Below are 123,033 nucleotides of genomic sequence, written 5' to 3'. Positions count from 1 at the left end.
AGAAATTCCCTCTTTTAATTTGAAAAGGAGATGCATGGTGGGTATAAGTAGCATGTCATCATATGTTAAATGCCTTTTATGACAGTTTCAGTATTTCCTTCCCTGCTCCAAGCAGCCTGTCCCCGCCGTTACCCCATAGTTTAACATAAGTTGGAAAGCCGTTATGGGTGGATTGCATATCTAAACATCCCAACATGCCCTTACATGGCTGCTATTTTAAAAAGTACGTGACCTCGTCCTAAAGCTGTAGTACCTAATGTTTCATTTGTATCTTCATCGATACTATAGCTCACTGGTGTGCATACTAAGTGTTTGTTGATCTAAACCAGGCATAACTCATCTTGCTTTTCTGAAACTAAGTTGAGTCAGAGATGAACCACCTGCTCAAGGAATCTTCTTAGGAACCATACAGTGATGAAGCTTGTAATTCTAATGTTAGCAGTTGGACATTGCTAACACTAATTTTACTGCAGTATTTTAACTACAGTAATTTTGCTGTTTACTTCTCTATAAACTTACTAAAATTTGTGGTTGAATTTTTCCATAGCTGCCACAGTTTTTCACAGCATTCCTAACGGTTTTCAGCTGCTATACTGTAGTAGAAAATTCATCCAGTCATTGGATTTGATTTTAGTATAATACTGTATCTCATGGTTGAGTTTTTAGTTCCTGCCATTATTGAGTTGAAAGAAAAAAACAAAACCAAAACTAAGTGACAAAAACATGGGGAGGGGAAAGGAATGACTTTCTTAAAACCATCCAACTAAATACTAAATATCCCCCCCAAGTAAAGCCTCTAGTTTATTTTAAACTTTTAATGGGTAATTGAAAGGGGGAAAAAGTCAAAATACTTTTCCAGTCAGTAGGTGGAAAAAAAACCCTACTGTGCTTCAGGAACAAGAGATAATAAGAATTATTGATAAAGAGCTATTATGTGTCAAACTTAAGGCATTTAAATTTGATTTTTAAGGCTAATGAAGTTTTTCATATATCAAACTATTTAAAACATCTTCCATTAGCAAAAATTTATCTTTAGTTTTTTAAAATATCAAGTTAAGTATAACATTTATATATTCCTATGGAAAAAATAATGGTACTTTTAATGATCTGACATTTGTGATTATTTGCCAGTCTTTACTTTTTAACTTATTAAGGTTTCTCTACTTAAAACTGATAATTTGTCTTTTGACTTTTAGGGAAATATCTAGTGGGATATTTACAGCCCAGCCTTAATATTGGGTTGTGTTTTATAGAACTAAAGTCAATGCATTTCTGAATTTCTCAGGAGCACTGCAAGACAAAAAAACTACTCCAAATAAAAATGATATATGTAAGTTGGCAATGTCTTCATCCACAATAAAAAAAAAAAAACTTTTTTAGCAAACAGCTGCTGACTTTTTCTTTAGAAGGGGGAGAAATGACTTACACATGTTGTTTATAGCAGAAGTTGATGAACTACTGAAGCTGATATCTTCAAGTGTTCACCGGATGTCTGTTAGGATACTGTTTGAGCCTTGGAAACGTTAAGTATGAACAATTTAATAGATGCTCAAGATTCTGTGTGAAAAGAGGATCTGAGAGGTTTTAGCCAGCCCTTTTTTTTCTCCAGAGGTGATACTGTGCATCATTGGGCTCTTGGTTTTTCTGCAAAATAATCAGTTATGTATTCATTTTTTCTTAGATGTGGAACTTGTATATTTTTAACTGTTCATGTTGTAGGATTGGAAGGAACATGGGTTTTAAATTTGAGAGATGGATTGGAGTACAGATTTTGAACCTTTCTGTGTGACCTTTAACAAAATTACTTTGACTATGGGACTGATTTTTCTTGTCTCTGAAATAACACACACCTATTAAACTTATGGGTTATAGGGATGAAATGACCCATTCATTCATAATATTTATTAAATGAATAAATGTACCACTTGTGGAAATGCTTTATAAAGTCTCTAGTTCTACACAGATATTAGAAGTTGTGATAATTGCTGCCAAAAAGTAGATAAGAATGTCAGGGATGGGGGTGTTACTGAATCCAAGTGTTATTTCAAAAAGGTAAGGAGAGGTCAAATGCCTGAAGTTCTCGCTGCTCTGGTGGGCTGGGTTTTAAGAAGAATCATTTGGATTTAGGAACTGGCTCAGGAAGTTGTTGGCTGTGACTTAGAGAAGTGTTGGTGGAATGGTGGGAGTGAAAGCCACGTTAAGTAGGTCGAGTAGGCGCTGAGCAAGTGGTGATGGAGTTTATAGGCATCTCTTCTGAGAAATCAGGTTGTGACGGGGAAAGGGGGGGATAGCAGGAGAGGAGAGTGGGGTGGAGGCGCTTGCAAGCTGGGAGACTTGAGCACGTGTGAATGCTTGTGCGAAGGACACGTTTAGTTGGAGGCTGAAGAGTGGAGAGAAGAGTTCCTGAGGGGGGAGCTGATAGAGTCCGAACACAGATGGGGGCCTTGGCTTCAGGGAGGACTCCTACTAGGACGGGAGTGATGGAAGAAAGGGGACGTGCGGGTAGCAAGAAAACTGCAAATTTTCTTCTGTGAGGTTGGCAAGGAGCTTTATCTGCTACAGATGAGGGAGAGGAGGGTCTGAGGCTTGAGGGATTCAGTCCGATGGGAGAGACAGACGCTTGTCCAGGTACTAGAGCAGTGCTCGTGGGCACGTGCCAAGTGCCTGAGGGCCCTGACTTAGGCCTGACAGACAGATGGGGGGCGTGGTGGTTAAGCACATCTCAAAGGAAGTACCACTGGCGCACCCTAGAAGGGAGCAAGCTAGCAGAGTAAATGTCAGGTAAAAAACAGTTGTTGCTCTAAGCAATTCTAGTGGAATACAGATTATTACTAACCTGAACCTTGTTTTCCTGTCCTTGGAATTTAGGTCATGTGAATATATGATATATCTGAAAGTTTTACAGCATGTTATTATCATAATTTAATACATCCAGTAAATTATTAATCCATTATAATTACAACAATATTTGTTTTGGAGATAGAGAAAAATTTAAGAATGTTAATAAATGGATCACTTAAGGCAAATATTTGAGCCCTTCGTTGGTTGTCTGCCTTGGCCGTTACTGTGCATCCGTCTTTTAGCCCTTCTTGGGTTAAGAAATTAATAATTTGCCCTATAATGAAGTTATGACCGTGATCATTTTCAGCTGTGACTTTATTTTACAAGAGCACTCTCCTTTTCACCTCAAATATTCTTAGGCTTCAGTGAACTATTTCTGACCCTCAAAAATTAAATCTCAGGGCTTCCCTGGTGGCGCAGTGGTTGGGAGTCTGCCTGCCGATGCAGGGGACACGGGTTCGGGCCCCAGTCCGGGAAGATCCCACGTGCCGCGGAGAGGCTGGGCCCGTGAGCCGTGGCCGCTGAGCCTGCGCGTCCGGAGCCTGTGCTCCGCAACGGGGGAGGCCACAACAGTGAGAGGCCTGCGTACCGCAAAAAAAAAAAAAAAGAAAAATTTCAGTGACTGAAAACATTTGTGAACTTAATGTAACTTAAGAGTTGGGTAACGTTTTCTAGATATACTTGGACTGTTAAGAATGTAAGATACATTATTCTGCTTTGTAAAATATAACGCATTTTAGATGTTGAAGGACATTATATTGTGAGGAGGTTTCCTCCAACAATGGTGAATCAGTCTCAAGCCCTTATGGACCCATGGGTAAATGGGTGTGTATTTAAAGTGCATAGATTTCCCAGAGGGCAAGGGCAGTCCCAGGTGGTGAAGGGAATCATGATTTCATTTAAAGAGAAGAGTTGGAAAGAAAGTAACTTAAGTTTGCTCAGGTTTCCTATGCAGCTCCTTCCGTTTAGCTGTATTTAAAGAACCACAGTGTTATATGGGAGCTAACACATTAGTCCCTTTATAAAAGGGATTTTCAGGCACTCTCCTCAAATAAAAAGGGAATGATGGTCATAAAGTTACAAGTTGTAGACTAATGAGGTAATTTTTTATTTTTGAAAACTTATATGGAATGTACAGTCTTTGAAAAAGTTTGGAATCATTTCAAAGTCATCTCTCTAAGGCATTTGCAAGGCCTCGTGCAAATTTACTACTAGAGTAGCCTGAATACAGGCGTTCAAACTGTGTTGCTTCCTTTAGGACTGCACTTGCCAACTGTAGCTCCTGTGTTGAAACATATTGATGATGGTAAACATCAATTCTGCACAAAATTGCTACTTGAGATATTAATACTTCCATTCTTATGTCTTTTCACTTTTATTTTTTTCCCTTCAGACATCAGTTTTAGTTGGTGAAAAGTATTTACCCCTGCCGCCACCCTTTAATTTTTCTGTGTGTGTTTATGTGAAACGTTTTCAACATTTAAGAATAGAGAATAAGGATATTATGAGGTATCTCCGGCCAGGGCGGTGTGAAGAGGTCAGTCAGTCCTCCCTACAAAAAGCAAGTATAAAACTAAAATGGTCAAAAACAACCATTTGGGGGCTCCGGTAATTGACCAATGTTATGCCCTTCCTTGGCTTATGCACACCTACTTGCGCTGTTGACCAGTCAGTGCCTCATGAGAGAGAGAGAGAGAGAGAGAGAGAGAGCGAGCGAGCGAGCGCTAACCTTTGCTGAGAGCCTACTGTGCCTTGACACCTGCTGGGTGCTTTGTGAATACTGTCTCCGTTACAACACCGTGATATATTTTTGCTCCCATTTTATAGCTGACAACCTGAAGCCCAGCAAGGTTAAAAACTTGCTTAGGGTCCTGTGTTTGTCAGGCTTCTCCAGAGAAACAGAACCTATATATATATATTTTTTTCTTTTTTAACGTCTTTATTGGAGTATAATTGCTTTACAGTGTTGCTAGTTTCTTCTGTATAACAAAGTGAATCAGCTATTTGTATACATATATCCCCATAAAGCATCTCCGAGAACCAATATTTTTAAAGGTCATTATATGTTTAACATAAGCATGACAATGAAGGCAGAAACCTTGAAGGATGGGATTAAGTCATCTAAATATATAAAATGAAAACTGTATGTGTTTCCAAAAATGTTGTGAGCAAAATTAAAAGGCAAAAGACAAACAGGAAAATATTTGCAACATAAATGGCAATGGAGAAATATCCTCACTATGGAAATAAAGATGGGAAAAGAAAGAGAAATTGAGCATGAAATTGATGCTCCCAAGTATTCTGGCAGAGGTTGCTGCTTGTCCTCTGATGTCCATTCTCTGCTTTCAGAATAAGAGAACTCCAGATTTTTAGGTAAGTAGGTTCATGATCTCTCAGAACATAGACTACATCTCCCAGCATCCCTTGCAGCTAGGTGTAGCTGTCAGTTTCTATCCTGCTTCCTGAATTGTGGGTGTGGGTGTGGTGTGCCATTTTGGACCAGGTAGAGGAAGGTCTAGAGACTGCCAAGCAACAAGATGAAAGGAGCTTGAATCTCTGGTACCTTAAAGAGAGAGCTGCCATACTAGTTAGCCCTAACCACCAACCTACAGAACGTAGTGTGAGAACATATATCATTTTGCCATCAAACATAACTGTTGAGCTATTACTATTAAAAAAAAGAAACCAAAAACCACCACCCTTCAAAACCCCAAACCAAAAACCACATGAAGAAGAAAGGCTGGATCTAACTTTGGGGGACTCTGGTTATCAGGGAGGAAGAGAAACAGTGGGGGGCAGGGGAGGGGGCTGGAGAAAATGTAGTCAGACTTACATGGGGAAAAACAAGGTAACAGTCATGGACACGAGAGAGAAGATGGGTCATCAATGGTCAAACACTTCAAAGAGACAAAGGAACAGTTAGAATGGAGTAAAGGGCATTGTATTTGGCCATGAGATCACTAGGAAACTTAGGGAGCACCATCTTGGGTGACTGGTGGGGACATCGTGAGATTTCAGAGGGTTAAGGTGGGACTAGGTGGTAACTGACACATACTCACTGAGAGGCCTGATGGAGGGAGGAGGAGAGTGGAAGCCACTAGAGCATCAGGACAACAATTTCCCGCCTTCCAGGGTGGGAGGACCTGTGGAGTGGAGCTGCTGCCCAATACCGTTCTTGGGCGTTGGCTGCCATTTTAGTTTTCGGATTGTTTTGGGCCAAGTTTGGACAATGTAAGAAGTGAAAGGCTTTATTAGTACTGAGGAAGTAGAGAAGGTAATGATGGAAGGGCCCAGGGAGTTCTGGAGTGTTCCTGAGGAGCTAAGACGAAGAAGGGCAGGAACCAGCCTTGTAAGCAGTAAGTCAGGGGTAGCAAGGCTTGGCCAGCTGGAGGCAATGAGGGCTCCAGAACCAGATAGGCTTGGTTTGGGCTTCAATCTGGACTGTTTATTGTCCGTGTGGCTCTGATCTCTCTGGGTCTGTTTCTTCCTCTGCCAAATGGAGAGTTTCCTCTTTGACAGAGTTATTGTGGGGGGTCAAAAGAGAGAGTGTGTGTAGACACCAGCACAACCGTAGACAGTTCATAGTCCCCTTCCACGTTTTGCATTCACTCCTAGAAAGGCACTACAATGTAGTTATTTTTGGACAGTGAAAAAATTTAATATTAATCGTCAAAAAATTAATATTAATCGTCAAAATCTATCATTAAAGGTCGAATTTTGTGAGTTTTCCCTCCAATTTGAAGCATTACCTTTTTTTCAAAAAAATAGCCCATCTGTCTTGCAACCCACGGCATTGTGAGCAAACTGAGTTTCATTGAAGCCAGGAAAGTCCCATTCAGCAGGTGATATAACCTCTTACATTTATGCTGCAATTTAGCTTTGCACAGTGGCAGTATCATAGACAACGAAGTTTATTGGAGGCGCGATTACTGCTGATTGAAAACTTTTCCCTCTACTACAGTTTACATGTCGTAAGTCGTTCTGTAGTTGTGTTGTATTTGATTCTGATGCTGGGAGAAGAGGCAGAGGTTGGGATCCTTATTTTGCAACTAAAAACCGAAAAACAAACAAAAAACACTTAGGAAGGGAAGTGCTGAGAAACTAACCAGACTCACCTGGTAGTTCATGCTCACAAATCTCATTTTCTTTTTTAAAACAGAGTTGCTAAATCAGGAATGCGATTAGAACGTGCATTTTGATGTTAGGACAGTTGACAAAGCCTCTCACCCAGTCTTTGTGGAGAAGTTGGGGAAATGTAAGCTGAGTGGAGTGGGTGGCACCCTGAATTAGACGATCAGCGGTGGCCCCAAAATGTTGAAGAATGAAGTGGATCAGTGCCAACCTGGACCAAGTGCTTCACTCCAGCGCCTGTCCCAGTAAATTTTTTATTGATAACTCTGATAAAGTCACAAAAGTCAAGGTCAACATATCTGTAGTTGTTAAAGCTGGGAGTGATACTTAATACTTTAGATAGGAGAACTCATCTTGAAAAAGATCTTGCGCAATGAACAAAAGTTTAACAGGAACTCATGCAAAACCTGTTCTCCCTTCAAAAGAATTTGCAACCCAAGCATGGGATGGAGGAGATGGTGTTAAGCAGCCTGTGGACTCCAAGTTGCTTCATTGGTGCAAGTTCAGTGCAAACCAAGAACTGATGCAGCCCAGGGAGGAGGAGACAGACCAGGCTGCCACAGGGTCACGTGGCACAAGGGTCACGTGACACGGCGGGGCAGGGTTGGGGGTGGCGTTGTTCAGCCTGGGGAAGAGGTTACCAGCAGGGTCAAGGGGTAGAACTGTTTTCACAAAAAAGGAAGTTGGTTGCGTAGAAGAGGGACTAGCCCGTGGCTGCTGAGGGGAGAATTAGAATCCATGGAAGGTAGTTCCACATAGGGAAGCAGATTTGGATTCAATACACGACAGAACTTTTCCAGCAATTTGACCTGCTCAACAGTGAGTGGGGCTGCTTCATCCGTGGAAGTGGATAATTTTACCAGTTATTAAAGATATTTGGGACAGGAGTGTGTAGGGGTGGGAATTTAGACACAGTGACAATCACGAGGATAACTTTTATTTCATTCCCACAGCTACCCTGAGAGGTAAATAGTATCTCCATTTTGAAGGTGAGGAAACTTAGATGCCTAGAGGTTAAGTGACTTGTCCGAGGTCACCCAACAGGTAAGTGGCAAAATCAAGACTCAGAATTTTATTGGAACTCTTTTTCTCTCCCCTCTTCCAACCCTACAGTTTTGTTTTTTTTTTGTTTTTTTTTTTTTGCGGTACGCGGGCCTTTCACTGTCGTGGCCTCTCCCGTTGCGGAGCACAGGCTCCGGACGCGCAGGCTCAGTGGCCATGGCTCACGGGCCCAGCCGCTCTGCAGCATGTGGGATCTTCCCGGACCGGGGCACGAACCCGTATCCCCTGCATTGGCAGGCGGACTCTCAACCACTGCACCACCAGGGAAGCCCAACCCTACAGTTTTAAGGTGGGAGCAATCTCTGGTCCAAGATGGGTCTCTGGACAGTTTTGCTTTCAAGGCTCTCCATTTGCTCATGTAGAAAAGAGTCATACTGATTTCCTCTCCCTCCTTATCCTTCAGAAGGGTTGATAGTGTAAGTGAAGTAATGGACTAAGTCATTTAAAACTCTTCCTAGGGACTTCCCTGATGGTACAGTGGTTAAGATTCTGCGCTCCCAATGCAGGGGACCCGGGCTCGATCCCTGGTTGGGGAACTAGATCCCACATGCATGCCACAACTAAGAGTGCCCATGCTACAACTAAGGAGCCCACGAGCTGCAACTAAGACCCGGCGCAACCAAATAAATAATAAATATTTTTTTAGCCCCCCAAAACCAAAAAAAAAAACCCTCTTCCTTACCCCACCAAAGAGCTCTACACAAATAGAGTATATTATTAAATTAAATTAACCTCATATTTTGAATAGGTACAAAATATGGTACATGGTACACAATTCAAATTATAGTAAAAGGTGAGCAGGGAAGGGCTAATTCTCCTCTCACATCTCTTCCCCAGCCGCCTACCCAATTTCCTTCCTAGGAGGCAAACAATGCGAACAGCTTCTCCTATATCCTTCTGGAGAGGTCTTCTCTATACACATGCAAGCAAGAACTTGTGTATATACATTATTCTTAAACGGTGGCATGCTTTACACACAGTTCTACAACTTATTGTTGCACTTATTAATGTACTGGTTTGATCGATGTGAAATTACCGATATTCTACAATTTTGACCTACAAAATTTATTGGAAGTCTTTCAATACCAGCCCATAAGGAACTCCTTCAGTCTTTTTCTTTTTTAAAATAAAGTGTAACATACATAAGACTTCACAAATCTTAAGTGTACACACCCCTGTGGAACCAGCATCCAGATGAATAATTAGAATATTACCAGCACCCAGAAGGTCCTTTGTGCCCCCTCCCAGTCACTACCTCATTTTGAATTCTATATCAAAGGTGTCATCCAGTATGTACTCTTATATGTCCACTTTTTTGTATTGGTTGCACAATAGTCTATTTTTGGAAGTCCCTTACTTTAAACCTATCGATGCCTAATTGATGGATGATAAGGCTCTTTATACTCTTTTTGCTATTCCAAGCAATGGGAGCAAGGAATAACCTTGTAAGTATAATATATTTTAAAAATATTTTATTATGGGAAATGTACAACACATATAAAGTAAATAGAATAGTATAATGGACACTCAGCTTCAACAACGATCAACATTTTGCCTTTCTCATCGAATGTATTTTCATAAGTAGGATTCCGTTTACTTACAAAAAAAAATGCCCTTTAAGAAGGCTAAATATGCAGACTTTGGAGTCTCAGCGCTATCAATGAATAGCTGTGTGACCATGGGGAAGTTACCTAACCTCTCTTAACCCCCTCCAATACAATGGAGGTAATAACTCCTACTGCACAGAGTTATCATGAAGAGAAAGGACCTCATCAGTGCTTTCCCAGCTGGAGGTAGAGCTGTGTTGTGGAGCCCAAGGGAAGATGCAGGTGGGGAAGCAGGGGCTTGGACTACTGCCAATCCATTTTCGTCTTTTAAAGAATAGTGTCTTTGGTAAGATTTCATTTGATAAAAACGGATCTAATGCTTAAAAAAAAAAAGCAAAAGAAAGAAAAAGAAATAGTGTGAAACCACCAATACAACAAATGTAAAGGACTTAGCAAACAGCTTTTGTTATTATTATTCTCCATCATTCTGCTTTCCCTGACTGTCCTTTTGTCTTTTCAAATCACCTTGTTACTTGTTAAAATCACTTTCAAGCCAAGGGACTTTTTTTTTTTTTTCAATTAAAAATGTTCGTCCAGCTTTATTGAGATATCATTGACATATAACATTGTGTAAGTTTAAGGTGTACAACATGTTGATTCGGTCCATGGACAATTCTTAAAGCAAGAACAGGCCCCCGAGAATAAGGGGATGAGGGCGGGCCGGGGAGAGTGTCCTCCCCAAGGTTTGCATTGCACAAGCTGACGTCTTGAATAAGTGTCAGCCAGTTTCCATCCTCCTCCTCTTTCCCACCCCCTCAGGCTCCCCACCCTTTCTTCTGGAAAATCGTGAGTCTCCTGCCACTTACCCCAAGCCTCTGCTTCATTGGGTCTGGTTTCCCAATAAATCAAAAGACTCTAGTCCCTGTCGCTGTGTTTGTCATGAGTTCAAGTTCTTCCTCTCCCAGAGGGGAATAACTTTCATGGGTGTCCCAATGCCACGACCAAGTGCAGATGCTCTGGATCCCCACCCCTGCCTCTGCCACGACCGCCCAGCCTGGGGACCTCCTCCCTGGGTGGGAAGTAAAGGGTCAACAGGTCCTCCCAGCCGCTCCCCCCCCGCACCCCACCCTCCTGCACTTGCCCGCCAATCGCCTCCCGTAGAGATGCTGGGAGCCCGAGTGTGGCTGCGCTGCCGCCCGGGAAAGGGCTCTCCTCCCAGCACTGAGCACTTGGTCCTGGCAGACGCCCCAAGATTGTTGTGAGGCGTCTAGCCAGTTGGTGAGTGCTGTAATCTGAACCAGCTGTGTCCAGACTGAGGCCCCATTTGCATTGTTTAACATACTTAGAAAATGAAGTGTTCATTTTTAACATTCCTCCTCCAATTGGTTTAATGCTGAATTACTGAAGAGGGCTAAGCAAAACCAGGTGCTTTCTCTGTCAGCACTCCAGTGGCTCGGAGGACCCAGGCTCTCCCCTTGTCCTCTCCTCGCCTCGCTCGTCCCCCCTGGAATAAAAGTATCGGCGAGCCCCACAGGCCCAGAGGAGGCCGAAGTTCAGGAACTGCTCCGAGGGTCCCGCGCTGAGAGCTCTCCATCTTTTCCCCCTTGCTTCTCCTGCCCACGCATCTTGGACATGCCAGGATTAAAAAGGTACGTTCTCTGCTCCGGATTTTTTCCTCCAGGGTCTGGAAACCTTACTGAAAACCCGATGGGTGGAAAATAGCTATGGCCGTGATTCAGGCTGTGTCAGGATGTTGGAAAAGGCATTAGCTAGTGATGCAATGATATTGTTAATTGTAAAAAGCTGCGCCTCTGTAATTTCCATCTTGAAGCCTTCTTTTGGGAGTGGGTATTTTATAAGACAGTTTCAGAAGCCAGCATCCGACAGAGGTCGGCAAAAATCTCAGAGCCTGATTCTTTCTTTCTTTTCCGAAAGGGCAGCAAATTTGTGTGCCGTTTAAAATTTTTTTTAAGTTTTTTTTTTTTTTTAATTTGAGAGATCAATTACTAGTTCACTAGCAATTATTTTGCTGCATCGGCTGCTGGACAAGCGAACGGGCTAGCTGCACATCCCGGGGCTGGATTTGCTCTATGTCTGTGTGGGATTCTCAAAGGGCATGCGACCCAGAAGTCTCGAGCCAATGAAAAGTGGGGACTGCAGACAGAAATGCATGTAAGCAAACATTTTGATATTCCTTAAGGAAATAGAAGTTCCAGTCAAGTGATCGTTAAAGCTTGAAGAATTTTATCTAGATTACATCTGCAGTTTTTATCCAGCGCACTCTTGAAAACGTAGCTGCTTTAGACAAAGTGTGTGTGTGTGTGTGTGCGCGCGCGCGCGCGCGCGTGCGTGCGTGCGTGTGTGTGTGTGTGTGTGTGTGTGTGCTGAAAACGAAGCTGTAATCCTGTCATCCTGGATCGGGGACCAGCACTTCTTTGACAGCCCTGAGATTCAGTTGGTCCCCCACCTCCATCCCCACGCCCACCCCCACCCAGCTTTCCTCCGCTTGAGGATGGAGCCCAAAATAGGTGGACCCACCTGCTTTTGAAAGTCCCGGGGACCAGTTATGAGCATCAAAGGATCCCCCAAATTCTTATAGTTAATTTATTTTGGAGTTTTCTGGAGTTTTTCATGACAAAGTGCAGCTATGCGTGACGCTGTGAGAGCAGCAATGCTTGGATGTTACGTCGTTTTTGGGAAACCGTCTCAAGCCTGGAGCTTACTTGGCCCCCAGGCCCCAGCTGTGGCCCTTGCAGGAGGCCGGGCTTGAGATGGGCTTTCTCAGAGGAGACCTGTCCCAGGACTGCCCTCTAGCCAAAGGGAGTAGTGGATGTGGGGTAGGGGGAGAAATGGGTTAGCATGCCTTTTCCACTAGGTCTTGAAGTCCACTGCGTTGTCAGCCTGTCCTGTCTCCAACAAAAACGAGACAGGGTTTTATAACCAACCAAAAGGAAACTTCATGTGAAGAAACAGGAAAACGTTGAAATTCATAATATACAGCCTGGAAAAGAAATTTGTTATTGTCCTTTCATTCCTTCCAGATATAAATCTGGCTGTTGCGAATATCAAAAAGCCCTGGGATTTGGCTCTGTGCTTTATAAGGTCAGAGCTGTCTCCAGTGTTCTAGAATCTGGCTCACGCAGGCACTCAGACGAAAGGAAAACTTACGGGCTTCCAGGGTCTTTATTCTTTGGATTGAGGACTAGATGAAGGAAGTGGGCTTGCCTCTCCCAACACCATATCAGGGTCCTGTTTCCTCTGGATGTCACCTTAATTCTGGGGCCCTCCAAGGACCCCAGCGTTGCTGATTCATATGAGCCTTCTGTCATGGATTGAGTGAGTTTTGCAGTCTATTGAATGCTCTTTTTCTGAAGGGAGGGATTGTAAAGTGAAGGTATACATTGACAGTAACAGGTCACTAAATCCAACCAGGTGCCAGGTCCACTGAATTACTGAAGAAGCCTTTGAGATCACCTCCTCCAGGAAGCCTTCCCTGGCCTTCCATTCCCTACCCACAGCCTGGCTCTCCTGGCACTCAGTGGGCATTTCTATCAGTGCCCTAACCAAAGGGTGTAGACATTATTGGTTCATGTGGCTCCCCCACCAGCTCTCCAGGGCAGCATCTGGGTCATAGTTTTGTAGTTTTTCTGCCTACCTAGGGTCCATGCTCACAGCTAGTAATTGCTCAGATAAACTCCTGTTGAACTCAGTAATAACAGCACCAGATAAAGCTCTGTATTTGCATAGATTTTTTTAACCACCTTAACAATTTTCAAGTGTCCAGTTCAGTAGTGTTAAGTACATTCACAGTGTTGCTCAATCAATCTCCAGACCTCTTTTCGTCTTGAAAAACTGAAATTCTACACCCATAAACACCTCCCTAATCCCTCCACCCCTGCCCCTGACACCCACCGTTCTGCTTTCTGTCTATAATTTTGATTGCTGTCAGTCCTTCATATAAGTGGAATCCAACAGTATCTGTCTTTTTGTGACTGGCTTATTTCACTTAGCATAATGTCCTCAAGGTTCATCCATGTTATAGCACTTGTCAGAGTTTCTTTCCTTTTTAAGGCTGAATAGTATACCATTGCATGTGTATAACACATTGTTTATTCATTTGTTGATGGACACTTGGGTTGCTTCCACCCTTGGGCTATTGTGAATAATGCTGCTATGAACATGGGTGTACAAATATCTCTTTGAGACCCTGTTTTCAATTCTTTTGTATATATACCCAGAAGTGGGATTGCTGGATCATATAGTAGTTCCATTTTTAATTTTTTTGAGGGACCTCCAGGCTGTTTTCCATAGTGGCTGCACCAACGTACATTCCCACCAACAGTGCACAAGGGTTCCAGTTTCTCCACACCCTCACCAGCTTTTGGCTTTTTTGGTTGTAGCCATCCTGTTGGATGTGAGGTGGTATTGATTTTTTATCTTTAAAGCTAATTGGCGACCACGATTCTGTTGGATAGCAGCTCGTGAATGATGAAGCGTAGAAATCGCAGGTTCAGGGCTTGGTGGCTTATGCAGAAACACAGTTTATTGACACCTCCTCCTAAGTGTCAGCTGTGCTCCTTCTTGGGGCTGCCCAGGTCCCCGCGTCCTCTCCTCCATCAGGGTCTGTGTGAGACGCACTCCGGGAGCACGTGCGTCCCTTCCCCGTGACGCCTCTGTTCCATGGAGCTCACGTGCTTCACGTTTGTACTTTCCTTTCCTCTCCTTATCCGAGGGCACGACGGCTCCTTCACACCGTGGTCATTTCAGAATGAAGATGTTCAAAACTCAGGCAGGTCCCCTTGTGTCAGGAGTAAAGGCCAAGCAGCTGGTGAATACATTGTTAATACCATGGCGGTGGGCGTTAGATTTGTTCTTTGAAGCAGCAAGACCCTTTATTTTAAAAAATGCCACCGAGGGCTTCCTTGGTGGCGCAGTGGTTGAGAGTCCGCCTGCCGATGCAGGGGACATGGGTTCGTGCCCCGGTCCGGGAAGATCCCACATGCCGCGGAGCGGCTGGGCCCGTGAGCCGTGGCCTCTGAGCCCGCGCGTCCGAAGCCTGTGCTCCGCAGCGGGAGAGGCCACAGCAGTGAGAGGCCCGCGTATGAAAAAAAAAAAAAAATGCCACCGAACACATTATCCCAACATATGAAACCAGTGGAGGGGGCACGGTTCTGTTTGGGGTGGTTGAGGCATCTGGAGTTTCCCCGACCTCTCTGGAGCATCGCCTCCCATCCTCCTGCCCAAAGACAAGCACAAGGTGAAGTCATCATTGTAAACACACAGGCAGCGCGAGAGGCACGTGTTACCCCAGACCTGGGTCCTGGGAGTATCCTGAGCATTTATATTGACTTCTTGCTCCTCCACAGGATACTCACTGTGACCATTCTGGCTCTCTGTCTTCCAAGTCCTGGGAATGCACAGGTAAGACTTTTATTTTGTTACTTATCAGGAAGTGTGTTAAAAACCAGGGCGAGGGTGTTCAGCCACGCATCGTGTTGTTTACCTAAACCAAGCTCTTCATTGTACAGAGATTAAAGCTGGGGCTCAGGGAAGTTGAGACTTGCCCCCAGTGACATAGTATATAAGTGGCAGGGCTGGACCTCGGTGTCCCGGTTCCCAATCCAAGACTCTTATAATCAGATCATGCTGCCTCATTTCTGTCCCTTTGGTGGGGCTGGGGGTCTTGACTTAGTGTAAGTGTTAAAAAGTCAAGCGTGTTCTAGTGTTTCTGGGCAGTGGTGCCCCTTCTGTGCCTGCGTGTGGCCCACGTGGGTGGGTGTGGCCGACATGCAGTTGTGAGGCATCTCAGCGCCCAACCCGTGAGGACCCACCTCTGGCCCGGACCCCTGGGAGGAGTGTGTAGGGGGAGCTTGGGCTCCTGGGTGGCTGTGCAGAGAAGCCTGCACCATCCCTGATTTTACAAAGTGACGGTTGTGTCAGCCCTTGAGAAATGTGGACAGATCCCTCCTGAGGAGCTCAGGGCAGCTCCTCTGCATCTCTAGCTCAGAAATGAGAGAAGCCCCACCTCTGAGCAGGGCTGAGGGGCCATGTAGTCAAATGGAAATGCACATTCATTTGCATGAACCTATAGAAGACATTACAAAGTCACCAACACAGCCTCTCTAACAGTGGGTTACAGCTCAACACTTCAGAGCCCTGAAATGGAACCAACAAAAATCTCACTAAGTAGACTGATGGTCTCCCAAACTTCCAGGGTATAGGAGGGAAATCTTAGAATTTCAATTCATATTTATTTTGATCACACCCTTTAAATGTTTTTTCCCTTCATATTAAGAATTTTGAAATATATTTCACTGGAGGTGGAAAGAATCTTGGGAAGACTACCAAAGACTTTTAGACCTTGGAAGGACCTTGGTGTCCTCTGATCTAGCTCTGTGGTGACAGTTAACATCTAGATGCAGAGGGGGCGCGGGTTATAGTATAGTGTTTATTGCACTATAGGCACTTTACATGCACTAACAATTTAGTCCTTACAACCACTCAGAAGTAAGTAGTATCCTCTCCATTTTACAGATGAGGAGACTGAGGCATAGAAAAGTTATGCAGTGAATAGGGGCTAGAGTGAGAATTTGAAGCCAGGCAGTGGACTTGAACCCACACCTGCACTTAGTTGGTGAGCCAGGGCTGCAACTCAAGTCTCTTGGTTTCCTGAACTTTATGGCACCACCTCCTGGCTCATCCGCTCCATTTCTTTGGCCCCAAGGCCCTAAGGTGCCTGAACCCACTCCCAGGAATGCAGGCTAAATCTATCATCTCCACAAACCAGCGCATAGCTCAGGGAAGTTGAACCCCATAAACCGTAGGGAAGGCCAGGGAAGGGACCCCCACAGGGTCCCTCCTTGACTTATTCCTATAACATGTCAGCTCTAGGGGTGATTGTTGATCCCATGATACTTTTCTAAATGCATGAAGTTGTAACTCAAGTTGTATGTGAAGCCTGCAGCCCTCAGGGACTTTTGAGACCTGGCAGTCTCTGAAAGCAACTCATCTTTGTGTAATTGTCTTCCTGAGGTTAAAATGGAAGAATTTCCCCAATTCTATTTTTCTTAGAAAACTGACTACATCACTGTGCAGATTTATTTTATACACAGACCTCGTAATCAGGTCGAGGATTTCACAGGGGGTGAAGAATTCATGCTGGGCGCTGAAAAGAGGTTAAATAGCACCCAAAGAAAGAGAGTGGTTGCCCTTAAAAGCAGTCCTATCCTCTCTCAGAAAGGGCTGAGCACAGGGCAAGCCTCACTGGGCAGATCAGATGCGATTAGTATTGCTTTTCATGACCAGAGCAGGACGAAGTCCCCATAACCATCTGCTAAAAATGGGCGTTTTGAAGCAATGATGCAGGGGCTTAAAAAGTAATGCTAAAGTGTAAAATGATTGTAAGAAAATACCCAAAAAAGGGACAAATAGAGGTTATATAACACAGATGTTGGTATTATAAATGCCTTGTTTCTTTACCCATTTTCCGTACCTCCTGTGATGCAGTTAGAATACTTTTATAGTGAAAGAAAAAAAAAAGGTTAAGTGAGCAGAATGACCTCTCCTGTTTCTCTCTCTCCCTTCCTGCAGCAACAATGCACTAACGGCTTTGACCTGGACCGCTCATCAGGACAGTGTCTAGGTAGGAAGCTACTGAAGATCCTTCTCTGGGTGGGGTGCAGGGACAGCCCAATCACAGGACCATTTCTGTCTCAGCCTCATTCAGTATTGTCAGATCTGTATCAGCCTTGCCCATGGAAGAAAACAGTGCCATGGGATGGTTGAAATCAATGACACCCTTCCATTGATCACCTTCTTTGTGCCTGGCACTGGGTAAGCCCTGCGACAGGGCAAAGATGAGGAAGAATTGATCCCCAGCCTCAAGGAGCTCTCCATCTGTATCAGTTTCCTAGGGCTGCCTTTACAAATTGCCACAAGCCTTAGTGGCTTAAACAACACAAATATATGATCTCACAGGTGCACAGGTCCAAAGCCCGATGGGAGTTCTACCAGGCTGACACTGAGGTGACGGCAGGGCGGTGTTCTTTTTCTGGAGGCTTGAGGGAAGAATCTATTTTCTTACTCATGCATATTGTTGGCAGAATTCAGTTTCTGTTTTTTAAAAATCGAGATGTAATTGACATACAACATTGTGTAAGTTTAAGGTATGCAATGTGTTGACTTGATACACTTATATATTACAACGTGATGACCACCGTAGCTTAGCTCACACCTCCCTCACATCACATAATTACCATTTCTTTTCTGTGGTGAGAACATTCCGGATTTACTCTCTTAGCATTTTTCAAGTATGCAATACAGTGTTGTTCATTATAATCACAATACTGTGCATTATTTCCTTCCAGTTAGAAGTTATCTTCTAACCGGAAGTTTGTACCCTTTACATCTCCCCATTTCCCCCACCCCCCCAGCCCCTGATAACCACCATTCTATTCTCTATTTCTGTAAGTTTGGCTTTTTGGATTCCACACATAAGTGATATCATGTAGCATTTGTCTTTCTCTGTCTGCCTTATTTCACGTAGCATAATGCCCTCAAGTTCCTTCCATGTTGCTGCAAATGGCAGGTTTTCCTTCTTTCTCATGGCTGAGTAATATTCATATGATTATTATTAATATTATATTATTCATATGATGATAATATTAATAATATCACATCTATCTATCTATCTATCCATCTATCTATCTATCTACCTATCTATCTATCCATCTATCTATCTATCTATCTATCCATCCCAAATCTTTATCCACTGATGCACATTTAGGTTGTTTCCATATTTTGGCTGTTTTGAATAGTGCTTCAATCAACATGGCAGTACAGATATCCCTTCAAGATTCTGTTTTCATTTCCTTTGGATATATACCCAGAAGTGGAATTGCTGGGTCATATGGTATTTCTAGGTTTAATTTTTGGAGGGACCTCCACACTGTCTTCCATAGTGGCTGCATGGATTTACATTCCCACAGAATTCAGTTTCTTGTGGTTGTAGGACTGTGGCCCCTGGTTCCTTGCTGGCTGTCGGCTGAAGGCCTTTTGCAGTTTCTAGAGGCCACCCTCTTCCTTGGCTCATGGCCCCTCCTCCATCTTCAAAGCCAGCAAGTTAAGTCCCTCACGTGTGTCTGTCGTCTCGTCTCTCTGACCAGTGCTTCCGCCTCCTCTTCTACTTGTAAGGATTTGTGTTATTTCACTGGGCCCACTCAGATACTCCTAGATAATTCCCCCATCTCAAGCTCTTCTTTTTTTTTTTTTAAGATTATTATTAATTTTTTTAAGAGAACCTTTCTAAAAAAATTTTTATTTATATTTGGCTGTGTTGGGTCTTCATTGCAGCCCGCCGGCTTTCTCTAGTTGTGGCTACTCTTTGTGGCCTTGCGTGGGCTTCTCAGTGCGGTGGCTTCTCATTGTGGAGCATGGGCTCTAGGCGCGCGGGCTTCCGTAGATGCAGCACGCAGGCTCATCGTTGTGGCTCACGGGCTCTAGAGCACAGGCTCTGTAGTTGTGGCGCACAGGCTGAGTGGCTCCATGGCAGGTGGGATCTTCCTGGACTAGGGCTCGAACCCATGTCCCCTGCATTGGCAGGCGGATTCTTAACCACTGTGCCACCAGGGAAGTCCCCATCTCAAGGTCTTCTGATTAGCAATTTAATTCCATTCCATCCCTACCTAATTCCCCTTTGCCATGTAACCTAATGTAGCCACAGGTTCCAAGGAAGAGGACAGACATTTTGGGGCTGTTCTCCTAGCGCTCCATCTAGTGGGAGAGGTAGGTCTAGACGGAGTAAACTGTACAGGGTAGAATAAAGTCATTGTCAAGATGAGGTAAAAGCAATCAGCCCTGCAGAAGTAGGGGAGAGAGTGATGCCTTATGATATCTGAGGTCAATAAAGAAAGCCTTCACAGAGGTCACATTTGAATTGGGTATTGAAGAATGGATAGGATCCAGAGAAATGGCGTCCCAGGTAGTAGGAAGAGCATCAGCAAAGACCAGGGCATTGGAAAGACATTCAGAGTATAGACGAGTTTGTTGTGGCTGGAGCATAGGGTATAGAAAAGGAATAAAGCTCTCCCCTCGGGGATATTTTCACCTTTTTAATGATATTTGATTTAGGCCAAATCATTTGTAGTCTCTGAGCTTAGTTAGGGTTCAAAAGAATGATGGGTGGTGGGGAAAAAAGCCTTGCCTTGGAAGCTCTAAGCTTGCACTTTGACTTAAGGTGAAGGGGGTTGAGAATGTGCCACGGGATGCAGAGGGGGCGGCAGCTGTCTTTTGTGGCCCACCAGTTTGAATGACGCTTTCAGGCTTACAGCTAGAAAATGGGACTCCACGCTTTCCTTTCCCGAGGCGGGAGTTGGCACGAGTCTCTCAGATGAGGTGGCTGGAGTGAGCGGTCAGGGTTCAGGCCTCTCTCTCCCAGCCTCCAGCCCCACATGGAGCAGACCCCAAGGCTGGTGGGAGGCCCCGGTGCAAGGGTCAGGGCAGCTGCTCATGCTGGCACCTCAGTTCAGGCCTCCCCTGTCCCTGGCCCCGCAAGGCTGATTTTCTAGAGAACCTACCCCCCTGCCACTCCCACTCCGCTCTAGACACAACAAGCAGAGCACCAGCCTGGCTGGAAACGGGCCCTGTTTGTTGGCACGGTGTGAGCCTGACTCTCAAGTAAGTCTCTGCTTTCCCAATATGAAGCTAGCTCTCGGCCAAGCCTTGTCTTTCTGGATGCAGCAGACTCTTTCTCCCCGCCCAGCTGGTACTTGGAGTAGAAGTGGGTACAATTATTAGGTCCATCCCAGCGTTTCCCGAGTGTCATATGGACACAAAAGAATACCTGAGATGTTTTTAGGTGATACATCCACAGATAAACAATCTTTATTTTAATCGTTATATATTTATTTTTACTTACCTTCTATTTTTGATCATTGATAGGGTTTTTTTCATTTGCTGTCGTGACGTAAGATGGAAAAAATATGTTTACTTGGGTTTTCTTTTTCTTTTTTTTTTTAATGTGGCCCATTTTTAAAGTCTTTATTGAATTTGTTACAATATTGCTTCTGTTTTATGTTTTGGCTTTTGGGCCCCAAGGCCTGTGGGATCTTAGCTCCCTGACCAGGGATGCAAACCCACACACCCTGCATTGGAAGGCAATGTCTTAACCACTGGACCGTCAGGGAAGTCCCAACTTGGGTTTTCAATGTGGGTTCATTTAAGAGAAAAGTATTAAGCACGTGACAGTACAGGTTTTGGTAGCTATGGCCCAAACATCATGATGATGGTATTTGATGGCTGATGTTTGGGTGACACTTGTCAATTTGATTCACTTCAGCCAATATTTGGGGAGTAGCTGCCAGGCGCAGCCCTACGTGTTTGGGAGCAGATGCTGCTCAAGAGTGTTTTGGGGTCCTTCATGGCGTTCTTGGTACAGAGCGCTGCTGAAATTTGCACAGTGTGGCCAAGGGGCCAGTAACGCCTGTCCTTTCTGTGGCCCTTGCAGATATTGATGAGTGCCGGACCATCCCTGAGGCCTGCCGAGGAGACATGATGTGTGTTAACCAAAACGGCGGGTATTTATGCATCCCCCGAACAAGCCCAGTGTATCGAGGGCCCTACTCCAATCCCTACTCCAACCCTTACTCAGGTCCGTACCCAGCAGCTGCACCCCCGCTGTCAGCTCCAAACTACCCCACGATTTCGAGGCCGCTCATGTGTCGCCTTGGATACCAGATGGATGAAGGCAACCAGTGTGTAGGTGAGTAGCCCAGCGTCCTAGGCTTCCTCTCCATTGGTGAAGGCATCGTCCTAGTCTAGCAGGTCAACCCCAAATGGGAGGTCAGTTCCCATGCAATGAGCCAGTGAAACAACCTACGTGGTACATGGTTCTTTCACCCTTAGCAGCCTGTGTCTCTGGGTACCCCCCCACCTAGGGGGGAGTTTAGTTTGCTGTCTTATTGATAGTCCTTCAGAAAGCCAATTTGTTTTTTCTTTATTTTCATCTATCTATCTATCATCTATGTATCTATCTATCGATCTATCTATCTACCTATCATCTATCATCTATCTGTCATCTATCTATTTCTATCTATCTATCTATCTATCAATCATTCATCTATGTACCTATCGATCTATCTATCTACCTATCACCTATCTGTCATCTATTTCTATCTGTCTATCTATCTATCTATCTATCTATCAATCATTCATCTATGTATCTGTCTATCGATCTATCTATCTACCTATCATCTATCTGTCATCTATTTCTATCTATCTATCTATCTATCTGTCTATCTATCTATCTATCAATCATTCTTCTATGTATCTGTCTATCTGCCTTTAGATCATATCTATCATCTATCTGTTTGAAGACCAAGGTCATGTTTTCTCTCTTCGATAACAAATATATCTGGTCAGATGCAGTAAGTGAATCCCAGAGAGAAGATCTAGGAAGGACCAGCTTTCTAGGGTCTTCAGCATCACTCACCCTCGAATGGAACGTTTGCTCCTGAAACAAAAGAAGCCTTGAGGGCCAAGGCCAACTGTTCTGGAAAGAAAGTGGGTTCCTTGGGTGGAGACCAGGGTTCTTTTGCCCAAAGGGAGCCTCGCTGATGGGAGCGCATAGCAAGAGTGGACCTTCGGGAGGAAGGAGACGCCACATGCCGTGATGTCCCCAGGCTGTTGGCAAGTGGTGTGACAGGTGCCCTGGTATGCACTGGTGCTCTGTTGGCCAGTGTGGCCTTGGTGGAGGTTTACCTGGGATCCTCCCTTGTTGCTTCAGCTTTGGTTGGACCAAAACTTTGCAACTGTCTCCAGCTTTGGGAGATGGTCTAGAGTGATGATGGCTCTGAAGTTTTTGATCATGCACCCCATCTGCAAAATCTTTCTGAGCCTGGACCATTACCATATGCATATTTATAAATTACATGCATATCCTGTTATTCTAATATGGTTGGAGGAGTGTAAAGTATATGTAAGAAATAGAAAAATTTAAAGGATGTGATCAAAATAAATATGAATTGAAATTCTAATATTTCCTTCCTATACCCTGAAAGTTTGGGAGACCATCAGTCTACTTAGTGAGATTTTTCTTGGTCCCATTTCAGGGCTTTGAAGTGTTGAGCTGTAACCCACTGTTAGAGAGGCTGTGTTGGTGATTTTGTAATGTCTTCTATAGGTTCATGCAAATGAGTGCATTTCCATTTGACTACATGGAAATAATATGCAAACAAGTATCTTTCAGAGCTAAAAGGGAAAATTGGATACACCTTAACTAAACTTTTCTATTCTTACTGGTCTCAAGGGGTGTGTGTGTGTGTGTGTGTCAGGGGGTGGGGGTGGGCGGGGAGCTGGCCAATGGTCACTTTGAACATAGATAAGCGTTCACGGGAAAGAGTAGACTGAATCAAGCCGTGGTGGGGAAGATAGTAACGTACTTCCTTATAACCAGTAGAGAAATAAGCCTCTGTAACTGGCAGGGACTTTAACAGTCTTTAACTTCAGCCTCTTCCTTTTATAAAAAAGGGAATGTGGACTCCACCAAGTTAGGTAATTACGGGAGTCCAGCTCTCCTGACAACCAGCCTACATTTTCCTAACTCACCCACGTGACCTCTCTCGTTCGGTAGAAAAGAAATGATCCCCAAGCAAATGCAGAGAAAGAGAGGTTGGGGGTGGGGTGATGCTCTTCCACGATGTCCTGTGGGGCTGGATAAGCTGAGTGACCATGTGCACGTCTTGAAGTGAGGAAGGGGGTGGAGTGACCCGCCGAGTCACTCCAGGGTTTCGGGAGGGGCTTCGGGGGGCTGTAGGGCTCCCTGAGGTCTTGGGCAGCCCTGCAGGCCCCTTTTGGGGAACAGCCTGGAATGGCCACAAGGCTCTCTGAAGCACCCCCCTCCCTCCCACAGCCCTCTTTCCAGGATCCCAGTGCCCTCGAGAATAAGACGTGGCTGGGAACCCTGTTTATCTCCTGGTCCCTGTGACGTCATGCACTTTTACAGGCCCCAACCTGTCACACGGGAGATGTGGAGTCTTCATAATGGCCCTTTTGTAAGGAGTATACGATCCAGGAGCCCTAGGAGGACTGGCACCCGGCCCGTCCACTTCCAAAAAGTTCAGCCTTATGCATTCATAAGTCCCGGGTTCCTTCCAACCTCCCTGCACCCCACCCTGCCTTTTCTGGTTTACACAGCTCCTTCTGGGCATTATGAGAGGGGAAGTCATGGGGAGGGGGCCCCAGAAGGACCGGAACAGGGATGAGAGAGGCGGGCCTGGGAACAGGCCACAGGGCAGCAGGGCTCAGAGACGGGGGAAGAGGGAGGAGGAACCGCAGGAACCGAGAGGGGGATGTTGTTGAAAGGAGAAGCAGGTGATTGGGGTTGTCACTGCCAGAGAAGGAGTGTCCCTGTTTCCCAGAATGTAGGTCTGATCCTGGGGAGGAAGCTGGAGTGAGCAGCTCCAGTGTGATGGGGAGAATTGGGAAACGCTTCTAAAACTTGGGTGTTCTGCGAGAGGAAGACCACATCTCCAGGGGGCCTTCTCCTCCTCTTCCTCCTCAATGTAGAAAATAATCAACAACAGTAATGACGGCAGCAGTAGGAATAAAACCAAACATGTAGTGCTGCGTGCCAGGATCTTTACCTGAATGAACATGTTGAATCCTCACCACAACCCCTGCGGTAGGACTGTTGTTGTTCCTGTTGGCCCTGAAGCACAGAGAGGTTAAGAATCTGTCCAAAGTCACACAGCAAATGAGGACCGAGCCAGGATTGGAACCCATTCAGGCTCTGGATGAGGAAACTGAGGCTCAGCGAGGTAAAAGTTTGTTCAAGCTTCTCAAGAGTCAGTCCTGGAGCCATGATGAAACACTAGGGCTTTCTCTTGCCTTCTTTTTTTGGGAAATAATTTTTTTTTTTTTTTTTTTTTTGCGGTTCGCGGACCTCTCACTGCTGTGGCCTCTCCCGTTGCGGAGCACAGGCTCCGGACGCACAGGCTCAACGGCCATGGCTCACGGGCCCAGCCGCTCCGCGGCATGTGAGATCTTCCCGGACCGGGGCACGAACCCATGTCCCCTGCATCGGCAGGCGGACTCTCAACCACTGCGCCACCAGGGAAGCCCTGTAAATAAATTTTTGTTCTGTAAAACTTTGAACCTAGACAAAAGCAGAGAGGTCATTATGAACACTTGTCTACTCTTCACCCAGTTTGGTAATTCTCAACACAGACCCACTCTCATTTCTTCTTTACTCTGACCCAGTGGATCAATTTAAAGCAAATCTCAGGCATCAAATCATTTTATCCTTAAATACTTCAGAATGTATCTCTAAGAGATAAAAGCTTCTTTAAAAAATCATAGTCACAATACCATTATCAAACCTACAAAAATCAACAATAATTCCTTTTTATCATTAAATATCTGGGTGGGATTCAACTTTCCTTGGTCATTTCATAAGTGTCCCCTTTCTATTGTTTTCTTTTAGAATCAGATCCAAACAAGGTCTACAGATTGCATTTGGTTGACAAATCTCTTAACTATCTCTTAATCTTCTTTGTCTCTCTTACCACATATTTGTTGAAGAGGCTGAGTCGTTTGTCCTGTAGAATTTCCGGCATTTGGGATATTGCTGCTTGTGTTCTCGGGGTGGTATTTAACGTATTCCTTCAACCCTCTATTTTTCCGTAAACTGGTAGTAGTTAAATCTAGAGGCTTGATCCAATTGAAGTTTAAATTTTTGGCCAACTGTTTCCTACGTAGTGCCCTTGCTCTTTTGTCCTTCCCATGCCCTGGTTTCTTCCCATAAACTGTAAGTAAGTCTGCCTTAAAAAAGCAAGTGGACACTTTTCACTGAGGCTTACTCTTTCTGGGTTTTGGACCCACTTTCAAGGCAGCAATTTCCTGCCTTGTCCCCTGCCTCTGCAGGCTGGGCAGGGCCAGGCTCAGAGCCCGGGTCCCCTGAAGCCCTGAGCTTCCTTGTTGACCTCTCTGTTTGGTGTTCCACTTGGGAGGTGACTAGACCCTGCTCTTTCTGGAACAAAGTTTGGCCTCAGATTTGAGTCCACAAGCCCCAAGATGTAAATCTGGATCACTCAGGACCTTTGCAGGCAGAGTGATGCAGGCAGTAATCCAAGAATTACAGTTCAGGAACCAAGAAAGTTTTTGTCATCAAGAAAACTGGCATCTTGGCTTGGGGGGTGCTCAGCACCAGGGCAACTTCCATGAGGGTGGTGGACTCATGGCTGGTTAGACTGTGTCCCCCAGATGCTGGCCCCTTGGGAGATCTGGTGGTCAGCATCTCAGAGGATGGAGAGCCAGATAGACATGGTTACTGGCAAGGAAGAAAGGGCTGATGCAGGAAAGGCAGGATGCTGTGGAGTTAACACTGTTGGTGCTGAAGGCTCAGGGAGGGGTGAGCTGAGCGACTGGGCACCTGGGATTTGAACCCCCGTTAAGGAACCTTTCTATCGTCATACTGCCTCTGAGAATAGGACCTTTGGCTAGGGTCCCTGAATGTTAATACCACTTGTTTACGCGTATTTGTCCCGTTTGGGGCTCAACTCGTCACCACTCTGGGTGGACATTCTTCGTTCTGGCTGTGCTAATCAGCTTGGCTCAGTGTCAAGTCTAGGGACTCCACCAATAACTAATGCTCGTGAAATGTTTCACAACTGAGAAAGCAGTCTTTTACTAGAGCCGCGCTACCCCAGGGACTGAAGGAATTCCTCTGGTCATTTGTGAAGTTACAAGCAATATCTTTATACTCCCTCCTGGCCTGGGGTTTTCTCATTGATCAAAGCGCCTGAGCGGGCAGAGAGGAACACAAATGGATCCTTTTGGAAGATGAATGGCATTGGCCTGAGGCTTTCTCTTGAGTTATTTTTCCTGAAAGCCAGCCAATGTGTATTCAGTCACTGTTTATAGAGCACCTCTTTGGTGCCAGGCTCTGGCTTAGGCCCTGAGGGGGGCAGGGAGTCTGGGCACAGCCGTGGGGCTGTCTTCAGAGCTTACCGTCAAGGAAGGGAGATTAGTCACGGAACTAGCAGCTGAACTATCAGGTGGCCTCTGATTGATTCCTGAGAAGTTCGAAGAGAAGGCAGAGGTGGGAAGGCTGTGTGTGCTGGAGTGGAGAGGGCTGGAACTGGGAAACCAGCCAGGCCTTGATTCTCACCTTGGTTTGGCCACTTCCTGGCTGTGAGACTGGAGCCTCAGTTTCCTCATCTGTTAAATGGGTACAACAATGCCTACCTCACAGATAACGTGTGAAAATATCTTGCCCGGTGTCTGCATGGAGTATCACGTGGTAAATGTTCATTGAGAAAGATCCTAGGGTCTTGAGATAACCTGTAGAGAGTCTTCGAGTCTGAACATGTACTGAGGGCCTAGTTCTTGCAAACTTTTAAAATGGCCTAAAACCGAGCGTGGTACTCACCCACCTCGCAGACCTTGCTGGGCTTTGCCCAGTTCAGTGCTTAATGAGACTCCAGTCAGATGCCTCGAGATGCCGGCAAAGGCTAGGTTTATTTAATTGTGGAACAAAACAATTAACTACCCAGCAGGTAAGAGAAGGGCAAGAGTGCTTGGATGGGGCAGCCGCCTGCAGGCTTTTCTTCTTACTTTTTTAATACAGGTTTGAAACCAAGCCCTCCGGAAGAGACCGGAAAGAGAGTACAGGAAGCAGAAACCACTCGGTTCTTTAGCTGCTAAAGGCATCAGGACCAGGCAGCCCTGGTGAGGAGGGGGACCCAGGATTGAGGTGGGACACAGTCAGGTTTGCTCAGATGTCCTTGTGAACTGGGCCTCAGCAAGCCTGTTCACATGCACCGCCCCCCCTCAGGTTGTCCCATCTTGCTTCAGGTCTCTCCCGATCATTGGCTGGGACGGTGAGCAAGCAGCTCAGCCTCTCTGAACCTCAGTTTTTCCATCTGTAAATAGGGATGACAGCATTAACTATTCGTGTAGGATATTTGTGAGAATTCAATGCGATAGTGCACGTGCCTGGTCTAGTATGGAGGCTGGCTCTCAGGAAGGGTTAATAACACCGAGTTGTTCTAATGGTATTTTTACTGTGTCAGATCTCATCATTCCGCGATGAATTCTCCTACTCCAAACCCCTAGTCCTGTTATTGTTTATTCTTTCCTCTGGGAATTAGACTTAAGGATGCAAGGCTTTTCGAGGGTTGAGGGTTGAATTCTTGCCACTTTCAGTGTCAGGGGTTGGGGTTACTTGTGCTTCCAAGGAGAATACAGCAGAGAAGGGGCTCCAGGAGGCTGGGCAGAGCGGCTCTTCTTAGACGTGAATGTGCCCCTGAGTCACCTGGGGAAATGCAGAATCTGACTCTGCAGGTCTGGTCTGGGGCCTGAGGTTCTGCATTTTGCAGAAGCTCCTGGGTGATGTGATGCTGCTGGTCCAGGAAGGCTCTTGTCCGTCTGTCTACTCTTAGATAGGTCTGCATTTAAAGAAAGGTAAAAACTTTATTTTTTAAATGAAATTCCTATATTATATGAATCTGTTAGAAGAATGTATTACTTTTGTTTAAAAACAAAAACAAGGGCTTCCCTGGTGGCGCAGTGGTTGAGAGTCCGCCTGCCGATGCAGGGGACACGGGTTCGTGCCCCGGTCCGGGAAGATCCCACATGCCGCGGAGCGGCTGGGCCCGTGAGCCATGGCCGCTGAGCCTGCGCGTCCAGAGCCTGTGCTCCGCAACGGGAGAGGCCACAACAGTGAGAGGAGAGGCCCGTGTACCGCAAAAAAAAAAAAAAATAAAAATAAAATAAAAACAAAAACAAAAAATCCAAAAGAAATGTTTTTAAAGCCTAAATTGAAGCTGTAGTGGTAAAGGCAGGACATCAGTAAGAGCTGCACTCTGATCCCAGAGTAGCTGTGTGCCATTAAGAAAGTCACTTGGGGGCTTCCCTGGTGGCACAGTGGTTGGGAGTCTGCCTGCCCATGCAGGGGGCGCGGGTTCGTGCCCCGGAGTGGCTGGGCCCATGAGCCATGGCTGCTGGGCCTGCGCGTCCGGAGCCTGTGCTCTGCAGCGGGAGAGGCCACAGCGGTGAGAGGCCCGCATACCGCAAAAAAAAAAAAACACACACAAAAAAAGAAAGTCACTTGGCTTCTCTGGCCTAAGATTTATTATCTGTAAAAAGAAGGGATTAGGGGTCTTAATATGGGGTCTGTGGATGGAATTTAGGGGATCCATTTTCATCTTTTTTCTCTACTAACTTCTTATGAAATTTAGTATTATTTTTCTTTATAGAGGCAGTAAGCCACAGGACTCTTAGCAATACCTGTGGCAGTATTCACAAGAGAAACACAGATATTTATACATCACATTACAGCTGTACCAGTTATTCTGACATATTTTGAAGTTTTTGATGTATTTTGAAGTATTATTTTGAAGTATTCTCACTTACCGTTACTTCAAAATTGTAGGAGATATTAGACCTGCTGTCCAGCCCTGTCATTTCTTATTTTTGTCACTGATAAAGAAGCGTGTATATTACTATACATATTACACATTTGTTTAAAAAATATTTTGATAACTGTCTTTCAGTGTAATTGGGTTCTTTCATAATCCTGTGAATTTAATGTATGCAGTTAAAAGCATTATTCTGAGAAAGGGTCCATGGCTTCATCGGTCTGCAAAACGCATTCCCTGGACCAGATGATTTCTTCAATTCCCAGTCCTTAGGAAAGATAATGTTTGTGTCCAGACAGCCTGGGTTTTCTGTTAACTCGTTCTCACCTGGATCACTCGTGATGTGGTCCTTCTCTACTTGTGTGTTTCAACAAGCCCACGCGCTTGGTGACATCTTCTGCTAGGACCATGTCAGTCCTCCATTTATGAGGAAACCCGAACCACCCACAGTTGGAGCCACCCATGGGGACTGGCCCCGGCCTGTGGTGAGGTCCAGGGCACTGGCCAGCCTCCGTGCTGGGTGGGAACCCACTGTGGGGCACGCCCGGCCCTGGGTGCCTTTGTGTGTGAAATAGGCACTTCCCCGCTGCCTAGCGTGGCAATTTTCTCAATGAATCACAACTTTTTCTTGGCTCTCACCTTATGTTCCTTGGTCTGGTCGTGTTCCTTTTCAATATGTTCCATTCTGGGATTAGCCAGTTGTGTGTACAGAGCAAGTGTGGGAATTGCAAGAGGATGGAGATGTGGGAACTTTGAGCAGCAGCACGATCCAGCTTTGCTTTTGATGGTTCCAGTGAAGGCAGGTGTTAAGGCCAGATCTCCAGAGAACCCCTGCTGGAGGACCATTGCAGCCCGTTCAGCCATGTGTGCTTGAAATCAGTGGGAGATGCATGTGATGATGCTTCTCAAAGAGGCACAGTGGTTCTGGATGTGTGGGAAGGTGTCTGTACCTCCTCCTTTGTCGTCGAGACTGGTTGTAGATTTCTTTTCAAAGATCCTTTGGATGAAGGGGGGTGAGCACACCACGGGCAAACTTGAGAGCAGAACTGCTCGCATAGGTTCTGCGCCCGCCTTGGCAGCTTCTGCAGGAGCTCTGCATGGCTCTGCTCTGTGTGTGTGCATGGTGTCTGCGGCTCCCGCCCCCACCCCAGCGTGATGCAAGAAACAGAGTGATTTGGGAACTCTCTGTGCTATTAGGAAAGGATGAAAGGAAATAAAGAAATAAAAATACCGTATGAAAGCAAAGTATCAGTGTTACGGAGACTGTGTGCATGCGTACTGATTGAAAACCATATGAAACTGATCAGTATGGTCAGTTTCAAAATCAGTATGAAACTGATTAAAACCATAAATTAGGAATCATATTTAATGTTGCCAACAAGAGCCTCAAGCAAATATCATCTGCGAGGCCCAAGTTATAATATCTGCTGTTACCCAAAGAAAGGGGATCTTTGGTTTCTCAAAGGCCTGGAGGGAGTCGGTGACGAGGCCAGGGAGTGGTGGGAGGCAGTTGGATGCGTGGGGAGAGCGTGGGCTCTCAATTCAGAGATGCTGGGGTTCGAACCCCATCCCCGCACAGGTGCCTGGCTCCGAGCGGTAAACCCTCTGAGTGGCCTGTCTACCAGATGGGATGATAGTACTTACTTTGTGGGGTTGTTTTTAGCAAAGGATGTGCTGAGTGTCTGACAGTCCTGTCTGCAACCCCTAAGCAATTGCTGCTGTCACTCTCCCTACCCCTTCCCAGAGGGGCAGCCACTCTGTTGCGTCATATCTTACCAATCCCTGCCCAGGCACAGGGGCAGACAAGGGGCAGGTGCTTGCTGGCGCCTTATCCCAGGTGGGGAGGTTTGAGGAGGGAGAGGGAAAGGGGAGGACTTCCCTGGCGGCCCAGTGGTTAGGACTCTGTACTTCCACTGCAGGGGGCACGGGTTCGATCCCTGGTCAGGGAACTAAGATCCTGCATGCCAAGCAGTGTGGCCAAAAGAAAAAAAAGAAGTCGAGGGAAAGGCACTGCCTTTGGGTTTGCGACCACGTGCTGATTCTTCTCCCCGGCTCCACTCAGCCAGAGGGCCTGCCTTTGAGCTGTTCTCTGGGACCCTCTTACCCCTGGGGGTGCCTAGGAGGCAGATGGGTACATTCATTCTCTTCCTTTGGCTGCCAGCCTCTCTGGACACATGGACATGCAGACAGACAGAAAGACAGACTCCAGGCCACGCTGGCTGGGCAGGCAGTGACTGGGAAGTGCTGGTAGGCTGGTCTGACCCGTCATCAGAGAGACCCCTGAGTCAGATGACCCCCGAGCAGTCTGACTGGTCTCCCACTTGGAGGCAGAAAGGCCGCGGCTTCCTGGCAGCCCCCAGGTGTGTGACAGAGGGCAGGCAGGTGCCCACGTGCTCTCACCAGGGCGTGGGTGTTGGGAGTTGGGACTGTGGTGGGAGGGTTCCTTGGACGCAGCCAGCATCCACTATTTATCCTCAGCATCTGGCAGCGTGAATTCTCAATAAGCTGTTGACAACTAATGAATGAATGAGTGAAGGGATGAATGGAAGGAGAGTGTGGGCACCGTTCAACTCAGGCGAGTGGGGGTACCTTCACTCACTTCCATACTCGGTCTCTCATCACCCCTCAAAGCCCACCCCCGACCGGCCCCCACTGTGCTGGGTGCCGAGGGAGGACCAAGATGACCAAGCGTCTCTCTTTTCCTTGCACGCCAGGGCCGTGGTTACTGTGTGTGCCCCCGCACCCGGCATGCTTCCTTGGACCACGGCACTCAGTGGGTGTTGAACTGAATTGAATTTACACCGTAGCTGAGGGGCTGATGGGAAAAGATGCTTGTGAAGAACCATCTGTTCAGACTGATTTACAAAGAGACCTACCTCCACCGTCCTGCCGGCTTTGGACTGTGCCACAGGGGAATCTGTGGCAGGCTGTGTTCTTTCCACCTTGGACCTGGGACTTTGTTTCTCTGCCATGGGGGGGATGGGCTCTCAGGGATCCTCCTCCAGCCGGGGTCAGCTCCTCGCAAAACTCCAAGGGGCGCCATTCAATTGTATGACATGCCATTGGCAACCCCTGGAGCCCAGCAACCAGCAGGAGGCTCCTGTTTGTCTTGGAAACAGAGGTGCATGCTTGGGGAAGGGTCCCCGGGCCATCTCCTTGGGGGCTGGCAGGGAAAGGACATTCACAGGATTCCTTCCCTCCAGAGGGACTCAGACATCAGACTGGATGTTAAGGACTGACCTCCCATTCCCCTCGGCTTTTCGGAGCCGGGCCAGAGGGGAGATGGGGACAGCCAGCCCTGGGCCCTGCCCCAGGCAGCCAGCATCCACAGGCTCCAGGGGACGCGGGCGGGGCGGGGCGGTGAGGCGTGGGGGACTTGTCAGTGTGAACTGACTTTCCTGCAAGCTAAAACATTTGCAGAAACCCAGACAGAGTTGATTTATGAGCCCCACATATTTCACAGGTCTTAACGCATCCCCCAGGAATCAATGAGGTCAGACAGAACAGACTTTGCATCCGGAATCAGTATGAAATTGGCATCTTCAACAGTTCCCATGGGAAGCAAGGGATAATAATTTAAGGGAGATTATATTAAATATTGCAAAGACACAAAAAACCTGGACTCTGCTTCATTGCCGTTGGGGAGAAAGACAAGTCATCTGTTTTCTGCATCGGAGCTGGATGAGGGGTGGCCATTTCTGCTGAAGCCACTGTGCCCAAAATGAAGCATGATGGGAGGGGGACGCTAGGGCAGGCGATGAACTCAGAGCCAACTTAGCAGTGACCGCAGCATCCTGTACTGTGTCCTCTGCTGCGTGCTCTGTAACTGTGATAAATAGACATTTGTGATTATTTATTTAATGGCTCTCTGTCCAGCAGGAACTTTCTGTCTTGTTCACCGTTGTATTTTTAGCACCTGATAAATATTTGTTGAACAAGCAGAAAGGCGACATGCGGTGAATCGTATGTATAGTGTTCAAATGAGTGAGAGAAACTGATTACATCTCAGGTACAGTTGTCCATCATTAATGGACTTCATTCATTTATCATTTCCATGCTGGGGTCTGTGCTGTGCACACAAAGATAAATCAGGCATCATCACTACCTTCGGGAATTCATACTCTCTTGCCAGGAGTTGGGGTAGGTTGGTAGGACGTAGGGAACCCAACACATACATAGTTATAGCCCAGGGTAATGGGACAGCAGCCAAAGCAGGTACGAGGCTCTCTGTTGGCCCTGGCTGGAGTGATCACAGAATCCTTCCATAAGGACAGGTGTTACACATCTGTGCATCCATTTGATTATACACATATTCACTGAGCACGTCTCTGTGTCAGACACTGCCAAGTGCTGGGAGGGGATCTAAAGATGAATAAGAGTTGGTCCCTGCCTTCAGGATCTCACAGCTGAGCAGATGTGAGTGGGAGTTGGGGAAGGGTGGGTGCACATAACTCATCAGTGTCTTTATATGAGCCGGAGTGTGAGGGGTGGTGAGAGCAGTATGACTGGGTGCTGTAGGGTTGCCCGCAAGGGACAGGGATTCTGCTCTGGCAATGGATATGATGGCCTCTAAGTCGATGTTTGGAGGCTTGAGTAGAATTTTCATGTGGGAGATGGTGAAGGGCTTTCTGGGTTGAGGGAACAGCCTGGGCAAAGACATGGAGGCCAGAAGCTTCACAGCACATTGAGGACTACTGATGAGGACCAGCCTTGGTCATGAGCCCATTGGTCACCTGCCCATTTACGACAGCCAGTGCATGGCTGCAGCATGGACATGGGGTCGGGGCAGCCATAGAGTGAGAGATGAGGCTAAGGAACTTGGCAGGAACTTGGCCTGGCCTTGAATGCCATGCCAATCTCTTGGGCCCTGTTCTGTAAACCCTGGTTTTTAAGTGGTGTCTTGACATCTGTTTGAAGAAGATTCCTGGTTTAGGAGCCCAGGAATTAAATCACGACTGGGGTCTTGATTTAATCTCATCACTGCAACAAACTCAGTGGGGGGTTGTGGCTCCTTTTCCCTCTCTTTCGGGGCTCCATTTCCCCATCTATACAAGAGGGGCTAGACCACAGTCTCCAAGGCTCCCTCCAGCCCTGACCACTCAGGATGTGGACATGCTTGTGACTACTAGGTGAGGGTACCTTCTGGAGGCAGGTAGATTCTAGAGACAGTATCTTTTCACTGGAGGCAGTGATTTTGCAGTCAGTCTAAACTAATGACTGGACCACCTCTAATGGTATCGCCTCCACGCTCTCTAAGAGTCCTGGGTGGAGCCTTCTTCCAGGAAAGGGGCATCAGTGGATGGTGATGAAATTAGCTCTCACTGTGATGATAGCACATGGCCTGGTCCTGTAAGAAATCTGGCGTTGCCTTTATAACACCTGGGGAGAGTTTGCAAGCAGCTGGAGCAAAACACAAATTCCTTGCGAAGCCAAGAATATTCTTAGATTGACCAGTGGGCTAAGGATGTAAGAGTTCCACAATCAGACCTTTCTGGGAAATCCTGCACCTCAGACCTTCTAAACAGACCCTTTTTAAAGGATCGTCTCAATCTCATTTAGCTCTAGAGAGCAGGAGCTGGCCCAGGACCAGGTGGCGCTGGCCTGTGGTCTGATGGCTACTCACTGTGGGAAGCTGGATCCTATAGTTACATCCTTAAGGGACTCCCTTAATTATAATAATTCCCACTTGAACACTGCCTCTCGCTTTTCCAAATGCTTTCGTATCCACTGACTTCTCAGACAGCCCAGTAGGCAGGCTCAGGATCGTTTTCCCCATTTTAGAGAATACTTGGGAGGGCTCTGTGACTGTCCCAGTATCCCACAGTTTGTCCGTGGGAGAGGTCGACCAGAGTGTAGACTTGCTGACTTTCAGACCCTCCTCCTCCCATAAGATGGGCCAGATGCTCTTTACTGATCACAGGCTACACTGTCCTCCTTTGTCTTCTCAAACAGAGCATCCCTACCCCAGGGCCTTTGCACTTTCAAGTCCCTCTGTTTGGAACTCTCTCTGGTTCATTCTCCTCTTTCAGGCTTCAGCTCAGTAGATGACACCTTCTTAAAGAGCCTGTCCCTGACCAACCTGTCCAAAGTCACCCTGCAATCACTCTCCGTCACAGCTCGAATCATTATTACTTGTCCCGAACTTGAGAGTGTGTAAAATCATCTGGAGGGCTCCAAACACAGATTGCTGGCTCCCACCTGCAGAATTTCTGATTCAGTTGGTCTGGGGTGAGGCCTGGGCTTTCAAGTGATGCTAATCCTTCTGGTCCGGGACTTTACTTTGAGAAGCACTGATTGATGACTATCTTGTTTTGTTTTGTTTTGTTTTGTTTGCGGTACGCGAGCCTCTCACTGTTGTGGCCTCTCCCATTGCGGAGCACAGGCTCCGGATGCGCAGGCTCAGCGGCCATGGCTCACGGGCCCAGCCGCTCCGCGGCATGTGGGATCCTCCCAGACCGGGGCACGATCCTGTGTCCCCCGCATCGGCAGGCAGACTCTCAACCACTGCGCCACCGGGGAAGCCCTGATGACTATCTTTTAATTAAATAGTTTTATTGAGGCACAATTGACATGTAACATTATATTAGTTTCATGTGTACAGTATAATGATTCAATGTATATATCGTACCCCACAATAAGTCTAGTTAACATCCATCACCATACATAGTTAAAAAAAATTTTCTTTTCTCGTGATGAGAACTTTTAAGATCTACTCTCAACAACCTTCAAACATGAAATACAGTATTATTAACTATAGCCACCACGAGGTATATTATATCCCTATGACTTATTTATTTTATAACTGGGTATTTGTACCTCTTGACTCACTTCACCCATTTTGTCCACCCCTACCCCCTACCTCTGGCAACCACCGATCTGTTCTCTGTATCTATGAGCTTTTTTTCCCTTAAGATTCCACATATAAGTGAGGTCTGAGGAACTGGTCTTTCTCTGACTTATTTCATTTAGCATAATGCCCTCAAGGTCCATCCATGTTGTAGCAAATAGAAAGATTCCCCCACTTTTTAATTTAATTTATTTGTTTTATTTATTTATTTTTGGCTACGTTGGGTCCTCGTTGCTGGGCACGGACTTTCTTTTAGTTGCGGCGAGCGGGGGCTACTCTTCATTGCAGTACGCAGGCTTCTCATTGCGGTGGCTTCTCTTGTTGCGGAGCATGGGCTCTGGGCACAGGGGCTTCAGTAATTGTGGCACGTGGGCTCAGTAGCTGTGGCTCATGGATCTAGAGCGCAGGCTTAGTAGTTGTGGCGCACGGACTTAGTTGCTCTGTGGAATGTGGGATCTTCCTGAACCAGGGCTCAAACCCATGTCCCCTGAACTGGCAGGTGGATTCTTAACCACTGTGCCACTGGAGAAGCCCAAGATTTCCCTTTTTATGGCTGAATAATATTCTGTATTATGTATATACCACATTTTCTTTATCCATTCATCCACAGATGGACATGTGGGTTGTTTCCACATCTTGGCTGTACTTATTTGTTTATTGTCTATTCCATCTCTTATCTTGTTTCTGCTCTATCCTTAGTGCCTGGTCCATCATTTGTATTTGTCAAATGAGTATTGACTGAAGACTCAGTCGGACTCCTTGCTTTATAATCATCCCACACCTAAGAAGGAAGGTCAAACATTGACAGAGACCCTGGGAGTTATTTGGTCTGATCTCTTCTCCCCATTACCTTTTTCTTTAACTTTTTTCACCCTCAAGTTTTTTCTAAGGGTCATTATTATTATTATTATTTTATTGAAGTACAGTTGATGTGCAAAATTATATGTTACAGGCGTACAACACAGTGATTCACAACTTTAAAGGTTATACTCCATTTATAATTGTTATAAAATATTGGCTATATTCCCTGTGTTGTACAATATATATATATATATATATATATATTTTTTTAAAGGGTATGTCAACACTTCCTTTTACACATAGCCTCTCTCTGTCTCTCTCATTCTGCAGGGTTTTTTTATTTTATTTTATTTTATTTATCTATTTATTTATTTGTGGCTGTGTTGGCCCTTCATTTCTGTGCGAGGGCTTTCTCTAGTTGCGGCAAGTGGGGGCCCCTCCTCATCGCGGTGCGCGGGCCTCTCACTATCGCGGCCTCTCCCGCTGCGGAGCACAGGCTCCAGACGCGCAGGCTCAGCAATCGTGGCTCACGGGACCAGTCGCTCCGCGGCATGTGGGATCCTCCCAGACCAGGGCTCGAACCCGTGTCCCCTGCACTGGCAGGCAGACTCTCAACCACTGCGCCACCAGGGAAGCCCTGTACAATATATTTTTATAGTTTATTTTATACGTAATAGTTTGTACCTCTTGATCCCCTGTCCCTATCTTGACCTTGCCCTTCCCTCTCCCCACTGGTAACCACTAGTTTGCTCTTTATCTCTGTGCGTCTGTTTCTTTTTTTTGTTATGTTCATTAGTTTGTTGTTCTAAGGGTCATTATTAAATTTATGTATAGATTTCATGGACGATTTTTATAAAATTCCAATGAATTGCGCTGTCTGGGTTCAAGGAGGGTTGTCCAAAATCCAACCAAGCCATAGGGCATCCGGTCAAGTGTGGCTCCCTGAGTCTGCCATGTCTCTGTGCTGTACTTAAACCCTGATACTCACCTCCCCTGTCAGCAGGTGGGGAAGAGCCCACACATCCTCACTCTTCCCTCTTGGGGCAAATTACGGGCGAGCTAGCTGCGATTGGGGTGGGAGGGAGAATACAGGTTGGGACTATGACTCAGGGTTTTCCCTTTGTGACGAGCAGATTGGCACTAAGGGAAGAAACCTTGATCTTGGGCTTGTCAGCACTTTGTTCAAACAAACTGCAACCCAGCCCAGATGCCACAGTTGTAAACCTCTTGGGAACTTTCTGGGTAAATGAATTAGAATTTTATGACTGGCTTGCGTAGAACACTTCTCCTAACTCCCAAAGTGGTACTTTCAGAACTCTCAAGTGTCTGACGCCTCTCCTACCCTGAGGTTTCAAAAGAACAAAGTTGAGATTTTGCCAGACTGGAATTGGTTTTGTTTTTTTTTTTCTTTTCACTAGTGCATTTTATTTTATTTTTAACATTTTTATTGGAGTATAATTGCTTTACAATGGTGTGTTAGTTTCTGCTTTATAACAAAGTGAATCAGCTATACATATACGTATATCCCCATATCTCCTCCTTTTTGCGTCTCCCTCCCACCCTCCCTATCCCACCCCTCTAGGTGGTCACAAAGCACCAAGCTGATCTCCCTGTGCTATGCGGCTGCTTCCCACTAGCTATCTATTTTACATTTGGAATTGTGTTTTAAATGTAAAATTTGATCTTCCCTGTCTAAGGGGAGTTGAAGATGAGGTCTGAGGTGTTTATGGATCCTCCCAAGGTAACACTGTGGCTGGGGGAGTGCTGAGGGTGGGCTAGGGCCGAGCTGGCCCATGCTTCGTCCTTTAGTTGGGGGCAGGGCTCCTTTGAGGACCCAAGGGAAATGGAGTGTGTGTGTGTGTGTGTGTGTGTGTGTGTGTGTGTGTGTGTGTATCCGCGGGATGGGGAGTTGCCAGCTCTTTTGGAGACCACCACATGGCTGCCCTGGAATAAGTATTGTGGGGATAACTAACTCTGCCCAAGAGAGTCAAGGAAGTCTACCCAGAGTCGGGACGGTCATAGTTGAGTTGGGAATCTGGAGACCAGGGATGGGAAATAATTTGTCCAAAGTCACCTTGCCTGTCATTTGCAGAGCTGGGATAAAGCCCAAAGTCGCAGGATTGCTAATCCCAGGAAACTGTGTTGTGCTGTGGAAAGAGACTGGATTTGGAAGCTGAGTGACCTTGAACAAGTCCCTTCTTCTCCGTGGGCCTCACAGAGGAGCGTGATCTGTAGGATTAGTTAGGTGCACTCACTCATTGTGGGGATAACAAATGAACAACACAGGATCTCAGCTAGACAACTGCGGGAGCTCTGATTCTGGTGCCTGTGTTAACTTTTATATTCTAAGCAGTTTGTTCAGGCTAGTGTTTGTCAGGATAAGGTGAGTCAGGGCATTAAATTGAACTGTCTTTCTAAAGTAGGCTCATCGCATCGGCCCCAGTTCCTTTCACTAAGAGTTTGGTTTCACAAAAATTCTGCTCCAACCCAGCTGCATGGGCAGGCCAAGCCAAATCTGCTTTGTAAGTCATACAGCTCTGTTCTTTCCACGTTCAATCTCCATGAAGAGTTGTAAATGGAACAAATTTGGCTGTTAGCATGATCTCCCTCTGAAGATGAAAAAAAAATTAAAAGGAGACAGGAGACCCTGGTACTTCAGAAGTGGACGAATCACAGAAGGGTTAATAAAATAGAAAGTGATTAAGACAGTAGGAGATAGTGTGACTTGGCTTTTAGCTCTCATCAGGAGGACAGGCTTGCCAGGATCACGTTCCAGGGCAGCCTACTGACCGTGAGGAAGAATGTGTGTGGTTCCAGAGTTGAGCCCAGCGAGCCACAGCCACGCTAAGAACCCTGAGACCAGGTGGGAGAGGGAGGAGGGCAAGCCAGTCATGTCCCTCTGGGATGCTGAGGACAGTCTCCAGGGTGGGAGGTGTTCAGGGCCAGGGCGAAGCACACAGAAAGTCCGAGTGTACTCGGGTTGCCATAACAAGTACCACAGACTAAGGGGCTAGGACAACAGACATCTAGTTTCTCACAGTTCCAAAGGCTGGAAGTCCAAGATCAGGGTGTAGGCAGAGTTGGATCCTGCTGAGGGCCTCAAGGGAGGGGTCTGTTCTAGGCTTCTCTCCTTGGCTTATAAAAAGTCATCTATCTTCACATTGTCTTCCTTCTATGTGTACTTCTGTGTCCAAACTCCCCCGTCTTATGAGGATGCCATTCACACTGGGTTAAGACCCACCCTAATGACTTCAGTTTAACTTAATCACTTTTAAAGACCCTATCTTCAAAGACAGTCACATTCTGAGGTGCTGGGGGTTAAAACTTCAACATATGAATTTTAAGGGACACAATTTGACTTCAACATATGAATTTTGGGGGGACACAATTTAGCCCAAAACACAGGACACAGTCCCTTTTCCTCCAGGAGGGGGACCCATGTGACATCAGAAGCCACTGGGAATGCCATTTTTTGCTCTTATCGTTAATGACCCAGACCTTAGGTGATTTCCCCTAGGAAGCCTTCTTAGATCTTTACCACCCTGTCCAAGCCCATTGGACTCCCTCCCCACCTCCCCTTGAGTTCTCCAGACACTTAGCTGGTACCTCTATTGGGGCATTTATCATCATCTACCTTAGACTTAATTAGAAATGTGTCTATGCTCCTGACTTATTGAAGCCGCGTGTCTTAGGCATCTTTGTGTCTCTCTCATATCCGCTGCCTCCTGTCTTGCATATAGAGCAGGTTTGATAATATTTGTTGGCTTGTTGATGGGCCGGCTGTCCAAGAAAGTTGGGTAATAAGTGCTGGATAAACAGGAAGATGCAGCTATTAATAAAACAGCAACAGCAACGTGCCTTTCCTTAGAGTCTTTGCACTCGCGGACAAAGTCGAGCTCCTGGATTTATAAAGAATAGAAGCTCCTTCCACCCTTCTAACCTTGTTTGACCTAAAGGGTCAACGGAAGAATCTGCCAACTGTGTGCTCAGCGTTCTTAAACCCCCAGAGTTCAAAGAGGATGACTCCTCTGGCCAGTCTTGAAGAAACTCTTCAATCATTTCTCGAATAATGGCATTCTTTTGGCCCGGCTCTATGGATGCTCCGCCTTCCACCCCCAGTCCAGTGACCTTCTGTCCGCTTGTTTCTTGGCTGAACGTCTGGGTCTGCTGTAGAGAGCAGAAGCAGTTTCATCAGAGCGAGGGTCCTTCCCACGAATCCAGAGCCACACAGCCCAGAAAGCCTGACTGTGCGGAAACAGCTGGGTTTTGGCAGGCTGATTTTGAAAAACAATGCTAATAATTGAAAATCACTTTGTTTCAGAATGGTGTATGAAGGATGAAGAATGTACTGTTAGATAAGGCAGGTCACCCATCTTGTTAAGAGAAGGCTCATTTGAGGATTTGCTCTGAAATCCCTACCTTTACTTTCCCTCACCTCCTACCTTTACTTTCTTCTAGTAAACCTTCCCACCTGGTCCCTGGGAGGTAGGTGTGCCTGGGGATTGGTCCCTTCGGCTCTTGCGATGGTTGGCAGGGGCTTGGGATGCTTGAGTCCTTGGGCCAGTTGCCTTTGCTTTCTCCATTGTGCCTTACACACTTCTAGAATTTTCTGTGTGTGCCCCCAAATGGAAAAGGTTGGGGAGGACTGCTTTAGACTGATATATTCTGCAGAGATTTCTAGGATCACAGAGAAGGTTTCTCAATATTTACCTTTTAAAATGAAACACATTCACTTATTACTCTTGGTGCTCTGGCTTTGGACAAAATGAATGCCAATATTAAGAGTCTGTGGTTCAGTAAAGTTGTAGGGAAATTTGATTACATTCAATGTATTAATCATCCGGACTCTTGTGGTTGCAAGTAACAGAAACCCAGCTCAGAGTGGCATAAGAAAAAAAATAAATAAAACAACAGCAACACACACACAAACACAACTGCATGACCACATAATTTATTTTTTCATAACTGAGAAGTCCACGAGTAGAATGAGCCCTGGATGACTGGATCATATCATATGGACTTGGTTTTTTTCTTTCTCCATCTCCTGTCTCCAATACAAAGGCTTCTTCATTCTCAGGGCAGGCTCTCTCAAGAGGTAGCCCCTGGCAGCTGCAGGCTTTTCTCTTACCAAGTTAGCAACACAGAGAGATTGCCTCAATCTTTAGAGCTCTTTTAAAAGGATAAAGTCAGACTCTGTTAGCTAGTTTGGGTCACATGCCCATTCCTAAACTCATCACTGTGACCAGAAACATGTGGAGTTTTGATTTACCAAACCTGCATCACAGGTCCAATGCCGGAGCCAGTAGTGGATATAAAGCTATCTGGAACACACTTTCTACACTAAAGGTGAGGAAAGATGATTTCTCAAAGGAAAATCGGAATGCTGTTACCTCCTGAAGGGAGTTTGCATGTTGAGTGGGCAAGAGCTATACCTGGGATCCCGGCTTCCACGTGGAAACAGAGGAAATGGAAGGATTCTAGTTTGTTCTGAGCCAACAGTGACAGATAATGGAGAATGCGCTCCAGCTGATCCAGTGCCCTTCATACATGCACTCTTCTGTGACACTGGGGGATGGTCACCAGTAAAAAAGGCAGGGGCCTGGAACTGTTATTTATGCTACCCACCTGTCCTCATGTAGGCAGCTATCCACACTGTCCCTTAGAGACAACAAACTCTCCTGTTCATTAAAAATTGTCAGGGAGATAATACCATGAAGTCTCTTTATAGAAATATCAGGCTGTTATAATTCTTTGAGTCAAGAAGAAATACCTGGTACCTTGCTTGAATCACTTGTGCTATTGTCTTTCTTATCCTGCCCTCAGGAAAAACAAAAAATAAAAAAACAAAGAATGGTAGATTAGTACTGTGTATAGCCATCATCATCATTATCATCATCATCTTCACCATCCCACATCAAAGCACCTATGTGTCTCTGATTCCATTTTTATTTTAATGGCAGTGATACATTAATTGGTCATGTACGGTAACTGCCAACACTCACATGTGCAGAGCTGTTGGTCATTCTTTTATCTCCTGGCCCCTTATCATAGTAAATCTTGGCAATGGCCTTGGTTTTCTTATCTATAACATGAGGATAATACCTATTTCAAAAGTTTTTCCGTGAGGAATAAAAGAATATATATAAAGCACGTGATGTTAAAACAAGTAAGATGCATAGCTATATGTAGCCATATGTCCCCTAAGACATGCTTCATTACAGTAATTAACTTCTGCCCTTAAAGAAAAGCCCCACCGGTCACTTACAAAGTGCGGATAGCTTCTAAGAGCTTTTGAACTGGAATGATGGCCCAGAGATGCACCACTGCCCCATGACCAAGAAAGAAAATCTGAAGAAATTGAAAAATGCTTTTCTGGAAAAGGACCAGAGTTATGCTCAGGGCATAGTACTGAGATGTCAGAAATAGACTAGAATATTCCCTCCAAATGTTTAATGGAGAAACCTCAGGGCTAGGGCTAGGATATCTGGACATGGTTCCATTTCTGCCCTTCACTAGCTGTGTGACCTTGGATATGTGTCTTAAACTCTCTGAATCTCAGTTTTCTCTTCTGTAAAATGGGGATAACAATTCCTGACCTGCCTACCTCACAGCATTATTAGTGATGCAGTAGAGCCTTTAGTTCCTATAAAATCTGCAGAATTGTTTCCAGAGCATTAAAATAACTTGCTCCATTATATTTACCAGAATGCAGTGTACTTGTTGTCATGCTGTCTCAGTAAACCGTGAACTAAACTGGAAAAGGACTTATGCAATATTTGATATACACACAAAATTATATGCAACATATGTAAGCCAGAAGTTTATTAACTATGCATATGGGAGAACCCAGCACCCAACCTAAGAACCTGTGGGCTTCTCCACCATCACACTTTGTCTCTCCTTTCAAGGTCTTCTGAGACTTGCTTATTTCATTCAATGTTATATTTCTAAGATTCCCATCCATGTTGTTGCATGTAGCTGCTGTTTATTTTTTGCATTTGTATACTTTTCCACAATGAGACTCTACTGTATCACAGTTTATTAATTAATTCTTTCATTAAAAGACATTTGGGTTGTTTTTAGTTTTCTGTTATTGCAAAGGATGATACTATGAACATTCTTCTGAGTGCCATACACCTGTGCTGTAAGGTATGGAAATTTCAACTTTACAAAACAATGCTTTGTTGTTTCCCAAAATAGTTATACTGGTTTACACACTAAGCAGTGATTAAGATTTTCTGTTGCTCTTCAGTCTCACCAACACTTGGTATTGATAGACTTCTTAATTTTTTGTCAATCCAGTAGTTGTAAAATGGTAGTTTTCGTGTTCTTAATTGCATTTCCCAGGTTACTAATGAGGATAATCATATTTTAATATATTTATTGGCCATGTGTGTTTCCTCTTTTGTGAAATTGTCTGATCATATCTTTTGCCTGTTTTCCTATTGAATTTTCTTTCCTTTTTGTACTTGTGATTTGTAGGAATTTCTTTATATATCTAGATACTAATCCTTTTTCAATTGTATGGATTGCAAATATCTTCTCCCAATTTATGGCTTATCTTTTCAGTATCTTCATGGTGTTTTTTGAGCTACAGACATTCCCAATTTTAAAGTAGTTGAATGTTTTTGTGGAGGCTTGCTTGAAAAATCCTCCGCTACCCTAAGATCATAAATATGTTTTCTTATATTGCCTTTTAAAAGTTTTAAGACTTTCCTTTTCACATATAACACTTGAATCTATTTGGAATTTATTTGTGTATATGGTGAAAAGTATAGATCCAGTTTCACTTTTCTCCATATGGACAATCACCTACCCTAACACCCTTTATTGAGTAGCTCCTCCCCTCCCCATTGCTCTGTAATGTCCCCTCATTTACTTATCAAGTGTCTACACCTGTGTTGTGTCTGTGTTCTTGCTACTCTCTTCCATTGTTAGTTTTTGCACCAATACTCCTCAGTGTTTATTATTATAGCTCATTAATAAGTCTTACTATCTAATAAGACAGACTCCTTTTACTTTCTCTTTCAGGAGTGTCTTGGCTATTCTTGGGCCAAGTGCCTTAAAAAAAAATTGTTGAAGCTTCATTCTATTGAAAATGGGCACTGTTGTTCATGGGGCCCATAAATTGTTAATGTGGCTGTAATATTATTGAGGTGATGACAGTGAGACCTGTAACTTTTTTTTTTTTTAAAGAAAAAACTTGTTGAAATTTTGGTTGCAATTCAGTGAGTTTTTAGATAAATTTGAAGAGAACCAACATCTTCATTTTATTGAATCTTTTTATCCATGGACATTAAATCTCTTCCCTTTTTGCACATCTTTGTCTAGATTCATTCCTAGGAAGTGTGTATGTATGTGTATATATATATATATATATTTTTTGCTATGTTTATGATATCTTTAAAAATTCAGTGTTTCTTTTGTTGCTAGTATATAGAAACACAACTTATTTTAATATATTGAGCTTATATCTAGATGGCTTGTGAAATTCTCATATTCTTTCCAATACTTTGTAGAGTCTTTTGGGTGATTCTGACAAACACACTGTCTATGAATAATGAGAATTTTGTTTCTTTTCTTCTCTAATTTTTATACCTTTTATTTATTTTTCATGTCTTACAGCACTGGCTGGTACCTTTAGAAATATGTTGAATATAGGTGTTGACAGTGGAATCCTTGTCTCTTTTCTGGTGGTAAAAAGACTGTCTAATGTTTCCTCACTAAGAATGGGTTTTGCTGAGTTTTTTTTAAAATAATTAATGGGTATTGAATTTTATCAAATGCTTTTCTACAACTATGAGATAATTATAGGCTTTAAAAATCTGCTTTTGTGGGGAATTACAATGATGGATTTTCTTATTAAACCACCTTTCATTCATTCCTAGTATAACTGACTTAGTCATGATATAGTATAATTTGTTTAAAGTAAACTGCTGGATTTGTTTGGCTCATATTTTGTTTAGGATTTTTTCATCACTGTCTATATATTAAAATGACACATAACTTTTCTTTTTTAAAATTACTCTTGCTGGGTTTGGTAACAACATATTAGCTTGATACAGTGAGATATTCTTCCTTTTCTATTCTCTGGAAGGCTAGAATGATCTATTCATGGAAAGTTTATTGTAATCTTTCTGTAAGATCATTGAGGTCTGATTGTGTGTGTGTGTGTGTGTGTGTGTGTGTGTGTGTGAGAGAGAGAGAGAGAGAGAGAAGATTTTTAGCTACTGATATAATTTCTTTAACAATTATGGACTGTTAGGACTTTTTACTCCTTCTTAAGTCAGTTTTGCCAAGTTATATTTTTCTTGGAATTTATCCATTTAAGTTTTCAAATTAATTTGCATGAGCTTTTTCATAGCATTCTTTGCATTATCTTTTAAATCTCTACTGAATCTGTAGTTCTATTGCTATTCTCACTCCTAATATTTTTGTGCTCTTTAAAAATATGCTAAAGTCATATATATTTTATTAGTCATTTTCGAAGAACCAGTTTTTGGCTTTGTTGATCTTTATTTCTTTTTTTTTACTTTTTGCTTTTTATTTCATTAATTTCTGCTCTTATCTTTATTATCTTCTTTCTAATTTTATTTTTTTTGGATTTCTTTGTTCCTTTTCTAATTTCTTATGCTGGATGCTTAGCTCTTTAATTTTAAACCTTTCTTTTTTCCTAATATTTAAGACTATATATTTTTCTTTGTGTTTTGCAAATTTGGATATGTAGTGTTTTCATTGCTATTAAGTTCTAAGGATTTTCTGATTTATTGTGACCACTTCTTGTGGTCCATGATTTATTTAGTGATGAGTTTTTAAATTTTACATATTTATGGGGGTTTATCTTTTTTGTTGTTGTTGATTTCTACTTAATTGCATTGTCATCAGGGAATATGATTTGTGTGATACTGATTCTGTGAAATTTGTCTGGGACATGAATTATTCACTTTGTATCCACAATACCTAGCATAATGCCAAGAATGTGGAAGTTGTTTGGTAAATGCCGATCTAATGAATGACAGATGAATCAATGTCTAGTGACCAGGCATTAGAGGAATTATCTCTTTATACTCAGCCAAGATGTCCAATCCTGCCAGCTACATCTTATTCCAAAATACCCTTGCAAATGCACACTAGGAATATAATGGCCCGCCAAAATTGTCTTCTATCCTGCTCACACCCTTCCTCCTTTGGCCCAAGAAGCAGACACTGAGTGGCTGGGTGAGAGGTTGCTTGCAAAACTGATAGTGTGAGACTATCAGACCCAGGCTTTTTTTCTTTTTTTAAAGATGTTGGGGGTAGGAGTTTATTAATTTATTTATTTATTTTTGCTGTGTTGGGTCTTCGTTTCTGTGCGAGGGCTTTCTCTAGTTGTGGCAAGCGGGGGCCACTCTTCATCACGGTGCGCGGGCCTCTCACTATCGCGGCCTCTCTTGTTGGGGAGCACAGGCTCCAGACGCTCAGGCTCAGTAGTTGTGGCGCATGGGCCCAGCCGCCCCGCGGCATGTGGGATCCTCCCAGACCAGGGCACGAACCCGTGTCCCCTGCATTAGCAAGCAGACTCTCAACCACTGCGCCACCAGGGAAACCCCAGACCCAGTCTTAAATGTAATAGAATTAGATAATTGCTTTGCACGTATTTCTGGAGAAAAATATTTCTTCTATAATGGTAATAGTTTAAAATATATGTAAGGTGGCATTTCCTCCAAAGGAAACTCCTATCTCATTGAGTCCCTGAAAGTAGTTAGGTATGATACCCCCATTTTTAAAAAAGGGAAAACTGACATAAACTTAGTTAGTGGTGAAGCTGGCATATGAAGGAGAAAATAATTAATTAATAGCTTCTCTGTCTTTTCCTAAGCCCCTGAGAAAGGCCTTTTGAAGATGCCTATTCAACAGGTCTTGAAAGAGGTCTGGAGGGAAATATGAGAACATCCTTATTTCAGGGTAAATCTCAGGAACGATGGCAATGTTTATACATTACATGAGCATTCGTATATTGTAACAATATTTGCATCATATTATGATAATGTTCATATGCTATAACAATAGTCATACATGATAATAATGTTTATATATTGTAATAGACACTTGACATGGGGCCAGACAGAAAGTAGAAGATAACTCAGTTGTGCTCCCCAAGAGCATCAGATAAGAAGCTCTTCCGCATTCAGGCTACTCTCTTACCCTACGTTTTCTCCCTACTTTGTAATAGTCTGTTCTACAAGGTCATGTCCTCATTTTGTATGCTGAGTCAAATGGTGAGCAGCTCCTGGCCACGTTTATGTCTTTTCCTCTTGCGTCCTCCAGAGGGCCTCCGCAGTCCTGCATAGGTAAGAGGTATAGACAGTGAGTGATGAGAGTAGGAAACTCGTCTGGAGCAGAGAGGACTCAGATTTATCAACCTTTCCAGGAGGAGGGACCTCAGACCTTGTTTTTCAGAGGAGGAAACAGGCTGAGAAGAACTTGTCTGGGGCCACCATTGAGCTAGTGGGAAGTTCTGGACTAGGACCTGGCTTTGAATTCCTAGTTTTTTCTCTTCCTTTAGGAGGTGGGCTCCCTTCCTTCTCCCATCCCTCTCCTCCCCTTCTTCTTCCTCCTACTTTTTGACATGAAGCTGGAGCAATCAACCTTGACTGGGGGCCATTTCTGTGTCGGGCACTGATTTACAGGTTTTACTTACATAGGATCCTCACAAAACCCCTTGAGGAATGTACCATCACTAGCTCCTTTTACAAATAAGGAAACCAAGGCTTTTAGGGGCTAAGAAATAAACAAACAAAAACAAGAAAAGACTTGTTTAAAATCACACAGCTACAAAACTGGGGGTGGCAGGATTTGAAACAGGTCTGACTCCAAAGCCCATATTCTCACCAACCTCTGTTGTCCTTTGAACCTAGTTCACAGAAGTATGAGATGCCCCACGTCATAGCCCAGACCTCTTTTTTCCTGCTTCCCTACTTCCCTCCCCATCTCTCTATGCCTTCATCTTTCTCCTCCTCCATCCTTGTTCTCCTGATTCTCTACTCCCATCCGGGGACACTCAAGTCTTAATTCCATTGTGGAGAAGGGAGCTACAAAGGGGATGCGGGCTGCTTGGGCAGAGAGTTAAGCTCCTCAGAAGCACAGGATGCTGCCATATGCATATTCTCTGGGATTTTATTTCAGAACACAGGTCAAGTATGTCTTCAGGTAGGAAAAATTGATAAAATTTAGAATGGAATTCAATGAATATGCTTTGATTTACAGATATTAACTTTATTGGGGTAAAAATACATAACATGAAATTTACCATCTTAACCATTTTTAAATGTATAGTTGAATGGTGTTAAGTATATTCATATTGTTGTGAAACAGAACGCCAGAACTTTTTCATCTTGCAAATCTAGAACTCTATACCCATTAAATACTAACACCCTTTTTACCGCTACCCTCAACCCCTGGTAACCACCATTCTGCCTTCTGTTTTCTATGAATTAGACTACATTTAGATACTTCATATAAGTGGAATAATCAATATTTGTCTTTTTGTGACTGGCTTATTTCACTTAGTATAATGTCTTCAAGGGTCTTTCATGTTGTGGCACGTATCAGAACTTCTTTCCTTTTAAATGCTGAATAATATTCCATTGTATGTGTAGACTACATTTTGTTTATTCATCCATCAATGGACAGTAGGGTTGCTTCCACTTCTTGAATACTATGAATAATGCTGTAACCACCCACCCATAATGACTACCCATAATGTGTCCTGACCCACCCATACTGACTACCAGGATACCCTTAGGGAAGACCCCAAACCAGGGGAGGGTGGGATCATGTAAGCCTAATGAAGAAAGTCTTTAAAGAAGAAGGGAGAGGGTGACTGCACCAAATGCTGCTGAGAAGTAACAAAGGATAAAGACTAAACCATTGGATTTGACCTTGTGCAAATCATTGGTGACCTTGACCAGAGAGGCTTTAGTAAAATGGAAGTCTGATTGGAGCAGGTTAAAGAGAGAGTGGGAGGTCTGGAGGCAGAGCAGCGACTGTAGACAACTACTTCCAGGAAGTCTGTGGCAGAGGGACCCAGAAAAATGTGGTGGTTATGGGAAGAGTTACATTGGGCCATTTGTTTTCATTATTTTTTGTTAGCACTTCCTCCACTACTGCTACTAACTCTTATCAAAAAAACCTGATTAAGAATGCAGTTGAAGAAAACCCACAGAATGGGAGAAAATATTTGCAAACGAAGTGACCAACAGGGATTAATCTCCAAAATATACAAACATCTCATGCAGCTCAATATCCAAAAAACAAACAACCCAATCAAAACATGGGCAGAAGATCTAAATAGACATTTCTCCAAAGAAGACATACAGATGGCTGAGAGGTACATAAAAAGATGCTCAACATCACTAATTATTAGAGAAATGCAAATCAAAACTACAATGACGTATCACCTCACAGAAGTTAGAATGACCATCATCAAAAAATCTACAAACAAGTGCTGGAGAGGGTGTGGAGAAAAGGGAACCCTCCTACACTGTTGGTGGGAATGTAAATTGGTACAGCCACTATGGAGAAAGTATGGAGGTTCCTTAAAAAACTAAAAATAAAGCTACCATATGATCCAGGAATCCCACTCCTGGGCATATATCAGGAGAAAACCATAATTTGAAAGGATATATGCACCCTGATGTTAATTGCAGCAGTATTTATAATAGCCAGGACATGGAAACAACCTAAATGTCCATCGATGGAGGAATGGATAAAGAAGATGTGGCACATATATACAATGGAATATTACTCAGCTGTAAAAAAGAATGAAATAATGCCATTTGCAGCGACATGGATGGACCTAGAGATTGTCATACTGAGTGAAGTAAGGCAAACAAAGACAAATATCATATGATATTGTTTATATGTGGAAACTTAAAAAAATGGTACAAATGAACCTACTTACAAAATAGAAATTGAGTCACAGATGTAGAAAACAAACGTATGGTTACTAAGGGGGAAAGTTGGCAGGAGGGATAAACTGGGAGATTGGGATTGACATAGACTCACTACTATATAAAATAGATAACTAATAAGAACCTACTGTATAGCACAGGGAAGTCTGCTCAATACTCTGTAATGGCCTATATGGGAAAAGAATCTAAAAAAGAGAGGAGATATATATATATGTATAACTGATTCACTTTGCTGTACAGTGGAAACTAACACAACATTGTAAATCAACTATATTCCAATTAAAAAAAAAAAAAAGAACCCAACTGAGCAGACTGTTGACCCAACCATTTAGCATCAGAAACTAAAATTTTTTTGGTGGGCAGTGTGGGGGCTCAGCTTATTGTGGCTTTAAAAAAAATATGTACATTAAAATTTTCTGATCAAAGCTAACTCAGCTCATCAAGACATAAAACTTGATGCTAATTGCTGCAGAACTGCAAAGGGCTAGGACTTTTCTGGGGGTTGACTAAGAACCAATACACGTTCCCACATGCAGGAGAGGATGACCAGATTTATCTTTCCCTCTCTCTTCCTTTGCCCTCCTCATCATCTCTTCATTTTTTTCTTTTCTTTTCCCCTTTCCTGTTCTTTTTGCTCCCCTTCTTCCTCCAGCATCCTTAGCTTGGCACTTGATCCTTTTACAAATGGGCTCCTATTCCTCCTTCCCTCCCATTCACTCACCCACATATGTCTGCTTGTGTTAACTGCTGTTGGGTCCCTGAATGTGCTATGCCCTCATGCCTCAGTGCCTTTGTACATTCCATTCCCAACCTACTTGTTTTGGCTAACTCCTACTCATTTGTATTAGGGTGCAAGCTAAGCTACTATAACAAAGAGACCTTCAACACACTGGTTTAGATAGGAGAGAATTAAAATTCTCTCTCATGGTACAGTCCAGAGGCAGGTGGTTCAGGGATGGTAGAGTGGCTAGACCAAACTCAATGTGTGGCTTTCACCTCTGGATCCAAGATAGCTGCTCCAGCTCTCACCATCACACCTACATCCCAGTCAGAGGGAGGAGAGAAGTGACAAGGGAACCACACAGTCATTCTTTTAAAGCATGACCCAGAAGTTGTAACACATTATTTTTACTTACATCCCACTGGCCAGAATTTAGTCACATAGCCACACTTCACTGTAAGGGAAGCTGAAAAATGCAGTCTTTAGTTGGGAGAATGGATACTGGAGGGCAATATCCAATTGTGGCAGCCTCTGCCATGTCATCTCTCTAGATTCACCCAAATATCTTCTATTCTAGAAAGTCTCTTCTTCCTGGAAGTGTCCTCATTCTTTTCTCCGTGTGACACTTACCTACTGAATTGGGATTATCTGGTCCCTTATCTGTTGCCTGCTAGACTGTAAACAGACATAGCCCACTTGTCGTTTATCTTTGAATCCCTAGCACCTACCGCAGTGTTGACTCCCAGTGAATGGGTGTGGCATAAATGAATCCTGAATAGCTGTGTTATTGGCCCTGGGATTTGGGTGCTGTGCTCTTTATGGTGGGAGGGAGAGCTAGATTGGTCGGTAGGTCAGCTAGTTGGCTGGCCTCGCATATAGCTCCTTCACCTCCCTGCCGTCTGATCTAGAGAAATCCAGATGTCTGCTAGTGACCACAGAGTGAGGGATGGAAGAGGGCAGCCCCTACTCCATCAGCTAGATAAACATGCAATCCTGAAAAGTGTTTAATCAGTTCAAATATTTATTTTAGGTTTAAGTGAAACAGTCCAACTCTTACCAAGTCCAAAGTGTGGTGGGGAGCTTGTGTGGCTCTTTCAGTCCTGTGCCGTTTGGGGTGGGGCCCTCACTTCCAGACTCTCAGGACATGTGGCCCCCTCAGCCAGCAGACAGTATCCCTCAGTCTCTCTCTCTCTCTGGCATCCTCTCCCCTACCTTCAGGGTCCCTACCTGCTTTTCCCCTCTTCCTCCCATCCCCTGAAGTTTCACCTCCTCTTCAGTTGTAGCCTCAACAGTTATTCTCTGATATGCTGAGGTCATCGGCTAGTGATGAGGAGCAGGGAGCTTTGGACCATAGAGGGATGGGGGGCAGGAGAGGAGACCAGCAGAGGGTGTTGGTCTCAGGATGAAATATCTATATTCTTTTTTTTTTGACCATTTTATTTTATTTTATTTATTTTTAACATCTTTATTGAAGTATAATTGCTTTACAATGTTGTGTTAGTTTCTGCTGTATAAGAAAGTGAATCAGCTATATGAATACATATATCCCAATATCTCCTCCCTCTTATGTCTCCCTCCCACCCCTCTAGGTTGTCACAAAACACCGAGCTGATCTCTCTGTGCTATGTGGCTGCTTCCCACTAGCTATCTATTTTACGTTTGGTAGTGTATATACGTCCATGCCACTCTCTCACTTCATCCCAGCTTACCCTTCCCCCTCCCCGTGTCCTCAAGTCCATTCTCTATGTCTGTGTCTTTATTCCTGTCCTGCCCCTAGGTTCTTCAGAACCACTTTTTTTTTTTTTTAGATTCCATATGTATGTATTAGCATACCGTATCTGTGTTTCTCTTTCTGATTTCCTTCACTCCTCTGTATGACAGACTATATTTCATTGACAGTAATATTCCATTGCATATATGTGCCACATCTTCTTTATCCATTCATCTGTCAATGGACACTTAGGTTGCTTCCATGTCCTGGCTATTGTAAATAGAGCTGCAGTGAACATTGTGGTACATGACTCTTTTTGAATTATGGTTTTCTCAGGGTATGTGCCCAGTAATGGCATTGCTGGGTCGTATGGTAGTTCTATTTTTAGTTTTTTAAGGAACCTCCATACTGTTCTCCATAGTGACTGTATGAATTTACATTCACACCAACAGTGCAAGAGGGTTCCCTTTTCTCCATACCCTCTCCAGCATTTATTGTTTGTAGATTTTTTGATGATGGCCATTCTGACTGGTGTGAGGGGATACCTCATTGTAGTTCTGATTTGCATTTCTCTAACGATTAGTGATGTTGAGCATCCTTTCATGTGTTTGTTGGCAATCTGCATATCTTCTTTGGAAAAATGTCGATTTAGGTCTTCTGCCCATTTTTGGATTGGGTTGTTTGTTTTTTGGATATTGAGTGCATGAGCTGCTTGTATATTTTGGAGATTAATCCTTTGTCAGTTGCTTCATTTGCAAATATTTTCTCCCATTCTGAGGGTTGTCTTTTTGTCTTGTTTATGGTTTCCTTTACTGTGCAAAAGCTTTTAAGTTTCATTAGGTCCCATTTGTTTATTTTTGTTTTTATTTCCATTTCTCTAGGAGGTGGGTCAAAAAGGATCTTGCTATGATTTATGTCATAGAGTGTTCTGCCTATGTTTTCCTCTAAGAGTTTTATAGTGTCTGGTCTTACATTTAGTGCTTTAATCCATTTTGGGTTTATTTTTGTGTATGGTGTTAGGAAGTGTTCTAATTTCATTCTTTTATATGTAGCTGTCCAGTTTTCCCAGCACCACTTATTGAAGAGGCTGTCTTTTCTCCATTGTATATTCTGCCTCCTTTATCAAAAATAAGGTGACCATAGGTGCGTGGGTTTATCTCTGGGCTTTCTATCCTGTTCCATTGATCTATCTTTCTGTTTTTGTGCCAGACCCATACTGTCTTGACTACTGTAGCTTGTAGTAGTCTGAAGTCTGGGAGCCTGATTCCTCCAGCTCCATTTTTCTTTCTCAAGATTGCTTTGGCTATTCGGGGTCTTTTGTGTTTCCACACAAATTGTGAAATTTTTTGTTCTAGTTCTGTGAAAAATGCCATTCGTAGTTTGATAGGGATTGCATTGAATCTGTAGATGGCTTTGGGTAGTATAGTCATTTTCACAATGTTGATTCTTCCAATCCAAGAACATGGTATATCTCTCCATCTTTTGGTATCATCTTTTATTTCTTTCATCAGTGTCTTATAGTTTTCTGCATACAGGTCTTTTGTCTCCTTAGGTAGGTTTATTCCTAGGTATTTTATTCTTTTTGTTGCAGTGGTAAATGGGAGTGTTTCCTTAATTTCTCTTTCAGATTTTTCACCATTAGTGTAGAGGAATGCAAGAGGTTTCTGTGCATTAATTTTGTATCCTGCTACTTTACCAAAATCATTGATTAGCTCTAGTAGTTTTCTGGTAGCATTTTTAGGATTCTCTATGTATAGTATCGTGTCATCTGCAAACAGTGACAGCTTTACTTCTTCTTCTCTGATTTGGATTCCTTTTATTTCTTTTTCTTCTCTTATTGCTGTGACTAAAACTTCCAAAACTGTGTTGAATAATAGTGGTGAGAGTGGACAACCTTGTCTTGTTCCTGATCTTAGAGGAAATGGTTTCAGTTTTTTGTTTTTTTTTAAAATAAATTTATTTATTTATTTATTTACTTTTCGGTGTGTTGGGTCTTCATTTCTGTGTGAAGGCTTTCTCCAGTTGCAGGGAGCGGGGGCCACTCTTCATTGCAGTGCACGGGCCTCTCACTGTCACGGCCTCTCTTGTTGAGCACAGGCTCCAGACGCGCAGGCTCAGTAGTTGTGGCTCACGGACCTAGTTGCTCTGTGCCATGTGGGATCTTCCCAAACCAGGGCTTGAACCTGTGTCCCCCGCACTGGCAGGCAGACTCTCAACCACTGCACCACCAGGGAAACCCTGGTTTCAGTTTTTCACCATTGAGAACAATGTTGGCTGTGGGCTTGTCATATATGGCCTTTATTATGTTGAGGAAAGTTCCCTCTATGCATACTTTCTGGAGAGTTTTTTAATCATAAATAGGTGTTGAATTTTGTCAAAAGCTTTCTCTGCATCTATTGAGATGATCACATGGTTTTTCTCTTTCAATTTTTTAATATGGTGTATCACATTGATTTGCGTATATTGAAGAATCCTTGCATTCCTGGGATAAACCCCACTTGATCATGGTGTATGATCCTTTTAATGTGTTGTTGGATTCTGTTTGCTAGTATTTTGTTGAGGATTTTTGCATCTATGTTCATCAGTGATATTGGCCTGTATTCTTTGTGACATCTTTGTCTGGTTTTGGTATCAGGGTGATGGTGGCCTCATAGAATAAGTTTGGGAGTGTTTCTCCCTCTGCTATATTTTGGAAGAGTTTGAGAAGGATAGCTGTTAGCTCTTTTCTAAATATTTGATAGAATTCACCTGTGAAGCCATCTGGTCCTGGGCTTTTGTTTGTTGAAAGATTTTTAACCACAGTCTCAATTTCGATGCTTGTGATTGGTCTGTTTATATTTTCTATTTCTTCCTGGTTCAGTCTCAGAAGGTTGTGCTTCTCTAAGAATTTTTCCATTTCTTCCAGGTTGTCCATTTTATTGGCATATAGTTGCTTGTAGTAATCTCTCATGATCCTTTGTATTTCTGCAGTGTCAGTTACTACTTCCCCTTTTTCATTTCTAATTCTATTGATTGGAGTCTTCTCCCTCTTTTTCTTGATGAGTCTAGCTAATGGTTTATCAATTTTGTTTATCTTCTCAAAGAAACAGCTTTTAGTTTTATTGATCTTTGCTATTCTTTCCTTCATTTCTTTTTCATTTATTTTTGATCTGATCTTTATGATTTCTTTCCTTCTGCTAACTTTAGGGTTTTTTTGTTCTTCTTTCTCTAATTGCTTTAGGTGTCAGGTTAGGTTGTTTATCTGAGAAGCTTCTGTTTCTTGAAGTAGGATTGTATTGCTATAAACTTCCCTCTTAGAAATGCTTTTGCTGCATCCCATAGATTTTCGGTTGTCGTGTTTGCATTGGCATTTGTTTCTAGGTATTTTTTGATTTCCTCTTTGACTTCTTCAGTGATCTCTTGGTTCCTTAGTAGTGTATTGTTTAGCCTCCATGTGTTTGTGTTTTTTACAGATTTTTTCCTGTAATTGATATCTAGTCTCATAGTGTTGTGGTTGGAAAAGATACTTGATACGATTCAATTTTCTTAAATTTACCAAGGCTTGATTTGTGACCCAAGATATGATCTATCCTGGAGAATGTTGCATAAGCACCTGACACGAAAGTGTATTCTGTTGTTTTTGGATGGAATGTCCTATAAATATCAATTTTGTCCATCTTGTTTAATATGTCATTTATAGCTTGTGTTTCCTTATTTATTTTCATTTTGGATGATCTGTCTGTTGGAGAAAATGGGGTGTTAAAGCCCCCTACTATGATTGTGTTACTGTCGATTTTCCCCTTTTATGGCTGTTAGCATTTGCCTTATGTATTGAGGTGCTCCTATGTTGGGTGCATAAATATTTACAATTGTTATATCTTCTTCTTGGGTTGATCCCTTGATCATTATGTAGTGTCCTTCTTTGTCTCTTGTAATAGTCTTTATTTTAAAGTCTATTTTGTCTGATGTGAGAATTGCTGCTCCATCTTTCTTTTGATTTCCATTTGCATGGAGTATCTTTTTCCATCCCCTCACTTTCAGTCTGTATGTGTCTCTAGGTCTGAAGTGGGTCTCTTGTCAGCAGCATATATATGGGTCTTGTTTTTGTATACATTCAGCCAGTCTATGTCTTCTGGTTGGAAAATTTAATCCATTTACAGTTAAGGTATTTATCGATATGTATGTTCCTATTACCATTTTCTTAATTGTTTTGTGTTTGTTATTGTAGGTCTTTTCCTTCTCTTGTGTTTCCTGCCTAGAGAAGTTCCTTTAGCATTTGTTGTAAAGCTGGTTTGGTGGTGCTGAATTCTCTTAGCTTTTGCTTGTCTGTAAAGGTTTTAATTTCTCCATCGAATCTGAATGAGATCCTTGCTGGGTAGAGTAATCTTGGTTGTAGGTTTTTCCCTTTCATCACTTTAAATATGTCCTGCCACTCCCTTCTGGCTTGCAGAGTTTTTGCTGAGAGATCAGTTGTTAACCTTACGGGAATTCCCTTGTATGTTATTTGTTGTTTTTCCCTTGCTGCTTTTAATTTTTTTTCTTTGTATTTAATTTTTGGTAGTTTGATTAATATGTGTCTTGGCATGTTTCTCCTTGGATTTATCCGGTATGGGACACTCTGTGCTTCCTGGACTTGATTAGCTATTTCCTTTCCCATATTAGGGAAATTTTCAACTATAATCTCTTCAAATATTTTCTCAGTCCCTTTCTCTCTTCTTCTTCTGTGACCCCTATAATGCGAATGTTGGTGCGTTTAATGTTGTCCCAGATCTCTCTAAGACTGTCCTCAATTCTTTTCATTCTTTTTTCTTTATTCTGCTCTGTGGTAGTTATTTCCACTATTTTATCTTCCAGGTCACTTATCCGTTCTTCTGCCTCAGTTATTCTGCTATTGATTCCTTCTAGAGAATTTTTAATTTCATTATTGTGTTGTTCATCATTGTTTGCTCTTTAGTTCTTCTAGGTCCTTGTTAAGTGTTTCTTGTATTTTCTGCATTCTATTCCCAAGATTTTGGATCATCTTTACTATCATTACTCTGAATTATTTTTCATGTAGACTGCCCATTTCCTCTTCATTTGTTTGGTCTGGTGGGTTTTTACCTTGCTCCTTCATCTGCTGTGTATTTCTCTGTCTTCTCATTTTGCTTAACTTACTGTGTTTGGGATCTCCTTTTCACAGGTGGTATGTTTGTAGTTCCTGTTGTTTTTGGTGTCTGCCCCCAGTGGGTAAGGTTGGTTCAGTGGGTTGTGTAGGATTCCTGGTGGAGGGGGCTGGTGCCTGTGTTCTGGTGGATGAGGCTGGATCTTGTCTTTCTGGTAGGCAGGACCATGTCCAGTGGTGTGTTTTTGGGTGTCTGTGACCTAATTATGATTTTAGGCAGCTTCTCTGCTAATGGGTGGGGCTGTGTTTCTCTCTTGCTACTTGTTTGGCATAGGTTGTCCAGCACTACAGCTTGCTGGTCATTGAGTGGAGCTGGGTCTTAGCATTTAGATGGTGATATCTGGGAGAGCTTTTGCTGTTTGATATTACATGGAGCTGGGAGGTCTCTGGTGGACCAATGTCCTGAACTCAGCTTTCCCACCTCAGAGGCACAGGCCTGACACACAGCCAGATCACCATGACTCTGTCCACCACATGGCTCAGAAGAAAAGGGAGAAAAAAAGAAAGAAAGAAAGAAAAATAAATAAATAAAAATAAAATGCAATTATTAAAATAAAAAATTAAAAACTATTAAAAATAAAAATAATTAAGAAGTAATTTTAAAAAGAAAAATGAAAAAAGAAAGAAGAGAGCAACCAAACCAAAAAAGAAATCCACTGATGATAACAAGTGGTAAAAACTATACTAAACAAACAAACAAACAAACAAAAAGGACAAACAGAACCCTAGGAAAACTTGTAAAAGCACAGCTATACAGACAAAATCACACAAAGAAGCATACACATACACACTCACAAAAAGAGAAGAAGAAAAAAATATATATCTATACATAAAAAAAGGAAGAGAGCAACCAAATCAATAAACAAATCTACCAATGATAATAAACTCTCAATACTAAACTAAAATAAACATAAAACCAGAAACAAATTAGATGCAGAAAGCAAACCCCAAGTCTACAGTTGCTCCCAAAGGCCACCTCCTCAATTTGGGATGACTCATCCTCTATTCAGGTATTCCACAGATGCAGGGTACATCAAGTTGACTGTGGAGATTTAATCTGCTGCTCCTGAGGCTGCTGGGAGAAATTTCCCTTTCTCTTCTTTTTTTCACACAGCTCCTGGGGTTCAGCTTTGGATTTGGACCCGCCGTGTAGGTTGACTGAGGGCATCTGTTCCCGCTCAGACAGGACGGGGTTAAAGGAGCCACTGATTCGGGGGCTCTGGCTCACTCAGGCCGGAGGGAGGGAGGGGTACGGATGCGGGGCGAGCCTGCGGCAGGAGAGGCCAGCGGGACGTTGCACCAGCCTGAAGTGCGTTGTGCGTTCTCCCGAGGAGTCGTCCCTGGATCACGGGACCCTGGCAGTGGCGGGCTGCACAGGCTCCCGGGAGGGGAGGTGTGTATAGTGACCTGTGCTTGCACACAGGCTTCCTGGTGGCGGCAGCAGCAGCTTTAGCATCTCATGCCCGTCCGCGCAGATAGCCACGGCTTGTGCCCGTCTCTGGAGATCGTTTAGGTGGTGCTCTGAATCCCCTCTGCTCGCGCACCCCGAAACAATCGTCTCTTGCCTCTTCGGCAAGTCCAGACTTTTCCCCGGACTCCCTCCCGGCTAGCTGTGGCGCACTAACCCCTTCAGGCTGTGTTCATGCCGCCAACCCCAGTCCTCTCCCTGGGATCTGACCTCCGAAGCCCCGAGCCTCAGCTCCCATCCCCGCCCATCCCAGCGGGTGAGCAGACAAGCCTCTCGGGCTGGTATCCTCTGTTCGGGAATCTCTCCGCTTTGCCCTCTGCACCCCTGTGGCTGCGCTCTCTTCTGCGGCTCCGAAGCTTCCCTGCTCCGCCATCCGCAGCCTCCGCCCACGAAGGGGCTTCCTAGTGTGTGGAACCCTTTCCTCCTTCACAGCTCCCTCCCACTGGTGCAGGTCCCGTCCCTATTCTTTTGTCTCTGTTTATTCTTTTTTCTTTTGCCCTACCCAGGTACGTGGGGAGTTTCTTGCCTTTTGCGAGGTCTGAGGTCTTCTGCCAGTGTTCAGTAGGTGTTCTATTGACACATGTAGATGTATTTCTGATGTATCTGTGGGGAGGAAGGTGATCTCCATGTCTTATTCCTCCACCATCTTGAAGGTCTCTCGAAATATTTATATTCTTAATCACTTGCTTGCCTGCTGCTTGTAACTTGTTATGTTGAAAGAGCCATCTGCCACTCCCCTCCCTTGTCCTAGGGTTCCAGGAATGGGTGTCTGTGAAGGAAGTGTTCCCCTATGTCACTGTCCATGGTCAAGACCTGGCCTCACCTCCCAGATGTGGGACACTCGCTGTTATGTGTTCCCATAGCCATCTGCAGTGCTCTCCACACTGGTTTCTGTTCACCGCCTGCCTTCCCCACTAGCCTGCAAGTCCTAGGAGGGCAGGTGATGGTGGCCCCCTTTCAGAGGCAGGGAAGCAAATGCAGGCCAATGACATATACATGGGTGCCCCGGTTAGTTAGTGATGGAGTCAGAAGTGGTAGCAGAGTCTCTGACCCCGGCGTGGGGAGGAGAACACATGCAGATTCCATTCTCGTGCTCTGAGAGGGACTGGCAGTGAGTGTTTGCTGCTGACGACAGGCTGATCGATTCCTTGGGGTGAATTTGCATACCTGGGTAATCTCACAGCCTGCACCAGGCCAAGGGTTTGGTCCTGAGCCTGCAAAATGGATTGGGCTGGTTGTGCCCTAAGGGGTCCTGCTGGTGCCCATTTTCAGGCCAGGAAAGTGTGTATCTTTTCTCTCCTCTGATGGTCCTTCCTCCTGTGATTGTTGAGAATAAACTTCTTCCTCGTCTGAGATGTACGGCTCTTTAGGAGGAAGGAGGAAACATAACTCACTCCATCAGGCCAAGCACATGGCGTGTCAAAGCCTCTGGAGGTTGAGGACACTCTCAAATCAACCCTGGGCAAAGACTGGGATGGGGGTGAGGCCCCGGGCACTACAGGTGGGGGCCTGAGGCTCTGCTGGGCAGGTGCTGTTCCCAGACATCCTCCATCCCACGGCGTGAGACATGGGGCCACCGAAGACGTGGTTGGCCCAACTGGCTTCCTCTCCTGTCCTGTGGTGTAACTGACTTCCCCCTCTTGCCTTCAGAAAAGTCCAAGGACAAAGTATCTTCATTTCCAGTATCATTCACTTCCATGCTCTCCATCCCACCAGGCACTATGTTAGGTGCTTAGGGCACAAATGTGAATGAGACCCATTTCTCGTTTTCCAGGAACTCGCAGTTTGGTGGAGGGAGATGGAGCCCTGCACAGCTAATTCTGTCATGCAGTGTGAAATGCTGTAAAACCAGATGTGTTTAATTAGCACATGTGTGAGTATAAATGTAGGCTTGACGTGCTCTGTTGCCGAGGTGTAAAAAGAAAGCTGTGTGGTTTCTAAGGAGGGGAGTGAAGTGTTGAGCAGTGGGGCCCCATGATCGTTTCCATGTCTTGGATGATTCTGGAGGTTGTGTTTCACTTGTTTCCAGCAGGAGAGATTGGAGGCCGGCAGACTAGTACGGAGTTATTCCAACCATTTAGAGAAAAGACAGCAAGGCCTTGGAATATTGGGTGGGTAAGGGAAGGAAAGAAAGAATTTGCAAAATTTCCAGAAGGGGAATTGTGTGAGAGTAGGGTTTGGGGGGAAGGACTTAAGGATGGCTGAGCTTTCTAGCCCCAGGTTCAGGAAAACGGTGACACCGTGAACTGAGACAGCATCAGGAGAGAAGGGTATGGGGGAGGAATATGCTCAGAGGGAATGGGGAGCCAGAGCCTATGGGGAGATGTGGTGGAGATGACGTGATTTAAGAGCTATAGTATTTATAGACTGCGTTCCTGAACAAGGGATGGTCTGTATTGAAGGAAAAACATTGTCTTTGCTCCTAATTGGAATCTTTTGTACTTTTTGTCATCACTTTGGGGGCAGTATTGCCAAGAACTTAGTTAAGATTCAGGGAACTGAGTTAACTCTTAGGAAATCAAAACACCACCAGCAAACTGAAAGGAGGAGAACCTTCTGAAGGAACACAGTGCTCTGGGCCCAGCCACTGCAGGTGGACATGAGTAATGGCTGGGTCTGTAGCACCAGGAAAGCATTTTTTAGACTGTGGTTTAGGCTGTGCTGAGAACTTCTTGAATAAGACTCTAAAAATCACAATACTATTGTAACCAGCAGGTTTGATCTTAGGTTAGGAATTGCCAGCTTGACTTTTGAACACTTAGTTCCCCCCTAGACTCTCCTGAACAGCTTCTTAAACTCTGAGTAAGTTGCATGGATACAGAACCAAGCATCACCCACAATAATCTAGCACCTTGCCTCTCGAAGTGTGGTTCCTGGGCCAGCAGACTTGGAACTTAGAAATGCAGAATTGACCAAATTAGTGCCTGCATTTCAACAAGATCCCCACTGATTCATATGCACATTAAAGTTTAAGAAGTACTGGTCTGGCACAGCAAGTTCCAGACATGGTTTTACATTGGAATCATTTAGGTAACTTTAAACAGCTTTCCAAGCCTCCACCCTAGACTTTCTGATTTAGCCCAGCGATTCTCTTGTGTAGCTAGGTTTGGGAACCACTGACTTGTATAGTTTCAAAAATCCTTCTCTGTTGATGGGCAACTGGCAGGACTTTTGGTAAATGGCAATCTAGTTTGAGCTCCATGTTTGTCTGGTTTATAATCACAATAATGGCTAAAGCCTCATGCCCTTTAAAAAAGTACCATGTCAGGCTTCCCTGGTGGCGCAGTGGTTGAGAGTCCGCCTGCCGGTGCAGGGGACACAGGTTCGTGCCCCGGTCTGGAAAGATCCCACATGCTGCGGAGTGGCTAGGCCCGTGAGCCATGGCCACGGAGCCTGCGCGTCCGGAGCCTGTGCTCCGCAACGGGAGAGGCCGCAACAGTGAGAGGCCCACGTACCGCAAAAAAAAAAAAAAAAAAAAAAAATACCATGTCTACATTGGCAATAAGCAGCCTTGTCCCCTTACTCTCAGGACAATTTGACGCATGATGCTCAAGAAGGAACACATATGTCACTAACCCCTCGCTCCCACCCCACCCCTGGAACTGCAGTAACAATTCATACATTGTCAAAAGTTGAATGAGCAAAAAACTTTAAAAAAATTAAAAAGTTGAATGAGATTAGCCAATTCCCTGCCCAGTTTGAAAGCAGCTAAAGTCAGCTGATGTTTACCAAGTGCTCTGGATGAAAATAATTACCCAAGAACCAAACAATGTGACCCCTATTAGCTGCATACTTTGTTTCTGTAGAAGGTCACAGCTAGAAGGGCCTTTCAGAGCTCTCCTCCAAGTTCTTGCTTTATGGATAGAAAAATAGAATCCATGGAGAGGTTGGAAGCTACAGTCCAGCTGGTTTCATCCAGAAGGAGAGGATTTTTGGTTGTTTGGAAAATGGACCATGTATTTGTTCCCTAATTAGAGGCACAAAATGAGCAAGCTTTGTATTCTAAGCTTGATATCAAGGATTGGGAAAAATGCTGTAAACACAGAAAAATCTGGCTCCTGATGACTGCCCAGGACCCATAAGACACATGGAATGCAGATGTTCTGGGAATTCAACAAGCAAGTTCTCAAATGCTGAGATCTTTAATTAAGCAGGTGTTTGGGAAGTCTGTCCTGTCTGTGTAGCTTCCAGCCTTCACTGAGGTCGTCTTGCTGAAAATTGGCCCTGATCCAGCCCAGCAGCAGGCCTAAAACTGGCTTCAATTGGAGGCGTTGGAATGTGCCTTGTTATTTTCTTCTTTCTTATCAAGCCCCATTAGCTTGAGCGAGGAAGGAACAAAAACGGGCTGGGAAAACATGTTGTTTCACTGGGTAAAAATTTACTACCAAGGAAGTGATTCGGCCGTGTCCAAAAAAGGACTCGTGGAGGACTTTGGAAAGGTGCAGTTTTCCAAAGGTTTTTTGACAGTTTCTCCCAGTGTCACCCAATGAGAATGTTTCCCTTTGGCTGATGGCCGTTCTCACTCAAGAACGGAGACATTCAGCCGAGGGTGTGTACACAGGCTCACAGAGTCAGCCCTGCCTTATTGACAGTATTGGAGAAAAGAAGATAGAGGAGGAGGGAAGAATCGTGGTGTTAAGGTTGATCACATTTGGCTGTGGAATTCAGGAAGACACACGTACCCTTAGGCTTTCGGACGTCTACAGTTACAGAATCATAGCTGGATTTATAGATGCCAAAGTGCGTAGGTGGAGCCTGAGACCCCACAAAGGAATGTACCCTCCTCTTTTCACCTCTTGTCTCAATCTCCTGTCATGTGTCCCGGGCTCTGGGGGGAGAAGGCTCTAACTGTGTTGGAACTGTAGAACTAACCATGTCTCACAGCCGACTGAGTGCTGTCATCGTGGTGTCTTCTGAATCCCAGGACAAAGCCTGCAGCAGGCAGAAACCAAGCTTCCCCTATCTTTCTCAGCTGTTAGAAACAGCACCTCACTGGGGAAGGGAACTATAATTTCCTGGGCACCTCCTATGTGCCAGGCAATGACGATGGGACCCGTGAACAGGTTGATTTGTGAACTCTCATGGCAGCCTAGGAGGCAGGCTGCTGCAGCTCTATTTTGCAGAGCATCTGAGCATCCCTGAGATCAATCAACTTGTCAGTAATATTCAGTTATTAAGTGCAGGAGCCTGGATTCACACTCAGCTCTGCCTGCCTCTCAAAGTTCTTATTTTTTTTACCCAGTAGCCCTTTCTGGGGAAGTCTCAGCCCTTTGGTCTTTTTTTCTCTTAGGCTTTAGTGCTGGCAGAATGGCTTAGGAAATGTTCTCCCTGTGAGCATGGGGGAACCATTAGTTTTTGTTTTGTTTTGCTTTGTTTTACCATTTTTAAAGGATATTTATTTCAATGAGAATTTGTGTTATGAAAACAGTTAAACTATTTTCCCTTGAACTTTTAGGAATGCTGAAATGTAAATGCATGTAGGTATATAATATGTACATTCAAATATAATAAGTAGCTGGCATACATATGCATATTATTTGTATTCAAACATATTCATGCATATTTATAGCAGTACGTTGTCCATTATACCTGCCGGTAGAGATTTTTGTATAACAACCTGTGAGTTAACCCTAAGATCATACTTGGAACCATTAGTTTTATGGGGGACAGAAAAGTGGGTTGTATGCTGAGAACTAACCCACTCCCAAGGAAGGACATATAATAGGCATAAACCAATAGCATGGTAGTCACGATGCCCTGTGAGAACTCCGTCTGACAAGAGAGAGGGGGGACCTGCCAATCACCACTTGCCTCCATCCAGACTCCTGCTCCAAGGGCTAAACCTTCGAGCAGCTTTGTAGGCTGTGGCCTTTTCTCATGTTGTCCCTTAAGTCAGCCTGGAAAGTGGCAGTGGGTCGGGGGGGGAGTGGTGGTGGTGGTGGGATGAATTGGGAGATTGGGATTGACATGTATACACTAATATGTATAAAATAGATAACTAATGAGAACCTGCTGTATAAAAAAATAAATAAAATTAAAAAATTTTTAAGAAGATTCTAATTTTATTTTTTTTCACTGTAGTTGATTTACAATGTTGTGCCCATCTCTGCTGTACAGCAAAGTGACTCAGTTATACACATATAGACATTCCTTTTTTTAAATTTTCTTTTCCATTATGGTTTATCACAGGATATTGAATATAGTTCCCAGTGCTATGCAGTAGGACCTTGTTGTTTATCCAACCTATATATACTAGTCTGCATCTGCTAACCCCACACCCCCGGTCCTTCCCCCCGCCCCCACCCCTCTTCCCTTTGGCAACCACAAGTCTGTTCTCTATGTCTGTGAGTCTGTTTCTGTTTTGTAGATAGGTTCATTTGTGCCATAGTTTAGATTTCACATATAAGTGATACCATATGGTATTTGTCTTTCTCTTTCTGACTTCACTTAGTATGATAATCTATAGTTGCAGTCATGTTGCCACAAATGGCATTATTTCATTCTTTTTTATGGCTGAGTAGTATTCCATTGTATACGTGTACCACATCTTCTTTACCCATTCATCTGTCGATGGACATTTAGGTTGTTTCCATGTTTTAGCTATTGTGAATAGTGCTGCTATGAACATAGGGGTGCATGTGTCTTTTTGAATTATAGTTTGGTTTGGGTATATGCCTGGGAGTGGGATTGCTGGGTCATATGCTAATTCTATTTTTAGTTTTCTGAGGAACATCCACACTGTTCTCCATAGTGGCTGCACCAACTTACATTGCGATCAACAGTGTGGAAGGGCTCCCTTTTCTCCACACCCTCTCCAGCATTTGTTATTTGCAGACTTTTTAATGATGGCCATTCTGATCCCTGTGAGGTAGTACCATGTTGTAGTTTTGATTTGCATTTCTCTAATAATTAGTGACGTTGAGCATCTTTTCATGTGCCTACTGGCTATCTGAATGTCTTCTTTGGACAAATGTCTATTAAGGTCTCAGCCTGGAAGATTCTGTTCCTTTTGTTGTTCCAGTTTGTTGGGCAGGTGTATTTTGCAGTCTGAGCCCAGTTCCTCCACCTGGCAACCCTGTGAGATCTTGACTGGACTGGAAGGATGTTCTTCACTCACACTGCCTTAGCACACCTGCTGGGAACATGGGACACAGCTATCGGTGTGACATCCTAAATGAGTATCCCTGCCATGCGGGCTGCTGTCCCAAGGCCGGGAGCTCACTTCTGCCTTCTGGAAGGGTGTCAAGGAAATGAGTTTGACTGGTTTGAGGACTTTCCTAAGTGAGCAGTTGTTGTTTGAGATTGAGAGTGTAATTGAAGGCCACCCTGGGGATGTCTGAAGGAAGGGGTGACAGCTCAGAGCTGCGTGGGGCAGCAGAGCTGTGCTGCTCAACATGGAGGATGATTTTTTCCTGGGTAGGCACAGTGCTGGGCTTTGATCTGGTTTTGGAGATGTCAGTGAGCACTGTCCTTCAGTTGCCAGGGTGCTGGTCGCCTGGACGTTGGGAAGATGTTGTCCCAGCTGGGGAGAGATGAGCCATGGCTGCTGTGCTGGAATCCTCGAAGGGCCCAGGCAGCTGCCTAGGGCCACAGCCCCCTGGAAGGACCCTCTGCTTCCGGGAACCATACAGCTAGAGGGACTGCACTCGACACCAGCTCTCCCAGTGGCCTAGAAATTTAGGAGGACACACACACACACACACACAGTAGAACATAAAGAATTAATAAGTGAATGAGTACATGAATGATTGAACGAACCCAGCATTCTTTTCTCTTCAGGGACGTTTCCTAAACATCCCACAGAAAAGGAAAGGAGTAACAGGCATGGTTTGCGTCCAAGGATAATGACACTTACTCAGGTTGCCGTAACTTGTACTTTTCCACTGATGCAGAAAAGGCCCCTTTGCCAAAGAATGTCCTTGGAGTGTTCGACGTACTTTTCCTTCTGTTATTTAAGTCAAATGTATTTAATGTAAGCAATTCAGCTGTGAGCTGGAATGTGTGATAAGTCTTTTAGCCTCGAGTGGAACCCACAGCATGAACTTACCCAGTTTCAGCCCCACAGGTATGCAAGCTGATGGGGGTTTTTTTTGGGGTGGTGGTTTTCAAAGTCCATGCACTTGTCAGCAAGTTGGCTGGGAAAAGCTTGTCTGGGGGCTCAAAGGCCTTAATGTTTGTTGCCCATGTGTTCATTCATTCATTCATTCACCAAATAATTACTAAACATTTACTATGGACCCAGGTTAAACCAGGTTTGTTTTTAATTTTTAATTTTTGTCTGTGTTCGGTCTTTGTTGCTGTGCGTGGGCTTTCTCTAGTTGTGGCAAGCAGGGACTACTCTTCGTTGCAGTGTGCGGGCTTCTCATTGCAGTGACTTCTTGTTGCAGAGCACGGGCTCTAGGCGTGAGGACTTCAGTAGTTGTGGCAAGCGGGCTTCAGTAGTTGCGGCTCACAGGCTCTAGAGCGCAGGCTCAGTAGTTGTGGCTCGTGGGCTTAGTTGCTGTGCGGCATGTGGGATCTTCCCGGACCAGGGCTTGAATTCGTGTCCCCTGAATTGGCAGGTGGATTCTTAATGACTGTGCCACCAGGGAAGCCCCAGGTATGTTTTGAGGATATAAAGATGGGACATACATCCCCCAAAGACTCCAAACTTATTGAGTTCTTAAAATATATTTATGTTGACAATCCAATGTCAGTTGATTGATTCAACCCATTCAATCATTCAATCAATCAATTCAAGTAGTTTTTTGAACGTACATCAACAGAAATGTGGTATAACTGAGTTAATTCTTTAACTCAGTAAAAGTGGTGGAGTTTTTTTTTTAAAACAACTTTAGAGATTTTGTTTCTGGATTTGAATAGTTTGCACGTGCCTGTGTGTGCACATGTGCAAACACATTTAGACCTCACATGACCTTCTGAGCCCCGTCTGGTCCCCTCCTGAGCATTTGGTTCCTCTGTGCAGGGCTTTGGGGGCACGTCGTGTGCACCCAGTTTACACAAACACAGAGCCTTGGGAACTTGCTATCAGCAAGTCTCTCTAACAGCTCTGTTGCCCCTTAAGTCTCCCTCACCCTGCGTTCCCCTTGAAGCAGGAAAAAGAGCACAAATTCCTAAGGCAATGTTGTTCCCAGGGTACAATGGCCATCTGTCACTTCCTGCTGAAAAAATGTAAATATGTGCTGGCCAATAGTGGTGTTGTTTATTATCACAGGCTTCCATATGGATTTGAGCAGGAGCGGCTGCTGGCCAAGCATTATTGGCCGGTTCCCCTGGGAGGCTTTGCTGGGTGGGCAGACCTGGGGCTGGAAGCGAGGCCCAGGGCAAAGGCAGGAGCTCTTGCAGCTGAGAACGGCGGTGGGTCTTTGCCACCGAGGCTGCACGTCGTCACGTGTCAGGGTGGAGCAGAGGCTGCTGCCACCCTGGAAGTGGGTTCTTGGAGGTGGTCCATGTTTCGCAGGCTGGAGCCTGGTTCCACACGATGCCCAGACACCTGGTCATTGGGGGTGGGATGGGAACGGACCAGTGTCGTTGGTGTTGACCAGTGATGCAGATGGTGGTGGCTTGTGGTGGTGTCGCTTGGAGCCTGGAGACCATCGCTTACCTGGCTGAATGTTTCACTGGACCCTCTGTGCTTGCTTCCTGAGTGCACCCCTGTGCTACCCAAGGAGCTTACACTTTGGAATCCTAGGTGCCCCCCAGCCCCACCGCAGTCTGCCATCTGTGATGTCAAGCGGCAGACAATTTTCCAGGTGGGGCAGGAAAAGGCAGCAAAAGCTCAGCCCTCTCTCCTCTGCTTGACCTGCCTGGGCCACGCAGTGTGACCTCTGTCACTCCTGCACAGAGGGGGTTGGGAGGCCGGCAGGTGGGGAAACCTGGACTTGGCTCTGGCCTTGGTGATTCAGCATCTTGAGCACCGTTTTCCCATCTGTAAGTGGGGGTCACCAGCTCACCGCATGGAGCGATTGTGAGAATAAATGAGGAGTCGGGCGCACTGCGCAGGCTCAGTGAAGTGCAGTTTTTAATGTTATTTCCAATGGCACGACGGTCCGTTCTGGAGAGGCAGGGAAAAAGGATAGATGAGCAAACTCTGCCTGTAGTGAGGAGGGGGCAAAAGGCAGGAGCCCTAAAGTGCAGGCAGGTGAGGGCAGGAGTGATGAGGAGAGGTGGGGCCTGGCCAGGCGGATCCAGGGTGCTGGGTGAATCCCTTCATAGCCAAAGGTTTAGGGGGTCTTGTCCTTTAGGTCAAAGTGAGAGCGTGGTGTCAGGAGGACCGCTTATAGGATTGAGCACTCTTTCTAAAGTGCAGTGTGGGGAGAAAGAGAAGAAGGATTCGTGTCAGCTGAAACAGGTCTGAGTGCTGTGTACACCAGATGAGAAATGTGGCCATGAAAACAACTTGGTCTGTGTGCTCTGAGCTCCCAGTTAAGGGAACGGGACCAACCGACTTGGACATAAGTACCTGCACACTGGCAGACAGATGGGGACGCAGCAGCTTGGAGAAACCCAATGTAAGCAGAGGGCAGCAAGAGATCAGCCCTCGGAGCTCTGGCGTGGAAGGAAGACTGGAGGGCTCTGGGAAGCTTCATGAAGGAACAGGAGCTCTACGTTGAAAGATTTTTGGGCATGGATGCAATCAAGTGACTTGTCTACAAGATTCCGCTGGCGAGGGACGTTTCTTTTTCTTCTGTTATGTTCTCAGTGGTGTTTATCATAGCTCTGTGTGCACAGCAGGTACACAACAGACCGGTTTAATATGTGAATGGGTAAACCTAATACAAAATGCATTTCTAAACCAAGTAATGGTTGAACTTGCTTTCAGAGAAAGATGGGCTAGGATGGCAGAAAAGTGCTTAAGGATGTGTGTTCTCTTTTTGGCCATTTCCCTTGTGGATTTCCAGGGAGCAGATTGGCCCCGCCCCCTCTGAAAAGGTCAGGGTCTCCTAGTGGTACCTGTTAGGGAGGTGCTTCCGTCTCCTTGGATATAACCCAGGGATATTATCAACTGCCTCCCAGCCAGACAAGCAAGCAGCTGGCGCCTCTAGTGGCTGCAGGGCTTTAAACATGTAAGTGACATTCTTTGGAATATGTCTGTGTTACAGACGTGGACGAGTGTGCAACAGATTCCCACCAGTGCAACCCTACCCAGATTTGCATCAACACAGAAGGAGGGTATACCTGCTCCTGCACTGACGGCTATTGGCTGCTCGAAGGCCAGTGCTTAGGTAAGAGCTCTGTGGGCTACACAGAAACTCTTGAGCGTTAATGCTTGTGTCGGGTGTAGTGAAATGTGGGCATGGCTGGTGGTCTAAGGGCAGCGGGCTTCTCTTTGGGGGTGGGAGAAGCAGAATCAGTTGTCACCATCACTGCATCCCTGCATGTCGTCCTCAGAGTTTTTGAATGTACTTTTCAAGGGTTCATGTTTGATTCTACCTAGACCTTCCTTCTGCCTTTAGGAAGTCGATAACCAAGGCAGGAAATGATAGAGGTGAGGGTTATTCTGTCCCAGTTAGAAATCATACCAAGAGAAGGGAATTCTTGCTCAGTCATAGAAATGTCCGAAGTCTCAAATGTGGATCAGCGGATTCTGGTCTAATATCATCTCCTCCTAATACCCCATCACAGCCCCTACCCCACGCCCACCCTACTAGCTGTGGTCTTTTTTTAAGGAGTCAGTCAGCACCAATTGAGAATTTTGTCTCTTGCGGTTGGCATCGGCTATATGATCTCTCTGTTTATTTTTACTGGAGGGCTGTTTTCCTTTCTTCTCCTCTAGTTTTTAGTTTAGCCAAGTGACTGAATTCATAGCAATCTCTAGCTGTCACTTCAGTTTCTCTCTGTAGGGTGAGATTTCTTTGCTGTTTTCTTGGAAAAGCCCTACTAGTTTAAATCCTCTACGATGCTATTCTGTCTCCCGGAAGTCAGTCCTGGAGGAGCTGAGAAACAAATCCAAACAACATCATGGAAACAAACAAACAACAAGGTTCTTCTTTCCAGGTCTTTCTTGATTGAAACTGAGCTGAGGTCTCCTCTAGAGCCCTGTCCAAAGCATCCTGGGGTCTGACAAGCCAGCCTAGACTTGACTTGGTTCTTCTTTCCAGGCACCAAAGAGCTGGCTGCACATGGGCATTTGTAAATATGATGATTGCTTTGCATTTTAACCAACCTCAGCTATTATGGAAAATTTGATGCCACTGATTTGAACATAAGCAGACCAGTGTGAGTTATTTGTATGGGAAGTCAGTATGTAGAATTTCAGAGCTGGAAGGGGTGTTAGATATTATGTCATCCAACTTTTATAGAGTTGGAAACTGAGACTCAAAGAAGAGGAACGTGTTGGACAAAGTTAGAGTGAGTTGGTCTAAAATCTGTCTCCTGTTTCTCAGTCCAGTTTTTTCCACCACAAGAAGGTGCTAGAGAGAACCAGGTGACCAGGACATACAGGCCAGATTACAGAGACCTTGGGGCCAGGAAACCTCTCCCTATCTGAGTGGGAGCAGTAATTGGGACATTCCTCTACCGGGGGGGTTGTTCTCTTCCACAGAGCATGAAGCTTTGGGAGGCATGCTCCTGGAGGCCTGACGTGGCGCCGCATGCATGGCCTGCTTACCCTTTACATCCAAAGTGAAGACCTTTCCTCAGTATGGGCTAAACTCATGCCTTCTCTCAGCCAAACTCTTCTTTCTCTTTCAAAATGCAAATTCCATAGCCATCACCACCCCCTCTGTGCGACTTTGGAGGCATTGCTTTGGCAGAAAAATAAGGGGCTGGGAATCGCCTTTCTTCCAAGGTACCCCTAGGCAGAAGATGCCCTCTTTTCCCCCTGCTGCCTCCCTGGCTTGGGGACATGCCCGACTGCACCCACGTAAGAGGTCAGGATCAGCAACTGCACAAGTCAATGTGCTTTATAAGCAGGAGCTGCATGGCACTTGGTGGGCAGTGGGGTGAGCCAGGTTAGAAGTAGCTGCGACTCAGAGATGAAACAGAATGACCAGGGCAGGGCATGGTTCCTGAGGAGGGCTGACCAGTGAGTAAGGTGGAGATGGGGTCCTTTTTGGCAGTAGGTGGTAGAAACCAGGCACAGAGACAAGTTCTGAGCTGGCCTTCGGAGCCCTTGGTGGACCCTGGTTCCAAAGGAAGTGGGGTACCAGAGGGGGAACGTTTAGGGGGAGGTGAGGATGAAATAAGGACCAGTTATAGCTATTGTCAGGTGAGACTTGGTCCGCACCTGGGGGCTTCATTCGAAACACCCTATCCTGCAGGAGTGAGTTCTCCAGCTGTCAGCCCGTCAGCCCATCAGCTTGGGGTATTGAGAAGTGTTTTCCCAGTGACATCAGCCTCCCTGTTGACTGGTACATGTCAGCGTGGCTCTGCTAAAAGGAACCATTCACCCACATAGCTGCTTGCTCAGGAAAGGCCAATCAGGGCTTGGAAGAGGTGTGTTTATCCAGAGTTTTATTTCCGCTCTGCTACAAGGAGGAGATCCAAGGCCAGCTCCGGCATCCTTGTGTTCCTGGATTCATAGGTCTCCAGACCACAGTGCTACCCAGCTTGACCTGGCCTACACTCACTCTTGTTCCTGACAGCTGGACATATTCATTATTAGTGGAGCTGGCAAAGAGCCTACAGGAGCCAGGCTATGGATTCCTCTTACACTTTAAGCCAACTTGTCCCTTTCCAGGGCAATGACACGTTTAAGTAGGATCTTAGAGTGACTCTTGGTGTTGGATAAACCTTAGCGTTAAATCTTAGATTTGCATAAAATCTTAGAGGCCATCTTGACCAATGTTCCACTCTAAGCAGAAATTTCTTCTACAGCTTTCAATATAGGTTCAGGTGTTCATAGCACTGAGATGGGTCAGAGAGGATGGTAGAGAGATTGAGCCCGAAATCCAGAGGGCATCACCACCCCTGACACTTAGTAGGTGCTGTTGTTGTGTTCGTTCCCCTATGCTTCCCTTTGTGATCCTGCTCCAGAAGAGACAGGCAGTAATGATGCTGGGGTGGCATCGGTGATTGAGAAGAAAAAATATCTTACCTTGCTTGCAATTCTGTTTCCAGACATTGATGAATGTCGCTATGGCTACTGCCAGCAGCTGTGTGCGAATGTTCCTGGATCTTATTCTTGTACGTGCAACCCTGGTTTCACCCTCAACGAGGATGGAAGGTCTTGCCAAGGTATGTGATGTGAATGATAACTGGAACACAATGTGAAACCCTAGATGCTGTCTTCTTCAGAGTCTGACAGTTTATGTTGGTGGGAAACACTGTTGTTAAAGTGTATTTCCACTCATTGTCACTGCCTGCCCATCCCACTGTTTACGGAAACCTGAGATCCTAACTGAGGTTATGTGAAACATGTCAGAATGTCCTCTGAGTATTGCTGAAATTAGAACCACAGTCATCCACCAGCTGGGAGCTTATGATTTCATGGATTTGCTTCTCTCTTTGTATCTGCTATCCACAAGTAGCCTTGCCAGCTTTTTTGGCCAATCAGAAATGTTCTCACATGTCCTATAGCCTGAGTTCAATTCCTGAGGCCCAAAGAGAGATGAGGAGAGAGGGCTCCTGATTCTGGATGAATTGCGAAATACTCAGGTACACTCTATGCAGGGTTTTCACGGGCAACTTTGATGCCTCTCCGTACAGTTTCCCCTCACCCGTGTTAGGAGGGCCTGTTATTTAGCAGAGCGTCCGGAGGTGGTGGTCACTTCCCCTACAACCCAGCAATCCCTGCAGTAACAGAATGAAAGACACAAAGGCATTTTCTGACTTTCACATGATCACTTCAAATACAGATAGGTAAGAAAAACGAGTTCCAGGCCTATTGCCTCCATCTGAAGGTTTCTTCTGCTCAGGAAGTGAGTGGGGGACTTAAGACCCAAGAATCAGTGCAAGTCCTGCCTGGCCTCAAGCTCCCCGCCCCCAGCCCGCTGCCCAGGCCTCCAGGCCCTGGCAGCTGCCCCATCCAGGGTGGAGGCAGCGCCGGAGACTCAGAATGAGGTCTTTGTTTGGAGCCTGTCACCAGGTTTTGCAGGATCCATTTCCTTGTCACACCATTCGAGGTCTGGCTGGCAGGCTCCTGGCCAGCTACTTGGAGGATATTATGTCTCCATTAGTTTAATCGTATCTAAATCATTGGGTAAACAGGAAGGCATCAGCGTTAAAGAGTTGGATCCTGGATTCTTTCTAAGTTTCTCTTCCAAAGTTGGTTCTGCTGCTTGTTCCAAGAAGTCTCGACCGTGTTGCTCTCGCCAGGAGAATTCATTTTCTTTTGAGAGCAGAGCCTGGGCTGGAGGTTGAGGGAGCTGATAGAGCAGGGAGCAGGCACCTGGCTCCTTTGCTGCTGTGATAAGCAGCTTAGAGCAGATGCAGACTTCTCTGTGCCAGGGCTGGATGCTCGAGTTGCCAGCCCAGGTTTTCCCCCAGCGCCCACTAAGGAACAGCCACGCACAGAAGAGCCAAAAGGCCCATGTGTCCTTCAGGGACCGGCCTTTGACGAGGAACAGTTAACATACCTGGCAGTGCCAAGTCCAGCAGTGTGATAAAGCAGCAGGCACGGCCTCCAGGCCTGGACACTGGGCACTTGGCCACTGGGATATTGCATCAGCAGGGCCTGCGGCAACACAGGATGTTACATACTCTGGCGAGCTTTTGTATTCCTAACACCTCAAGCAAGGAAGAGTGCTTTGCCCTCCCTCTTCAAAACACTGTCACGTTTGTTCATTTCACTGAACTCCAACAATAACCTTATGAGGTAGGCAGGGCAGATGAGGAAATCGAGGCTCAGAAAGGTTAAGCAACTTGGCCAGAGTCACACAGCTCTGAGATGAGTGTAGAGCCTAAGGGTCCAGCCTTCCTGTCCAGCAAGTTGGAGTGGGATGTGGTCTTCTCCCAAAGGACTCCGAAGGGCATTTGCGCACGTGTGCATGCCAGGGCTGGCAGGAGAGGGCAGCCAGGGCCCCAGGGAGCAGAAGCACAAGCAGCTGAGAGCTGTGAGAGGGTGGGCCATAAGCTCATTCACCTTGCATGGCCAGCATCTGGCCGGAAGCCGAGGACTGCAGCCCTTAATGCTCATTAGTGCTGTTCTGCCTGAACTTGCACTCGACAGCCTGGCACCATGACATTTTCCTGGCCTCCTGGGTGGACAGCCTCTAGACTCCCATTGGGCACCAGTGGAGACTGGTATCTCACTGGACCCTCCATGCATGGCCACCCTCCATGCATGGCCATCTGTTTTTTCTTTCCCCTCTGAAAGTTTCAAAAATGCCAGGAAGCAGGAGCTGTGTGGGCCTGGGATTGCCCTCTTCTTTAAGAAAAACTTCTCAAGCCACTTACCTTTTAGCTCTGAAAGCCCTCAAATCTCTGTTAAGAGTCTCCAGAGGTTAACCTGGACTTTGAAGGGGATACAAATTCTCTCAGCTGGGCTTCCCTGGTGGCGCAGTGGTTGAGAGTCCGCCTGCCGATGCAGGGGACATGGGTTCGAGCCCCGGTCCAGGAGGATCCCACATGCCGCCGAGCAGCTGGGCCCGTGAGCCATGGCTGCTGGGCCTGTGCGTCTGGAGCCTATGCTCCACAACGGGAGAGGCCACAGCAGTGAGAAGCCCGTGTACCGCAAGAAAAATACAACAACAAAAAAAACAGAGGTAAACATCTTTGTTGACATATAATTGACATAAAATGAACTGCACTATTAAAGGTACATGATTTCATGCACTTTGACCCCCATGAAACTATCACCAACTCAAGATAATGAATATTCCATCACTCCTAAAGTTTCCTTGTACCCCTTTGTGGTCTTCTCCTTATTCTACTGAACTTGTAACATGGGGTGATGGTCCTGAAACAGGGCTCTAAGTATCCTGTGAGTGTGAGATCATTTTGTAATAATCAGTGACATTATTTCTGAGTAACTGTCCTAGCCAGCTCAGGCTGCCATGACAAAATACCATAAACTGGGTGGCTTAAACAACAGAAATTTATTTTCTCACAGGTGGGGAGGCTGAAAGTCCAAGGTTAAGGTGCCAGCATGGTTGGGTGCTTGTGAGGCTTCTCTTCCCATCCTGTAGGTGGCCGCCTTCTCCCTATGTCTCACATGAAAGAACAAGAGCAAGCTCTCTGGTGCTTCTTTTTTATAAGGGCACTAATCCCATCATGAGGGCCCCACCCTATGAGTTCATTTAACTTAAATTACCTCCTAAAGGCCCCATCTCCAAATATCATCACATTTGGGGGTGAGGGTTTTAGCATATGAATTTTGGAGGGGACACAATTCAGTCCACGGCAGTAATGAATAGAGTTATTATTTAAATTGTCATGATTATTTACCTCTTTACCTGGAACTTCAAAGTCAATGGAGGTGAGGGAAGAGCTAATTGGGGATGAATTCAGTCGGTGATGGGAAAGAGCAGGTGTTGCCTAGAAATTCCCGTCGGTGAGCCTTGGAGAGTGGACTTCCTAGGAGGTGTATACGTGTACCTGTGTATACATGTATATGATATGTATACATGCCATTTCCACCCTTCCCAGCTTGCAACCCCAGAAGGGACATATGAATGGAGGCCCTGGTTCTTCAGTGAGCACTTTGGGGTCTGAGCTCTCCATCTGATTGGTCCTAGATGGAGTGTGCCTGTGGATCTGGTCTCCTAGTGGTAGTAATTTTGTTGCTGGTGCCTTTTACTGCCTGGTTAGTACAAACGTTCTGTTGTGGGAATGGTTGGTGATGTGCTTTGGTTTTCCACAGATGTGAACGAGTGTGCAACTGAGAACCCCTGCGTGCAAACCTGCGTCAACACCTATGGCTCTTTCATCTGCCGCTGCGACCCGGGATATGAACTTGAGGATGATGGAGTTCATTGCAGTGGTAATGGGCTTGGCGTTGGAGACTTCCACCTGTACTAGGGGCACAGGGCCGGGGGCTTTCTTCACAGGTGTTTCCTCTCATTTCCCAGACACATCTCCAGTTTGGGACATTTTCCAGTGCAGTGGGTCACAACCACACAAAACAGAGATGAGTCACTTCCCGAAAGGTGGAGTGCAGTCCCATGTCCTTGTCATTTGACCCTTAGTGCAAAAATCAGTGGAGCTACCTTTTAGGGTCTGACATGACATTGAAGAGGAAAAGGAGTTGCCTAATATCCCATGTTGGGTTGAGTTATATGTCCTCACCCAGCACTGAGTCAAGTCTTGGGGGTAGTTCAAATAGTACTAATAGAATAATAGCAAGAATAAGAGCAAGTCTCACAGGGTAGGGTTGGGAGGGGGAGTGTTGAATGAATGAGACTGTGTATGTAAACTATTAAAATCTCTACACTCAGTGCCTAGCTCCAGCCCTGGCACACTGTGAGCATGCAATAACTAGTTTGTAAATCAACTAATGAATGATTGGATGTTGAACGAGTAAAATCTTAATTTGTTGTGAAAACATAGATGGCTCTGTTGACCTTTCTCAAATTCCTTCCAAGCCCAAGAAACTATGACTCTGCCCGAGCTAGCGTATGGACACTATTATAACTTTCTTAGAAACGTGTAAACTCTTGTAAACTTCTTGAGAATAGAGACAGCATCTTACTCATATTTGTTCCTGTAGCATCCTGCACAGAGCCACGTACAGCTCGTCCTTTGCTTAATTTTTCCTTCTTTTCTTTCTTGCCCTATTTTTTGTAAATGTTGAATTAAACTCTATTCCATCCAGTTTTAGCATCAACAGCAATTGTAAATGATCACAGTACAAATTAATGATGCTTCCCTGTATTTTTCAAAATGAGTGGGCCATACCCGAGGGTGTGAAAATCTTTTTGTCCTCCAGAGTGGAAAATTTCCTAATCCTGGGTTTCATGAATGGGACTTGTGTAATAGCTTCACTTAGGACTGGAGTGTTCTAGGGACAGAATTCTCTGAAACAAATGAACACTTCTCCCCAGGGCCAGGAAAGCCAGAGCTGCAAGTAGGCAGTTACAGAGAGCCTTAGATCGATTAAATGTCAGTCCCAGAAACAGCCATAAAATACCCTCAGTCATGAAAAGCTACTTTCTTCCTAGATTTCACCGCCCGCCCCCTTCCTCCTGCCATGGCACTCCTTTGGGGAATCTGGGCCAAGGAACTAAAAGGTGGAAAGTTTAGCATGATGAGATGGGATTATTCATTTTTGGAGAATTGTCTGCCCATCCACAGATGGTTATCGGCCACCTGCACAGGAGGTATGGGAGAGCGACTGTGGAATCAGACGGAGCCAAGTTCAAAGTCTGGTTCTCCTGTTTAGTACTTTCCCTGGCCAAGTCACTTCCTGAGCCTCAGTTTCCCCATTTGTTACAAAACAAACAAACACCTTCACAGGGTGCTCATAAAGATTAAATGAGCTGTAGTAACTAAGTGTCATTATGTGTTAACTTACTTTCTCTAAGTGTAGGTGTGAGGGACTTTTGGCTTTTCAAGAAGCCATCCTTGGTGGTTTGGCAAAGATTTTCAGTTGACTCACTTTAACCAAAATGGCCGGCTTCTCCACGTTCACCACGATGCCCACTTTCTTGTCCACTGCGGGCTTTAGGGCTGGCCCAAGAGTAGGCAGGGATGTTTTCAGGGAGTTTGCTGTCTCTCCCCTCCTACTTACTGCCTTTCTGTGCTGCTTGTTTGGCCCCCAGGAACTGTTACCTTCACTGTGTTATCCCAGCTGGTGGGGCCCCTCTGTGCAGCCCCAGACCCTTCCTAGCCGTGTCCCTTAGAGATTTGCTAAGTGAGCTGACCCTGGAAACCATGGTGGGTTCTCATGTGGATGTGTGAAAATGGCCTCATGTGGGCTCCCTGCCAGAACCAGCCTTGTATTTCAGCTTTTGTATTTCAAGTGGAGGATGGAGACACAGCCCTTAGTAAAGTCTGGGGATTTTGACCGAGATAAACTGAGCGGGTCTGTTAGGTGGAGATGGGTGCTACCCTCTCCATCTGCACTGGGGCTAGCCCCGCTCAGGGGATTTCCCACCCCTAGGACTCCCCAGATCCACCAGTTTGAAGTCCTGAGCATGATTTACATTTAGGGAGACATTATGGCACTGTGCTGACAAGTGTAGGATCTGGAGGGCCGCTGGCTGGGTTCAAATCCCAGCTTTCCTGCTTACTCAGTATCAGGAATTTAGTTAAGTTACCTAACTTCTGTGAGCCTCCATTTTCTCTCTGTAAGGTGTGGTTAGTAATTGCACCTCCTTCTAGGGCCGAGGTGAGGATTAAATAAAATGAGGCATGTAAAGCATCTAAGCCAGGGCTTGCTACATAGCGAGCTCTCAGGAAATGACAGGTTTTACCACTGCTTCTACTAAAGGTATGAATGGAATCTACAAGTTTAACAGAAATAAGCAGGACACTCTCTGTTAGGTTGGCTGGGGCCAAGACCAGACTCTCTGAGGCTCCCGGGGAGCTGGAGGCGGGCAGGACAGAGCAGATGTGACTCACTGAGTGTGAGGGTTTTTTTTTTTAACATCTTTATTGGAGTATAATTGCTTTACAATGTTGTGTTAGTTTCTGCTTTATAACAAAGTGAATCAGCTATACATATACATATATCCCCGTATCTCCTCCCTCTTGCGTCTCCCTCCCACCCTCCCTATCATTTAAATTTTCAAGTCAGCCTCCCAATTCTGCTGGCTCATAACCTGTCGCCCAAAGGCCCCTGGGAGAAAAGGGAAGGAGTTTTTCCCTCTCGAATGTGAGAGACGTCAGGCATGTAACCCCTGGAATTATCAGATGGTGGAGAAGGAGCCTCACGTGCGCTGACACCCTCTCTGGGTGATTCCAGAGAGCAATCCGAGGACACGGCACATGGGGAAAACAGAGAAAGCAAGTTTTCGGGAAACAACAAATGAAAGAAAAACATGTTTTCTTTGGCGTACTTATCGCATGAGGCTCAAATGGGGGCTCTGTTGCCAAACGCTGTGTGTGATGAAGAGTTGGCTTTTCTGGAACGCCTGCTTCTGCATCAGCGGCCACAGTCTAAAAGTTCTATGGCTCCCCCTTTACATCCCCACCTCTGCGGCTGGAGAGTTGGCCCAGCGCCAGGTCCCACGTCCCAGGGATCATCTGAGGCAGGAGGGCCACCCCATGCCACTCCAGTTTTCTCTTTCAAGGAGGTTTTTGGACACAATGAAGTTCTTTTTGTTTGTTTGGTTTTTTGTTTGTTTGGTTTTTAAATGTAATTTCTTTTTTTTTTTAAACCCCACATTTGTTTATTTATTTATTTTTGGCTGTGTTCGGTCTTCGTTTCTGTGCGAGGGCTTTTCTCTAGTTGTGGCAAGTGGGGGCCACTCTTCATCGCGGTGCGTGGCCCTCTCACTATCCCGGCCTCTCTTGTTGTGGAGCACAGGCTCCAGACGCTCAGGCTCAGTAGTTGTGGCGCACGGGCCTAGTTGCTCCGCGGCATGTGGTATCTTCCCAGACCAGGGCTTGAACCCGTGTCCCCTGCATTGGCAGGCAGATTCTCAACCACTGCGCCACCAGGGAAGCCCTGTTTGCTTTTTTTAAAAGACTTTTTTGATGTGGACCATTTCTAAAGTCTTTATTGAATTTGTTACAATATTGCTTCTGTTTTATGTTTTGGTTTTTTGGCCGGGAGGCATGTGGAATCTTAGCTCCCCGACCAGGGGTCAAACCCTTGTCCCCTGCATTGGAAGGCGAAGTCTTAACCACTGGACCACCAGGGAAGTCCCTGAAGTTTTATAATTCACATCCCCTGGCCTTCTGGAGATGTCCCTTTTAGTTGTGATTTTAGGAATAATATTGTTTCTCAACTTGCAGGAGATTAGAGGGGAGTTAGCCCTGGTAAAATTGCCCTTTCAGAAGACTGGGGCCAGTGAATGTTTTTAGGTCTGGGGGAAGAGCTCTGCACCCAGAAAACTCCAGCAGGCAAACAAATCTCACCTCCAGAGGTGGAGGGTGGATTCACCTATACAGCAAAAATGAGCCAGTGATGAGTAGATGATGTAGCTGAGCCAGAGGCAAAGGGTGTTAGAAGATTGATGGAGACAGATTTCAACTCCATGTAGGAGAGAATTTTCTAACAATTAGAGCTGTCCAAATATCAATGGGCAGCCTTGATAGGTAGTGAGCTCCCCATCACCAGAAGTGTTCAAGAAGTGAATTAGCAACTTCTTGGCAGTAAAGCTATACTATGTGTCAGGAGAGTGTGGAAGCTGGAATAAATAAAGCTGGAATAGCACTAAGCTCCCATCCCTGGGTAGTCTGTGATTATAAACAGCAGGTGTAACTTGTCTCTCCCAGATATGGACGAGTGCAGCTTCTCTGAGTTCCTCTGCCAACATGAGTGTGTGAACCAGCCTGGCACGTACTTCTGCTCCTGCCCAGCTGGCTACATCCTGCTGGATGACAACCGAAGCTGCCAGGGTAAGGCTGTTCAGAGGGGAGGTGTGAGGTGGGGCTGGCTCGGGGGGGTCACCTGGATGTCTTCACCTGGGGAAGGTGACAGAGGTGAGGGCGTGAGTGGGTGCTGGTGACTCCCAGAGTGGCAGGCTCTGGGCAGGATGCCTGGGTTGGTGCCTTCCTGCCCTGCAATCCATCCTTTGGCCTCAGAAAGGACAAGGCCACTCTCGCTTCTGGAATGAACTCTGGAGATACAGGTGGCTGGTCATGCCTTCCCAGGCAGATCTCTGCGGCCCCTCTGGGGACTGCTCCAGACCTGACCAGGGCATCTTATGGCCTGGCCCTGGTCCATGAGCAGGTTTTCTCATGGCCCCTGCAGGGAAGCCTGGTCAGCTTTTCTCTACTGACTTCCTAGAGAATGGATGCCGGGGATACCTCTCACCTCTGACTGCTGTGTCCCTCCAAGGGTCAGGACCCCAGGCTGTGAAAGGGGTGGGTCTCCTCCAGATTGGCTGTTTGAGATGATTTCCCTCCCATGCTCCACTCACTGGGGCAAGTGGAGAAGGCTGGTAGCTGAGCAACAGACTCATTTTCAGTTCCTTGAAACTGCCTAACCCAAACACTAAGCAAGAATTCTCCACACAGCAGTGCCAGGCAGTAGAAATATATTGTGAGCTACAAATATGAGCCACATATGTAATTTAAAATGTCCTAGTAACATGTCCTAGTCACATTAAAACAGTAAAAAGAAACAGGTAAAATTAATTTTAAGAACATATTTTATTTATGCAATATATCCAAAATATTACCATTCCACTATGTACTCAATATAAAAATTTTTGATAAGATATTTTACATTCTTTGGTTTTACTAAGTCGTCGAAATCTGGTATATAGTTTCCACTTAACAGCACATCTCGGTTTGGACTAGCCACATTTCAAGGGCTCAGTGACCACGTGTGGCCAGTGGCTGCCATATTGGCTAGCATAGCTCTATAGAAAGACCCAGGCAGCACCCACCCATTCCCACCCATCTGGCCTGTGACTGTCACCTTGGAAGTGCTGCCTGGCTTCAGCCTCTTGTCTACCGTGCATTTCAGACATCAACGAGTGTGAGCACAGAAACCACACGTGCATCCTGCAGCAAACTTGCTACAATTTGCAAGGGGGCTTCAAGTGCATTGACCCCATCCGCTGTGAGGAGCCTTATCTGCGGATCAGCGATAAGTAAGTCATGGCTTCCCCTGGGAAATGGGAACATGGTGAGGGGCCTGGTTCAGAAGGCTGCCAGTGTGGTATAAAGGAGAGTGTACGTCCAGGACAATGGGAGACCTGGCCTACTGCCTACTACACAACACACACACACACACACACACACACACACACACACACACACACACACACACACACACACACTGTTCTCTACCACTCCCCCACTCATGCCAGAGCTATATGAAGATTTTCTAGAAAGCTAACCAAAAGGAGAGGCAGGGTTCATGGACCTCCTTTTCTCTTTAGTGACTTTGTTCTGGATACACAGAGTCTTTTAGAGCTGGACTTCTCAAAGGTCACGTGCATAGGAACCACCTAGGATCTTGTTAGCAGGCAGATTCTGATTCTGTGGGCCTGGGGTGATGTGAGACAGCCTTGCAGACAAGCCCCCAGGTGAAACGGATGCTTCCAGTCTCCCTGGACCTTGCTAGGAGTAGTGAGGGGTTAGAGAGGTCGCTAGAGAGTTCTCGATAACCGAGGGTACCTAGCTTGCTCTAATCAAGTTTTTGATGTCACAATAGTGATTTTTAAAATTTATTTATTTATTTATTTATTTATTTATTTATTTATTTTTGGTTGAGTTGGGTTTTTGTTGCTGCGCGCGGGCTTTCTTTACTGGCAGTGTACGGGCTTCTCATTGCGGTGGCTTCTCTTGTTGCAGAGCAGGGGCTCTAGGCATGCGGGCTTCAGTAGTTGCAGCACACAAGCTCAGTAGTTGTGGCACATGGGCTCAGTAGTTGTGGCTCGCAGGCTCTAGAACTCAGGCTCAGTAGTTGTGGCACCTGGGCTTAGTTGCTCCGCGGCCTGTGGGATCTTCCTGGACCGGGGATCAAACCTGCATTGGCAGGCAGATTCTTAACCACTGCACCACCAGGGAAGTCCCACAATAGTGATTTTACAAAGTCACCAGATGGCAAATATTAGAGTTGAGGAGAGAATTAAATTCTCTCTAGGACTGTGTTTTTCTGCCCCTGGTGTATTAGGAATTCCTTTTCCTTCTCTTTAACTCCTATTTAACCATCTGAGTTCCTCCTCAGCCCACGTGTGTGCGTGTGCACACACACACACACACACTCACATGCACACATGCAGGGATGTCTTCTGCACTTCTCTCTTCCAGTCAAATGCCCTGAGCATCGCCCAGCCCTCCCACTGGAGATAAAGGGATGAATGGACATGCCTATCGTTCATGCCCTCTAGGGATGCAGTTTCTAAGAGAAATCCACAGCTTACCAGTGTGCTTCCTGTTCTGATCAAAAGCTGGACAGAAGAGGACAAAGCAGGGACAGGCTGGTCCCTTAGTGACGTCTTCACTTGTTGCTAAGAGCTGTGCTTCTAAGTAGCCTTTAGAATAGGGTTCTTTGATTTCTGGTTCCAGGGCCCTTTGCAGCAGAGCAGAGCTTCAGGCTGCCCTCATCAGCTCCCATTCCTGGTTCTCCCTGGGTTTCTCCAGGCCACTCTTGTCTGTGGTGGGGACCTGACCCGGTGCAGCTTGCAGCACTGAGCTGGTGTTACTGGCGAGGTCCCCAACTAGCCACTGAGAACCCTGGGAGACTCCCTGTCTCCAGGCCCCATTCCAGTTTCACTCCAGCCACCCCCATCCAGCTCATTTCCTCGTTCAGGTGTCCTGCACTCCCACCAACCTGAACAGGACCTGCTCTCACCTTCACCCATGCCGCAGAATGTCCAGCCTTCTGGCTTCCATGCCCGAATATTCTGTCATATGGAAGGCATTCCTGCCATTGTCACATGGACAGATTTGCCCCATCTTTCAGATCTGAGCTCCAGTGTCACCTCTCCCAGCTCTCTGTGATCCTCTTCAGCTAGGAGCCATCTCTCCCTCCTTCAAGCTTCTTTTAGGAAACAATTCTTTTCTGTGTGACACGTGACATTTTAATGCGGCCATTTTGGCACCCGGGACATTTTGACTTGGATATTTTGATGGAGCCTTAAAAAACTAAACTTTAAAAATTCTTTTTATACATTCACTTATGAAATGTTAGTTGAGCTCCTGTTCTGTGCCACATCTGCTCCCAGGTGCTGTGGTGTTTGCTCTTATGCTAGTGGAGGAGAAGCCAGTAAACAAATTGTCATATAATGAATCCAAGATCATAGATGGTAATAGGGGCTGTGAACAGGAAGAACAGAAATTTACAAAATGAAAGAGTAGGCTGGACCTGGTCTAGCCTGGATAATCCAAAAGCCCCTCTGAGGAGATGACCCTTGGGCTGGAATGGAAAGGGGCGTCGAAGTTAACAGAGGGTGGATGAGCAAAGGGAACAGTGTGTGCAAAGACTATGAGACAAGAGTGACCTTGATGTCTTCAGGGACCGGAAGAAACTGCAGCCTCATGAATGACACGGACAGTGACCCAAGAGGAGGTTAGAGAAACGGACAGAGACCAGACCCCATGAGGTTTTAGAGGCTAAAATGGGGGTTTCGTTTTTGTCCAAGTTGCGATGGCTGCCACCGTAGAACCTTGAAGCAGGACAGAGACATAATCTGACTCATGTTCCACAAGGGGCACTCTGCCTGTGGCGTAATAGATTGGAGTGGGAGCACCCTTTACTCCACCACAGGAGGCCATCACAGAGGTCCAGGTGAGACAGTGAGTGAGACAGGGCACTGACAGTGGAGATGGAGTGGTTGGATTTGGACTACATTTTAGAAGTAGAACCGATAGGTTTTGAAGATAGATTGGAAGTTAGGGAAAGTGTCAGAAGCCCAGCAAGGCTTACTCCCAGTTTTGGCCACCAAGGCATAGACCAACAGATGTTCTCATCTTGTTATGCACTCTGACCCCCTAGGGGGAGTCTCAAGGATGAGGTGAGAGATGGGGGTGCTTAAGGATAAATCAAGGGGTGTCTATAACAGGCATACCTTGGTAATGAGTCAACTTCATACTATGATAATGCTATTACTAGTGTTTCACATTAGATGCTTTGTACTAGAGATATTTGTGTCTGTGATTTATTTCGCCTGTTAGAGAGTGAATTTAAGATCAGGATCTTATTTATTGTTGCAATTAACGTCCTAAAATCTTAAAGTCATGTCCTAATGTTGTATCTTATACATAGTGAGTTCTGAGTGCTTGTTTAGAGAAAGAAAATATTGAATTATATTCCACACAGACTGGGGTAAGTGCAATAGAAAATGTAGAGTGACCACTCAAGACCTGTCAGTCTAATGTACTTTCTCACTTTTAAAATTTCTCAATGAGTATGGATGGCTGGGGAAGTGAAGGGCTATGCAGCCCATTTTTCTGACTAAATATGTGACAAATGTGAAGTGCATTAGAGGATGGCCCCAGTGTTCTGAAAACCAGACATCTCAGGTTTATGCTCTAGTAGCAAGAATAGCTGACTGGCCAGAACAGGCCATTCTCTAGGAAACAGGGAGCTCACCTACATGCTGGAGAGCTTTTAGACCAGAGCCGGGAGTAGAGAGCCTCTACAGTTACAGCATTTGGATGGTAAAAATGGGGTGGCCTCCTTTTCAGTGTTTTAAGTGAGGAAGTATGTACATCCAACATCTGGAAAGGATTTCCCGAGCTCTCACATGATTTCCCTTTCCAACAGCCGCTGTATGTGTCCCGCTGAGAATCCTGGCTGCAGAGACCAGCCCTTCACCATCTTGTACCGGGATATGGACGTGGTGTCTGGACGCTCTGTTCCTGCTGACATCTTCCAAATGCAAGCAACGACCCGCTACCCCGGGGCTTATTACATTTTCCAGATCAAGTCTGGGAATGAGGGCAGAGAATTCTATATGCGGGTAAGAAGGGGTGCTGAGTGATGGTCACCATCTTCAACAAGGTGTTCTGTTGTCTAGCCTGGAACATGCTTCTAGAAATAGGCCAGGGTGCAGCCAGGAGGGGCAGGTATAAAGGCAGGAGAGGGAAGTGGATGCGAGTCAGACTCCAATGTCCTGGGTCCTCTCACTTTCTGTGTGGTCTTGGGAAAGTTGCTTCTCCTCTGTGAGCCTCAGAATCCTCAACTGCAGTGAGAAATCAGGCCAAGATGTAATTGTAGGTCTCTTTCCTCCTGCAATTCTTTTTTTTTTTAATCATTAAAAAAAAATTGTAGTATAGTTAATTTACAATGTTGTGTTAGTTTCAGGTGTACAGCAAAGTGATTCAGTTATATTTATATAGATTTATCTATACCTGTATCTGTATCTATCTACATATGTATATTCTTCTTCAGATTCCTCCTGCAATCCTGTGGGAGAGGAATTCACATATCCATTTTTTCCATCCACTCATTTGACAAATACTCATCAAGTACCTACTATGGCCTTCTAGAAACTAGAAGGACTTCTAGTGAACAAAACAGTACTGAATCCCTGCCCTCATGGCACATACATGGCAGTGAACTTAAAGGCATTCCTCACAGAAGTGGGCTCTAACCTGCATTGTCCAACACAGTAGCCGCGTGGCTCTTTAAATTTAAACTAATGAAAATGAAGTAAAGTTAAAAATTAGGCTCTTCTGTTGCACTATCCACATTTCAAGGGCTCAGTAGCCACATGTGGCTGCTGTATTAGCTCAGATATAGAATAATTCTATCATCATAGAAAGTTTGATTGGACAGCACCAGCTTATCCATATCGGGAAAAAAATTTAGAGTACACATCCTAAAATATATTTGCTTCTTTGTAAATTACATACACTCAATACTGTACCATTTCTATTATTGAGCTTCATCTCCTGCAACCTCTGGGGTGATCACATGTCTTTAGAGCCCCCTGGCTTAGAGCGATGTTTTTCACATTTCAGTGTGAATTTGGGTACTTGTTGAAAAAATGAATTCCAGAGCATCCTCTTTAGAGAATCTATTTCAGAAGGTGGTGGCTAAGGCCTAATGTATCAGTTTCCAGTGGCTGCTGTAACAGATTGCCATTAACTTGGTGGCTTAAGACAACAGAAATTTATTCTGGAAGCCAAAAGTCTGAAATCATTTTCACTGCCCTGAAATCAAGATGTCAGCAGGGCCATGCTCCCTCTGGAGGCTCCAGGGGAGAATCCATTCCTTATCTCTTCCAGTTTCTGGTGACTGCCAGCATTTCTTGGTTCGTGACCACATCACTCCAATCTCTGCATCCATTGTCACATTGTGACAGAGCCTCCTCCTCTTCTGTGTGTATCAAATCTCCCTCTGTCTCTTAGAATTGACACGTGATTGGATTTAGGGCCTATCCAGGTTATCCAGGATAATCTCCCCGTGACCAGATCCTTAACTTAATTATGTCTGCAAAGATCCCTTTTCCTTATAAGATAACATTTACAGGTTCCAGGGATTAAGACCTGATACTTTTGGGGGCCATGATTCAGCCTAGGAATCTGCATTACTAACGAATACAGTATGTGGTCTTCCAGGGCCCCTGTGGGGTGCTAGACTCAGAAGTTTACCCACTTTCATGGGACACAGCCCACTGGCCTGTAAGGGAACCACATATCTGAGCTCTTTCCCTGTCCTCTCCCTAGCCCCGGGCAGAATCTTCCAGTCCTTGCCTCTGGTGCTGGGACTGTCTGAAAACAGAGAGGTCTCAGAAGCAGGATTAGAACAGATTAGAAAAGGCCCCAGGAGCTGGTATTGTGCCTGTTTCCTCACTAATACGTTTTTGGCAAGACCCTAACAGGGCTGGGTCATGTGTGATAACATACCTGTGGACCCAGCCTCTGTAGATCAGTGTAGTGAGGTCAAGGGCTTTGGAAGATGATGGAATGAGTTGAGGGTAGAGGAACTTCTCAAGATGAAAAAGATGAGCTGCGCCTCTGTCAGTCCTTTCTCCAAACCCATAAGCCATAGCCACCCAGCACAGCCCACCTGCCTGAGCCTCTGGGGGCTTTCCACCCCCCGACGCACCCCCACACCCCACCCCCCGCCCCGAGCATAAACCTAGCCCACCAGAATTCTCCAATCTGGCCTCTGTCATTTGTACAGACACAGTGGGTCCCAATCACAGGGCACAGAGATGCCCCTCTTGGGAATTTAAAATACCATCACCCACATTACCTGCTTCCGGTTACCCTTCCCTACCCCACCCCCAGCAGATTAGAAGATCTGCAGGAAGTGGCCTTGTCTTGGCAAGATTTCACTTCCAGGTCACCACCTCCTAAAATACCCTAGACCCAAATGTTCCTTGTGAGGCTGAGTTGTAAGAGCTACATTGCAGTGGTGGGGTGGGGGGGTAGGGGGGTCGGAAGAAGATTGTCCTCTTCTACAGGTGGAGTGAACACGTGGGAGGGCCCCTTCCCGGCAGCTTCCTCTAGTGCCTGGATTGTCACAGCAACTAGGGGACCCTTGACACTCACAAAACTTTGAGCTGTATGTGGTTTGCTCTCTCTCTGAGAACATTGAGAAGGGCCCTAATTCTTTAGTATTTATTCAGATGAGGATGTCAGGACACAAAGCGGGTGAGGGAACATAGACCTGCCCTGGGAATGGCTGAAGGAACTTAGGGATGGGGAGGTGGATCCTGGCTGGAAAGATCTCGAAGGCTGCCCCTGGGAAGAGAAAACAGGCTCGGTGTAGGGGCCCCATGAAGCCACAGGGCATGGGGCCAGGAAGACAGAAATCTGTTGGAGCAAGCAGGGCTTTTCCTTTCCAAGCTGTGCAAAGCTGCAGTGCCCTCCTCAGGAGGCCCCACGGAGTCATTCCAATGTCGGCTCTGGAGACAGCCTGACCTGCCTCATTTGCATTCTATAACTTACCAACCGTATGACCTTGGGCAGGTTACCTAACTTCTCTGAGCCTCAGTTTCCTCATCTGTAAAGAGGGGATAATGACAGTATCTACTTTAGGATTGGATGAGATCATCTACTTAGCGCCGTGCCTGGAGCACAGAAAGGCTGTTTTTATCAAACCAGCAGGATGGAACATTCAGTAACTTTCTTTTTCTCACTCTGCTGACTTGAACCTGCACACACCTGGATGAGCTCTCAGGTGGATCCCATCAGATTCGCAGGCACTTTCAGTTACTATTAAATTGTCTTTTTTCCCATATCAGAAGTCCCAGCTGCTTTACGTGGAAACTTCAACGGCCCAGTCTCTCCTTCAGTGCAAAGCTCCACCCCGCTCCCCGCCCCCACCAGCCCCTCCCCCCCACCAGCCCCTCCCCCCCACCAGCCCCTCCCCCCCACCAGCCCCTCCCCCCCCACCAGCCCCTCCCCCCCCACCAGCTTGGCCTCTGTACTGCCTCCTCTTCCCCTCCCCACGCTGACGTGCTGCCCTGGCCCCTCCTCCAGGGTTCTGGGGATGCAGATGGTGGAAGGGGAGTGGTTAGGAGGGAAGGGGCAGGCAGGCCTTCTTCCTCTCTCTGGGGCAGAGCCCACATGCTCTTGCTTTCCTGGGATGCTTTGTGGGCTCTTTGGAGATTTCCCTGAGGACTTTGCACGGACCATCCCCAGATGTGCGCGAGGGCCTCTAGTTGGCCGCTTGTCACCGCAAACCTCTCTCTCAGGAAGTCTTTGTGTGTGTGCGTTGCCTCACCCTGGCGGGCAGACCTTACACTGGGCCTTCAGGACACCCACAGCCAGCTCCCTGCAGCCCCGTCTCCTCCCCGTGGTGCAAGGCAGCTCTGGGGCTCTCTTCCCTAGACTTCTCCAGGAAAGCTGGTGCTGCTCTCTGCATCCCTTAATGTCAAGGGACCCACAGTGAAGGCCCCTCTTGCTTGATTTTGGGGCTGGTAAGTGTGTTTAATACACTTATATCGTATAACAACAGCAACAGGAACTACACAGACAGCCCTGGCAGCAAATCCTGTACGGTGCTGGACATACGCCAAGTACTTTTCATGTATCACTCCTTTCATCTTCACCACAATCCTGTGCTCTGCGGCCTGCTTGACCTTCCCGACTTTACAGATGAGAGCACTGGGACACAGAGAGGTGAAGTAACTTGCCGGAGATCTCACAGCTAGGAAGCCCCAGAGCAGGATTCGAACCCAGGCAGTCTACCACCAGTATCTGTACATACTCTCACATTTCTCTTTAGGATGCAGGGTATTTTCACCTACTTTTCCAGCTTTGGGGTCTCAGGCGAGATTGAGATAACAATAGAAAGTGTTCAATAAGCATTAGTTATGATTGTATCGATAGCATCGTTTCTGCTGCTGCTGCTACTGTTGTTAAGAGTTTGTGGGCTGCTGGGCCCTGGAGGGGTCAGAGATGCTCAAAGGACTGGAGCATCCTGTGAGGGGTGGGGCTTGATGGCTCTTCAGGCTCTGCCACCCTGAGAGTCACTGACTGTATTACGAGCACCTGGGAAGAGCTTCATTTCACACATCAGGCAAGCCACATGCATACAAACCCACACATGCATGCACACGCATGCACACACACACACAGGTATGCACAGCCACACCCACCAAATGCACACTCACTCATGCACACACACTCTCATGGACACACACTCACATGCACACACTTGCTTGTATGCATAGGTACAGGTATGCACACGTGTGCACACACATGCATACAAATGCACAGGTGCATATGCAGGCGCATGTCCCTTTCATAAGCCCTGTTGGCGATCTGTCTCACACTGAGCCCTGGACAGAGAACTGGTGATTGGCTTTGGCCAGGTGACTTAGGGACACAAGTAGGGCCAGAAGAAGGAGCACGGTCACAGGGTACAGACTGTGGCCAAGTGCACGGGGATCACGTGGCCGGGCCAAGGGAAGCTGACTTGCTGTGGCCTGGCTGCTTGCCCCATGTCAGACAGTGCCATCCTGCGAGTTGGCTCAGAACAGACCCGAGCGAGTGTAGGAGGAGGGCCACGAAGACAGACAGCCAGACAACGGGTGGACTGTTTGCAAGCTACTCCCATGAGGGCAGCTTCACAAGTATTCAGTCACTCGCTCCTTCTTCTGTCATGGAGGTTAATTCGGCACCGCTGCATATGCAGCTCTGAGCCAGGCATTGAGAGTTTAGGGACAAACAGGATGTGGCCTCTGCCCGCAGGAATCCACACTATGGTAGGGAGGGGAAAACAACCAGGCAAACATTTACAGTGCAAAGGAGTGATTCTCAACTAGAGTAAGTGCCATGGGACGTCAGGAAATTGAGAGATACTTGAGACCTTATCGTACAGCTTAGTGGCCAGAAGCTTGATTTCTGGAGTCACATGCTCTAGTACCATGTGCTAGTGTACTTAACCTACTTACTTTGTAGGGTTATGAGGATTAAATAAGGGAGGTATGCAAGGTCGTAACCAAATGCCTAGTATCAACCACCATCACCGTCACCGTCATCATTTTGTACCAGTGACCACCAAGTCCACCAATGACGAGAGCCTCTTGGGAGGCCCATTTCATTCATGCCCTGGCTCTGCCCTAAAAGCCCAGTGAGGAGCGGAGATGTCGGTCCTTAGCTCTCTTGGCAGGCACTTGAGTCCTCTGTGTGCTTGTGGGCAGGCCTTTCTCAGGCTGCTGTAGATCTGACCCTGGTGGGGATCAGACTGTCTGAGCTCTGAGATTACTTGCAAATAGGAGAGGCAACGATGCTCTCACACTCCGGAGACATTTACAAGGACAGCCCAAAGGGACAGCTGGGAAGTTTCCAGCTGTTGCATTCCCCGTCCCAGCCTCTGCAGCTCTCCCTCCAGAGGCCTCTGCCCTCAGTTCAGGGTCCTCAGCTCCTGGCCTTTGTTCATGCAAACAGGGAAAGCTGGTGAGATATTTGTATATGTAAATGTCCTGGGCATTACCCTGTTTGGCTGTACCCTCTGAAGTCCTGGCCCAGGGCTCCCACGTTTTGCAAGAGTTGACAAGGAAGTGCTAGCGATCCTCTGCGTGAGAGGGTGTCAATTGCGCGGATGCTGACGGGAATGGAGGGAGCTGATGCCAAGAGGAAATGGCTTGGCTGTAAAGCTGCTGATAGCCCAGGGGAGGTCCCACCACCTGGGTGGCACCTGTCAGCCTGCCCCACCCTTGTCCTACCTGTGGCAGCTCTTGGGGATGTCCAGAACTTTATGGGGAGCCCCCCCTTCAAGGAGCGAGATAAAATGCCTGGTGTGGCTTTAAACAAGCCAAGTTTCTTGATTTTGCAGAGCTTGTTGCTTTCAGTTTCTGGGCACAGCATTGGACTCTGCAGCTTGTACAAAGGGATTATCCAGCATGTCCTGTTCCCTTATGCTATTTCCTTTCCAGGGACCCACTCTCTGGCTGTTACAGTGACCCCCGACCCCAAGCATCTGTCCTTCAGGGCAGTGCTAGGAAGAAGTAAAATACACATCAGTCTTTTCTGATAATTGTTGTGCAGTAAAAAAGGCCTGGGGTTTGGGGTCAGATAAAAGCACCAGAATGGTATCCCTTGTCTCTGCCCCTGACTGGTCTAGTGACCCGAAGCAATGACTTAACTCATGGAGCCTCAGTTCATAAGGAACAGTGAAAAAAAGAAATAATGAGACATATCTTTAGTATGGCAGTTAGGTTCCCCAGCCTGGGTCCTGTGCTTTTAGATGAGCACCTTTCAATTGTTAATGTGCCCATGAATCACCTGCAGATTGTGTTAAGCTCCAGATTCTGGCTCAGTCGGTCTTAGGGGGGCCTGAGATCCTGCATTTCTCATAAGCACCCTGATGATGCTGATGCTGCTGGTCCAGGGACCACACTTTGAGTAGCCAGGACTCTCAGAGCTTTTATGGGGATTAAATAAGCACATATACATAAAAGTGGCCGGAAGAGCGCCTCACACATGGCGGAAGCTCAGTTATATCAGTCCTCTCTCCTTACCTCCTTGAAAGCTTTAGAAAAAGATTCAGAGGAGGAAAAAAGCTCACATGAAGTTATCAGGACCACAGCGGTAGGGTCACAGAGTGGTGAAGCTGTAGGTGAGTGCAGAGTGTCCAGCCGGGACCCCCAGCAGGGGCTACGCTCAAAACCACCTGGAGGCTGGTAAACAAGTCACACTTCTCCAGGCATCATCGAAAAATCCACTGAAGCAGAAAATCTTGGAATTGGCCCCTGGAATTGTTAGTTTAAAAAGTGTCCCAGGTACTTTGGAGCTGTTTACTTGGGAACTACTGATCTGGTACAAACCCTCATTTTAGAGAGGAGGCACAGAGAAGTGAAGTGACAGCCCTGAGTCACGTAGTTAGTTTGGACAATTATTCATTCTTTCATTCAAGATACGGTCACTGAACACTTACCACGTGCTAGACACTGTACTGGGTGCTGGGGGGTTCAGGGGAGGAAAACCTGCCCCCGGTCCTTGCTCTTACAGAGTTCATAGTCTAGTGTGGACCAAGTAAATAGGGTGGACGATGACACATGGTAACGAATACCTTCCTTCCTAGGCCAAGTAGAGGGTGCACTGGCAGAGGGTCATAGGGACCTGAATTAGATTGGGGAAAGCACAGAAGCTCCTCCGAGGAGGTGATATTTCAGGTAAGACCTGAAGAGACAGCAGGGAGAAGCCAGGTGGAGCACGAGCAAAGTCGGGGGAAGAGCCTGGCATCGAGGGATGGCTGTCAGCCAGCAGTGGGCAAAGAGGAGTGCCCCGATTGGGGCTACAGAAGCCGGCTGTGGCCAGAACCCCTGGCCTTCCGCTTTGGTGACTATCCCAGAGGCCACGTCTCCTGACGGACAGCTTTCCTCACCCTCTCTGCCATTGTTCAACAGCTTCTGGGGTCAAGCTCACCCTGGTTCCTTAAGCCAGTCAGACTTTCTCTAACTGGTATCCCTGGTTCCGTCCACAGCAAACAGGCCCCATCAGTGCCACCCTGGTGATGACACGCCCCATCAAAGGGCCCCGGGAAATACAGCTGGACTTGGAAATGATCACTGTCAACACCGTCATCAACTTCAGAGGCAGCTCTGTGATCCGACTGCGGATATACGTGTCTCAGTACCCGTTCTGAGCCCTGGGCTGGAGCCTCTGACACTGCCTCTCAACAGCACCAAGGGACAGGAGAAGCGAAGAAACCAGAGGGAGAATGAGAGCGAGAAAGACGTGACGCCCTTCCTGCTGAATTTCTCCTGGGGAGTCAGCCCCGAGTCCCGACCACGCCTGTATTATTATAAACCCCGTCACTTTGAAGGACATGCTTCCCCAGTTGCTATGACACAGTTATCAAAAAGCATTATCATTGGCACCGTAACCTGAGATCGACGGTGATTTTTCAAGGCCTTCAGTTTATTTCCATATTTTTCAAAGAAAATAGATTAGGTTGGCTGGGGTCTGAGTCCACGTTCAAAAACTGTGAACCGCTTCCTCTCACCTCCTCCAGGCCTTCTTTCTATCTCTTCCCTGATTGCTTCTTTGCCAAGGCCCAAAATGCTCCTGGGGATGCTGGGTGTAGCTAGCTTGCTTCTTGCATGTACAGAGAAGGCTATGGAAAGAAACCACAGCAGGATCTAAGGGTTTTTAAAGAGTCTATTTCAAAGCCATGTCTGGTATTTTCATCCATAAAAGAAGTTTTAGTTGTCCTTAAATCTGTATAACTGTTTAATCCTTTCTTGTTCATTTGAGTATTTTTTTTTTAAGCCACGGTAGAATTCCTTCAAAAGGCCTTAAGGCACATGTTATGTTCTGTCTTCCCAAACCCAGTCTCCTCTCCATTTTAGCCCAACGTTTTCTTTGAGGACCCCTTCATCATGCTTTCTTTAGAATTTTTACACAACTGGGTTGGAAGGCAGATGTCTCCAAACTGATTAAATATTTGAAGAGATCCTGTGTTTGGTTCATTTTGACATCGTAGATGATTCAGCATTTGGGGTTGGTTCTCGTTCTCTTTAGTTTATTGTGTACTGGCTTGAAAAGGTCTCCAGAGAGTGAGATCATCGTTAACAACTTGATAAGGAGTGAGGGTGGGGAGAGAAATAGTGGTGGAGGAGGGAGGGGAGAGCATCAAGCCTGAATCTTATTCCGTTCAACTGGAAGACAACAAACAATCCCCCTTGATGTAGATTATTTCCAGGTACTTTTCCAGAATAGGAATGTATCAAGTTACTTTAAATCAGTGGCCCTCATCCCTGACTGTGTAGTAGATAACCAGTGGAGCTTTCTAGAAAAAAACATGACTTCCTGGTCCTCACCCCCAGAGGTTCTGATTTAGTCAGTCTTAGGTAGGGCCCAGGCATGGGGAATCTTAAAACCTTTAATAAATAGGTGGAGTTGAGAGCTCATTGCATAAAGTGAGGGAGACAAATGTGGCCCAAGCCCTTGTCACCTTGCCCTCAACATCTTTTCTTACTTGTAGGGTTCATTTTTCTTTTCCTGGTCAGGGACCTGAATTCCCTTCAATCCTGGTACCCCAGGCAGGGACAAAGAGAGTCAACAGTGCAAGTCACAGATGGGAGAACAGGTGGGGACAGCTACCTTTGTGTCCCATCTCAGGAATCAACCCTGTTACCGAGTCCAAGCTTGTACTGCTTGCTGCATGACAGGCCAATAAATTGAGCAACTAATTGTTGAGGCAAGGAATAGCAACTTTATTTGGAAAGCCAGCAGACCGAAAAGACGGTGGACTCATGTCCCAAAGAACCATCTTGCCTGAGTTAGACCTCAGGCTTTTTTTATACTAAAAGGGGAAGGAGTAAAGTCAAACATTTCCTGGTTCTGGTCAGCCTCCAGAGGGGATATGTTAATTCTTCCTTCCTAAAACAAAGCTCTTCCAAACCATTTCCCACTGTGCCCTCTCCGTCAGGTTCAAGTGATATTAACAGTAACACCAGCAACAAATCAACAATACACCGCCCCAGTTTCATAGCTCAGAAGAGAAAGGACAACTTCCTACAGACTTGCTAGTGTGTGGACCCAGCTCCACAGAGCAGAGAGCAGAGGTGGCCCTGAGCCCTGGGCTTCCCCTGGGTGGGGAGGCTTAGGTGTCAGGACTGGGTGTGGAGTTAGAATGCTGAAGGCTTATGTGAGCTCTGCACTGAGCTGCTCTGAATGACTGACTCAGGCTCAACACAACTCGAGGGTAAGGTTTCCTTTAACTTCTGAAAAAGAAGGAGGGGCAGCCTTGTCTAGGTGATTTGAGAACCCATGGGTTTCAGAGGTGCCACATTTGGAACCAGACCTGAGTCTCTAGGACTTGCATTTTATTTGTTCATGTCAAGACGTGGCTTCCTACTTCTAAGAAAAAGGGCACAGAAAGACTCATAAAAGCAGCCTCAAAGGACTTCTTGGCCTGCAGATTGTTCTTTCCAAACATAGTCTGATGAGTTCAGTGTAAATGAATCAGAAGCATGTGGGATCAATTTACCTTAAAATACCCTAAACTAAAAACTTAAGGGAAAATGCCCTGGGGCTAAGCGTGTATGTACTGTAGGGCCAAACCCCAGACATTTGGGAAACAGTTAAAGAGGCTCCCAGAACCCGAAAAGCTGTTGCCTTCGGCCACCCCTTGGGAATAGTCGGGTGTTATTATTTTCACAAGACTGGGGATAAGCCTGCTCTTCAAATCTCAGCATTGTGCCCCCTCCGCTGGAGTCTGCTGGGGCTGGCTGTCCCCTTGGACCCTGAGGCATCAGGCTGTTCCACACCTGTCCCCCTCATCAGCATTGCCCCATCTCCGAGCTGGGCTGAGAGCTTGTCACATGAACCCCGCTCCATTCTGTTCCATCAGGGCTGGAAGAATGAAGGACTCTGTGGTGGAAGAGGTGCCAGATTAAGAGCTGGGACACCTGCAAAAGTTCTTGTGTTACCACCTAATCTTCTGGGTTCAATGTGGATGAAACCTTCCATTCAGCTGCCTTTAATTCTAAAGTTTTGTGATTTCTTGAAATGTACTTTGGGGATGACAGCCAGCATTTCCATTAAACTGCAATTTGAGAGTTTCACAACCATTTGCCAATCATAACACTTTCTAACTGGCACAGAATCCACCTACCTGTAGCCTCTCAGGCCTGGAAAACGTACTTTGAAATTTTCTTAGGTAACTGTCTTGGCCCTTGCGGTGTTATTTTCCCAGATGGTGAAAACATTTCAGCAGGTCTGATTACCTCATTTTCGGTGGTTTCAATGTATTCTTGTGGACTGAGTGTTTACTGTAATATGTACAAACTCTTCATCTGGGTGAGCCAAGAGGGTCACCCAGAGAGAGATGACACGATAAAGGAGCAACTATTCTTTTCTCTCCTCTCAGCGCATGAAATCCTGTTTGTAGAAGGTTTTCATTGTAAGAGGAGAACACACTTTGGTTAAGCACCTACCCACCCCACTTTGGTTGGGCCAGTTTCTGGATTCAGAGAGATGAACAAGATAGATACAAGCCCCTGATAAGATATTTATCTAAGGGTTTATGCAGCTTCTGAGACAAAACTGGAATACAGTGTGGTGGGTGCATTTTAGCAGTGTGAACAAAATGATTTTGGTTAGATTTTCATAATTATTGACATGTCTATTTCATACAACAAAAATTCTTATGAACATCCTCAGAAACGTATGAAATTTAGAATAAGATGTCTCTGCTTGGCTTACTAAATACACTGAAAGGAAACACAAAATCAATGTTAGCTAAAAATTCTCTTTCTTTTGGATACTGTTTGTATGTACCTTGAAATGCAATGTTTTAATCTCTATGGAAAAAGAAAAGCAAACTTTTAGTAAAGCTCTTCATTATTTTGAAATTGACCAATGCTCATCAACTATCATACAGATATACAGATTGTTCTTTCTTGTTGATATTTTCTTCTCAATTTTCTTAGTGCCTTTACTTAGCAGATGGCTGATAGCTTCATTAGAATCCCGAACATAAGTAACTAAAAGATGTTTAAAAAAAAATAAGAAGTTTCAGGACAAAAAGGAGTGCACTGAGGCAGGATTTATCACGTTGGTAGGTTTTATTTGCAGGGGGTGGGGAGGCGGGGGAAGTGACAGCATCCAATTAGAATCTTTGACTTGCTGATGCTTCCTAGTAATGAATCTTCACCAGCATCCATGAGTGAAACAGACCATTAAGGTAAGAAAATAGGTGTCAACACATGAATGATTGATTATATTGTCATTGTTGGTGTTCTCTCAAAGAGGCAATGACATGTTGACAGGCAGTGACTAGCAACGTTTTTTTCAGGAATTTGGAGTATTCTTGAGCAATAATGTAAGATGGATGTAGGAGTAAATTGTGCATGGATGCAAACACCAAGGTCCTTATGATACCTATTTATCAAGATTTGATGTTTTTAATTTAATGCTGATTTAGGGCTACCAGAGAGTCATTGGATAGCTGGATACCACTTAAAAGTAGTTTTGGGGGCTTTCGTGGTGGCGCAGTGGTTGAGAGTCCGCCTGCCGATGCAGGGGACATGGGTTCGTGCCCCGGTCCAGGAAGATCCCACATGTCGCAGAGCGGCTGGGCCCATGAGCCATGGCCGCTGAGCCTGCGCGTCCGGAGCCTGTGCTCCGCAACGGGAGAGGCCACAACAGTGAGAGGCCTGCGTAATGCAAAAAAAAAAAAAAAAAAAAAAGTAGTTTTTGTTTGGGGAGGATTGTTTTGGTTTCTACCTAGCCTTTTTTCCAATTCTTGCTATCCTACTTTCTACTGAGAATGCATTTGATGTTGCAGAACTCGCTTCTATCACAAGGTAGCTACTATACTTCAAACACATGCCTTGAGTTCTTCTGAGCTTTAATGTACAAACCACTTATAATTTGTCCATAAAGAGGAGCATGGATTGCTCTTAGATTTGTTAATGTCCTCCATCCTCTGCTCTTAAAAATTTTACCAAAAAAAAAAAAAGTTATTGAAACCAAGCTGTGGTATTTGCAAATAACTTAGCTCTTTACAGTGATTCTGTGGTCTTACAATTTTGTGTTGTCTTATTTTGTTTCATCTCCTTCCAGTTCCATTTTGAAAAAGACCCCCACAGAGATGTCCGCCCCAAGCTTGGCATTTCCGCACAGCATTTTCCCAGTCTTTCGGAAAAGCAGATATGTGGGCCAATAGCACTGCTGCAAAGGCAGCATTTTTAAGTGCAAAGGCACTATTGAAATCATAATTGACTTTTTTCAGTAAAACCGCTGTTAGTCAAGAGGATCCTTTCAGCTCAGAATCTGTGCACACTGGGGGAGAGCTAGGCCCTCTTGCTTCTTGCTTTTTTCCTGTTGGAATTTTCAATGTATAACCTCTTAGGGCTCTCAGTACAACTTTTAAAAGACTCGTGGCATCATTTTCCATCATAAAAGCCAGGACTTTTCTAAGTAGCGGGTGAAGAGCTCCCAGGTGTACTGCAAGAATTTTGTGACAATAAGGCAACTGGAAAAGGAGCTGGTTGCCTCATTTGGAGCAGCTGTAGAGAAGGGGCAGGCACTGGAAGGAAAGGCTGTTGCTTCCTCCAGCTAATACTGAGCCAGTACTCTGCTAATACTCAGCTAATAAATATTCTGCTCTTCACACTCACTCCCTCCAGCTGCAAGCTTCCATCTTGGGAGATTGCCTCAAGGCTACTCTGCTTCTTAATTTTCACCAGATTTCACTCAGCGCCACTCCATTCCTTTGTTGATTCCTCAACAACCTGCTGAAGGCTGAGGTGGGAAAGAAGAGGACGAGGATAGAGATGGAGCTTCTCTTGTTCCTCCTCGGGAATGTGGACTCCGTTTCCTTGCTTTACTTCTGAGTAAGCTTGTGAGCTTGGGGTTAGGAGCCTCCTTCATTCTCCTCCTCTTCCTCCTCTCATTTCTTCCCCTTATTCTCTTCTCTCTCTTCTTTCCTTTTCTGCACTGTCCCCTGACCCCTACTGCCTGATCTGCATCCCAAAGTTGCGAGTTGGTGGTCGGGTCCTGTCCAGTGAAAGCACAGCTGGGTCTGAGGGGCAAAGTACAAGACTATGGATGCATTTTGACCACTTCTCCCTCCACCTCCTCTTCTCTTCTTTCCCAAGCACACAGAACCTCTCCCCAGTCTCCAGAACATCCCTTCCTGAGCAAAGACACGACTTCCGTTTTCTCATTTTTCTCCTGTCATCCCTGCTCAAAAAAGAAAGAATCTTTATCCAGTGATCTGACCCTGAGTCTTCCCTGTGGCTGTTCTTCCTGAGGACTCACTCTCAGAGTCCTTTCTGACCTCCAGTCTCTCCTTTCCAGGCTCGACTTCCTTCGTTCTAACACCCCTTCGTCAGGAGCCAGGCTACCCCCACTCATTACCAGAAATGCACTTAAAAAAATCTTTCCAATACTCTCTGTCCCTAGTCTATCGTGGCATCTAGCAGCTTGACATGGTGCCTATAGTCTTCGTGTAATCTGGAGCAGAGGCTGGGAAAAACTGGAGTCCGTATAAACTCAGGACCGTGCACGGTCTCTAAAGACCAGGGTTTCTCTTCCAGTAACAAATCACCCTTAACTTTCTTTGTCAAATGTAGTCTAGCACTTTTCATAAATTCACAGATTATAGAATTATTCATCCAAACGATTCCCTAATAGAACATACTGTGGTGTTATGGACAGTAACCTTTACTCAGATCCACCTATATCTCTGCAACCTTCACCCGTACACCCCTTTTTCACGGTGGAATTGAGATTTAGCTGCGACTTAAATGACGACCATGAAGTCCTCAGCGCAGGAAGGAAAGGACACTGAGAAGACCCATGTGGTTGGAGGAGAGGATTCAAGGGTGTGTGTACGGCAGGGAGCAATGGAACTCTTTACACTATTGATGGCCCTATTCATCTACATGAGCTTGGACTTCATTGTAGAGACCAGAATTTCACAGAACACTAGCCCACCGAGATGCTAACCAGTGCTCCAAGGCTGAAGAGTGTGCTTGTTTACTAGATTGGGGAATCTGAATTCTGAGTCCCTTTTTGAAAGATTCACAACGGATATTAGAAAATTAAAGCCTCTGAGAAGTCCTACAATGAAAAGGAAACCTGGTTAATTTTTGTATATAGGTGAATCAAACTTATTTGGAAGGGAAATGGTTTTTTCCCCAGAACAACTATCAACATCTCCAGCAATAATTTTCCTTAGAGTTTGGGAATTGCTGCTGTCTGCTATGGAGGGGACTATGGTAGGGTTTGTATTTTATTTTGTTTTGCTTTTTTTTTTTTTTTTGTACGCGGGCCTCTCACTGCTGTGGCCTCTCCCGTTGCGGAGCACAGGCTCCGGACACGCAGGCTCAGCGGCCATGGCTCACGGGCCCAGCCGCTCTGTGGCATGTGGGATCCTCCCGGACCGGGGCACGAACCCGTGTCCCCTGCATCGGCAGGTGGACTCTCAACCACTGTGCCACCAGGGAAGCCCTTGTTTTGCTTTTTAATTAGGAAAGGGACATGGTCTTATTTTTAGGAAGATCACTTTGGAAGTGGTGTATGGAGATGGGAGAAATGGGAGTCCAGCAAAATACTGCAGGTTGTTCACTTAAAAGATCATTACCTCTAAGTTGATCTTTCTGAAGAGAAGGCTGACTAGTTCCTTGCTTAAAAGTCTTTACTGACACCCAGCCTCGCCTCTGCCCATGGGGTAAAGTTCAAACTCCTGAACGTGACTGACAAAGCCTTCCATGTTCTGGTTCTTGCCTTCTTCTCCAGTTCCATCTCCAATCACTTTCCCCTCCTTCATAACAAATTCTCAAACAAACAACACCCCTCTCCCCCAACCTGAAAGCCTTATATGTTCCCTCCAGCTGCTCTTGCTAGAGCTCCTCTCGTTGGCAGCGCTTCTCTTTGTCCACTTGCCAGATGCCTCTTCATCTGTCAGTATTGCCCTCAGAGGTCAGCTCCTCTCTGAGCTTTCCAGACCCATCCCTGAAACCCTACAACTACATTGCCAACTCCACCCTCTACTCCTGTTACCTGTGTTCCTGTGGTTGTGATTACCATGCTGAGTTCTAAAATGCAAACTCCTTCAAGACACCATTTACATTTTGCTCATCACTGTAGGCTTAAGGGTTAGCATAGCACCTGGCACAAAGTAGGGGGTCAGGGTCATTCAAGTGAATATGATGATGGGAATTGACAAGAGAAAATGGAGAGAAGGGGAAAGAGTCAGGAGAACTGTAGTAGACGGAATCAATAGGTCTTACTGATTTACTGGGTGTGGAGGCTTACGGAGCTAAGGCACACCCTGAGAAATACCTCAGGAGGAGGGGTTTGGAAAGTAGGGGAAGATGAACTCCATTTTAAACTTGCTCCATTCTTTTTATTTTTGTGTGGAGGTATAATTTACATACAGGGAAGTGCATAGGTCTTAACTGCGCAGTTAGATAGCCTTGGACAGGTAGAATCTGCTGGCTTTGAGGTGGCTGTAACACATCCAGGTGGAGGTATTCTGAAGATGGTGAGAAGTATGTGTTGGAGGAGAGAGTTTGACGCTAGAGATTGAGTTCTGGGGTCCTTTGAGAAGTGGTCCCGGGGATGCAGATGAGGTGGCTCCTTGAGGATGAGAAACCCAAGGATCCATTTTTTGATCTAAAAGACCAAATACACTCATGAAAGCAGTCATCCACTCCCTGAGAGTCCATCAATTGCTTCCTGAGTGAGTGACGGGGCTCCTATTCCCAGTAATTATGGTCAGTACATACCATGCCTGAGGAAAGAATGCTAAGATAAACAAAAATGACTCATGGACCAATATCAAAACTGAAAATTACATTAACCATGCCATCTGTTAGCTTCCGAAACAGCAGAGTCATTTTCTTATTAACCCATTAGGCAAATAAATGTTCTTGGCTGGAGGTTAGCATTCATTTCCCCCTAAAGTATACTGCATTTAATTAAATGTATAGGAAAAATTCTATTGGCTTTAGGAGTTATGGTGATGTGGTGGGAATATCTCTAGTCTGGAAGTCTAGACATCTTTGGTTCTTTTTCCAGCTCTCTCTGGAAAAAGAGAGAACTTTTCTAGGTCTCTCTTGAAGGCAAGACACTTGGCCTCTCTGAGCCTCAGATTTTCCTTGTAGCCTGAAAAAATATTAACCCTGAACCCTGTATTCACTTGACTCCTCAACAAATATTTTTCAAGTTTCTACTCTGTTCTTAGATTTGACCTGCTTAAGAATCCCTGCTCAAACAGTTCTTTGCTCTGGCCTCTGGCCAGATACCCATCACTCTCAATTCGAAAGCATGCCTGTGTTCTTTACACTAGAGGATGAAAAAGTGAGGTATGCACAACTCAGTTTCTTTACAGGAATTTTGTTCTGACAACTGGATATAATAGTGTCAATCTGGGGAGGCAGAGGGAACACTGGGACTGGAGTTGAATAGACCTGGGTTTGGGTCCCAGTTCTGCCACTTATCAGTCTGTGACCTGGAATAAGTTGTCTGGGTTCTCTGAGCCTTACTTTCCTCATCTGTGAAATGGGGTTAATGATACCCACCTCCTTGTTGTTTTGAGAAATAAGATGATGTATGTGGAAATGCTTGGTGATTTTCTTCCCTATTATCCTAGCAAGCAGCAATTGCCCCATGCCCTTCTTCACCTCAAATATTCCAAGTATCCAAGCCATTCACCCGAGCAACGACTCAGTTTGTAAACAGTTCTTGGAACTTGAAGGACCAAAGTGGCCTCACTTCTCTCAGCATACTCTTAGCAGTTTCCTTCTCATTTCATTTCATTTCAACTTGAAATCAGGTCCATTTCATCTCAACTTTGTACAAAGTGGGAATGTGGTTTCCAGCAACATTTTCACTCTTCCAGTACACTGTTGATGTCCTAAGGAGGTCATTTTAATTGGATTTTATTGATAATGCCTCCATATAGACCATGACAACCGAAAGGATCTAGAAATCATGTCATGAGGTCCAATTGCCTTATAATGAAGATTCCGAGGCTGAGGATAGGGGATTGACTTGCTCCAGGTAACCTGGTGGGAGATTGGCATATAGGTCTCCTGATTCCTGGTCTAGTAGTTCTCTTTCCCCTAAACCACAGAATCTTTCCAATCCTGAGCTATTTAAACTGTTTGTATCTCAAGTGATCTGAAAGCTATTTGCTTAATCCACAAGCGTTCTCCTTGTCCTTCTGTGCTGAAGGACATTCACTAATTTAGACCACTGTCATGTCCTTTCATGGGAATTCAGTAAGGTAAACTGTGGCACAATGCGGGACAGCAAAAACCACAAGGAGACCACAAGTAGGTGGCAACTCAAATTAGAGTTGAGACAGAATATGCGTTATCGGAAAAAAAGACTTCAGGGCCCTTGGGTGGAAAATGGACTGCAACCTCTTTAGTCCACAGAACACTGATACAGAGTGAAAAGCAATAAGGGTTCCCACATGGTGATCTTGTCTTTGAAATTGATCAGGGTCATGAGCAAGCCACCACGATATGGACAGCTCTGGGTGACAGTGGAGGCAATTTTGGTGACACTGTATGAGGCCTCCCATGCACATCTCTTCCTCCCTCCCTCTCTTTCTCCTTTTCTTTCTTCTCCAAACCTATCTTGAGCACTTTTAATATACCAGGTCTTACATTAGCTCCTTAACCCTGCTTTCTTTTTCCTTGGTCTCCCTTTACAAACTTGTCTGTCTTTCTTATTCATCTCCCCACCTTTTTTCCTCTTCTTCTTTCTCTTCCACTTGTTTCCCCCTCTTCCAGGTGTCTTTCTTTCATTGATAACCCGGAAGTCAGCTGTGGTCTCCTGGTCCATGAGATCTAGATGATATTGCCTTGAACTCCTCATTCCATGCCCTGTAGAATTCCAAAGCCTTTCCAGATTTCTGAACACTCTCATGGGAGGTGGTCACCTCTGACTTCAAACTCTGAACTTCTCTGAATTTACTTGGTTCATAGGCCATTTCACCACCAACACGGTCCCCCGACCCCCAGTCCCTTGCCAGTTGATTCTGACATGAAACTCTGATTTTTACACAAAAAAAGATGAAACAACACTGTAGTGGATTGAATAGTGTCCCCCCCAAATTCATACCCATCCAGAACATCAGAGTTGGCCTTATTTGGAAATAGGGTCTTTGCACAGATAATCAATCAAATTAAGATGAGGTCACACTGGAGTAGGGTGAGCCCCAAATCCAATGACTAACGTCCTTATAGGAAGAGGAGAGGACATATCAAAGATAAGGGAGACAGAACATTTCAAAGTTCTATACGTATAGGTACATAGGAGAAGAGGAAATATTGTGAGGAGGAAATAGAATTCCTAATACAGAGAGAAAAAGACCACGTGAATAAGGAGGCAGAAGTGTAGTGATGTAGCTATAAGCCAAGGAATGTCAAGGATTTCCAGGAGCCACCAGAAGCTGGGAGAGAGGCAAGGAAGGATTCTTCCCTAGAGCCTCAGATGGAGCATGGTCTTGCTGAAACCTCGATTTGGGAATTCTAGCCTCCAGACTTGGGAGAGAGTAAATTTCTGTTGTTTTAAGCCACCCAGTTTGTGGTACTTTGTTACAGCAGTCCTAGGAAACCAATACAAACCCTGTTTTCATTTGTGTATGGAGTCAAAATTTACTGAGGATTTGAGAGTGGAGGGTGGGACAGAGAGTAATTTACATTTCAGCTCTCCATCCCTGCTGTTTCAGTAGGTCCTCTGCCACCCCCCATTCTTCCTCTTCCATTCAACTTGCCTCTTTGTCCCTCCTTCCCATGAAGTCCACAAACTCCAGATTCATCTGGCTCTAGGATGCAGAATGCCTACTCTCAAACTCAGCTCCCAGCTCACCATTCAGGCCAAAACCCCTCCAGATACTCAGCTGCACAAAATAATTTGCAGGGACTAGCGGTCCCTCTTAAAAGGGAAAGGTGGGTTTTAAAAACGATTTCTGTCTCCCTTTCAGAAGACATGTTCCTGCTTTACTTCCAGCCTTCTGCCTGCCAGACACAATGGGGTAGGTTGTTGGCCTTAACCCTAACCCTCACCCCACCCTTTAGAATGTCAGGATGTAGATGGTGGAAGCTGAGAAGGATGTGTTTGTCTGTCAGTCAGTGGATGCTGCCCTGGGCACTTCAGGGAGATACTAAAAGAATACAACCTGCCCTGAAGAACACTCCGGAAGACCACCCTTGGCTTCTCTTCTTTAAAAGCTTTGTTCAGCTTGTTTGATCTCTCCCATCTTCTAATAATAATCTCTTGCATTCTATTTCCTCCTCACAATATTTCCTCTTCTCCTATGTACCTACCTATACGTATAGAGCTTTTAAATGCTCTGTCACCCTTATTATTCTATTTCTTTATGCTTGTAAATTTCTAAGACCCATGGGGTGGTTGTTCTTTCCAATTTTTATAAGATATACAGGAAACTGAAGTCTAGAGGTAAAGTAAATTGCCCAAGATCATCTGTGTTTAAGTGACAGAGCTTGCCCAAAACTGCAGACTGGTGCCCTTCCTGCAAATGTCATGGACTTTCTTCGAGTGGTTGTGAACTGCAGCCTTTAGTCTAGGAAAATCCACTTAATTCAGACTAGCCATCTTCTTGTTGGAGCAAGAGTTCTGGATATGTCAGCTTGATTCCCTTTAGACACCACTTTGTGTTTTAAGAACTGATTTCTAGCCTGATTTTAAATTAAGTTTATTAGTTGGTTTGAAGAACTCTGTATTTTGACTCGGGCTTCAGAGAAATAGTTTTACTAGGTTACACGAATATTTTGAAACTCAGTCCTTACTTATTTTTCAATTCAGTAGAAGTTTGCCCAAACAAAGCATCCCACAGGCGAAACTTGTGCCAGATCCCAGATGTTTAACACGTTTGCTTCAGATATTGGAGTTCATGGCCTCTTATACTTGTTAAACCAAAAAATGTAAGACCATGGAAAGGATTTTTAATATCTAGGAGTGCTGCAAGGTCAGGCTGGATTCTGGTCAATGGCAGCAATTCAACAACCATTTTGACCACAGATCTTTCGATTTTTCGTGTGTGTGTGTGTAACTTAAAAAACAATCCAAGCAGACAGTTTAATGAGGGGGAGCATGAACTCTTTAGGTTTGATCCAATTCCACTTCATTTTGGTTGATCTATGCCGAAATGTTTAAAAAAAAATTTCCTTTTCTAATCCTGCTACTGACCCTCTAATTTGTAACCACTCACCTGGCTCTGCCATTCAATCAACCAACCATTTACTGATGAGTCTTGGGGTTCAGAATGATCTAATACTAATACTAGCCAGTGTCTACTGGGCACTGACTGTGCCAATCATGATGCTGTTTTCTGTGCATGTGTTATGTCATTTAGTCCTCACATCTTCACTACTGCCATATTACCACCTTGGTCCCAGCGACCCACCTCCCTCACCTCTATTCTAGTTCATCAGCTACCAGTTTCTCTGCTTCCACCTTTCCTCCTGCTCTCTACAGTCTATTCTCAACCCGGCAGCTGATCTACATAAATGTTAAATCAGTTCATGTCATTCCTCTACTCCAAATCCTCCAATGGCTTCTCAGTCTATTCAGAGTAAAAGCAAATGTCTTTACAATGGCCCACGCTATCTCCTTTACCCCAAATCCCACTCCATATTCCTCTGTCCCCAGTTTCTACCCTTCTTCCTCTCTTCTCTCACCCAGTCCCTCTGGCCCTCTCACTGTTCTGAGAGAACAGTGAGAAATGCAAACATGCATTTCTTCTGTATGGCTTACATATTATGTTACATCTATTAAGGTAGGAAAGTGGGAGATGATTTGTTTCAAACAACTAACAACAATTTAGTGATCTATTGGTGGGGATAAAAGAAAAATCCAAAGCCCACAATAATTCATTTTTTTCAACAATCTTTAACTGTAGGAAATTTGACCAAAGACAGATTTCCCTTACAAATTAAAAGTCAAGGTTAGTGAGGCAAAACATTTTTATCCCAATGGAATATACTTATTATTGTTGGGAGATGGTTCATTTTCACCTACTGTACAACGTTAAGGGTTGGGATTTTTATGTTAGTTATGGGCCTTTAATGCTTACAATTAATTTACTGAACCGTTGGATAAACAATGATACCCCAAAACTAAGGTTCTTTTGAATAATTGGAAAATGAATCATTTTGTCAAATGTGTTTCAGATAATTCAGAACATACTTTCTGAAGCAATAAACCTTTAAAATAATTTTAGTCATGTTGATGGACTTTTAAAATGAAGTATTGACCACTTTCTTGCCTCAGTAGCCAGACTATGCTATATGTAAGGTTTTACTTGATGATGATTCAGAATTATCATTTTAAACCTTGGTGGCTACACTTTGCTATATTATAGTACAGTGTGTAGGTCTGTTTGTCCATACACTGAATGGCCCCGGGCAACTGTGCTTCTTGAGTCCCTGTGTCTTCTTTGTAAAGTTCTACATGTGTGATTAGGAAGGGAAAAAGGAATCACAAATGGGCAATTTGCATCCTGAGACTTTTGTGGGAGCCTTAGCTGTGTTGATGCTTTAAATGGAGAAGTAAGGTTATGTGCTAATTATAAGTGAAAGGGCCTTAGATCATTTTAATAACCTCTTTCTTCACCATCACCTCCATCTTGATGCTTCTGCAACAGCATCCAGCAGCTGCAGAGCATTGGCTACTTTTAGAACTTGGGATCAGAGACACCCTGACACATTATCTGGACCAGAGGGAGCATAACTAAAGAAAGGATGGAGGGATGGTGGACAAAAGTTCCATTCACTTCACATCTTGTTTATAGGAAGTTTTGTTCACAACACTGAAATTGTCATTCAGCCCAAGATCAACTCACCCTGCCAATGAAAATATTTATATATATACTCCGCTGTTGTGGTCTTAATCATATTAATTTACATTTAAATAGTATTTTGGGGCTTCCCTGGTGGCACAGTGGTTGAGAGTCTGCCTGCCGATGCAGGGGACATGGGTTCGTGCCCCAGTCCGGGAAGATACCACATGCCGCAGAGCAGCTGGGCCCGTGAGCCGTGGTCGCTGGGCCTGCACGTCCGGAGTCTGTGCTCTGCAACGGGAGAGGCCACAACAGTGAGAGGCCTGTGTACCGCAAAAAAAAAAAAAAGAAGTATTTTGAAATGTACAAAATGCTTTCATTTTTTTTTCTTTTGTTCATCAAGTATTTGTTCAGTATCTACACCACTGTTCCGTGCCTCATGGTAGACATTAGGAGTACAAAGATGAATATGGCCCCATCCCTCCTCGTTTTCTTATTTTGATCCTCATAATGACCCCAAGAGGTTGCTAGGTCAAAGATTATTTTTATCCCCACTTTATAGAAAAGAGATTGAGGCTCAGAGAGGCCCTTGCACTGTCACAAAAAAGGGTTAAAGCCAGAATTTAAACTCAGATTTTCTGTCTCTAAAGACCATATTTTTTTTCCCAGTATTCCATGTCATAAACAAAATACTAAGAGGTGAGCACTTAAAGCAAATGAAAATGTATGCAGATCACAATGGGATGAAAATGCCAAAGACCTAGTTTCAAAGAATCTTGCAGGGACCTAGTTTTTTAAGAACTCATATCAAGTCTCTTGTGTTTAAGGGTCAGAAACTAAACATGCATTAACTTAGGCAAAAGTTGCCATTTACGGGTTTATAACTGATGTGGCTTATGTACTAGTACAAGGGAAGAACAGGGTGCATCTTCCCTCAGGACTGAATGGAACCAAGAAGTCTAATGCCTTTGGAAGCATATCAACTTCACTCTCTGTTATTATATATTGACTTCTTCCTAGGAGACATGGCCACCGAAGTGTATTCTATCGCTAAAAAGAAGACTAACTGTTCTTTCCTGGTTATAGTTTGAAAAAAAGATTCTAGAGAAAGACTGTGATTGACACTGCTCAGGTGAGATGCCTTCTCATGAACCAATCAACTGATTGGGGGAGTGAAATCATGGGAAGATATAGTAGCTTCTCCTAGGAGTACAAGTTTGGAGTGGAAGGAGGTGTGGTTCCCATGATCAGACTCTGAATAGATGTCTATTCTGGACATCCTAAACTTAATCCACAAAGTTATTTTTTTTCCAGAACTATCCTATTCAATTTTGGGAAATGAAATATTTGCTGAACTCCATCACAATGTTGTGCTGTGTTTAAAGGGGTCAGCACAATGTCAAACGTGATGAGGAGGAAAACTCCAGGTAGAAAAGTTGAGTCCTCATTACTTTTAGCCAGTCCAGGAAGTGAAGAAGGAAGGTGGAATCTGGAGATGGTCCAGAGCAGTGAAAGGAAACTAGTGAAGGATGGGGAGATAGTGACTAAGAAGGGCTAAGCAAGGGCTTCCCTGGTGGTGCAGTGGTTAAGAATCCGCCTGTCAGTGCAGGGTACACAGGTTCAGGCCCTGGTCTGGGAAGATGCCATGTGCTGTGGAGCAAGTAAGCTCGTGCTCCACAACTACTGAGCCAGTGCTCTAGAGCCTGCGAGCCACAACTACTGAAGCCCGTGTGCCTAGAGCCTGTGCTCCACAACAAGAGAATCCAGTGCAATGAGAAGCCCATGCACCACAACAAAGAGTAGCCCCCGTTCGCTGCAACTAGAGAAAGCCCGTGTGCAGCAAAGGCCAAAGCAGCCATAAATAAATAAATAAATAAAATAAGTTAAAAAAAAAAAAAGAAAGAAAGAAAGAGGAAGGTCTAATTGTTCCTGGCAGCCATTCTATAAACATGAGGGAACTAGATTTAGGATGATGTTCACATAATCTAGAACAGACAAAAGGGAAGAAAAATAGTCAATAATAAATGATTAAATTGTTGAATCAATGACTCTGAAATCTGATCTACCTTTGGGCTTACTTTTAGGTTAGACATATCAATTACCTATTGCTGTGTAACAGACCTTCCCCAAACTTAGTGACTTAAAACAACATGTTATCATTATTTAGTTCATGTATCTGCAGTGTCAGCTGGGCTCAGTGGGGAAGGCTTGTCTCTGCTGTATGAGGTATCAGCTGGAGCAGCTCAACTAGGGGCTGGAGAATCCACTTCTAGATGGCTCACCCACATAGCTGGAGAGTTGGTGCTGGCTCAGTCAATGTGAGAGTCATGGCCCTTGTCATGTGGACCTCTCCACAAACTGCTAGGGCTTCCTCAAATCATGGTGGCTGGATTCCAAGAGTAAGCAAACAGAGAGAACCAAGTAGAAATTGTATGGTTTTTATGACCAAGCCTTGGATGGCATATTCTGTTATCTCCACATTCTGTCATCTCCACCGTAGTCTCTTGGTCAATCAGTCACTATGGTCACCCTAGACATAGGGGAGAGGACATAGATCCCAACCTTGATGAGAGGAATTTCAAAGAATTACGAGCATGATTCAAGCCACCACACCAGCTAATATGTTTCCTTATGTTTATGACTATTCAAGTTGGGTTTTCTGTTATTAATGGCAGAAACCATTCTTATTGATAGAATTAGTGTCATCTTAGCTGTGGGCAGCAGAATGTCTTATATTAACCACTCTCGATCACAATACCAATTGTAATATGTTTACTAATAACTAGTTACTAGTAATTTAATGCTTATGTTTTGAAACTAATTTTTTTTGCAAAGCAGAGCAGAATCAGGCCTACCACTATAATAGTGTAAGAGTCATTTATTTTAATTCTAGTAGACTTCTCTGAATGGGTGATAAGAGGATGGCAGCAGAGCAAGGATATAGTTCATGGGAGCATTACTCCAGGTTGAGAGCTATTGTCCTAGATGCCTCTTTGAGCAAGATTTGGAAGGAGGCTTGGAGTTTGTGTACTAAAGGGTCAAATTCATTTCCTTCTCTGCATATGCTGTAGCTAAGCCAGTGAGGTTAAAGACTTGGGATCACATGTGATATTCTCTTTCTGATTCCGATGATCTTTTTGTGGGCAAAGGAAGGAATAAAGGACTTCTTCTTGATCATCTGCATTGTTCTACCCCGCAATGAACTCTAATAAAACAAATCATTTTTAAGGGTCCACTGTGTTCTTGGCACTCTGCTAGGCGTTGCAGATATAATGATGATAAGATGTGGTTCTCTAGAAACCTAGAAAATAAATAGAAGGCAATAGAAGGCAATTGGAGAGCATCAGGAGGCTATTTAAAATTAAGTGCTAAGGGCTTCCCTGGTGGCGCAGTGGTTGAGAATCCGCCTGCCGATGCAGGGGACACGAGTTCGTGCCCCGGTCCGGGAAGATCCCACGTGCCGCGGAGCGGTTGGGCCCGTGAGCCATGGCCTCTGAGCTTGCACGTCTGGAGCCTGTGCTCCACAACGGGAGAGGCCACAACAGTGAGAGGCCTGCGTACCGCAAAAAAAAAAAAAAATTAAGTGCTAAACCAGGTGTGTAAACCAGCCTTATAAAGAAAAAGGGAGTAAAGAAGAGCCAAGCATTTACTGGATTTCAGGGTGCTTCCCTATCAGAAGATACAGTCCCAGATCACTTGGTCCTCCCTTCCTCAGCCAGCTATGACTAGACCAGGGTGAACATTTGACCCAGGGATGCCCAACCAGAGACCAGCCAATAACCTGTGCCTTGTGTGGAAACTGGCTGGAAAATATGAGCTGAGCCCATCAGATTCCTCTCCCAGGAATCTGGAAAAGGAGAAGCAGTTACTTGTCTTAGGTGGTAGGCCCTGAGCTCAAAGACCTGGTAGATTTTCCAACAAGGAAGTCATCGTGGAATTGTGTGCAGACTGCAGCTTTGAGGGACTGGAGACTCAGAGAAGCTGGACAGGGTGTGTAGGTATGAGAGAGAAGCAATCTCCTTGAGGCGAGGGGCTGAGGGGTGTTGTGCTGCTTCAGGTCCTGACCTTTCTGGGGTCCACTTGTTCAGATCCTGAATTCCTTATATGTTTCCATTGTTCCCTTACCAGGATAGGGCTGGGACTAGGATCCCATCCACTTTCAGTTGAATGAATTTGAGTGGATTTCTATTACTTATAACCCTCAGAGCTTTGTCTAGAACAAGTCAAGTATTTATAGATGAGGTGGTAACTTCCATGGGCCTTGAGGAATGGCTTGGGTTTATGTGAAAACAACTACGCCTGGGCTTCACAGTTTACCAATCAAGCCTGTGATTTCATAAAATAAGCTTGACTTTTAGCGTCACACACAACCTTGGGTTAAATCCTGGCTCCTTGATCACTTCTTTGTGATCTTGGAAAGGTTACTTATCTGTAAAGTTTAGATATCTTCTCTGCAGGGTTTTTGCAAGAATTTAAAAAAGTGTATGTATATGAACCATTAACACAGTGTTTGGCACATGATAAGTCAATGAAGAATGGCAGCTATTATCATTCCAAACATATTTGGATGGGAGGTGAGAAGTAATTTTCAACCTTGTTTCCAGTAACGTAAAGTGGTTTTGATTGAGTCATTTTGTATTTCTCAACATTTTTCAAGTGACTTTCTATGTTTGGGGGGGGTGTGAGCCTGTGTGCACATGTGTTTGTTTGGCGAGGTCACTGTTTATCTCCTTTTTCCCCCTTTCCTATTGAAGTTGTAGTCACTTTGTTCTTGGACTAGTTATTGTTATTAATCAGACAGGCAGTATGTGATGAACAGGGGCGATGACTTGGTCAGACTGCCAAGTAAGTTCATGTTTTGCAGGAAACGCCAAGTTGTTTCCTGAGGGGATGTTTTTCAGGAATGGAAGGGTATGCTTCACTGGCCTTCACAGACCCTGTCCTGTCCGCTGAGTGCTGTCACCTCGCGGGGTGATCGGATAGCTCTTTAAAAGCCAGTGCACGGAGATGCTGTCCAGCTGTGCTGGAAGTGCGCTTGCATTGTTGTTGTTGTTTCTCCTTCTGGTAAATGAAACACACATCAAGTAGGAAATGGATAGCCGACCTCCCACATTTCCTCAAAAAATACCCCAACATTTTCAGTCCCATCATAAACTAGCAGGGTGGGAGAGGCTAGTGAAAGGCAGGGAGTAGTGGGGGAGGAAAGAATGTCTGAAAAAAATGGGATTGTAAAGTGTTTTGAGACCCCCCCCACTACTAATTCGTATAAAGATTAATGCATATTTCAAACTAACAGATTAAGAAGCAATTATCATAAAAATATGGTTCCTCTGCCAACCACGTTTATTCATGAAGTCTCCTTATGGACTTGGAGTGGATTTAAAGAGAGGGGAAGAAAGTCTTGGCATTCTAAGCTGCCTGGGGATTTTGCTGGGCGTATGAGTTTTCCTAAAACTCTGATGAAAGCAAAACTCACAAATGATAGGTTTTCCATTTTATTTCAAATAATGATTTTGAGTTGCATTTGTAAACAACCATTAATATTCAGAAGTAGCCTTCTGAAGAGTTAAAAATCTTTCTCTCCTCTGCTGTGGCAAATATTTAGATTTTACATCTAACCAGAAGAAGAGAAAAAGTCAAACAGGATTTTACTGAGGCTGGGAAACTGAATCCTCTGACTTACCATTGGTCCAGTTGGTGACCCCAAGTGACTTGGGAGGGGAATCCTGGGCATGCTGGTCTGGAACTCTGGGGCCACAGTGGGGAAAGAGCACCCCCTCCACCCCATCCCAGAAAACCATGGCTGGAGGGTATGTCAGGCAATTATTGCTGTGTAACAAATAGTCCCCAGATGCCATAATATAAAATGACAATCATCTATTATTTCTCACCTGTCTGCTTGTCAGCTAGGGGTTAGCTCTTCTAGTCTGGGCCTATCTGGGATGCTCTGTGTCCCTTATCCTCCTTGGACCAGCTGGCTGGCCCAGGCAAAATCTTCTCACAGCATTGGCAGAAGCACAAGAAGGCAAGCAGAAACATCTGAGGCCTCTTTAGGCCTAGGCTCAGAACTTGAACACTATTCAATCTCATTTTATTGGTCAAAGCAAGTGACATGGCTGAACCTATAATCAAGGGGTAGGGAAATATATTCCACTCCGGAAGGAACTTCAGAGTCATGGCAAAGAGTATGGATACAGTGAGGGCTGAAGCCAGTACTGTAATCTACTACAGAGAAGAAGGCCTGTGACGCTGACTGTATACTTGGTGAGTGGAATCACACAGCTTATCTGCAACTGTGACAGACCACTCTGTTCTGTGGTATTGATGATGGAGATCATAACTTGATGCTATTAATCAATCAATACTCCTCCTAACTCTTCTAATTTTGGTTCCATATCCCTCCCCAGACAACCTTCTGATTATCATTTAGCTTCCTGTATGGCTGTTTCTCCAGGGTGTAATATTTTCACCTGTAGAAACAAATGTCTGGGACCTAGAATAATTCTATTTCTTATGTTATTTTAATAGACAGGCCCTATTAATATTAATAGGCCCTATTGTTTAGTTCAACCTCTAGTGAGCCTGGCTGAGTCTTCTTCTTTTTTTTTTTTTTTTTTTTTTTTTTTTTTTTTTTTTATTTTTTTTTTTTATTTTTTATTTTTTTGCTTTATCACAAATTTAATCAGTTATATGTATACATATGTTCCCATATCCCCTCCCTTTTGCGTCTCCCTCCCACCCTCCCTATCCCACCCCTCCAGGCGGTCACAAAGCACCGAGCTGATCTCCCTGTGCTATGCGGCTGCTTCCCACTAGCTATCTACCTTACGTTTGGTAGTGTATATATGTCCATGCCGCTCTTTCACTTTGTCACAGCTTACCCTTCCCCCTCCCCATATCCTCAAGTCCATTCTCTAGTAGGTCTGTGTCTTTATTCCTGTCTTACCCCTATGTTCTTCATGACCTTTTTTTTTTCTTAAATTCCATATATATGTGTCAGCATACAGTATTTGTCTTTCTCTTTCTGACTTACTTCACTCTGTATGACAGACTCTAGGTCCATCCACCTCATTACAAATAGTTCAATTTCATTTCTTTTTATGGCTGAGTAATATTCCATTGTATGTATGTGCCACATCTTCTTTACCCATTCATCCGATGATGGACACTTAGGTTGTTTCCATCTCCGGGCTATTGTAAATAGGGCTGCTATGAACATTTTGGTACATGTCTCTTTTTGAATTATGGTTTTCTCAGGGTATATGCCCAGTAGTGGGATTGCAGGGTCATATGGTAGTTCTATTTGTAGTTTTTTAAGGAACCTCCATACCGTTCTCCATAGTGGCTGTACCAATTCACATTCCCACCAGCAGTGCAAGAGTGTTCCCTTTTTTCCACACCCTCTCCAGCATTTATTGTTTCTAGATTTTTTGATGATGGCCATTCTGACTGGTGTGAGATGATATCTCATTGTAGTTTTGATTTGCATTTCTCTAATTAGTAAAGATGTTGAGCATCCTTTCATGTGTTTGTTGGCAGTCTGTATATCTTCTGTGGAGAAATGTCTATTTAGGTCTTCTGCCCATTTTTGGATTGGGTTGTTTGTTTTTTTGTTATTGAGCTGCATGAGCTGCTTATAAATTTTGGAGATTAATCCTTTGTCAGTTGCTTCATTTGCAAATATTTTCTCCCATTCTGAGGGTTGTCTTTTGGTCTTGTTTATGGTTTCCTTTGCTGTGCAAAAGCTTTTAAGTTTCATTAGGTCCCATGTGTTTATTTTTGTCTTTATTTCCATTTCTCTAGGAGGTGGGTCAAAAAGGATCTTGCTGTGATTTATGTCATAGAGTGTTCTGCCTATGTTGTCCTCTAAGAGTTTGATAGTGTCTGGCCTTACATTTAGGTCTTTAATCCATTTTGAGCTTATTTTTGTGTATGGTGTTAGGGAGTGATCGAATCTCATACTTTTACATGTCCCTGTCCAGTTTTCCCAACACCACTTATTGAAGAGACTGTCCTTTCTCCACTGTACATTCCTGCCTCCTTTATCAAAGATAAGGTGACCATATGTCCGTGGGTTTATCTCTGGGCTTTCTATCCTGTTCCATTGATCTATCTTTCTGTTTCTGTGCCAGTACCATACTGTCTTGATTACTGCAGCTTTGTAGTATAGTCTGAAGTCAGGGAGCCTGATTCCTCCAGCTCCATTTTTCGTTCTCAAGATTGCTTTGGCTATTCGGGGTCTTTTGTGTTTCCATACAAATTGTGAAATTTTTTGTTCTAGTTCTGTGAAAAATGCCAGTGGTATTTTGATAGGGATTGCATTGAATCTGTAGATTGCTTTGGGTAGTAGAGTCATTTTCACAATGTTGATTCTTCCAATCCAAGAACATGGTACATCTCTCCATCTATTTGTATCATCTTTAATTTCTTTCATAAGTGTCTTATAATTTTCTGCATACAGGTCTTTTGTCTCCTTAGGTAGGTTTATTCCTAGATATTTTATTCTTTTTGTTGCAATGGTAAATGGGAGTGTTTCCTTGATTTCACTTTCAGATTTTTCATCATTAGTATATAGGAATGCCAGAGATTTCTGTGCATTAATTTTGTATCCTGCAACTTTACCAAATTCATTGATTAGCTCTAGTAGTTTTCTGGTAGCATCTTTAGGATTCTCTATGTATAGTATCATGTCATCTGCAAACAGTGACAGCTTTACTTCTTCTTTTCCAATTTGGATTCCTTTTATTTGCTTTTCTTCTCTGATTGCTGTGGCTAAAACTTCCAAAACTATGTTGAATAAGAGTGGTGAGAGTGGGCAACCTTGTCTTGTTCCTGATCTTAGTGGAAATGGTTTCAGTTTTTCACCATTGAGGACGATGCTGGCTGTGGGTTTGTCATATATGGCCTTTATTATGTTGAGGAAAGTTCCCTCTATGCCTACTTTCTGCAGGGTTTTTATCATGAATGGGTGTTGAATTTTGTCGAAAGCTTTCTCTGCATCTATTGAGATGATCATATGGTTTTTCTCCTTCAATTTGTTAATATGGTGTATCACGTTGATTGATTTGCGTATATTGAAGAATCCTTGCATTCCTGGGATAAACCCCACTTGATCATGGTGTATGATCCTTTTAATGTGCTGTTGGATTCTGTTTGCTAGTATTTTGTTGAGGATTTTTGCATCTATGTTCATCAGTGATATTGGCCTGTAGTTTTCTTTCTTTGTGACATCCTTGTCTGGTTTTGGTATCAAGGTGATGGTGGCCTCGTAGAATGAGTTTGGGAGTGTTCCTCCCTCTGCTATATTTTGGAAGAGTTTGAGAAGGATAGGCGTTAGCTCTTCTCTAAATGCTTGATAGAATTCGCCTGTGAAGCCATCTGGTCCTGGGCTTTTGTTTGTTGGAAGATTTTTTATCACAGTTTCAATTTCAGTGCTTGTGATTGGTCTGTTCATATGTTCTATTTCTTCCTGATTCAGTCTTGGCAGGTTGTGCATTTCTAAGAATTTGTCCATTTCTTCCAGGTTGTCCATTTTATTGGCATAGAGTTGCTTATAGTAATCTCTCACGATCTTTTGTATTTCTGCAGTGTCAGTTGTTACTTCTCCTTTTTCATTTCTAATTCTATTGATTTGAGTCTTCTCCCTTTTTTTCTTGATGAGTCTGGCTAATGGTTTATCAATTTTGTTTATCTTCTCAAAGAACCAGCTTTTAGTTTTATTGATCTTTGCTATTGTTTCCTTCATTTCTTTTTCATTTATTTCTGATCTGATTTTTATGATTTCTTTCCTTCTGCTAACTTTGGGATGTTTTTGTTCTTCTTTCTCTAATTGCTTTAGGTGCAAGGTTAGGTTGTTTAGTCGAGATATTTCCTGTTTCTTAAGGTGGGATTGTATTGCTATAAACTTCCCTCTTAGAACTGCTTTTGCTGCATCCCATAGGTTTTGGGTCGTCGTGTCTCCATTGTCATTTGTTTCTAGGTATTTTTTTATTTCCTCTTTGATTTCTTCAGTGATCACTTCGTTATTAAGTAATGTATTGTTTAGCCTCCATGTGTTTGTATTTTTTATAGCTCTTTTCCTGTAATTGATATCTAGTCTCATAGCATTGTGGTCGGAAAAGATACTTGATACAATTTCAATTTTCTTAAATTTACCAAGGCTTGATTTGTGACCCAAGATATGATCTATCCTGGAGAATGTTCCATGAGCACTTGAGAAAAATGTGTATTCTGTTGTTTTTGGATGGAATGTCCTATAAATATCAATTAAGTCCATCTTGTTTAATGTATCATTTAAAGCTTGTGTTTCCTTATTTATTTTCATTTTGGATGATCTGTCCATTGGTGAAAGTGGGGTGTTAAAGTCCCCTACTATGATTGTGTTACTGTCGATTTCTCCTTTTATGGCTGTTAGTGTTTGCCTTATGTATTGAGGTGCTCCTATGTTGGGTGCATAAATATTTACAATTGTTATATCTTCTTCTTGGATCGATCCCTTGATCATTATGTAGTGTCCTTCTTTGTCTCTTCTAGTAGTCTTTATTTTAAAGTCTATTTTGTCTGATATGAGAATTGCTACTCCAGCTTTCTTTTGGTTTCCATTTGCATGGAATATCTTTTTCCATCCCCTTACTTTCAGTCTGTATGTGTCTCTAGGTCTGAAGTGGGTCTCTTGTAGACAGCATATATATGGGTCTTGTTTTTGTATCCATTCAGCCAATCTGTGTCTTTTGGTGGGAGCGTTTAGTCCATTTACATTTAAGGTAATTATCGATATGTATGTTCCTATTCCCATTTTCTTAATTGTTTTGGGTTCGTTATTGTAGGTCTTTTCCTTCTGTTGTGTTTCTTGCCTAGAGAAGTTCCTTTAGCATTTGTTGTAAAGCTGGTTTGGTGGTGCTGAACTCTCTCAGCTTTTGCTTGTCTGTAAACGTTTTAATTTCTCCATCAAATCTGAATGAGATCCTTGCTGGGTAGAGTAATCTTGGTTGCAGGTTTCTCTCCTTCATCACTTTAATTATGTCCTGCCACTCCCTTCTGGCTTGTAGAGTTTCTGCTGAGAGATCAGCTGTTATCCTGATGGGGATTCCCTTGTGTGTTATTTGTTGTTTTTGCCTTGCTGCTTTTAATATGATTTCTTTGTGTTTAATTTTTGACAGTTTGATTAATATGTGTCTTGGCGTATTTCTCCTTGGATTTATTCTGTATGGGACTCTCTGTGCTTCTTGGACTTGATTAACTATTTCCTTTCCCATATTAGGGAAGTTTTCAACTATAATCTCTTCAAATATTTTCTCAGTCCCTTTCTTTTTCTCTTCTTCTTCTGGAACCCCTATAATTCGAATGTTGGTGCGTTTAATGTTGTCCCAGAGGTCTCTGATATTGTCCTCTGTTCTTTTCATTCTTTTCTCTTTATTTTGCTCTGCATTAGTTATTTCCACTATTTTATCTTCCACCTCACTTATCCGTTCTTCTGCCTCAGTTATTCTGCTATTGATCCCATCTAGAGTATTTTTCATTTCATTTATTGTGTTTTTAATCGATGCTTGATTCATCTTTAGTTCTACTAGGTCCTTGTTAACTGTTTCTTGCATTTTGTCTATTCTATTTCCAAGATTTTGGATCATCTTTACTATCATTATTCTGAATTCTTTTTCAGATAGACTGCCTATTACCTCTTCATTTGTTAGGTCTGGTGGGTTTTTATCTTGCTCCTTCTCCTGCTGTGTGTTTTTCTGTCTTCTCATTTTGCTTATGTTACTGTGTTTGGGGTCTCCTTTTTGCCGGCTGCAGGTTCGTAGTTCCTGTTGTTTTTGGTGTCTGTCCCCAGTGGCTAAGGTTGGTTTAGTGGGTTGTGTAGGTTTCCTGGTCGAGGGGACTAGTGCCTGTGTTCTGGTGGATGAGGCTGGATCTTGTCTTTCTGGTGGGCAGGTCCACGTCTGGTGGTGTGTTTTGGGGTGTCTGCAGACTTTTTATGATTTTAGGCCACCTCTCTGCTAATGGGTGGCGTTGTGTTCCTGTCTTGCTAGTTGTTTGGCATAGGGTGTCCAGCACTGTAGCTTGCTGGTCGTTGAGTGAAGCTGGGTGCTGGTGTTGAGATGGAGATCTCTGGAAGATTTTCGCCGTTTGATATTATGTGGAGCTGGGAGGTCTCTTGTGGACCAGTGTCCTGAAGTTGGCTCTCCCACCTCAGAGGCACAGTACTGACTCCTGGCTCCTCAATTTGGGATGATTTGTTGTCTATTCATGTATTCCACAGATGCAGGGTACATCAAGTTGATTGTGGAGCTTTAATCCGCTGCTTCTGAGGCTGCTGGGAGAGGTTTCCCTTTCTCTTCTTTGTTCTCACAGCTCCCGGGTCTCAGCTTTGGATTTGGCCCCGCCTCTGCGTGTAGGTCGCCGGAGGGCGTCTGTTCTTCGCTCAGACAGGAAAGGGTTAAAGGAGCAGCCTCTTCGGGAACTCTGGCTCACTCAGGCCGGGCGGGAGGGAGGGGCACGGAGTGCGGGGCGAGCCTGCAGCGGCAGAGGTCGGCGTGACGTTGCACCAGCCCGAGGCGCGCCGTGCGTTCTCCCAGGGAAGCCGCCCCTGGATCCCGGGACCCCGGCAGTGGCGGGCTGCTCAGGCTCCCGGAAGGGCGGTGTGGACAGTGACCTGCGCTCGCACACGGGCTTCTTGGCGGCGGCAGCAGCAGCCCCAGCGTCCCACGCCCGTCACTGGGCTCCGCGCTTTCAGTCGCGACTCGCGCCCGTCTGTGGAGCCCCTTTAAGCAGCGCTCTTAATCCCCTCTCCTCGCGCAGCAGGAAACCAAGAGGGAAGAACAAGTCTCTTGCCTCTTCGGCAGCTCCAGAGTTTTCCCGGACTCCCTCCCGGCTAGCTGTGGCACATTAGCCCCCTTCAGGCTGAGTTCTCGCCGCCAGCCCCAGTCCTCTCCCTGCGCTCTGACCGAAGCCCGAGCCTCAGCTTCCAGCGCCGCCCGCCCCGGCGGGCGAGCAGACAAGCCTCTCGGGCTGGTGAGTGCCGCTCGGCACCGATCCTCTGTGCGGGAATCTCTCCGCTTTGCCCTACCCAGGTATGTGGGGAGTTTCTTGCCTTTTGGGAGGTCTGGGGTCTTCTGCCAGCGTTCAGTAGGTGTTCTGTAGGAGTTGTTCCACGTGTAGCTGTATTTCTGGTGTATCCGTGAGGAGGAAGGTCGAGTCTTCTTCTTTAACAAAGTTTAACTTAGTAAGCTGCAGGGGAAGAGAAACAAGTTTCAGAGCTTGAAAAGCTGA

The 123,033-nt window shown here is 45.0% G+C and overlaps 1 protein-coding gene across 8 annotated transcripts; it reads left to right on the top strand.

The window, feature by feature from the left end:
* Positions 1–11,213: 11,213 nt before the first annotated feature.
* FBLN5 (fibulin 5) lies at positions 11,214–95,133 on the top strand (the record flags this gene model as incomplete). Of its 8 annotated transcripts, none has more annotated exons than XM_079699782.1 (11): positions 11,214–11,230; positions 14,948–15,002; positions 17,178–17,223; positions 21,085–21,339; positions 70,739–70,861; positions 73,698–73,814; positions 77,380–77,499; positions 81,900–82,022; positions 83,098–83,224; positions 86,848–87,043; positions 94,972–95,133. In XM_079699782.1, the coding sequence occupies 11 exons, from the start codon at positions 11,214–11,216 to the stop codon at positions 95,131–95,133; spliced, it is 1,341 nt and encodes a 446-aa protein (XP_079555908.1). The 8 variants fall into 8 exon arrangements, with proteins under 8 accessions (XP_079555908.1, XP_079555907.1, XP_079555906.1 ...); XM_079699781.1 differs by having other exon boundaries at positions 17,172–17,223; positions 77,380–77,496; XM_079699780.1 differs by having other exon boundaries at positions 17,172–17,223.
* Positions 95,134–123,033: the final 27,900 nt, after the last annotated feature.

The sequence above is a fragment of the Hyperoodon ampullatus genome, assembly GCF_949752795.1.
Source record: "Hyperoodon ampullatus genome assembly, chromosome: 3".
Taxonomy (NCBI): domain Eukaryota; kingdom Metazoa; phylum Chordata; class Mammalia; order Artiodactyla; family Ziphiidae; genus Hyperoodon; species Hyperoodon ampullatus.
The sequence above is the reverse complement of the archived record's forward strand: the minus strand, read 5'-3'. Positions and strand labels throughout refer to the sequence as shown.